Raw genomic sequence first — 131,689 nt, forward strand, 5'->3', positions numbered from 1 at the left:
ATGAAGCCGAAACTGTTTTCTGCAAAAGGAAGCACGAGATTTCCTTCCCATCTGGGCAAGGGTCGAACAAACTGAAATATGGCAGCAGGAGATTTGAAAGGGATTTGAAGCCTGTGGCTACAGAATCACCTGCTTGGTTCAAATCAGTGTGTGAAGTTCACCCTCCCTCACTGCTTTTGGGCCTTTGTAAGCCCCTCCCACTTACCAGGTCAAAACACTGCAGTGATAGAAGCCATAACAGGCAACGTTTGCCTGCTATTCAACCCATGAAGGCACACAGAAGCTCCATTAGAACTTATAGACTCAGCTTCCTTCCCGCCTGTACAGAGTGAGGGCCGTGTGACACAGGAAGCATTGCCCTTGCTCTGAACTGGCTATGTTGGCACTTGGTGATATCATCACAATCCCAGATCTGATGGGCCATTTTGCATTGTGATGCCCCAATGAAGATTTGGCTCTGTGGTCCACAGCTGGTATCCCACAGCCCTCTCCACCACCACCCTTTGCTACCAGTGCTGTAATGCACAGGCCGTCCTGTCTCTAGCCGAGGCCTAGATCAGTAGGCAGTTGGAGGATAAAAGGTAAAGGTAAAGGGACCCCTGACCATTAGGTCTAGTTGTGGACGACTCTGGGGTTGAGGCACTCATCTCGCTTTATTGGCCGAGGGAGCCAGCGTACAGCTTCCGGGTCATGTGGCCAGCATGACTAAGCCGCTTCTGGTGAACTAGAGCAGCACACAGAAACGTGGTGGCTAATGGATAGAGGTTGAATCCTGACAAGACAGAAGTACTGTTCTTGGGGGACAGGGGGCGGGCTGGTGTGGAGGACTCCCTAGTCCCCAATGGGGTAACTGTGCCCCTGAAGGACCAGGTGCGCAGCCTGAGAGTCATTTTGGACTCATAGCTGTCCATGGAGGCACAGGTCAATTCTGTGTCCAGGGCAGCTGTTTACCAGCCCAGCTCCATCTGGTGCGCAGGATGACACCCTCCCTGCCCGCGGACTGTCTCACCAGAGTGATGCATGCTCTAGTTATCTCCTGCTTGGACTACTGCAATGCGCTCTACGTGGGGCTACCTTTGAAGGTGACAGGGAAACTACAACTAATCCAGAATGTGGCAGCTAGACTGGTGACTGGGAGCGGCCGCTGAGACCATATAACACCGGTCTTGAAAGACCTACACTGGCTCCCAGTACGTTTCCAAGCACAATTCAAAGTGTTGGTGCTGACCTTTAAAGCCCTAAACGGCCTCAGTCCTGTACGCCTGAAGGAGCGTCTTCTCCCCCATCGTTCTGCCTGGACACTGAGGTCCAGTGCCGAGGGCGTTCTGGCGATTCCCTCATTGCGAGAAGCAAAGCTACAGGGAACCAGGCAGAGGGCCTTCTTGGTAGTGGCGCCTGCCCTGTGGAACGCCCTCCCATCAGATGTCAAAGAGATAAACAACTACCTGACATTTAGAAGACATCTCAAGGCAGCCCTTTTTAGGGAAGTTTTTAATGTGAGACATTTATTTTTAATCTTTGTTGGAAGCTGCCCAGAGTGGCTGGGGAAACCCATCCAGATGGGCGGGGTACAAATAATAAATTATAATTATTAATTATCATCATCATCATCATCATCATCATCTAGGACCGATGTCTGGTTTAGTGCTTGCTGCTGCTTCTACCTTGCCTTCTCTTTTCTTCACCTTTCTCTGTCTGCCACCCCTTTAATTCTCCGCGATCCTTTCAATCGCGATTTAAAGTTCCACCGATTTAAAGTTCAAGAAGGGCACTGACAAACTGGAACGTGTCCAGAGGAGGGCAACCAAAATGGTCAAAGGCCTGGAAACGATGCCTTATGAGGAACGGCTAAGGGAGCTGGGCATGTTTAGCCTGGAGAAGAGGAGGTTAAGGGGTGTATGATAGCCATGTTCAAATATATAAAAGGATGTCACATAGAGGAGAGAGAAAGGTTGTTTTCTGCTGCTCCAGAGAAGCGGACACGGAGCAATGGTTCCAAACTACAAGAAAGAAGATTCCACCTAAACATTAGGAAGAACTTCCTGACAGTAAGAGCTGTTTGACAGTGGAATTTGCTGCCAAGGAGTGTGGTGGAGTCTCCTTCTTTGGAGGTCTTTAAGCAGAGGCTTGACAACCATATGTCAGGAGTGCTCTGATGGTGTTTCCTGCTTGGCAGGGGGTTGGACTCAATGGCCCTTGTGGTCTCTTCCAACTCTAGGATTCTATGATTCTATGAATCAACCCATCACTAATGTTGTTCCCCATTCTTTAGCCTTAGGAAGACCCCTTAGCGCTGTTGCCATGCCCCACAGTCACAAATAGAAACAGGGAGAAGCTGAGAACTCAATTCTCCAAGGATCGCTGCCCCTCTCTTCTCTACCCGCCCTCCCCGCCGTTATTAAAGATTGCTAAAGGCTGTCATTCATGCTTCAGTCCCCTATCTTCCACCGATTTAAAGGTCAAAAATAATGCTTTGTTTTGCTTTAACAGAAGATACACTAGACGAACAAAAAGAAATTCCTATGACATTATCACAGCGGTTCAATATATACCGCAGCAGGTACAGGGTGTGAATTGAAAAACTCCACGTTGAATTATGCCGTGGTGTAGATGCACCGAGGCTACGAGATGCACCACTCAAAGTGCCCAATGCACATGTGATACAATCATAGAATTATAGCGTTGGAAGGGACGGCAACCTCAAGGGTCATCTGGTCCAACCCCCTGGGAAGGCAACTGAGACCTGAACGATGACACGCATCTAGCAACTTGCACTGAAGATTTAAACAAGACATCACCAAAAGGCAAACTTTGATTTATCCCAAGAACTTGTGAACTTTTAATCCCAGCCAAACTGACACCTTTTCTTTCCCTCTCAGAAATTGGACCGGGAACATTTATTGTTGTTGTATAAATTTTTATTTATTTATTTATTTATTATTGTTATATAAAATTTTATTAGTTTTTTAACATACTATTTTCAACAGTGATTTTCAACAGATAATTTTACATCTTTTTTTTTTTTACTTCCATCAATCCTGTCAGAAAATTTTCCAATCTAATCTCTTAGTATGCATTTCTTATTTTCCCCATTACATTTCAAACTCATAACCAATATCTCTATCTTTTTCTACCCATTGTTTCTGTGACGCGCCGAAAGAACACTTTTAGGACTGCGGGTTGGGCTTGAGTTACTCCCTGGGGAGACGCAAACATTTGTCTCATGCGTCCTGTGCCATGCAATTCTATTATGGGAAGGGAAGCAGTTGTACGCTCTCCCTACTGACTGCATCCTGGCCGCTGAGGACGAACGATGGGCAGTTCCATAAAATGCAAGTCACTCCCACCCAGTGGCGTAGCGTGGGTTGTCAGCACCCGGGGCAAGGCAAGTAATTTGCACCTCCTAACCCATGGATTTGCGCCCCCTAACCCGTGGATTTGCGCCCCCTAACCCTAACCCCCAGATGTTGCGCCCGGTGCGGCCGGCCCCCCCTGCACCCCCCACGCTACGCCACTGCTCCCACCAATGAGGCAGAGACCCTTGCCACTTTTATCCCTCCAGAGAGTGTGAGGGGGCAGTCCGAGCAGCCAAACTGGGTGTTGCAGTGGTGCCACGTCTACCAGCTTCCTGACCTTCTTGTTTAAAAATAAATACAGTCAAACCTCGGTTGTCAAATGTAATCCATTCCAGAAGCCCGTTCGGCTTCCGAAATGTTCAAGGCACGGCTTCTGATTGGCTGCAAGAGCTTCCTGCACTCAGGCGGAAGCCGAATGTGGGATGTTCGGCTTCTGAAAAACGTTAAAAAAACTGGAACATTTACTTCTGGGTTTTCGGAGTCCGGGAGCCGAAACGTTCCAAAATGGAGCCGTTTGGGAACCGAGTGTGATGTTAACATATGAGAGTGCTGGAGGTGAAATAGTTAAACAGGTTACCCAATCAGGACCCAGGGGGGTGGAGTCAGAGGGACTATAAAACCAGCACTGGGAGGGGCAAAGGGAGGAGTTCGGTTGGAGTTCGTTGGGAGTTAGGTGGTTGGTGGGAGTGGGAGTGAATTGGGAAAGAGTCTATGGGCAGGTTGAGTTAGTGTAGCGAAATAAGCTAAGTCAGGAACAGTTAGGGGCTAGGAAGTCAAGTAAATATCTGAACAAAGTTTTTGAGCTTTTTTTGGGGGGTGCTGACATTTCCATTCCACCTTAAGGAACAGGCATGAGATTTTTGCATGTCACATGTCTGTTTACACTCCAGCACTGTATGCTGGGATCAAAGTTTTTGATTTTTGAGGGAACATCTCATTTTTGGGCCTTTCTTGGCATTTCTTTAAAGAATTAAGCCACTTGCCATATTCAATTCAATAAAAAAATCTGCCGGGATGCCATTTTGCAAAACCCAGACATAAAGCAGCCACCCTAGAGGAGGGTTTCCTATATGAGGGAGAGCAAGTAGGAAGAGCTCATGACTGTCCTTCCCCAGCTGCTTTTCCACCCATGGACCAGTTGGGGGGGAGGGGCTGTTAGGTTTTTGTTTGTGCCACTGTGCAGTGCTTGGAGTCACAAGACTCCGTTTACATTCCAGAGATTCTAGACTGCTGGAAGTCTCACGGGAGACGGATATTACTGGTTTCCTGTTTCTTAGAATCATAGAATCATAGAGTTGGAAGAGACCACAAGGGCCATCGAGTCCAACCCCCTGCCAAGCAGGAAACACCATCAGAGCACTCCTGACATATGGTTGTCAAGCCTCTGCTTAAAGACCTCCAAAGAAGGAGACTCCACCACACTCCTTGGCAGCAAATTCCACTGTCGAACAGCTCTTACTGTCAGGAAGTTCTTCCTAATGTTTAGGTGGAATCTTCTTTCTTGTAGTTTGGAACCATTGCTCCGTGTCCGCTTCTCTGGAGCAGCAGAAAACAACCTTTCTCCCTCCTCTATGTGACATCCTTTTATATATTTGAACATGGCTATCATATCACCCCTTAACCTCCTCTTCTCCAGGCTAAACATGCCCAGCTCCCTTAGCCGTTCCTCATAAGGCATCGTTTCCAGGCCTTTGACCATTTTGGTTGCCCTCCTCTGGACACGTTCCAGTTTGTCAGTGTCCTTCTTGAACTGTGGTGCCCAGAACTGGACACAGTACTCCAGGTGAGGTCTGACTGGTTCTTTGTACCAGTTGCCTCTCTGCTTTCACAGAGAGAGGATGTATATTTCTTTTCTGTCTGCGTAGTTAGAAATTCTTAGCAATGTAGCTCATATTTCTCGTCCTTCTGCTGTGATTGTATACTCTGCATAATGGGAAGGTGCCTGGAGCCTCATCAAAAGGCTCAGGTCGTTAATCACCGTCGGAGGGCTTGACCAGAGGAATGCAAGTTCCGACAGGGGTGCCTGTCTTGGGTGGAAAAGCAGTTGCCAGAAGGGGCTGCTTTTGAGCAGAAAGATGGCTGGAGGGAAAGGGTCAAGCAGTCCCCACTAACCCTATTTCTCTGGGTAAACAGGCTGGGCAGGTTTTTATATTTCCCCCCCAAACATGCACATCCAAGAGATGGTAGTGGGCAAGACAAAATGTGTGAACATATTCTGGGGAGGGGAACCTCTCTCCTTTGAGGAATTTTACCTGAGAGGCAGAGCATATGCTGAGTAGATCACTTGAACCATCTGCCTGAGCTTCTGGTCTGTTTCCAGGCCCAACTCAAAGGGGCAGGTTTCACTTTTAAATGGCTTTGTGGCCAGGCTACCTTTATCAGCACTCACCTGCTTACTTACCTGTCCCCAGGCATTTTCAGATCATTGATCAGGTGCGCTCATGAAGGTTTTGCTGCTGGCTTTGCGCTGTGGTTTGTTTTATTCTGTTTATCTCTAGAGCAGTTAACAAATGTTCTTAAAGCTTTTGTGTGTGCATCAACTGCCCAGAAGACACTGTTACTTCGGAACTATATACTAATGATGTAACTAAAATAAGGAAGCTTCTGGCACCAGCTACCTGCTTCAGGGGACAAGGGAAAGATGACATGACACCAGTGGGTCCTGGTATCTACCTGCAGCTGTCAGGTGCCACACCTGACTCCACCAGCAAAGATTTCAACCCAGCCTTCAAGGGCAGCCCTGCAGAAACCACATTGGAGTAGTCAAGACCTGAGGTTGCAATGGCGCGAGTACCAGGGAGGAAGAAATAATTAACCAACCGAGGCTTCTTTTTCTTCTTTTAATTTTAAAGAACAGTTTCTTTTAATTTTTATATTTGTGTCGAGTACAAAAACCAACCAAATAAAACAAAAAAGCTGTTGTTCTATTCACCTTCGTCCCCCGATTTCCTGCCCCCCCCCCGCCCCCAGAAACAAACAAATGAAAAATAGACACAGATGCTTCCCCTTCCTTCCCCCAGCATGGCATTGGAAATATACACAAAATCACATACAGTAGAGAAAGGTCAACTCGGTGGCTTGATCTGCACCACAAACCTATGCTGGCTCATTTCATTAAGTGCCGTGGAGTCTCTTAAATAAAACGAAACCAAAAAACCCCGGGAGTTGTAGTTTGGCAAGGCTCAGTAGCGTACAGGAGGAGAGCGAGTGGTAGTGCTCACCCGACTCCCACCGCTGCATAGGGGGAAAGGCGAGCAGGAGAGGCGATACTGGCAAGGTGCAAATGCGCCGGCAGACATACCGGCTGGGCTCCGCCGGTGAGTGTGCACCATGCTGCCCTTGCTGCCGCTTTGCCCCCCCCCCAAAAAAAACCTCTCCACTGCAGCACAAAGCAGCCATGCAGATGACCGAAAGTCAGGTCTAGGGTGCTAAGCGATTCCCAGCCCCCACTTATAACCCGCAGGGTTTCCCGGTGATTAAACCAGTTTACGTATGCAGTGCAGATGAGCCCAAGGGTACCTCACTGGAATCAAATTCTCTGAGACACAATAAATACATTCAAGTAAAACAAACACACACACACCACCCACTTTATTGCATGATGTCCTGCGCTATCACCAGTCTTGGGATCATGGGAATAATAAAAATGTGGGCAGACTGCAGGGGGACGCGTGCAGTTTCACAAATCTTTGAGACCTGCTCGGCGATGTTTTGTTGAGTCAGTAACCCACCCCAAGGTTTAAGGGGTGCAAGTGCCCGAAAAAAATGTCTCCTCGGCGTAAGGCAAATCCACCCAGCGGAGTAATTAATGATTGCTATCTGTCCGGGCCCCCCAGGCCCCCAGAGACAGGAGGGATGCAGCCAGCTGCCAGGTACCCGCTGTGTGCACAACTGCAGACCAGATGAGCCCTTTGAAAAGGCTGAGGCTTGCAACAAAATATTTCAGGGTAGAGTGCTCTTGTTCAGCCAGCCATGCCCTTTATCAGGCTATTCCATTCCATCCTGTCCTGCTTAGGGTTTTTTTGGGGTGCATTCCCCCCCACCTTACAGTTCCCCCCTCCCTGATGCTTAGGGTTTTCTTGTAGTTCTGCAAACTCGGGGGCTTCTATCAACCCACCTGGTAGCTCCTTCTTGCATAGGGAGCCTGCTGGGCTACAGAAGGACTGGAACGAGGAAAGTGGGTTTGCTATTAAGAGGAGGGTATGTGGCATGGGTGGCGCTGTGGGTTAAACCACAGAGCCTAGGACTTGCTGATCAGAAGGTCGGTGGTTCGAATCCCCGTGACGGGGTGAGCTCCCATTGCTGGGTCCCTGCTCCTGCCAACCCAGCAGTTTGAAAGCACGTCAAAGTGCAAGTAGATAAATAGGCACCGCTCCGGCGGGAAGGTAAACGGCGTTTCCGTGCGCTGCTCTGGTTCGCCAGAAGCAGCTTAGTCATGCTGGCCACATGACCCGGAAGCTGTACGCCGACTCCCTCGGCCAATAAAGCAAGATGAGCGCCACAACCCCAGAGTCGGCCACGACTGGACCTAATGGTCAGGGGTCCCTTTACCTTTACCTTTATGTGGCAAAAGGGAACTGGGTGATATCTGAAAACTTGGCAGGAGGCCTGTGGGCTGGAGAATCTACAACAAAGGCTGTTTCTGTAACACTCCAGGTGGAAGACACAGCAAGCTTGGTTTCTGCTGCTCCAGAGACCTGGCTCTGAACCAATCAAGTCATGCATGGCAGGGGGCTGGACTAGATGAACCTCAGGGTTCCCTTCCAGCTCTATGATTGAAGTGTAGCTTCGAAACCCAACCCAGGCGGCAGCTATGCCCGGGTTGGGGGCTGGATCTGGTCGATGGGCTAGATAACTGTTACCTCCACCACTTCTCCTGGGCGATGTTTGGCAGGCGAGTGGAGCCACCCACCTGCCAATCACCTGAAGTCACAAGTGACCCCCACCCACCCACAGGGGTCTTCATAAGCACTGGGCAACAGAGAGCATTGAAAGGAGCTACTCCATAGGCAGCAAACAGGAGCCCCTTTTAAAGCACCATCTTGCCTAGCAGTTAGGGCTTGGAAGGCATCGCCAATCAGCTGATGGGGGGGCCGGCCAAGCTCCCTTTGGTGACGCCATGTTTTACCTGCCCCACACCTGGCATTCTATATGGTTAGCCCCCCTTGCCTGGAGGTTCCCAGCCCTGGAGCTCAGCTGAGCAATGCTGACAGCAGAAGCTCAGTTTGCAACAGTTCAGGTGACCATGGGCTGGAGTGTTTGCCTAGACCGTCTCCAATGGACGCCATTCACTCCTATGGGAAAAAAAGTAACAGCGCTGCACTTGAGAGGATGACATAAAAATGCGATGCTGCAAATGATCCTTGTGCTACAAACGCCAGCCCATGGCCAAGTCTTCGCCAAGCTGGCAGCGCCTTCTAGATGCCTGGGACTACAACTTCCACGATGGGAGTTGTAGTTTGAGACATCTGGAGGGCACCAGGTTGCCGAAGACTGTGCGTGTCACAGCGTCAGGCATTTTGCTCTTATGAAAACACCGGAAAAACAGCCACGCTTTATCCTCTCAATTTCCTGTGGCTTAACAGTGTTCTCATTTCTAACGGCACGGGAGACTGACAATTGTATCTCCTTCTGGTTCTTCTCCACTCATCACTCCAGGGTCTCCGGTCAGTGGTAGATCACATGCTTTGCACCTAAGTAAGTCCAGACTCAAGCCCAGGAGTCTCCAGGTTAAAAGAACCTGGAGTAGCTACCGGCCTGAGGAAGCCAAGATAGTATGATGGTGACATGTGTCAGAGTGGGACCTGGGAAACCATGCACACCATCTCAAGCTCCTTTGAGAGGGGCAGAAGTGTACAAATAAAGCTTCTGAGTGGGCTAGGTGCTCAATACGCCTTAATTTTCTTGAGGGGCCGTGTCTGCCAGGCTGGGGATACAAAATGAGACAGGATGGCTGAGCTAATGGGCTGCGTTTGCCCTGGTGGATAATAGCTCCCAGGGAGCAAAGAAGAAGAAGAAGAGGAGGAGGAGGAGGAGGAGGAGTTTAGATTTGATATCCCGCTTTATCACTACTCTAAGGAATCTCAAAGCAGCTAACAATCTCCTTTCCCTTCCTCACTCTGTGAGGTGAGTGAGGCTGAGAGACTTCAGAGAAGTGTGACTAGCCCAAGGTCACCCAGCAGCTGCATGTGGAGGAGTGGGGAAGCGAACCTGGTTCACCAGATTACAAGTCTACTGCTCTTAACCACTATGCCACGCTGGCAGCCCTAAACCAGACAGATTATGGATTATGGACCTGACTCTTGAGAGTCTTAATCTCAAGGTTGAGGGTTCGAGCCCCACGTTGGGCAAAAGATTCTTGCCTTGCGGGGGGGGGCTGGACTAGATGAACCCTGGTGATCCCTTCCAATTCTATGGTTCTAAGTCAAAGGCAGGCCCTGATGCAAATGGGCTACATTGGTCATTGGACAATATTTTTAATACATTTAGTGGTGTAAGAAATAAATGAGCGGCCGAACCAGAGTTCCGACCTGCCCAGAGCAAAGGGCCTTCCTCGCACAATGCAAAACCGAGGAGCTCTTATATTTGGTGTAACAGGAATTTGGATCTTCGAGGACAATGCCGATGTCCCCAATCTAATTTCTGCAGAACGGGTCTGAGCAGCCGGGCTGAAGGGCGAATATGGCCAGGTTCTTCCCAGAGGCTCCGTCTGACTGCCAAGGCAGAGCTGCCCATTTAGAGGGCGAGGAGAGACGGCTTAGGGAAATTACTTTGGACATTTGATAAGGGACCTTATTGCCCAGCCTGTCGCGGGGATGAGCTTGCCTCGGGGAGGACTGCCGGGGAGCTAATCAAAAACATTGTTTCACAGCTGGGTGGTCAGGAAGAGCTGGGCGGGAGGTGGGTGACGGAGGCCGGGAAGCCAGGAGAAACACCTTTTGCAGTGGCTCGTAGAACCGAACTTATTGGTGGCTTTGGAAGCATGCCTAGGCAGAGGAAAGGTAGACCAGGGGCAGACTTTGGTCTTTCAAATTTCAACAATGCAAGGCCAAAATACACCTCTCGCCTTCCATTCTTCTCATAGTTTCGGCACCCACTGGGCTCAGCGCCCAGCGCAGTGGAACTCTTTTTCCTGCCCTAAATCTGCCTCTGTGAGGTCCCACAGGAGATGGGAACCTGTGTTCAGAGGTCACTGGACTCCAACTCCCATCAGCCCCAGACCACATGGCCCATGGCACCGGCTATGACGTCATCGGAGGCTGCTCCATGAAGCCAAGCAGTCTTGCTGCCTTCTGCGCTACTAGTCCCTGCGATCGCATGGCACGGTCCCGAATTTCAAATGCCAATAATAATTCATTGTCGAGGGAGCAATAACATGCCTTGGGTTTTAATGGGCTGACTTATGACCTTGGTAGTGGGGCGTACCCTGCAGATAACAGTGCAGCTATTAATTTTAATAGACTGTGCACAGGAGGAGAATTGAAGGATTGGGGGCACCCTCAGAAGCAGAGGAATCTGCCAAGGGCAGCGCAATGATTGCAAAAGCATTGCCTCTTGATGTAAGCTAAATCGATTTTCACGAGTGCTCTGGGCGCATTCTGAGCTGTGCATTTTATCTGGGGCGGGGGAGAGAGTCTTTAGAAAGCATGGTCTGCTGCACTGGAGGCACGCAAAGGACAGGAGAGCGTTCAGGTGGGTCTGTGCAGGGAGTGGGCAGCTCAGTTACCGAAATGGACCCAAAGGTCATGGACCCAAATCTATACGGTCTACCTTTTCTTTGCCTAGGAGTGCTTCCAAAGCCACCAATAAGTTCGGTTATATGAGCCACTGCCTGCAAAGGGTGTTTTTCCCGGCTTCCCAGCCTCCGTCACCCCCCCATGGGAAAAACTCTCACCTCAACCACCAAGGTGAATCTACCTAGCTTCCCAAAAGTGGGTCAGCTGCCCGTCAGGGGAGGGGGGTGTTTAGTAAGACCTTGAAGACAGAGTCCCCACCAGGGATGATGCAGCTGCCAGAGTGGATGATATTGACATGGGTTGTTGAGATCCCTGCACTGGAAGGGGTCAGACTAGATGACACCTGATAGTCCCTTCCGACTCTACAATTCTATGATGGCCAACGGCCTGGCTCTGTATAAGGCATCTTCTCCGGTTCAGGGGTTTGGGGCTTTCTTTCTTCTGGCCCTTTCTAACTACCTGCCAAGTTGGGTGAAGGATGGGCTGGCGGAACAGACTTGGTTTCTGAAAGGAGAAGCGTCAGAAGTGGCCCTCGCTATTTAGCTCAAGGAAGGCCTTCAAGTATGCAGTGATGACCTGATCTCTAGGGTTTTCACAGTGAGTTTCGGCGCTCGAGTGCAGCAGTGTTGGAAGATACGCACTGCAAATCAAGTGATGCTCAGGCAGCACTTTCTAATCACAAGTGTTTTGGTGCAGACCTTTTTTTTAACGTTGAGAGGGCACAGAGGCTGTGCACGGAAGTACAGAAGATGCTAAGGTTTGTAGGTAGGGCGAAATACCTTTGAGGTGTATACTAGTACAGTCATACTTCTCGTTATGTTCGGTTCAGGTTACGTCTTTTCAGGTTGCGTTCCACGCCGACCTGGAAGTACCGGAAAGGGTTACTTCCGGGTTTTGCGGCTTGCGCATGCGCAGACGCGCAAAAGTGACGTTATGCACATGTGCAGTAGCAGCGAATTGCAACCCGCGCATGTGCAGACGCACAGACGTGGGTTGTGTTCCTCTCAGGTTGCGAACGTGGCTCTGGAATGGATCCTGTTCGCAACCAGAGGTACCACTGTACGAGATGGAATCAGAGCCAAAGGTATTTGGGGCCTCTTTCTTTCTTTCTTTCTTTCTTTCTTTCTTTCTTTCTTTCTTTCTTTCTTTCTTTCTTTTCCTTCCTTCCTTCCTTTCTCCCCCTCATCTCCTTTTCTCCTTTTCTCTTCTTCTCCCTTTGTGACTCTCTCTCTCTCTTTCTCTTTCTCTGAAGAAGTATCTGAAGAAGTGTGCATGCACACGAAAGCTCATACCAAGAACTAACTTAGTTGGTCTTTAAGGTGCTACTGGAAGGAATTTTTTTATTTTGTTTTGACTATGGCAGACCAACACGGCTACCTATCTGTAACTTTCTCTCTCTCTCTCTCTCTCCCTCCCTCCCTCCCTCCCTCCCTCTCTGACACTTCCATCTCTGTCATTCCCATCCAGCAGTCTGCTAGGATAAGGACCAACGACTCTTTGACCTTTTTCAGAGGAGGTGCCCTCCTTTTCCAGCCCCCCCCCCTGCTTGCAGGAAGTAAGAGACAGGGCCACAGTTCCCCCCAGCTGTTGAAAGGAGGACTGTGACACTGCTTGCGAACCACCACTCAGCACATGCCAAGCATCATTATTAGATGTGGGTGGGTTGCTCAAAAGCCTCTTTCACTAGTCATTATTAAACAGCTCAGGACCGCAATACCTCAAGGACCGCCTCTCCCCATTTGAACTGACCCAGACCCTGCGATCATCATCGGAGGCCCTTCTTCGTGTGTCTCCTCCACAAGAGGTCTGGAGCGTGGCAACATGAAAACAGGGACTTTTGTGCGGTGGCTCCCTGTTTGTGGAACGCTCTCTCCAGGGAGTCCCTGACTGATTAACATTCTCTAGCCTTTTAACTGGGGGGGGGGTTGGGGTTGCTGGTTTATTTTTGTTTTTGCCTCATTATGCATTTTGTGTTCTCATTTTATATTTTTATGCTCTGAACCGCTCTGCAATCTTTTGGATGAAGGGCGATGTACAAATTTAATAAATTAATATTGATAATGATAATAACATTTACTACCTTTCAGGGATTCTGTGTGTTTGCTCACTCTTGTTGATGTTGTTTTTGTCAGTATATGGAAACATCACCGCTGCAGACAGCCAGTTTGTTGACATCACACGATGCGCCTATCTGTGGGAAAGAAGAATTTCCCAGGACCTTCACAGGCTGGATAAGTCTTTGTGAAGAGTGTAATTTGAAACCTTCCATTTGCGCATGTTCAGGAAGTTTGTCAGACTTGCTGGAAGAACTGAACTGAAAAGACGTGTTTTTCTCTAGTGCTGTAATGTCAGAAATAAACATCATGTAAATAGATTTCTGACTTATTTTCTTTCCCCTGCGGAAGCAGGAGGAGGGGGTTGTGCATTTTGCCCACGCTTGGGAAAATGTCGCCTATCAAAATCTCCCTGGTCTGTCCGAGATATCAGCCAGAGGAGGTTATCGGTATGCAAGCTCCGAGGACAGTGAGAGGGGCCAGCCTCTATGGAGGGGGCTTGCAAACCAACAGTTTTGTTTGTCTTTGCTTTGTTGTTGTTGTTGTTTTACAGAAAACCTTGTTAAAATACATAAAGCTTCACTGGGCGACTCTTAATTTAAATTCCAGTTCCAGAAATGTGGGTTGTTGTTAGGAAGCGGCCTTATAGCAGCTCCAATAATTTGTCCGCAAAGTTGAGTATTGGGCAGTGTTTCTGTCCGGGGTCTCAGCTAGGAGGTCCCTCCCAACAACTGCTCCCCAATCTTTGGAACTGAAGACCCCAGGAACTGAACTTGAGACCGTTTGCATGCTAAAGAGGTGCTTTACCACTGAGCTACAGTCCCTCCAAAATTTCCAAGATGACCAGTGACAGAGACAGGCTTCTTTCATGGCCAGTGTCTGGCAGTATGTAGAGTCATTGGCTGCCATCACTCTCAAAACAGCCTTGGCTTCTCAACACAAGCTCCCTCCTCAAATATATCACAGCCTCAGCAAGGAGGAGACAGTCTGAATACTGGACGAAGAATCCACTGCAATGAGCAGCAGGAATTGCCCTAAAAGCGTATTATTTTTAAAAAGTCAAGTTTGGGCATTTGTGCATTCAGGTTAAAAATCTGACCAAAGTTCTGCATTAACACACCCATACACAGAGCCCCCCCCCCATTGTTTTTACTCTCATGTAGCAGTAGTAATAATAAACAGTGCTTACGTAGCATGTTAAGGAGTGTTCAAAACGATGGACAGCTGGTTGTTATCCTCCCAGCAGCCCTGTAAGGTAGACCACAATTTTTATCCTCATATTGCAGATGGTGGTGTGGGGGGGGGGGAGGTCAGAGGCTGGTGAGCTTGTGGCAAAGGCAAGGGTTCAACCTGGGAATCCTGAATTTGGAGGATGGCCTCTGAACCACTCCAGCCCACACACCCTGATTGCTACGGAGAGCCTCTGAACGAGATCCAAGACGCCTGTACAATGAAACGAGTGAAGCATTTGCAAAATCCTCGGATTCAGAAGTCTTCCGTGTCCTTCTGGGGAGAAAGTCTGTCCTTGCTGGTTTCGTCAAGGAAACAATTTCGCGCTGTGATCGGATCCCACGAGGCTGAGTTTGACAAGTCCTAGTGGCGGTGGTTTGGCGTGGCATGAGTTCTGAGCCAGACAGCAGCTGGTCTCTGCATGGAACCAATGAGGAATCAAAGAGAAGAGTGAGGGGTGGGTGCCGGGGTGGGTGGGGAGAGCGAGCGCACCAAATACCGCCCCCCCTGGAGCCAGTCTGGGATCGGGTCCCTTCCTAATTTCCCAAGCATGCAATCGAGGTGTCCAGACCTGTGGTCCACACAAGCCATCGGCATCCCAGAAGCGATGCAACTTCACAGTGTCGTGCCGGGACAAGCCGGAGGGGTTAGGAGATGTTCCCAAAAGAGGCTGGAAGAAGGAAGGTTGGGAGCGAAGGAAAGAAACAGAAAAAGGGAGTAAGTACCAAAGTTGTCAAGGGAGATCGGAGGCGGGGGACACAGGGGGAAATCGTGGCGATGGGTGAATTGGGGAAGGGGATGCCTCGAGCAAGACTGGGGAACAGCACTCCTGGACCCACCTGGAAGTTGGAAATGAGGTCAAGGGGGAGAGGGTGAAGACACTTGGAAGGTTCTCAGAAGGTTTCCAGCAGACAGATCTTGGAGGCCTCTGGTCCAGTCTTGGTTCGGGAGCCAGACAACTGGGTGAATGCAATGGAGGAGGGGGGAAGGCCGGCTGCAGGGAAATATGTCCCATCCATGATGCAGGAACAAGGTCAGGCTGGTCCTGCTCCCCTCCTCTGAAGCAAGGCCAGGACATGCAGAGGGGAGGAAGCTGGCTGAGGAGAAGGATAAGGAGACAACATGTGGAGGGAAGGAGCGAAGGTGTGGGGATGCTGAACCACGGAGGAAAGTGGAAGAGAAAAGGAATGGAGGAGATGAGCGAAATGGGGGAAGAGAAGAAGTAGGAAGGGAGGAAGCAGAGAGGGCGACTAGGAGGAGGCAGCGAGATGGGGAAGGAAGGGCAAAGGTGGGGAGCAGACTCAAAGGATGGAATGAGAATCGAGGGAAGAGATGGGGGGGGGGGTGAAATAGAGAAAGATGGCTGGCTGGCAACTTTTTCCCCTGGGCAGCATCACCCTTCCTTGCGGGACCCTCCCTCTCAGGTGGGTTGCAGCAGGTGCTTCCACACAGCAGTTTATGGAGGGGTCGGTGCATGCAAAATTTGTTCAGACTCTTATCTGATGTCATCCTCATCAAATTCCCACCCCCTATTACCGTATTTTTCACACCATAAGACGCACCTGACCATAAGACGCACCTGGTTTTTAGAGGAAGAAAGGGGGAAAGCCCCAGTTTTTGAGGATCATCTCACAGTTGTGCAGCTTCTTTTGCAAAGGGGAAAAGCCCCAGTTTTTTAAGGATCAGCTCAAAGTTGTTGAGCTTACTTTGCAAAGGTAAAAAAATCCTGTTTTTATGGGGTTCCACTCACAGTTCTGCAGCTTCTTTAGGAAAGGAAAGGGAGCCATTTCTACAGTTTCCTGACAGATAATCTAATCAGCCAGTCACATGTCGCTGGGGAAACAAACAGCCTCCGTCTGCAGAACATTCAACAATGGAGGCCTGGGCAAGGGTCCGGGGCTGGAAAGGGAGCCAGCGATCAACCACACAGTTGCTCCATAAGACGCACAGACATTTCCCCTTACTTTTTAGGAGGAAAAAAGTGTGTCTTGTGGAGCGAAAAATACGGTAGCTTCCAACTTAAAACGGATTTTCTATTTCCGCAGAAAATCCAATAAGTAAAAGTCAAAAGATGCCACAGCACCTTTGGAAATGGCAAATGGGAAGGTGCAGGGATGGGGTACTATGGGAAAGGTTTTTAAAAATATATATAATACTACGACATGTGGAACTTGCAATAAGACTGCAGGAATAAGCAGCACCCAAGTCCACAGCAAACTGCTGTGCATTGAAGCACCCACAACATCCTGTTAAAACGCTCTTTAAAAGGTTGGCTGAGATGCAAATGTCACTTCCAGGCAAGATTCACCCTGATCTGTTGGCACAGAAGCTTGCCGGGAGGTCGGAAGAAGTCAGCATTCATCCTAATTTGTTGGCAGGGAGGTTAAACGATGTTGTGCCTGGCAGTTGTTCGCTACCCCACATTTCCCCAGTGCAATTTGCTGGCAGGTTCCCTTATTGCAAAAAGTCCAGTTTGAGGGGCAAAGAGGTTTGTTGTGCAAGAGGCCCAGCTCAAACTGAATCCCACCCAAAACCAGCAACAGTCCGAAAGTGCCCCGGATCTCAAAGCTTCACCCCACAAGTCCCAGGCTTTGCAGGTGGAGAAGTAGAATCCATATCTCTTTCTGCTTCCTTTTATCAGAATCCGCCCTCCCCACCCCTGTCCTTTACCAGTGGCAAGACAGACAGACCTAGCCGGGAGTAACAAGAAGTAACCTTCAGAGGTTACTCGTCTTTAGGCTGACCAACGCAGCAGGCCACTCAAATGCAGGCAATCAGGAGTGATTTGGGGAAATCCGGCCCCCCCGGCCACCGTACCTTGACTGAGGAGCTGTAGGTTGCGGACTTCCTCGCGCACCTGCAGTTGCAGCACCTGTTGGAGGACTTCCTGCCGCTGAGACTCGTGGATTATCCCCATGCGCTGCAACTTCTCCGCGTTCAGCCGCAGCAACGCCCGACCTGCCAGGAAGAAAGCAGAATGATGAGGAGGAGGAGGAGGGAGAAAGGGCCAGATAAGAGCTCGGGGGGGGGGGGCGAGTGGGTGGGTGTTCTTCCTGACACCAGGCTTCTGTGCAGAGGGGTTTTATTTTTTGGGAGTAGGGAGCAATCCAGTCCAGCTCCCCCTTGTAGCCTGAAGTGGTGACAGCCCAGGCATAGACAGACCGTTCCACATTCGGGGTGTTGAACCTTTCAACTTCCAAAAATGCGGGAGCACTAAAATGTTGTAACATGACCTGGGAACTCAACAGGTATTTTGGTTAGATCAATATTGTTTAGCTTTGCTCGGTAAGTAAAATGTGTGCAACGTGGCACAGAAATCATTAGAAATCATTGTCAAGAACCTGCAGCCATACTCTGTATTTTATAAAGCATTACAGTGGTACCTCTGGTTACATACTTAATTCATTCCGGAGGTCCGTACTTTACCTGAAACTGTTCTTAACCTGAAGCACCACTTTAGCTAATGGGGCCACCTGCTGCTGCTGCCGCGCTGCCGGAGCAAGATTTCTGTTCTCATCCGGAAGCAAAGTTCTTAACCCGAGGTACTATTTCTGGGTTAGCGGAGTCTGTAACCTGAAGAGTATGTAACCTGAAGTGTATGTAACCTGAAGCATATGTAACCCGAGGTACCACTGTACCTGCCATTTTCATAAGGTAAAATCGAAGTTCTTTGGTTTTCCAAAGGCGGTTTCTTCATCTTCCAAAGGCGGTTTCTTCATCTTACCAAGCGAAATGTCAATCACAAAAATGATGGCAGATTTGTATTTCTCACCCCCAAAAACACATTTTTAAGACCCCTCACTAAAGAAATTTGCAAAATGTAAGTTTAACCCTTTCAAATGACATGCCCTATTGTTCCCAGACTTGTCCCATAATTTTGTGTTGTTTTTTCTACAGTGTAAAACAGGTCAAATATACAATTCATGTACCTGGGCGTTTCAGACGGCAGCTTGTCAGATACATGTGTGTGTCTGTGTGCACATGAGGGGTTTTAACCCTTTCCTCCCCACCCTGTGGCCCTTTCAGAAATCCTTGCCCTGCTGTGAGACTGCTGTGACAGAGGCTTCAAGGAGTCAGCGTTCATTTTGGGCTACAGCGAGGGGGCAAAGGACTCAACTCCCCCCTCCCCATGCCCCACAGTCCTGATCCCGATTCCTCCCCCCACCAACTCACTAACAACAAGGAACAAAACCCCAGGCCCTCAAAGTGTGACCAGGGGGGTGTAGTGGTTCACGTGCTGGACCAGGACCTGGGTTCAAATCCCCGCTAAGCCGCAAAGTGCACCAGGTGACGTTGGGCCAGCCGCTGTCACTCTAACCCGCCTCGCAGGGCTGTTGTGGAGATAAAACAGGGAGGCGGAGGATTGCCTTGAGCAACTCGCCTTGAGGAAAGGTGCGACGTAAGTGCAATGAATAAAATGAAGCCTGCCGTAAAATGATGCTGTGCTGCCCCGACTCTACAAATCATGCAGCCTGGAAGGTATTTCTTTCCTGCAACGGGGTTTCTCTCTGTTTCTCCAATCTACCTCCTGCATCAAAACACATTTTATTTCAAAGGCTCCTCTGTGTGCACTGGAGGAACAGATTGGTGCACCCTCCCTAGAATGCAAGAGTTTCCCATCAGCCATCTCTCCTGCCATCCAGGCTTTGTGAACGGAGGGATGTTATAACTCGCTCAGCCCACCACTCCTGCGGGTACAATTGCTAATGCTTCCTTTATTTCCAACGCAGGGGCTTGAGCGAGCCGTTCCATTAGTGTTTCACCAAACCCTCCAAGGCACGCGAGGCTGAGGGAACAGCCTTTGTGACTCCCAGGGAGAAAACACCACAAAGTTGCTCCCTTTCTCTTCTCTTTCTTCCTCTCTGCCTCCCAAATCAGGACACAGATACGTTACCCTCTTCTAAGCAAAGGTTGGGGCGAGGAGGAAACACAGGCAGTTTGATCTGTCTGCCTTTTTTTGGTTCCAAACAAACACACACAAACACACACCCCAGACAGTGTCTGCGCAGTAATCATTGGCTCGGGCTACTTTCTCTCTTGCTTGTAAAATATTAATCCAGCAACTTCGCTTGCTTGTCTGCTTCATGTTCTTCTGCAAAGATCCTTTTGTTCTCCAGATCAAGCCGCCCTGGATCTACTATTTTCTGTCAGCCTGGAAAACCCAGAAAGGATGTCATGCTGAAAGGCTGCCGCAAGTACCTACACAAGAAGCAATTAATGCTGCCTGGCAGACCCGGCCCAAAACCTTTTGCCACCTGAGGCAACAGACAACAAGATGGCTCCCCTACTCCACTTTCACGTTCAGAAGGTGACTGGGCCGAGAGCTGACTCAAACTTCCATGCTGGCAACAGGACAGTAGCATCCCTCAGCACACCTGAGGGCTGCTGGCTGGGGCAGGGCACTCCTGCTTCTGCCCACCAACAAAAGGGAACAGTCAACGAAGCAGTGCTGCTGCCACCCCTCAGCTTCTGCCGCCAAAAGCGGTTGCCTCCCTCTGCCCACTGGCTGCGCCGGCTCTGTTGCTCGCCTGTACATATGTGACAAAAGCAGCGATCCTCTAGGCAAGGGCATGAAAATGCTAAGTTCTGAACAGAGAATCCAATAACCTTTAGACAGTGCCAAAGCCAGAGAAAATAGGCACAAACCCCCACCGTCCTGAGCTTCCCATCGGCTGCTCCCCAACTCATCCATCCACTGTTTGCCGAAGCATGCCAGATTGTAATACGACCACTCTCCTAAAAACTTAGTGCCACAGCATTATATTATATTTTCTGAGAATCCTCTGGAAAAACAATATCTCAAAGGACCTGTTGATGGCATTTTACCATTGTACTGTGGAGAGTGTATTAACTTATGGTCTGTGTGTGTGGTTTGGGAGCTGCACAGTCAGGGAAAAACCAGTGCTGTCTAGGGTTGTAAAGACTGTGGAGAGAATAATTGGGTGCACTCTTCCCACCTTGGATCAAATCTATGCTTCCAGGTGCCATAAGAAAGCGGCAGAGATAGCGCAGGATAGTGCACACCCTGGATATGATCTCTTTCAGCTTCTGCCTTCTGGAAGAAGGTTATAAAGAAGGTTATAAAGACTAATACTAGCTGCCTGAGAAACAGTTTCTACCCAAATGCGCTTTTGGTTTTAAACGCATTGTAAGGAGTCTCTATGGGAGTATATTGTATTTTAAAATGGGGTATCAGAGTTTTTAGGGGGCTAACCAGGCTGGGATAGCTGGGATAGCAGGCTTGTTGGTTTTTGAATGTCTGATGTAGATTTTTCAATTTCGTTGTTCTGTATGGGACAACGACAATAAAGATTATTGTGTCGTATTATCTAGAAGCATGCCTTGTTCCCAGCTGCATAAAGCACCCCTCAATACAATTCTTCTTATTTTTCTGCTAGGTTTTCAACCTTTTTGGGTCCGCGGGTCCCTTGACCAACTACGTTCTTTCTGCGGCACCCCTGTGGGGCTCAGGAACCCAGCTATGTCCCCCCTTGCCTGCAGAGCTGGCAGCCCCTCACTCTTTTTCGAACACCCTCCCTTGTGGAGGGTTCCCTTAGCCTCCTCTCTTCTCCCCTCTCCTTGGGAGTCCTCCTGGCAGCTGCCACTCCCTGGTCTCTGACCTGCCCCGCCTGCCCCAAAGAGGTGCCTTCTCACAGTGCCCCACAGGGGCCTGGGAAGCACCCCTGTCCAGCCCCAGAGGCAGCATTCGCCTGGAGAGTTTGAAGCCAGGGCTGCTGCAACAAACAGCTGTGCAAGGCTTTGGGAGGCAGAGATGCGAGAGGGGATCAGAGGAGGGAGGGAAGGAAAGATGGACAGAGGCCAGTGTTGCCCACGGCACCCTGGCCACCATTCAAGGCACCCCAAGGTGCCATGGCACACTGGTTGAAAACCACTGTGTGTGTAGTTCCTCACGAGCCTTGCTAAAATCTGCATTTTGCAGACTGAAAGCCCTACATTGGCTCCCAGTACGTTTCCGAGCACAATTCAAAGTGTTGGTGCTGACCTTTAAAGCCCTAAACGGCCTTGGTCCAGCAAACCTGAAGGAGCATCTCCACCCCCATCGTTCTGCCCGGATGCTGAGGTCCAGCACCGAGGGCCTTCTGGCAGTTCTCTCACTGTGAGAAGCAAAGCTACAGGGAACAAGGCAGAGGGCCTTCTCAGTAGTGGCGCCCGCCCTGTGGAATGCCTTCCCATCAGAAGTCAAAGAGGTAAACAACTACCTGACATTTAGAACGCATCTGAAGGCAGCCCTGTTCAGGGAAGCTTTTAATGTGTGACATTTTAATGTATTTTTGATCTTTGTTGGAAGCCGCCCAGAGTGGCTGGGTAAGCCCAGCCAGATGGGCGGGGTACAAATAATAAACTATTATTATATTATTATTATTATTTGCAACTTTGCCATGATATTTCATCTTGCTTTATTCCAGGCTTCCTCAACCTCGGCCCTCCAGATGTTTCAAGACTACAATTCCCATTATCCCTGACCACTGGTCCTGCTAGCTAGGGATCATGGGAGTTGTAGGTCAAAAACATCTGGAGGGTTGAGGTTGAGGAAGCCTGCTTTATTCCAAACTTCCCCTCCTTGTCAACGAATGGTTGCTACAATCTCGTGCCTCAGCACTTTTTCTGTGGTTGTTATCCTGACAACAAAGCCCAACTGCCATGCGTTACAGAGCACCCCTTTCTTCCGGGGAGTCTCCTCTTTTGGGGGAACCTGGAGAGGCTCAATTACCTGTGATGGCGTGATGGGAAAAGGCCTCCACATAGATGAGATAATTGTGTGGGCAGTGCTTTTTGAGCCACTTGCACACATCCTGCTGCGTCCAAAGCACCACTGGCTTGGTCAGGCTCCCGAGCGTTGGGCTGGTGTGGTAGATGCCGTAGTGATCGTAGGTCCGGACCTGGTGGGGTTGAGGAAGAGGGGGAAGAGACGAGAAGCATTAGCGAGTTTCCTGAAGGCTGTCACAAGTCAGTGGTGTTTGGGACCCTCAACACCCCAGCAGCTGCACAAATGATGGTTCCTGGCAGCGGCCAGGAAAACTGCAGAAGGATAATATTATGATTTTGGGGGCTGGTCAGTCTGGATGAAACCCCGTGCCCCTTCCCAGACCTGCAATCCTGTATCTGTGAAGGTACAATATGTAAAGTTAAAGCCTGGACGGTTAAGGTGACTATGGGGGTGTGGCACTCATCTCGCTTTCAGGCCGAGGGAGCCGGCATTTGTCCTCAGACAGCTTTCTGGGTCATGTGGCCGCCAGCATGACTAAACCGCTTTTGGAGCAATGGGACACTGTGACGAGTGCCAGAGCGCACAAAAAACACCATTTACCTTCCCGCCACAGTGGTACCTATTTATCTATTTGCACTGGTGTGCTATCAGACTGCTAGGTTGGAAGGAGGAGGGACCGAGCAACACCCATCGCAGGAATTCAAACTGCCGACCTTCCAGTCGGCAAGCCCAAGAGGCTCAGTGGTTTACACAGGTAGAATGTGTAAGAGGAAGCTCACCAATGCAGTTGTAATTTTATTTTCACTCTAAATTTCAACTCTAGGTGGATGCAGAATCACTCAGATCCTGTGTCCAATGGCTTTGGCAGGTACGCTGGAGCAGAACTTTGCTTGTACCATGTTGCTGCTTCCCGCAGATTACTCCAGTTCTGTTGGGTTTGTCACCAGGAGTCGCAGTCTTTTGTTTTTGCTTTGTACACATAGGCTCATTTCTTGCCCCAACAGAATTCTGTCTCAGTACAGGAATAAACCCCCTCTGTTTTGAGGAGAGCTATGTGCTCTTTCTGGTTTCAAGGACCTCGCTTGTATCCAGCAAAAATGGCCTTGGACCACAGCCCGCCAGTCAGGGCGTCGTCTTGAAGTCCTGTTCCCTCAGCAACACTGGCCCAAGATGGCGGCAATAAAGCCAATGGAGTCCCTTTGTCAATGTTGTGGCTTTGGCTGGCCTGGCCTGGTACTATTTATTTATTGAATTTATTTATTGAAGTTGTATCCCGCCCTTCATCTGTAGATCTTAGGGCGGTTCGCAACTTAAAAACACAAGAAAACCCCTGCAAAATACAAGATAAAAACAAGAATGAACTATTACTATGATTGGTGACACAAAAATACAGAAGTTCCTCTACCACTTTTCAACTACTACAGTTGAACCTCGGTTTTCGAGCGTCTCTGAAGCCGAACGATTCAGAACCTGAATGCCGAGAACCCGGAAGTGAACGCTTCCGTTTTCGAACGCGCCTCGGAAGTGGAACAACTTCCGAGGTGTGTTTCTCCATTTTCTCAATGGAATTTGCCGACCATCCATTGCTTTTCGGTTGTCAAAACGTTTCGGAGGCCAAATGGTCTTCCGGAACGGATTATGTTCAACAACCAAGGTTCCACTGTACAGTGTTACCTCTGGTTGCAAATGGGATCCATTCCGGAGCCCCGTTCGCATCATGAGCAGAACGCAACCCACGTCTGTGTGTCTGCGGCTCGCGATTCACCGCTTCTGCGCATGCGCATGATGTCATTTTTAGCATCTGCACATGCGTGAGCAGTGAACCCTAGAAGTAACCCATTCCGTTACTTCCGGTTCGCCGCAGGACGCAACCTGAAAAGACGTAACCTGAACCGAACGTAACAAGATGTATGATTGTATTTAATTGCTTTAAGAAGATTCAGGCCACAGGTATATATGGCCCCCAAGCAGCCAGCTGCCAACCACTGGGGCCGCTGACCTGCCCTCCTGCCGCCAAACCCTGAGCCAGCCATTTCAGAGCCACTGTTCCCTTTCCACAATCCCACACGGCAGCCCTCTGTCCTTTTCCGAACGCTTCCCCTCCCTGCCACTTCACTATTATGCAACTGGTACCACCTCGCTGCTTGAGCTGGGCTGTCACTTGGCATCTTCTTCCACCTCAGAGCAAAGTGTCTGTGGCATTGCTGGGTAAAACCATCCCAGGCGTCTGCAACTCGGCTACTTAAGAATCCAATTACGGGAAATGCTCAAGGCTGCAATGCGCTAGCCGTCTCCCCACCCTCCCCGGTACCAGTTTCCACTTTTCTCCTCCGGGTTTTTATTCTGTCACGGGCTCTGTTCGTCATGGAAATGGGGTTCTTCACCTTAGATATATATATATTTCATTGTCTCCTCCTTGGTCCTAGGATATCAAAATACCGCCTGCAACAAGAGGGTGAAGTAGCAGGGATTAAGAAAATGCTGTGGGCAGCAGGAAATGCCCGCTTCACAGAAGAGAAACGGGCCCATGTTCAAGCCCTACTCCAAAAAAGGGCAAAACATCTACAGCTCCCATGGAAGAAATTCAAAGACTATTTAGCTAAATATGTTAAGATAATTTAAATAGAATTATTTGCGAGTATCAGATAGACCTAGGATTTAAATATGTGATGTTTTAGAATACTATGTTGTTAAAATGAAAAGAAAGAAAGATGTTAATCAACCAAGCAAATTCTATGTAAAAATAGTTTTGGAAAACTGCTATAGTGGTACCTCGGGTTACATATGCTTCAGGTTACATACGCCTTAGGTTACAGACTCCGCTAATCCAGAAATAGTGCTTCAGGTTAAGAACTTTGCTTCAGAATGAGAACAGAAATCGGGCTCCGGCGGCGCAGTGGCAGCAGGAGGCCCCATTAGCTAAAGTGGTGCTTCAGGTTAAGAACAGTTTCAAGTTAAGTACAGACCTCCGGAACGAATTAAGTACTTAACCCAAGGTACCACTGTACAATGATTTAGATGGAAACTCAGCCAGGGGGACTCAAGGAAGTCACTCAACAATGTTAACAAAAGTGGAATTATTACAGTTAGGATAAATGTTTGTTTGTTTGTTTGTTTTTTAATGTTTTCTTTTCATGTTTGTGGAATTTATATGTCATAAATTTGGAAAACTAATAAAAAAAACTGGGGGGGGGAGACCACCTACAGCTCCCCAAACAAATGGATCCAAAATCAGGATTCTCCCCCCACCAAAAAAAATGAAAAATCAGGGAATTCTCTCCCAAGGAAAAGAACACCACCACCCTTCATTTTCTTTTGTTTTAAACTAGGAAGAATAGGAGCCCTTGGAGGAGGTCATGGAAGGGGAAGAGAGAAAATCGCCTGATATTGAGTCAGATTCATTGGCCCATTTGGCTCAGTATTGCCAACACGGAGAGCAGTGGCTCTCCAAGGCGTCAGCAAACAGACATTCCCAGTCCCACCTGGAGTGAACCTGGGGCTTTCTTTACGCGAGGCAGATGCCCTACTGGTGAAGACACCGTGTTAGAGACCTCAGGTATACAGCAGGGCATGGAGCAGCACCCCAATATTGCTGTCTTAGAAATGGTCCAACAAACCTAGACAGCATCTTAAAAAGCAGAGACATCACCTTGTCAACAAAGGTCCGTATAGTTAAAGCTATGGTTTTCCCAGTAGTGATGTATGGAAGTGAGAGCTGGACCATAAAGAAGGCTGATTGCCGAAGAATTGATGCTTTTGAATTCTGGTGCTGGAAGAGACTCTTGAGAGTCCCATGGACTGCAAGAAGATCAAACCTATCCATTCTGAAGGAAATCAGCCCTGAGTGCTCACTGGAAGGACAGATCCTGAAGCTGAGGCTCCAAGACTTTGGCCACCTCATGAGAAGAGAAGACTCCCTGGAAAAGACCCTGACATTGGGAAAGATGGAGAGCACAAGGAGAAGGGGACGACAGAGGATGAGATGGTTGGACAGTGTTCTTGAAGCTACCAGCATGAGTTTGACCAAACTGCGGGAGGCAGTGGAAGACAGGAGGGCCTAGCGTGCTCTGGTCCAGGGGGTCATGAAGAGGCGGACACGACTAAACGACTAAACAACAACAAAGAAATGGTCCATTTCCCAGTGTATGGCTCGATTGTGTTGTTGAGATGCTTGCTAGACAGGGACGTATTTGCAATTCGGCCTCTCACTGCCTGTGAGGGAGGGATACAGGGCTGCGGAGAATGGGGGTGGAAGGGTAATTCTGGGGTTTTAGTAATCTATTCAATGTGGTCATGTATCCTGACTTTTAGGGTACAATCCCCCCACAAGGCAGTTTACAAGGGAACCCATAAATACCGTGCATCAAGACCAAAAAAATGTACAAAACAGACCGGTAAGATAGAAAGAGCAATCTTTCTCTTTCGCTCTGTGGACAGCAACTGTGGCCGTTCCACCACCATTCATGGGGGGGGGGGGTACAGTGTAGAGGGGGAGGTTTGTGCTAAGATGGGGAGAGGGGTTGCCACCCATTGAGAGAAGGGGATGTGATTGTCAGGAGCTCAGCCTACACTCGAGTAGGACCCTGGCAGAGACACATGCCCGACTGGCATGTTCCCTCCTTCCTGGTCGATCGTTCGGGAGTTTCATAATCTTTCTTCAGCCCAAACATGACAGCGACCGATGCCCACTGACACCGGCACACTTAGGGATCTGCTGAGTTTGCGCATCTCGCATGACAGAACTCAGCATTTTGGCTAATCTACTTTACTTACATATAAACACACACGGAGCACTGCAACATGGCTCCCTCTCTCTCTAGCATCAGACAGCAAAGAGAGAAAGAACAAAGGACAATAGTCCCACTTCATGGAACACAGCAACACAAACATCCTGTCTCCGTCACTTCCCACTCTGTGGAGTCAAAACATACACCATCATGTGATAGACAACAATCCCATGACTGCAGTCATGGAGCAGGAATTCTAACAGTGATAGGGGGCACTGACAGAAGAGATTTGGGTGGGGCATCCATTTCCGGGCAATACGACCGTGGAACGGACTCCCTTGGGAAGTTGTGGACTCTTATTCCTTGGAAGTTTTTAAGCAGAGTTTGGGTGGCCATCTGTCATGGATGCTTGAGTTGAGATTCCTGCATTGAAGGAGGTTGGACTAGATGAACCTAGGGGTTCCTTTAGAATTCTATGATTTCACATGCCAGCCATCTAGTTCCTTGGGCTTAGCTGGGTGGTCACATGAAGCACAGGAAGAGCTAAGTCTGTTCTTGACTTTATACATACTTGTAAACTGCTTAGGAGACACCCAGGCAAATAAGCAGTATATAAATTAATAAATTAATAGTCAAAGCTATGGTTTTCCCAGTAGTGATGTATGGAAGTGAGAGCTGGACCATAAAGAAGGCTAATCGCTGAAGAATTGATGCTTTTGATTTCTGGTGCTGGAAGAGACTCTTGAGAGTCCCGTGGACTTCAAGAAGATCAAACCTCTCCATTCTGAAGGAAATCAGCCCTGAGTGCTCACTGGAAGGACAGATCCTGAAGCTGAGGCTCCAAGACTTTGGCCACCTCATGAGAAGAGAAGACTCCCTGGAAAAGAACCTGATGTTGGGAAAGATGGAGGGCACAAGGAGAAGGGGATGACAGAGGACGAGATGGTTGGACAGTGTTCTCAAAGCTACCAGCATGAGTTTGACCAAAGTGCGGGAGGCAGTGGAAGACAGGAGTGCCTGGCGTGCTCTGGTCCATGGGGTCACGAAGAGGCAGACACGACTAAACAACAACAACAAAATTAATGAATAGCAACAACTGTGAATCCAATGAGCTTGGAGCAGTTTGAGCGTCAATGGCTGCCCCCACTTCCAGAGGCAGTAGATTCTTACTGGGAATCGCAAATGGAACGAGTGCTCTTGTGCTCAGGTCTTGTTTGCAAGCTTCTCACGAACACTTGGTTGGCCCCTGCGAGAATGGGATGCTGGACAGGCCATTGGCCTGATCCAGAAGGCTCTTCTTGCATTCATATGAGCAGCTTGGAGAAAGAACTAATATTGGATGGTTTCTGCTGGGGATGTTAGCCTTCAAAGCTTCACATTTTCAAAAACATTGGAAATACAGTGGTACCTCGGTTTACGAACTTAATCCGTTCCGGAAGTCCGTTCTTAAACCAAAACCATTCTTAAACCAGTTTACAGTGGTGCCTCGCAAGACAAAATTAATCCGTTCCGTGAGGCTCTTCGTATAGCGGTTTTTTCGTCTTGCGAAGCAAGCCCATTGGCAGCTTAGCGGATTAGCGCTATTAGCGGTTTAGCGGCTTTTAGCTGATCAGCTGTTTTTGCGGCTTACCAGCGGATCAGCTGATAAGCGGCTTAGCGGTTTAGGAAAAGGGGGGGAAAGGGGAAAAAACCACAGGAACTCGCAAGACATTTTCGTCTTGCGAAGCAAGCCCATAGGGAAATTCGTTTTGTGAAGCGCCTCCAAAACGGAAAACCCTTTCGTCTAGCGGGTTTTCCGTCTTGCGAGGTGTTCGTCTTGCGGGGCACCACTGTATTAGCTTTCCCTAATGTAGCCTCCTGCTGCTGGTGCCCTTCCACTATTCAGATTCCGTTCTTAGACCGAGGTAAAGTTCTCAAACCGGGACTGTACTTCAGGTTTTGTGGAGTTCATAAACCGAATCATTCGTAAACAGGACTGTTCTTAAACCGAGGTACCACTGTATTGTACCCCCGCCTCCCTCTTTAGTCTTGTTTTCAGATTATGAGGAACCCACGGTGAGCTTCTAGGAACAGGCGAGATACAAATCTAACTCAACCGTCCACCCTGAAATCATTCCAATAGCACATGTGGGGGTTTCAGACCGCAGAATTTAGGGAATGCCCCCCACATAGTACCATCTACCCCTCCCCCTGCTCCGTTTGGATAATTGCGGAACAGCATCCCAGCGATCGCGGAGGCTGCCGTGCTGGTTTTAATCTTCTTGGCAGACAAAAGCCACAGCTTGTTAATAAGAGGCAACGTTTAGGATGCGTTAAGCATCACGTTCCGGATGATTTGGAAATCTGGAAAATGAAGAGCTATTAAGAGCTGGCTTCAGTTTGGCATTGACAGCTGAACAGCAGCCAACTCTGGCCGTTGGAGTCCCATGCATAACCCTCCCCTTTTCCTTTTTCAGCAACAAGCTGTTCAGGGACTTCGGGCTCAAGGGAAGGACTTTGTGAATAACTGCACAGCACAGCAGCCTTCGGTCAGGATCTGCCTTTAATCCCAACCTGCAACATGATGCCGACTTGCTTTCCATTCTCTCCCGTTTTTCTCCTTCCCCATTTCTTTTACCATGCTCCAGATTTATTTACTTTCTAAAATGCATTATTTCATATGGAGCTACTTGGATCTCCTATTTAATTTTTAGTAGTTTTTTGAGGGCCGCCATTGGAGGCTATTTCAGAGGGAAGGTTGCAATATCAGTTTAAATAGGGTTGCCATATTCCCAAAAGTGGGTCAAAGTTGTTGAGCTGTAGTAGTAGTAGTAGTAATAATAATAATAATAATAATAATTTATACCCCGCCCATCTGGCTGGGTTTCCCCAGCCATTCTGGGTGGCTTCCAACAAAATATTAAAATACAGTAATGCATCAAACATTAAAAGCTTCCCTAAAAAGGGCTGCCTTCAGATGTTTTCTAAATGTCAGGTAGTTGTTTATCTCTTTGACATCTGGTTGAAGGGCGTTCCACAAGGCGGGTGCCACAACCGAGAAGGCCCTCTGCCTGGTTCCCTGTAACTTGGCTTCTCGCAGCGAGGGAACCGCCAGAAGGCCCTCGGCGCTGGACCTCAGCGTCCGGGCAGAACAATGGGGATGGAGATGCTCCTTCAGGTATTAGAAAGAGCATTGAAAATGGGACTTGGGTCTAACTGCCCCAATACAGTCATGAAAACAAATCACCACCACCACCATCGAAGGTGGCAAAAGAGTAGCAATGGAAGCTCGTGTAAGGAGCAGCAGAGACAGAGGACAAAGGCATTCAGAGAAGGGGTGATAAATGAAAAACAGATCTCTCAGGGTGACTCTGTGGACCTGGAAACCAGAAGCCAAGCAGAGATTGGAAGTATCAGGGCCCAGGCAGTGCTCAGAAGGTTGATGGCGCTTGACATGCATTGCACCACAGCCAACTTCCCCGTGTGTGAACATTGGCTAATTAAGCACACCCAATTAAGGAGCCGCCGCAATTAGCACAACAGGCATGTCAAGACCTGCTGCCCTGCTTAATGGCTTGTCCCTCAGAGATGCCAAAAGCCAGGCAAGTGGAGATTGAGGCCAATTCCCTGCCCGATTGACCACGGGGCTGATTGGCCACGGGGTCAACCCAATAATTCCTAAAGATCTGCGCAAGGGCTTCTGTCAGGCCTGGCGCAGTCTTGCGGGGAGCCAGTGGCTTTGCCAGTCGCGTTGTCAAGATTGCAACAAGGCTGGAATACGCATCTGCCCATTCTTCCTCTGCAAAGGCAATCAGACGCCAATCTTGCAAACTCTGAGGTGGAAACTATTTTGGGGAGCTTGGTCAAGGAGGCAGGAAGACGCCGTAGCTTGCCTTCTAGGGCGCTGGTGCTCTTCTGAGACTAATCTGGTCTGTGGCCACATCCACTCCATCCATACATTTGTGTGTGTGTGTGTATGTGTGTGTGTTTTATTATTAAAGATTTTGTTGTTTTACAAAAGTGTGTGCAATGTCTTTCTCTCATATTTTTTCCCCATGTAATGTTTTTACAAATCAGTTTCATTTGTTGATACATTAGAAGAAAAGGGGGATGTTTCTATTTTACTTACTATATGTAGGGTTTGGTGTCAGCATCACTTGTGCAGGTTCTCTGCTGTTCGCTTGTGTTCCTTTGGTGGTGCGAGAGGTTGGGGTTGGCCTGGGGTGTGGCTGTTTATTTGTGGTTGGCTGTGGTGGTCTTTGTTTTCATGTGTGGTTGGGGGTGTGTGTTTTGGATCAGGTTAGCCATACTGATTTGTATGCTATCGGTGGATTTTTGTCATTGTCCTGTTGGGCTGTGTATGTGATAAAGGGGAGCCATACCGGGGTGAAGGCGTCTTCTACCATTTGTCCCCGTGTCAGTTTCAGTTTATTGGTTAATTTTTCTAGTAGGGCTGTTTCCCATACTATTCGGTACCATTGGTCCGTGTTTACTCCTGACAGGTCTCTCCAGTGTCTGGCTATGATGCCTCTGGCTGCTGAAAGTAGGTGGGTTATGAGTTCTTTGTGGTGTAAGTGGGCATTATTGTCTTGGAAGATGTTTAGTAGGGCCAATTCTGGGGTGGTTTCTAACACTTGCTTGGTTATTTTATGTATTTCTTGTATGGTTGTTGTCCAGAATAGTTGGATTTTGGGGCACTCCCACCACATGTGGAGGTATGTGCCTGTGGAGGTGCACCCTCTCCAGCATTTTTGAGATACCTACAGGTGGTACCTAACACCAAGAAAACTAGTGCTAATACGTCCAGGAACCTCCATCCATACATTTAAAGCACACTGCTTCTCCTGGGAACTTGTTTGGGGAACTGTAGCTCTGTCAGCAGTAAGCTACAGTTCCCATGATCCTGAAGGAGGGAGCCTTGTGCTTTAAATGTGCAGTGTGGATGTGGCCTACCGGAGGGCTTGCTTCTCCACCCGTGCATTCTTAACTCAAGCAATACATCCGTCAGTAAGCAGATTATCACCATAACACAGGCTATGGGCTCAGCGCAGCCTCAGGAGAGAACCCAGGCTGCTCCTTCTGAATCCTTATGGGGCTTAGTTAGAGAACAGCGGTCCAGCATACATTTAGGGCTCTTTATCATTACCACTTTTTCAGCTTATTAGCTGCTTGTCGCCTGAAGGTCTCCAAGTGGCTTAACAGCAATACTGTATTTTTCACCCTATAGGACGCACTTTTCCCCCTCCAAAAATGAAGGGGAAATGTGTGTGCATCCTATGGGGCAAATACAGGCTTTCGCTGAAGCCTGGAGAGTGAGAGGGGTCGGTATGCACCGACCCCTCTCACTCTCCAGGCTTCAGGAAGCTCTGCGCAACCCTAGGGAGCCCGGTGCGAAGCCGCGCTGGGCTCCTGAGGGTAGCGTGGAGCTGCCTGCACTCTGGGGCTCGGCGCAGCTCTGCGCAACCCTCTGGAGCCCAGCGCGGCTTCGTGCCGGGCTCCCAAAGGTTGCGCAGAGCTGCCTGCATTCCGAAGCCTGGGGCACGCTGAAGAGCGCGCCTGGGCTTCGCGCAGCTCTCCGCAAGCCTGGGGAGACCGGCACGGCTCCCTAGGCTTGCAGATAGCAGGCTGTTCTGGGGGCTGGGGTCGGGGGAAGCTTGGGCTTCCCCCGCGCCAGCCCCGTGCCTGGGGGGGGGGATAATTTTTTTTCTTTATTCCCTCCCCCCCAAAAAAACCCTAGGTGCGTCCTATGGGGCAGTGCGTCCTATGGGGCGAAAAATACCGTATATCTATAGACATATATATCATACCGTATGGGAAGGGAGAACAAAAAGGTCTGGGGTCATTCCATGCATCAATATAGCGTTTAACATTCTGCATGGATTGGGATATCATTGATGCTAACCCTTAGGATCTTAATATTCTCAACAGGTAGAGATATTTATATTTCCCTAAAAATCAGAATGTGGTACCTCGGGTTACAGACGCTTCAGGTTACAAATGCTTCAGGTTACAGACTCTGCTAACCCAGAAATAGTACCTCGGGTTAAGAACTTTGCTTCAGGATGAGAACAGAAATTGTGCTCCGGCGGCGCAGCAGAAGCAGGAGGCCCCATTAGCTAAAGTGGTGCTTCAGGTTAAGAACAGTTTCAGGTTAAGTACGGACCTCTGGAACGAATTAAGTACGTAACCAGAGGTACCACTGTACAAGTTTAACAAGTGTCAGGTTAGCTCAGCAACAATCATGTAAGTGCTTCTATTATTGACACTACCCCTTAGGACAGGCATGTCAAATGTCTGTCTCAGGGCCTTATCGAGCCCGCCAGTCGGGGTTGAATTCAGTTTATTTCCTGGGGTAAAATCCTAAAAAAGCCTTAACAACTTCAACTGTAAAAAAACCTTCAAGCTCCAAAAAAGCTCAACAACTTCAATCCTAAGGTTAACAACTTTGGTTGGCCCTTCGCTTCATCAAATCTGGCCCTCTTTGAAAAACGTTTGGACACCAACGCGCTTAATATTCTCAACAGGTATGAACTAGGTGTGTTTTTGGGCTGTTGTTTTTATTTTGATTATATATATTGTGGTTTTCTGCACATGCTCCAAAGGCAAGAACCAGCACGGCATAGCAATTTGAGCGTTCAATGCGTACATTCCCCACAACCCTTTCGGTTACCCTCTTCTGCCCCCTTGCCCGTTTCTGCTCATTTTTGTTTGTTTGTTTGAGTCAGGGAATATTTGGGGAGGGAAAGAACCCCCTTGGCTTGGTCCCACCTTCAGAGTTTCTAAGCGAAGCTGATCTTTTTCTGTTTTTAAGCATGAAGAGCAGGCTTTCCAATGTGCAGCGCAGAGCACATGTGTGCCTTTAATTCCCGGAGAGAAAAGAGGAAATTGGTCCAGGAAATCTGTGCCCAAAAGTGACGGCATCCTCCCTGGAAAAAAAGACGCTGAGCCCACAGCAACCTTTATCCAAATAACCCTCCTTACTTCTGAGTAATAGGTACCCAGGGCAACTAGCAATTTCCTCCAGACCAAAGCAAATTGCGCATTAATCTTGACGCTAAGTCTCCTTCTTGCAAATTGGCAAACGGTCTGGATTTTGCCACTCTCATCTCCCTCCCTTTCTCCACAACCCAAATTGGCATGCATTGCCTCAAATGTGACCCATAAATGGAACAGATGCAGAGACTGGCACCTGGAGGCAATTTTTCAGCTGGTTTAAAAGGAAGCTTTTTTCTTTTTCTCTCCCCCCCCCCCCCCGTATTTTCCTTCCAGGCCGAAGGCAGCCAGTTCTGCATTTCAAGCCTCTCGTCGTCCCCCACCCAACTCCACTGCTTCAGCGCCCCTCCTGCAAAAGACGGAACTGAGATTCAAAGAGGGATGTTAGGGAGGAAAAGCTCTGTTTCCGAGAAGGAAAGGAACAAAGGAGCTGGTTTTTGGCAGGTATTTCTGGGGCTTAATTCTGACTGAAAGGCCACCTCCGTAATCCAAAAAGCAGGAGGATGGTCTTGGCTTCCTTTGGGCCGCTGCAGATGTGCCAAAACGGCTTCGAAGAATCTGTGCCACACCCTTAAAGCATATGGCTTTCCTCAAAGAACCCTGGTTTCTTAAGGGCTCTGGAAATGGTAGCTGTGCGGGAGGAAGTAAACTACAGTTCCCAAAATTCTTGAGGGGAGGGATGGTGCATGTTACAGACCACCCCAATCTCCGAGCAGTGAGAGTTTCCAGAGGTTCTCTTATTTAGGGTTCAGTTTCTTTGGAATGAAGGTCAGCGGAGAGCACAATGTCTTTAGGATAGATGGTTTTAGTTACCGTATGTTCTGGCGTATAAGACGACTTTTGAACCCCGGAAAATCTTCTCCAAAGTCGGAGTCATCTTATACGCCGGGTATGGTTGGCAGCAGCAGCGGCAGGTGCAAGAGAGGCGGCAGCCAGGGCGGGAAGAGGGTGAAGCCACAGCGGCGGGTTGCTAGGGATGGAGAGCACCCGTGTTGTAGTAGCCACAACGACTCTTCCCACCCACCTTTGCTTGCTTGCCCGCCCTGCCACCATGGGGACCACCAGATAGCAGGCAGCGCAGGGGCAAGAGCCAAGAGGGGGCTTGGCAGGTTATGGCAGGCTCCCGAGGCGAAGGTGGGCGAGCCTCCTGCTGCTGCTCCCAATGCGCGGGCTCCCCACGGCCGTCTCCCCTTCCCGTGGCAAGGTGGTGCATGGCTTCGGCCGGGGCTCCAAGGAGCTGGGCATCCCCACAGGTGAGGGCGGTGGAGGCCGAGGCAGCCGCTCGGGGCCTTTTCCTGAAGGGAGAGAGCTGGGCCAGGAACACTGATTCTGCCGCAGCTTCAAAGACTTTTAAATGCCAGAACTACCAGCCGGTGAGCGCAGGCTGCCGCTTTGCTGGACGGCCGATTGGGGCTCGCTCGCCTCACCTCGGGCTGCTGCTGCTGCTGCTGCTGCTGCAATGGCAAAGGCAGCAGAGGAGTGTGCTCTCTGCCCCTGGTGGTGCTTGGCGGGCTGTGCTTGGCAGGCTTTAGGTTGGGGGGCTGCCTCTAGTTGGCTGCAGGCGGGGGTAGTCTTATACGGCGAGTATATCCCAAACTCTATATTTTAACAGGAAAAGCTGGGGGGTCGTCTTATATGCTGGAAAATATGGTACACATATAAGCAACCTGAAGATTCACTGGAATGAGGGGGGTGCTTTCTGATGTGAAAACATTCATGAAAACTGCTCTCATTTAGCATAATGTGTGTTTGGTGGGGGGCTATTGGGCTGCTGTTTTAATTTTTATTATGTATTTTGTGGTTTTATATCCTGATTTTATTCTGTGATTCAGGGACACGGGTGGCGCTGTAGTCTAAACCACTGAGCCTCTTGAGCTTGCCAATCAGAAGGTCAGCGGTTTGAATCCCCGCGACGGGGTGAGCTCCCATTGCTCAGTCCCAGATCCTGCCAACCTAGCAGTTCGAAAACACATCAAAGTACAAGTAGATAAAGAGGTATCACTGTGGTGGGAAGGTAAACGGTGTTTCCGTGCGCTGCTCTGGTTTCCATCACGATGTCCCGTTGCGCCAGAAGCGGTTTAGTCCTGCTGGTCACATGACCCAGAAAGCTGTCTGCGGAGAAACGCCAGGTCCCTCGGCCTGAAAGTGAAATGAGCGCCGCAACCCCATAGTCGCCTTGGACTGGACTTAACTGTCCAGTAGCCTTTTCCCTTTTTCTAAAATTTATTCTGTGAATCGCCCTGACTATAGGCTGGTATATAAATTCAATAAATAATAAATAGAAATTGCAATTGAGTAGATTGGAAGTCTAGCACAGGGTGGGGTGAAGGTCAGTGGTGGGAAAAGGAAGTATGTGCGGGATTGAGCGTGGGTATGTATGAACATTTTTAAGGATTGTATGAAATGTATGTTTGTTTGTATATCCGTAATATGTATTTGGAACTGTATCAATATTGAATTATTTCAATAAAAAATGTAAAAACAAAAAAAACAATAAATAATAAATAATAATAAACTGATCCTAATATGGAGGGGCTCGCAGCATGAACACCCCAACAGATCTCACTTCTCTATTAGTCACAGCTTTGGTTCCAACACGAGTCTAGCATTCCTCTGTGTCTCCAGCTTCCAGCCTGTTTTCAACTCACTCTCACACACACACGACATTGAGGGGTTGGATTTGGTGGTACCCTCCAACTCCAGGATTCTGTGAACCCTCCAGCTATTATTCTACACAACAGGTGAGGGTGAGGGGAGGACAGGCCCACCCCTTAGCTTGGAGAGCACCATGACTTCTCTGCAGCTCTTGCAAGGAAGCTCATTCTTTAGGAATGCTTATGAGGACACTTGGGTGGCCAGCTGTGAAGGTCACTGCATTACAAAGAAGCTTGCCTAGGACCCTCGCACCTACGCGACCGCCTTTCCCAGTATGCCCCGCGGAGGACCTTAAGGTCCACAAATAGCAACAAAGAAGGAGTCTCCTTCTTTGGAGGTCTTTAAGCAGAGGCTTGACAACCATATGTCAGGAGTGCTCTGATGGTGTTTCCTGCTTGGCAGGGGGTTGGACTCGATGGCCCTTGTGGTCTCTTCCTACTCTTTGATTCTACGATTCTATTCTATGATCCTAGAAGTCCTGGGCCCTAAGGAAGTCAGATTAGCCTCAACCAGAGCCAGGGCCTTTTCAACACTGGCTCCGGCCTGGTGGAGCGCTCTGTCTCATGAGACCAGGGCACTACGGGATCTGATTTCTTTCAGCAGGGCCTGTAAGACAGAGTTGTTCCGCCTGGCCTTTGGCTTGGAATCAGTTTTGATTCCCCCCCCCCTTTCTCCTTTTTCCTTTCTCCTCCTGTGATGAGGCTGCATTTTAATGTTTCAATGTTGTATTTTAATCTTATTTTTTAAGTTGTATTTCAATCAACTTGTTTTTATTATTGGTTGTTAGCCGCCCTGAGCCCGGTCTTGGCTGGGGAGGGCGGGGTATAAATAAAATTTATTACTTATTATTATTATTACTTCAGCAGTTGGATCCTATTAAATTCTAGCCCTCACTGGGCACAGGATCCCAAGAACTGGAAGAGACTCAGGGCATCATCCAGATTGAACCCCACTCCCCCCCCCAAAAAAACTCCACAATAGTCTGGCTGTGACCCTCAATTTGAAGGCAGAGAATTATAGTAATAATAATAATTGTGTTATCTATGCCCCACCCATCTGGTTGGGTTGCTCCAGCCACACCAGCACACAGAAAATGCACAGGCATGCGCAAGTGTTGCGCATGGATCTCCACAGACCAAGGTGCGAGGAACCTCTTTGGGGCCAGAACCCTTTTTCGATCCAGGACTCCACAGCTGATCTGGATTGACTGGTGCCAGGAGGGAGGAGCTGCACTCCAGTGGGCGGGGCCAGAGGCAAAAGTGGGCGGGGCAACGGTCGCGAATTCTGCCATTGGCTAGCTTGTACACATGCGCCCACACCCCTCTGTATCCTGCAGCCAAGCAAGCAGGGAGTGGCAATCTGGTTTCCAGAGCATCGCCTACCCAAGCAGAAACACGCACGGTGATGGGTGCTGCAGAGAGGCCTGGGGGCCGCATGTGGCCCCCGGACCTTGTCAGTGCAGGCGCACGGCCGGTTTCGCTGCACGTGGGAGAACAAACACCAGTGTGTCTTTGGTTCCTGCCAAAGGACGGATCCCGGCGACATTTGCAGACTTCCTGCCCGCCATCATACCTGGGAGCCTTCCGTTCCTGGCTGCTGGAGGAGTTTGACGGTCCTCCCTCCTGCCGACCGCTGGCTTCGTCCGTCGTGCCAGGTCAGGCTGCTGCCAGAGTTCCTCTGCAGGCGGTAATTGAGGTTCTCGGCCGACACGGTGTGTTCTAGAAGGTTCTGGCAGAAGCTGAAGTGAGCTGCGGCGGCTGTCGGGGAGAGAAGGGCAAGAACATAAAACCAACTGAGGCAATGAGGCAGTAATCCTCTTCCAATGCAACATTCCTCCCCTACACAAAGATCAAGATCAAATCATATTCAGCGTGTCGGACTAGGGCCAGGGTTCGAATTCCCCACTTGGCCGTGAAGCTCAATGGGCAACCATGGGCCAGTCACTGCCTCTCAGCCGTTGTTGTGGGGATTAAATGGGGAGCGGCAAACCTTAAGACCCTCTGAGAAAATAGTGGGATATAAACGCAACCATAAGCAAACAAGCACACCAATAAATGCAATTTTTAAAAATCCCACCCTTGTTCGTTAAGAGCTTTGGGGGGCTACGCTGTTCCCTCGCCCTTCATCCTCGCAACAAACCTGTGAGGTAGGCTTAGGCAGAGCGACAGAGCTTCAGGTACAAGCTACCATAGCGCTTTTTGTTGAATGGTCTCTTTAAATCTGAAGGTTCATTATTGTTCCACAAGACGTGTATTTCTTTAAAGGCCAGAGCAAATAACGTGACCTGGTTTTGCAGCTGTGAAGCAGTATATAAGGTGCTGTTAAGTTGTGGTAATTAAGCTGTTGGGTATGGTATATAAAGAGCAGCATGTAGTTCTCTCAGTACCCTGGTGGATGGGTCATTCTTATTGATATAATGTAATTTAGTGTAAAAGGAGGGTTTTTTGTGATTAAAACCTAGCAAAATTTATTTTGCGTTTCTTGAATGTGTGGTCTCCCCAGCACGCTTTCTGCAGCGCAACTAATCTGCAAATAGCCAACACTTTTAACCGTCACGGCTTCCACCCCCCTTGGAGCTACAGTTTGCTAAGGGTTCTGAGACTAGTTAGGAGACCCCCATTCCTCTCACAGAGCTCCAAAGCTACCACTGTGAAGTTGTGGGTGAACAAATCAGATGACACTGCGATTCTTCAGACAGCTCTTGTTTATTCACAGGCCAGAACAGAACTGAACTGAAGCATAGCTGTCAACTTACAGATTTGAAAATAAGGGACCAGCAGCCTCGAAAATAAGGGATCAGCAGCCGAAATAAGGGATTTTCAGAACACAGGTATGTTCAACTTCTGAGCCCCTCCGAGCCAAAGGCAGAAAGCCCAGCCAGCGGCCAAACGAAGCCTCAAGCGGTGGTTCCCACAGCGCAGCAACCCGGCAAAGGGGATGCAGCAAGGGAAACCACCGTCACCTCTCCGCTGGGAAGCGCTGAGCAAAGACAAGTCCCCAGGCAATGCAGCCAATTTGATTGGCACAAAGCATACAAGCTCCACCCCCAAGTTGTTCTTAGACTCCTTATTGGGTGAGCAACGCAGCCAAGCAACACAGTTGGAGCCTCCCTCCTCCCTGGCCGGCAGGCAGGGAGGGAGAGGAGCTGCTTCCTTTGAAACCCGGGAAATTTAAGGGACATCATCAATAAGGGACAGCAGCAGGACACGGCGCTAGGATAAGGGACTTTCCCGCCAAATAAGGGACGGTTGACAGCTATGCTGAAGGGTTTAGCCAACCTGCTTATACAGAGCTCAACTACAAAGCAACAGTAACAACTTTCTGTAACTATCCAATCACTGAACGTCACTTTCAATTCCTTATTTGCATATGCGGACCTGAGTGAAAACTATCTACAGTATCCCCCTGCTGGCCAAGGGAGAGAACTTCAGTACATAACAACAACTCCCAGAGTGGTTCAACCATCGATCCCATTTCCCAGGGAACCTTATGAGAACGGTTTCCTCAGATAAGACCCTGCATGCTTGGTTACTGACAGAGGCCCTGCTCCAGGCGCCTCCTTCTCTCGGAGGCTTGGAGAAAGGCAATGCAAACAGCACCTTTTTGGTTAAGGCATCCAGATTTTAGAATTCTCTGCCTCGGGAGTCTCAGTTGACTTCCTCATTGGAAAATTGCAGAAAGCAGATCCTCAGATCAGAAGGATCTTGCATCTCCTTGTATGCAGCTGTTGGTAGAGCATGAGACTCTTTATCTTGGGGTTGTGGATTAGGCAAAAGAGTCCTGCATTGCAGGGGTTGGACTAGATGACCCCATGGGTTCCCTTCTATGACCTACGATCAGCTATGTGTGTCTATTCCTCCTGGCTTTTGGGAGGTGGCATCTTTTGGCCGCTCTTTAGCCTTGCTATTATTGCTGGCAGCTTCTTTCGTTTTAAAACTGTTTCGTTGTCAAACGTCCTTACCGCGAGCCGCCCCAGGGTTCCCACCAAGCTGGAAGGTATATTAAGTACCGTATTTTTCGCTCTCTAAGACGCACCAGACCATAAGACGCACCTAGTTTTTGGAGGAGGAAAACAAGAAGAAAAATATTCTGAATCCCAGAAGCCAGAACAGCAAGAGGGATCACTGAAAGCAGCAATCCCTCTTGCTGTTCTGGCTTCTGGGATAGCTGCGCAGCCTGCATTCGCTCCATAAGACGCACACACATTTCCCCATACTTTTTAGGAGGGAAAAAGTGAGTCTTCTAGAGCAAAACATATGGTATTTCCCTAACCCAAGCCAAACGACACGGATTCAGGCTGCAGCCCAAGCCTGTGCCTATTTACTCAAAACGCGCAATCCGCTGAACTCGGGACACATCTGCTCCCAGGCGTACATCGTGTCGTTTCACTATATACATATAGTCTTTGCGGTCGGGCTGGAGCAGAGAGGGCTGAATCAAACGTTGTGGTTAGCCGAGCCACAGCACTCTCTGATCTCCGCTCGGCTGGACTGCCAATTCCCCTCCAGCAATCTAAATGCAATGCAATTAAACGTTATGTCCCAGCAATTAAAAGCTTTATTGAAGGGGAGTGCAAACAGGCAGCTGGGTGGGGCTGTTTGTGAAAAAAGGCCAACTCAAGGGGATGAGCTGTGCTATTATTTGGATGGCGGGATTGCTGGAACAGAAGCTGCAAGCCTGGAACCAGAGCTGGGTCAGTGGTCTCTGCCTCCCAGGACCCTGTGCTTGGCGCATGGCAAATAATATTTTGCATCAGTGTTATTAGGGATGGAGGAGAAACGTATGTGGAATGTATTTTTAAAGTCTGTGGCCTAATTGGAACTTCGATGGACATTGGAACACGGCTGCTGATCCACACCAGGGGTGCCAACCTGAATAAAATATTTGGGGAGGGCCTGTAAGCCCTGCCCCACATAATAATGGATCACACCATTTGAATGGCAATACCCATCAACTTCGGGGGGGCAGCCCCCTCAAATATTTTATGGGGTGGGGTAAAGGGACCTTGGTCCCTAGGAGTTGGCTCCTACGATTCTCTGTTTATGGCGATGCTGTTTTGGTTTAAAAAAAACCACATACAAAAATTTGCACTTTAGCAGGAAAATGCATTGAAAAAGCATACGTATATTTTAGAGGAAGAATGCATGCAGAAATGGTTGTTTGGGGGGGGGGGAGTCTGTGCAATTACTCTAATATAGCTTAGCCTAAAGTACTGGATCTAAAACTTTGCATACAGTGGTGCCCCGCAAGACGAACGCCTCGCAAGACGGAAAACCCGCTAGACGAAAGGGTTTTCCGTTTTGAAGGCGCTTCGCAAGATGAAAATGTCTTGCGAGTTCCTGCGGGGGTTTTTTCCCTCCCCCCCTTTTCCTAAGCCCTAAGCCGCTTATCAGCTGATCCGCTAAAAGCCGCTAATAGCGCTAATCCGCTAAGCTGTCAATGGGCTTGCTTTGCAAGACGAAAAAACCGCTATACGGAGAGCCTCACGGAACGGATTAATTTCATCTTGCGAGGCACCACTGTATTCTCCTGGGATGAATGAGATGGGGTGACTTGTTACCGCTGGCTATTCTGGAGGTCAGCAGAGCTAAAAATGGGAACCGTTATCTCAAAAGGAATCTCACCTCTGGTATGAATCTGATTAGCTGGCTTTTGGGAAGCCAGAATATCTCAGCCGCCACCTCCCAGACCTACAATACAGTATAAGGGGTAACTAAGAATTCTCCCCCCCCCCCCCCGTTATAATTATTTCACCTATACATTCCAATACATAATATTTTTTTTATTTTGTTTTGTCGACTTCCCATCCCACTTTCCACTGTGTTTTTTATTTCCCCTCCTTGCTGTACCCTCTCTTATGCCATAACAATAATCAGGGCTGAAAGATAACAATAATCGTAACAATAATCAGCCAAAACTCGCCCGAACTTGGTTCTGGCACCTCTCAGGTGGGTACCATTGCAGCACTAACAACTAGGCGATGTGTCACAAGCAAATGATGGTTTGGCATGGATTGTTGCTTACAGGTGGTCCTGGGCCTTGCATGAAGACTACCTGTAAGCAACAATCCATGCCAAACCATCATTTGCTTGTGACACATCGCCTAGTTGTTAGTGCTGCTGCTGTCGCTACTTCTTGGCATGGAAATCTCTGCTTTACAGTAACCTCCTAAAGTAAGCCAGAATCATTATTCTCCCATTAAAAGAAAAGACGATTATAATGGCAATGGCTTTTCCTGTAATTTATATACAGTGGTACCTTAACTCTGACTTTAATACATATTTCCCTTAATGGTTTGACTTCCCACCTTTACCTCCATGACGGTCTTATTCCCAGCCTTTTCCTGTTGCATTATGCAGTGTATTTATATCTCCTATAAATATTTCCTCTATTTCAATTGCTATTTTTTTTAAATGATTTTTATTAATTTTACAACACAAACAAAAAACAAACAAACATAACACGACTTCCCCATGCCTCCCCTTCACTGCATCCTTATTTTAGAATTTTTTAGCAATCCTTCATCCATTTTTATATTTAATTCTCTTTAAAATTTTCTTAAGCTTAAATTTTTACAGCTGTAATTCTTTATATCAAATCCCTTGACATCTTAACATTCCGAAATTTTACAACAATTTTTAAGATAAATTTTAAATTTTTTCCAGTCCTCTTCCACTGTCTCTCTCCTCTGGTCACAGATTCTGCCGGTCATCTCTGCCAGTCCCATAAATTCAGTCACCTTGGTCTGCCATTCTTCCAGAGTAGGTAGTTCTTTAGTCTTCCAATACTTTGCCAAAAGAATTCTTGCTGCTGTTGTTGCGTACATAAAAAATGTTCTATCTTTCTTTGGAATCATTTGGCCTACCATGCCCAAGAGAAAAGCCTCCGGTTTCTTTACAAATGTCCACTTAAGGATTTTCTTAATTTCATTATAGATCATTTCCCAGTAGGCCTTAATCTTCGGGCAGGTCCACCAAAGATGATAAAAAGTTCCTTCGCATTCATTACACTTCCAACAGTTGTTATTGGGCAAATGATATATCTTTGCAAGCTTGACTGGGGTCATGTACCATCTATAGATCATTTTCATTATATTCTCTTTTAAGGCACTACATGCCGTGAATTTAATACCTGTGGTCCATAACTGCTCCCAGTCAGCAAACATAATATCATGACCAATATCTTGTGCCCACTTAATCATAGCTGATTTGACCATTTCATCCTGTGTGTTCCATTTTAGCAGCAGATTATACATTCTAGACAGATTCTTAGTATTGGGTTCTAACAATTCTGTTTCTAGCTTTGACCTCTCCTTCTGGAATCCTAGTTTCCTGTCCTGCTTAAATGTCTCATTAATCTGGTAATAATGTAACCAGTCTCGGACTTTAGGTTTTAATTTCTCAAAACTCTGTAGTTTCAACTTTTCACCATCATATTCTATAATTTCGCAGTATTTTGGCCAGTCTGAATCCATGTTCAGTCTTTTTACCGCCTTAGCTTCCATTGGTGACAACCACCTGGGGGTTTTACTCTCCAACAAATCTTTATATCGATTCCATACATTATACAGTGCTTTCCTGACAATATGGTTTTTAAAGTTTCTATGAACCTTTACCTTGTCATACCATAAGTATGCATGCCAACCAAAGTTGTTATCGTAGCCTTCCAGATCCAAGATATCTGTATTCTCAAGAAGTAGCCATTGTTTCAGCCAGCAAAAAGCTGCTGCCTCATAATAAAGTCTTAAGTCCGGCAGGGCGAAGCCCCCTCTATCCTTTGCATCAGTCAAAATCTTAAATTTTATTCTGGGCTTTTTGCCCTGCCAGACAAATTTAGATATATCTTTCTGCCACTTCTTGAAACAGTCCATCTTGTCTAAAATTTGCAGTGTCTGGAACAAAAATAACAATCTCGGCAATACATTCATCTTGATAACAGCAATTCGGCCTAACAATTCGGCCTCTATTTCAATTGCTAAGGCAGCAACACCTTTGAAGGTGAGTCAAACGGGGAAAAGAAAAACCTTAAAATAAAAATATTAATAACCGAGAGAGGGAAAAAACAATGCTTTCTTTTTTCTCAATCTTATTCCCAACACTGTCTTTACCACAGTGGTGTGAAAAGACACCAGGAGCAAGACACAAGATTTACCCACCCTGGAAGAATGGCAGATGAAAGTGATGGACTATATGGAGTTGGCGGAGATGACTGGCAGAATCCGAGACCTGGGAGAGGAGCTGGTGGAAGAGGACTGGAAGAAATTTAAAGATTATCTACAGAAACAGTGTAAAATTTATGAATGCTAAAATGATGTTGGATTAAAAATAAGTGGCATTAGTGATAAAGTTAGAAAGAGTATGCAAAAATGAATTGATGGATGAATATATTTGAGTTGTGATATGTTAAGATACAAAGTTAAAGATGATAAATTGAAAGAGGGCAAGGATTTGCTGATTTGATTATGTAAATGGGAATACAAAAAGGGGAGGTGTGAGGAGGTCAAGGAAATAAGGTAATGAGCTTTAAAGTTAAAAAAGGAAAGATGGATTTTTTTCTTTTTTCTTTTTCTTTTTATCTACTTTTTCTTTTTTGTATCTTGTATTTTTCTCTTTTCTCTTTTCTTTTTTCTCACTGTATTTTGTTATGATTTTTTAAAATCTCAATAAATATTTTTTTTTAAAAAAGACACCAGGAGCAAAAATCACACCATCATTTGGGACTTTCTATTTCTGCTCTCTGTCAGTCCAGCTAGTCACCTAAATGTTGGTTTAAATGTCATCTTATTTTTAAACACACACACACATTTCCTTTTCTTCTGACAAAGCCCCACACTGGTGATGCTGATTCACTCCGAGGCAATTAAATCGTGAGGCCGGCGGCGACTGTGCACTCCAGACACTTTCTACAGGGAGGAAGATGCGCTCAACAGCCAGATTTCGCACCGGAGCCAGACAAATGATTCACCACACGATCACCCTGGATTTATGCCGGGAATTGGCTGTGGCGGGTCCCTCCACTCAGATGTCTGCTGCGCTGACCTCAATTCAGAAAGCCGCGCATCATTTCGCGCCAGCCAAAAACACAATAGGGAAACAGGAGACCCTGAGGTCTTCCGCTTTCCAAAATATAATTTACTTCCAGTTGTAGGACTCTATCTGCCTTACACAGAGTCAGAGTGTGGGTCCATGCGGCCCTGTGAAGGCTACTTAGGAGGACGAGGAATTTTACACATCACTTGGGAAGACAGACGAACTAATGCCAGTGTACTGGAAGAAGCAAAGATCACCAGGGTCGAAGCAATGATTCTTCAACATCAACTTCGTTGGACTGGTCATGTTGTGCGAATGCCTGATTATCATCTTCCAAAGCAACTACTCTATTCCAAACTTAAAAATGGAAAGCGTAATGCTGGTGGTCAACAAAAGAGGTTTAAAGACTATCTCAAGGCAAATCTTTAAAAATGTAGTACAAACACCAACAATTGGGAAACACTTGCCTGCGAGCACTCCAGCTGGAGAACAGCCTTTACCAAAGGTGTCCTGGGCTTTGAAGACGCTCGAACTCAGGACGCAAGGGAGAAACGTGCTAAGAGGAAGGCACGCTTGGCAAACTGTGGAAGGACTTGTGGATCCAGAATTGGCCTCCACAGTCACTTATGGACTCACTGTTAAAACCGTGTTTATGGAAGACAATCTTACTCAGCTATGAGGAATCGCCAAAGAAGAAGAAGAAGACTTAGGAGGACGTAAGAAGTTTCTCAGTGGGCTGTATCAAAATCCCACCTATTTCAGCATATACACTCCTGGGTCAGAACTGGGGGCAGCCCAAGGAGAGAGACCTTGGGTTCATTGCGAATCGCTCCAAGAAGATGTTGACCTAGTGTGCGGACAGTATAGTTGCGTCATGGGATACCTCTATATATTCCCCAAGGGTATTTTCAAAAGGTTATGGAAATCTGCTTGAGATAGGTCTCCACCTTCAATTAAACTTGGAATGTTCTGCAGATGTTCTACTACAGAGCTAAAGGCCCTTCGCTTGGGAGATCACTCCCCAAACCCAGGTCCGTGGTGGGTCCTCTGCAGAGCTGTGGACCTTGGCATGTGCCTGGTCATCTTGACCCTTAATGCTGGTCCAAGACTGCAGCACTTTTGGGAAGGTGGTGCATTTACAAACACACATCAAAACACATACTGTAAGTGGTGCATTTACCATGTGGACATATTATCTTTGATGCTCTGAAAGAGAGCGCATGGCAGAGTCTCTCAAATACCATCCACAGAGAATCACCCTTAGATCAGACTGTTCCACCTGCGTTAACAATCAGAAAATCAAAACCCGCCACGATCAAGGAAGGGTGTGTATGTCAATGAGGAAACTCCCTTGCATGAGACTCGCACGCCTGTCTCCCTGGATAAAAAAGCATCCGGCTTTGTCTAAGCTGCCGTTGATCCTGGCAAGTGAAGACGAGCAGCGAGCACTACAATAAACAGGCAGATCAGAGAGCTGAGGAACGGAGGCTCCTGTGTAAGTCTGCCTCGTGTGTTCCAGGAATGAAAGTGTTCCGGAAAGCCATTGATCTATTGTGTGCTAATTCCATCGCCTCTCTAGCTGTGAGACCCTTGACTGAAGCCAGTGTGTGAAATGCACCCCCTGAAAGAGGATAGCTTCAAAGCGGGGCGGGGGGGGGGAGGGATAAATATGACCTACCTGAGCAATTGCCCTTTCAAAGAAATAAACCTGGCCAAGGGGCATAAGCAAGTAGAAAGGGGTCGAGGGAAGAGGAATGGAAATTGGAAACAACAAAAAGGGAGAAGATTAATCAAGCCCTTTGCAAAAGCAGGATTACTGCATCCTCGCAAAGGTTGCCAATGCCCTTGATTCGAAAGGTTGTAGCTGGATTTCAAATGCTCACGGCAGAGAGGAATTTGGGGGTCTTCCCTCCCCTGTGCTCTTGCAGAAGGGGTGTGGCAGCCTATTCGTGATTTCTCATGCTCTAACTTTGGGCAGTTAATGAAAGCGGAGAAAGGACCGCAGGGCACAGAGATGATGGGGAACAGACATGCATGTGCACACAGACAATGCGGCAAGGAAGAGCTATGTGCAGGCATCAGCCTTCCATGCTTGCAGCTGAGACAAATCTGGATGGGCGTTTGCATCTAGCAATGCTCCTCTGGCCCAGAGATGGGTTGCTGCGCTCATTAGGCCTGACACTCCTGCGCAGATCGTGCTTCTGCTAATAAAGAGTTAAGTCCAATTCTGAACTGTGCGGTTCAGCGGCATAGCGTGGGTTGTCAGCACCCAGGGCAAGGCAAGTAATTTGCGCCCCTAACCCAGGGCAAGGCAAGTAATTTGCGCCCCCTAACCCGGGGCAAGGCAAGTAATTTGCGCCCCCTAACCTGGGGCAAGGCAAGTAATTTGCGCCCCTAACCCGGGGCAAGGCAAGTAATTTGCGCCCCTAACCCGGGGCAAGGCAAGTAATTTGCGCCCCCTAACCTGGGGCAAGGCAAGTAATTTGCGGCCCCTAACCCGGGGCAAGGCAAGTAATTTGCGCCCCTAACCTGGAGCAAGGCAAGTAATTTGCGCCCCCTAACCTGGGGCAAGGCAAGTAATTTGCGCCCCTAACCTGGGGCAAGGCAAGTAATTTGCGCCCCTAACCCCTAACCTGCCGCCGCTGCCAGCTTCTTCTTGCTGCTGCCTGGGCACGCACACAGCTCGTCGGTTCCGCGAGACATGGGGCTCTGCTACAGCCTGCGCCCGAGGCTCTTCGGCGACTCCGGAGGCGGCGAGCGCGCCCCCCCAGATGTTGCGCCCAGTGCGGCCGGCCCCCCTGCACCCCCCACGCTACGCCACTGCTGTGGTTACTGACCAGCAAGCTCCTGGGAGAGGAGTGCATCTTAGCATCCCTTGAAATCAGAAGTGGTGCTGAGTGGTACCTTTCAGATCACGCACTGCATAAACAGAATCTCAAAGGCAGCCCATGAGATACCACTTAGGGAACAGCCACAGATCAGCAACAGAGAGAATACCTTGCATGCAGACGATCCCAGGTCTGAGACCTTGGAGACGCACTGCCCACCAGTGCAGGCAACACTGAGCTAGGTGGGCCAACAAGGCAGCTTCTTAGGATGGATGGCGGCTAACAGATTGAGACTGAATCCTGACAAGACAGAAGTACTGTTTTTGGGGGACAGAAGGCAGGCAGGTGTGGAGGATTCCCTGGTCCTGAATGGGGAAACTGAGCGCCCGGAAGGACCAGCCTGGGAGTCATTTTGGACTCACAGCTGTCCATGGAGGTCAATTCTGTGTCAAGGGCAGCTGTTTACCAGCTCCATCTGGTACGCAGGATGAGACCCTCCCTGCCCGTGGACTGCCTTGCCAGAGTGGTGCATGCTCTGGTTATCTCCCGCTTGGACTACTGAAATGAGCTCTACGTGGGGCTACCTTTGAAGGTGACCCGGAAACTACAACTAATCCAGAATGCGGCAGCTAGACTGGTGACTGGGGGCGGCCGCAGAGACCACATAACACCGGTCTTGAAAGACCTACATTGTCTCACAGAACGTTTCCGAGCACAATTCAAAGTGTTGGCGCTGGCCTTTAAAGCCCTAAACGGCCTCGGTCCAGTATACCTGAAGGAGCGTCTCCATCCCCATCGTTCTGCCCGGACACTGAGGTCCAGCTCCGAGGGCCTTCTGGTGGTTCCCTCACTGCAAGAAGCCAAGTTACAGGGAACCAGGCAGAGGACCTTCTCGGTGGTGGCGCCCTCCCTGTGGAACGCCCTCCCACCAGATGTCAAAGAGAACAACAACTACCAGACTTTTAGAAGACATCTGAAGGCAGCCCTGTTTAGGGAAGCTTTTAATGTTTGATGTATTACAGTATTTTAATATTTTTTGGAAGCCGTCCAGAGTGGCTGGGTAAGCCCAGCCAGATGGGTGGGGTATTAATAATAATAATAATAATAATAATAATAATAATAATAATAAATCTTACGAAACTGTAAGAATGCTGCCCTGCGTGGCTCAGATTATTCACTGTTTATGGCTACACTGCATGATTTCAGAACGGTGTCTCACCTGAGAGGTGTGATTGGGACACAGTTCTCAAAGTGCATGAAAACCAGTACACTTGTGCCGTGCACACACCATACATTTAAAGCACGACGCTTCCCCAGGAGAATTCTGGGAATTCTGGTTCACTACAGGTGCTGGGAACTGTAGTTCCAGGAGGGATGAATGAGGGTTCGCAGGATTCTTTGAACGTGTGCTTTAAAGGAATAGTGTGTTGGAATGGATATACCTTGTACAGGTACTTTAAAAAATGGGCAGCTTGCTGAATAAATTGGTATCATCGCATGAGTTGTCACCAAGCGCTGGGGAACTCTCATTTTCAAAGCTAACGGCTGATTTTGGACTAGTTAAAAATACGGTAAAGCAAGAGGCTGGCTGAGCAACAGCAGGAGCAGATGGAAGGAAATGGAGGCGTAAATAAAGAGGGATTTCGGGAACGGCAAACAGATTCGCACTTTGATGGAGGAGTCCAGGCCTGGAGAGCCTTTGGTCAACTCGCGAGGTCAGACTCTCTCATTATATGACACAACAGGGTGCAGAGCCTCAGGCTCAGGAGATACAATTCGCACATCCGTTCTGGGTGGAGGGAACATGGTCCTTTTCAGGGCAAAAGGGTTCCAGTTTGGAACGGGGGCAGAACAAATGGGAGCGCACAGTCGCTCCATCAGGGATCCTGATTTCATTGCACCAAATGCTGGGTGGGGTTGTAAGGAGGGGAGGTGGCCGTCTGAACCGCTTCCTTTTTGTAAACGGGAACTGCAATGTGAAAAAAGAGATTTAAATAAAAATGCATGTTATTCTAAGACATCTATATGATACCATTCTAAGAAATGCTCTTCACGGCCACATTTTGCAGCAGACATTAACTTTGTGATAGGAATTTGGGGGTCTTAGGTAAAGGTAAAAGGACCCCTGACCATTAGGTCCAGTCGTGACCGGCTCTGGGGTTGTGGCGCTCATCTCGGTTTATTGGCTGAGGGAGCCAGCGTACAGCTTCCAGGTCATGTGGCCAGCATGACTAAGCCGCTTCTGGCGAACCAGAGCAGTGCACGGCGACACCGTTTACCTTCCCGCCAGAGTGGTACCTATTTATCTACTTGCACTTTGACATGCTTTCGAACTGCTAGGTTGGCAGGAGCAGGGACCAAGCAACGGGAGCTCACCCCGTCGTGGGGATTCAAACTGCCGACCTTCTGATCTGCAAGTCCTAGGCTCTGTGGTTTAACCCACAGCGCCACCCGCATCCCATCTTTGGGGTCTTAGATATATGTTAAATGTTCATAAGTGCACCAACCAAGCACGTACATAGATTAGTACAGGAAGACCGACCTGAAACCATTTTGATTCCCAAACTGATCAAATGTTTTCCTTGCAAGGAGGGAGGGGGGTCAGGGAGCCTTCCCATTGTCTCAAGAATTGAGTAATCAGCATTTTAATGGGTGACAGACTATCAGGAAAGGCAATCAGGAAAGGCAATAAGATAACCTGGCAAACAGGAAAAACAACATTCAAATTTCTGTTTTAGACCAACTTTTCTGTGATGTAGGTATCTGAGGGGTGGTCTTAGGTTACACCCCTTCTGTGATGTATGTATGATGTATGGAGGGGTGGTCTGGAGCTCCAGGGCAGGGAATTTAAAATGTCTATATAAGGCCTTGCGCGCCATTGTTCTGGGTTCCTCCACCTCTCCTGCGTGTGAGGGAAGCACCCTGTTGCAACAGATCAATAAAGATCAGGCTTGCTAGCTGCTTTGCTTCTCAATATTCTCTGGTTGGCTTCTGTTATTTTCTCCTGCCAATAGGGAACCTACATAAGGACTCTATATGGGCTCTTAGATACCCCAAAAGGGAAAAGGGCAGATTTTTTGTTTACAACAACTTTCCTGGTTGTCTTTAAAAGAAGCGCTACCTACAGCGAATGACAAACCTAGCTAGGCATGAGCGAAACACGGATTATTCTTGCCTTGCAAGGATTGGACTGGTTGACCCTTGGGCTGCCTTCAAAGTCTACAGGCCAGATGTCTCCATGCAGGGCTGCTATGAAGCTGGTGAGGGGCATTTCTGGCTACCAGCCCCTGGACTTCCCCAGTTATTACAAAGTCAAGTTGCAGTCCCAATCAGCACACTTGGTCTCTTAACGGAGGAGAGGGCAAGCCTATCTAAGGCCAGCTGGAGACAACCTTGTGGAACAGGCAATCTCCCAACCACAACAACCTCCTTGGAACTAACCTCATCTCATTTGCCCTGATCCATCCCCAAATGTGCCTTTGGTACAACTTTGCCAATGGATTTGGTTGCCCCTTAAGGTATCATCGCTAAACTTGGAATGAGGGTTATAGGGGGGACAGTCTTTGTTGATGTTTCAATGCTGGGTGCAATTCTGATTCAAGATGCCACACTGAAATGTGATTTTGGTGCGACTTTGCCCATATTTTTTTGGCATACGTTTGGCCATCTCTTGAGATATAGTCACCAAATTTGGCACAAGGGTTCCCGAGCCAGAGCGCAGCAGTCTTCATTGATGCCTGGATGCTGGGTGACATTTTGAATCAAGATGGTGGACCAAATGTGACTTTGGATGGACTCGGCCCATTTTTTGGCATGGTCCAAGCTCACAAATTACACTACCCATTTAAAAATAATATTGTTATTATTTTGTTTCTGCAAAATACTTTCATATTGCTGGGCGCTCTGCTAGCAGGTTCTAGTTGGAGCTTGCAGAATCTGGAATTTGCTGGCTGTTTAGACTATGGTTCTGTTAGCACAACACACTTTTAATGGTTGGGCCACTCAGGTGTTGATTGGTTGGGGCCGCTGAGATGCTGGCAGGTTGGAAACCTTGAGGGAAAGAGGGATAAAGGAAAGATGGCGAAATGTGAGAGAATGCACAGTGCCTTCTTTGAAGGATCTGCTCGCTTTCATTTCTTTTCCCCTTCTTCACAACGCCTCAAACAATTCCCTCTGACTGCTGCTTCCGTCTTTTTGCACAAACCGCAGTCTGTCCCCTGCTTCTTTCCCGTGCCCCCAAGTTCCTGGAAGCTACCTATCTGGGCCTTGTAATTAAAAGAGGAGGATTAAGAGCTTGGCATCCTTTGCGTGCACACACAACACTCTCCCGCTGGCTAGGGGAGCCCCCCCTTCCTCCTGCCTCATTGTCCGCCCCATCCAACAATCCCTTTCTCCCCCAGCCCCTCGCTGGTTTCATTCACTCTCAAGGCGGGCCATGCAAAACGAGGCAGAATGCAAAGGGCTGGAAAACAGCTTAATCCACAAACGCCACCAGACTTCTAAATCTGCTGCCCACTTCCGCAGCTCAGCCCCTCTTAATCCCATGTCAAGTGGGGATTTCCAGGGTCTTTCATACACCCAGATGAGCAAGGCTGAATGACCCTTGCAGACACATTCATTACTGCCTGCGTGACACGGCTCTCAGATGGGAGTCCCTCAAGTTCTGCTCTCTGAGGGTGCATTCAGATGTGGGGCTGGTTGCCTTAGCTTTCCTGGTTATATTACTAGCACCTCTGCCCTGGTTTCTGATGTTCCTTTTACGCTGCATTGCCCATTGTGCTGCGGAACGGTGGCTCTCCGGCAGATATACCTCCACACTGCGTAAAATTTCGTGACACAGCAGTAAGGTAAAGGGACCCCTGACCGTTAGGTCCAGTCGTGGCCGACTCTGGGGTTGTGGCGCTCATCTCGCTTTATTGGCTGAGGGAGCCGGCATACAGCTTCCACGTCATGTGGCCAGCATGACTAAGCCACTTCTGGTGAACCAGAGCAGCGCACGGAAATGCTGTTTACCTTACCACCAGAGCTGTACCTATCTATCTACTTGCACTTTGACGTGTTTTTGAACTGCTAGGTTGGCAGGAGCTGGGACTGAGCAACGGGAGCTCACTCCATAGCGGGGATTCGAACTGCTGACCTTCTGATCGGCAAGTCCTAGGCTCTGTGGTTTAGACCACAACGCCACCCGCGTCCCTCCTTGATCAATACCACTCCAAAATTCGTGACATGACATGATCCATGAAAAAGAGCCACAGTGTGGTATAGTAGTCAGGGGTCAGTAAACCTTTTCAGCAGGGGGCCGGTCCCCTGCCCCTCAGACCTTGTAGGGGGCTGGACTATATTTTTTTTTTGGGGGGGGATGAACAAATTCCTATGCCCCACAAATAACCAAGAGATGCATTTTAAATAAAAGCACACATTCTAGACATGTAAAAACACACTGAGTCCCAGACCGTCCGCGGGTCAGATTTAGAAGGCGATTGGGCTGGATCCAGCTCCTGGGCCTTAGTTTGCCTACCCATGGGTTAGAGCATCAGACTGGGACCTGGAAGACCAGAGTTCAAATCCTGCCTCAAACATAAAGCTCATGGGTGACCTTGGGCTGGTCACAGCCTAACCTACCTCACAGGGCTGTTGTGAGGATAAAATGGGAGGAAAGGTGTGATGTAAATGTGATAACTGAATAGGTGGAAACAGTGAGGAACAGCACAAAACTCCAGGTTCGTGAGGTTGCAAATGGATTTTTTTCTGGAAGCAATAATCGCAGAGATGAGCATTAAACCGTAAGCTTGATTTCCAGAAGAGGCCTTCGTGTCATGTGAAAGATCGTATAAAGTTTGGAAATTATAGGTGAGCAAACCTCAAAGAATAAAGTGCTGTCTGAACACAGCCAAAGACTCCGTCACACTAGCAGAAATGTGGGAAGAAATCGGGGGGGGGGGGGAATACACCTGGGCAAATTTGCTTCCAGATTCATTTGATTATTTTGCAACCTACCTAATCTGAAAGGCTGCAAATGAGGCTGGCTCCAAGTTTTGACAGCAAAGGGCTTCTAAAGCACCCCCATTTATACTGGCGTGCCCCTCTACCTGCCAAAGTAACGAGCTCCCCTGGTCACAGCAGAATGTGACCCTTAAAATTCCCAGCAACGTCCCTGATAATTTTGGGGGATGGTGGGAAATTTAAACAGTGGTTTGCAGACCCAGATGTCTGGCTCCAGAGTGACAGCCTGCCCTGCTGGGCCAGTGACTGACAGCTGCTCACAGGTGCTGGGTGCTGATGCTGGGCCCGGCTGCAAAAACACTTTGGGGGGGTTGATTTATCACCATTTGTTTAAGTAATTAATTGATCGATCAATTACGTTTAGATACATGAGAATTGTTCCATGCAACTCGGAAGATGGTGGACACCTCCTTCGGTGGAGGTTCTTAAACAGAGGTCAGATGACCACCTGTCGGGGATTCTTTAGTTGTCATTCCTACATTGCAGAGGGTCAGTCTAGATGAACCTTGGCAGTCCCAATTCTGCAGTTCTTTGATTCTGTGAGCTCTGTATTCTATGGAATAATAATAACATTAATGAACAGTTTTATGCCCAGAGTGGCTGGGGAAACCCACCCAGATGGGCAGGGTATAAATAATAAAATTCTTCTTCTTCTTCCTCCTCCTCTTCTTCTTCAAGCTATGCTCCAAGAGCCATTTTGGGGTCTGGATCTGAGCTGGCAACCTAACACCAAACTGTGTGACAGAGAAAAAGGGGAGGGGAAGTTAGCGCCCTGACACCGCAGAGAAGTGTCTTTTGAGATGCTGTAAGTGGGTGCAATTTTTGACGATTTCATGGTTTAGACCTCTCCAGCTCTTAAAATGGTTTCCTCTAGATTGCTTTAATTGGTGTTATATGAGTGTTGTGCCGTGAAATGATTTTAAACTGCCGTTTTAACAGCTTAGTTTTATTGGAAGAAGAGGTTTCAGTTTTGCATTTTACGTTTTATTTATATGTGCATGACAATCTCGGGAGGGTTTTTGCCCTGAAACGCAGCATAGACATGTTTAAATAACAAATACAATAAACTCAGGGGAAGGGGGAAATCAGCTTTGCGATGGCAGGATCTGCCCCATATGTGTGTGAGGGATACTCCGCAGAAATTACAATGAAGGGGTAGCCAATATGGTACCCTCTAAATATTGATGGACCAGAACTCCCATCAACCCCTGCCAGCATAGCTGATGGGTGAAAATTGACCCAATGGTGCACAGCTGGAGACTGAACCTCCCCTACAGGTTCACTGTATCCACTTGAAGCCAAATTCTTTGCATTTAACCTTTAAAAAAATGCAAATAGTAAATAGGGTGTGTGTCTCTGGCTGGCTGATAACCATCAGAATCCTTAGCAGCTGTAGATAATAATAATAATAATAATAATAATAATAATTTATTATTTATACCCCGCCCATCTGGCTGGGCTTCCCCAGCCACTCTGGGCGGCTTTTAACAAAATATTAAAATACAGTAATGCATCAAACATTAAAAGCTTCCCTAAACAAGGCTGCCTTCAGATATCTTCTAAATGTCAGGTAGAGTAGTTGTTTATCTCTTTGACATCTGCTGGGAGGGAGTTCCACAGGGCAGGTGCCACTACCGAGAAGGCCCTCTGCTTGGTTCCCTGTAACTTGGCTTCTCGCAATGAGGGAACCGCCAGAAGGCCCTCGGCGCTGGACCTCAGTGTCCTGGCAGAACGATGGGGGTGGAGACGCTCCTTCAGGTATACAAGGCTGAGGCTGTTTATGGCTTTAAATAGTTCCAGTTACAGATAGGTAGCCGTGTTGGTCTGCCATAGTCAAAACAAAATAAAAAAATTCCTTCCAGTAGCACCTTAAAGACCAACTAAGTTAGTTCTAGGTATGAGCTTTCGTGTGCATCTGAAGAAGTGTCCATGCACACAAAAGCTCATGCTGGATAGATAGGCTCTTCTTATGTTCTTATGCACTTCATTAAAGAGCGACCTTACCCTGCATGCTAAATACAGAAGCCACCTTTATTTTATTTGCCACCTTTACTTTATTTACCTGTCAACTTAGGCCAGGGGTCAGCAAACTGTTACAGCAGGGGGGCGGTCCACTGTCCCTATGGGGGGCCGGACTATTTTTTTGGGGGGGGGACGAATTCCTATGCCCCACAAATAACCCAGAGATGCATTTTAAATAAAAGGACACATTCTACTCATGTAAAAACACGCTGATTCCTGGACCGTCCACGGGCCGGATTTAGAAGGCGATTGGGCGGGATCCGGCCCCCAGGTCTTAGTTTGCCTACCCATGACTTAGGCAACTGAAAAGGGCAGGAAGAGGTGAGACAGTCTCTTCTCAACTGCAAAAGTCCCCACATTGCTTTCCTTTCTGTGATTTCCTGGCCGTGATGTACATTTTGGCTCCCGCTTTGCCAAGCTGTCACTTTTGTCACAGCGGGCATTTTCTACCACGCCTAATTTTCAACACAATCAACACCACTTCCGAACCATAAAATTAAAACAACAACACTCCCCCCTCTCACCTTCAGCTAACAATAGCACAGCCTTTATCGCTTCTGCTCTCCAGTCGTTTTCTACCAAAAAAATTTAAATTAAGCAACTAGAGGGTGGGAAACAACGCCTTTGAACAACTCTCTTTGATTTATTAGCCCCTTTATTACCAGAACACCACTCAGTACTTCTGCAAATGCGTTCAGGTCAAAGCTTCCAAGATGGCTTCATAAACACTCAATTTCACTGCTCCTGTGAAGGAAAGTTCTTTAATTTGCCAAACCCCACGGAGGAGGAGGAGGAGGAGGAGGAGGAGGCAGCGAAAGAGGAAGAGGGGAGAGAAGAGAGTACCGTATTTTTCGCTCTATAAGATGCACCAGACCACAAGACGCAGAAAAACAAGAAAAAAAATATTCTGAATCTCAGAAGCCAGAACAGCAAGAGGGATCGCTGCGCAGTGAAAGCAGCAATCCCTCTTGCTGTTCTGGCTTCTGTGATAGCTGTGCAGCCTGCATTCGCTCCATAAGACGCACACACATTTCCCCTTACTTTTTAGGATGGGAAAAGCAAGTCTTACAGAGCAAAAAATATGGTATCTTGGAAAGGAAAAAGTTTCCCCTGCCATCAAGGATTGCATCTCCACCCCACCCCATACCCCGCAAATGCCCTGGGAAAACCAGGACATCCTCTATTTTTCATGCGAGAGAATGGCAGCTATTTGGTGCGTCAAGATCTCAAGTGATCTCACACACCCCCAAGCACCCCTTTTTAGCGGCTGTGATCTCATGCGGGTCACTAACCCAGAAGATGCATGTCCCAGTTTTTGGCCAGGAACGTTGAAATGTATACAGTGGTACCTCTGGTTAGAACGGGATCCATTCCGGAGCCCCGTTCGCAACCTGAAGAGAACACAACCCGCGTCTGCGCACGCGCGGGTCGCAATTCGTCACTTCTGCGCATGCGCATGACGTCATATTGCGTGTCTGCACATGCGCAAGCAGCGAAACCTGGAAGTAACCCTTTCCGGTATTTCCGGATCGCCGTGGGACGCAACCTGAAAACACATAACCTGAAGCTAACTGAACAAGAGGTATGACTGTACTGCCCTGACAGAGGCACAGCACTGCATAATACACACTCCATGGATGCAGCTTTTTGCAGCATGGACTGTAGGAGCAAGCTACGCTTGCTGACTATCCTGCTGTGGTGCAGCTGCTGAAGAAATCCAAGCAGCACACGTGCTTGCTCTGTCTCCACAACTGTTGGCAGTAAATGCTTCTAAATACCTGTTGCTGGAAACTACAGGAGCAGAGGGCAATGAGAAGCCTCTGAGTGACTGTGGAAGCTCCAGGATATGTCAGCTGCTACAGTCATCTGCTGAAAGCCCTGCACTTCTTGCTTTCTCACTGAGCAGCACTTGGTTCCCTGTTGCGACTTCCATTATTCTTCTCTCCTGCCTCCTCTCAACCACCCTGTTAGGCAGGTTCGGCTGAGAGGTGGGCTTCTCGACTGGGGATTCGAACCCTGGTCTCCCCGGTTCCAGTCCAGCGATCAAACCATTGCACCCGTCTTCCGCAACCTGGTGCCATTCAGATGTCTCATGGCTGGGGCTGATGGCAGTTGCTTCCCCAAACATCTGGAAGGCACGTGATTGGGGAGGAATGAAGTACACAGCATTGGTGTGAGAGAGACAGAGAATTACTTTTCAGCATTGCATTATTATTTATTAAATGTGTATATTATTTATTAAATTTGTATAAATTTGTATGGTGCTTTGCAACATGAAAATATAAAATGAGAACATAAAGTACACAATTACACAAAAATAAATAAAACCCTCCCACAAGCACATTTAAAAGGCCATGAAATGTTAGTCAAATATAGTAGTTGTAGTAGTAGTAGTAATAATAATTTTATTATTTATACTCCGCCTATCTGGCTGGGTTTCCCTAAATAGGGCTGCCTTCAGGTGTCTTCTAAAAGTAGGATAGTCCTGGTTACAGAGAAATATTTTCATCTTGCACCGAAAAATATGCAAGAAACGTGCCAGGCTTGCGTCCCTAGGGAAGGGCATCCCACAAGTGGGGAGCCACCACAGAAAAGGCCCTACGGCACTCTCATGGAGGAGGCACGTGAAGAAGGGCCTCAGATGATGATCTCAGGGTCCAGGTCAGTTCATCTGGGGAGAAGCAGTCCTTGAGTAAACAAACATAGGATCGGGTCGGCTCGCAAAGCTGAGACACGTACTTCCTTGCTGAGTGCAACCCACACAACATATCACGTTAAATTGCTTCGGAAATAATGCAGTTAGCCTCCAGATCCTATGAGCTATATATCTCCAGGCAGGGAAATGGATTTGTGGTCAGGAACAACAAGCTAGGTACATGTTCTTCAGTAACAGGCAACAAAGAAAATCAAGAGTCCCCTGGGATTCCTTTGGAAAGGAGAATCAATCACATGGATCCAGCACCTTCCCACCGCAGCTTTTTATGTACTAGCTGTACTTGATCAGAGAACCAGGCAGGAAGGAAACGCTCACTGTCGTCTAACTTCTTTTCTTCAGCTGAACATATTGGTTTTAATCCCTCTTCCGTGAGAGGTAACAAACTCGGAGCATCATTAGCAGAGCAGCTTTCCTTCCAAAGGAGAGACTGTTGGGTTCTTAAGAATCAAACTGGACGTGATGTTTATTGTGCGAGTGTAATTACGGTATATACTTTTTGGTTTAGTGCACAGCATCCCCGAGTTTCCTCAGGACTCTGGGAGGCAGGGGTAGGGAAAGTTTAATTCATCGTCTTGCTTGAGATGCAAGAAGCAGCTTCAGAGACTTTTTACAGAGATACTGGCATAGCGGTTAGACTGTGGGACTAAGACCCAGGAGACAAGGATTTAAATTCCCACGTGTCCATGAACCTCACAGGACCTCGCCAGCCACTGTCTTGGCATCAAATATATCACAGGGTTTCTGTGATGATGAAATGAAGAGAGGGAGAACCACGCATGCCACATTGAGTTCCTTGGGGGGGAAGTGGGATAGAAACATTAGGATATTCGTAATCCTATGTGGTCCATGAGTTTGACCCAACTGCGGGAGGCAGTGGAAGACAGGAGTACCTGCCGTGCTCTGGTCCATGGGGTCACGAAGAGTCGGACACAACTAAACGACTAAACAACAACAATGTGGTCCAGAAAATTCTCAGGCTGATTTTGCCATAGGAGTAGTAGTAATAATACAGTGGTACCTCTGGTTGCGAACGGGATCCGTTCCGGAGGCCCGTTCGCAACATGAAAGGAATGCAACCCGCAGCAGCGCATCTGTGCACGCGCGGGTTGCGATTCGCCGCTTCTGCACACACGTGTGACGTCATTTTGTGCGTCTGCGCATGCGTGAGTGGCGAAAACCGGAAGTAACCCTTTCCAGTACTTCTGGGTCACTGTGGGATGCAACTTGAAGAAATGTAACATGAAGCAAACGTAACAAGAGGTATGACTGTAATAATAATATATTATTTATATCGCACCTATCTGGCTGGGTTTCCCCAGCCACTCTGGATGGTTCACAATCTTAAAAACACGATAAATACAAGGAGCACAGAAGAAGAGTCTCACATGATGCGGAAGGAGATGGAAGCTACAGCATGTGTAAGGGCTCTCCTGGATCAGACCAAAGACCCATCTGGTCCAGCAATCTGTCTCCCACAGAGGACGATGGCCAGATGCCTCTGGGAATCCCACAAGCACAGCGCGGGCGCATGAGAGCAAGGCAGTTCGGTGCGCCTGCTGAAGATGTTCCTCTTGCACAACAAGCTTGGCATCTGTCTTGGATTTTAAGTGATTTTATGTATGTGCTGTTGTTGTTAAAATGTTTTCTTTCTTATTCATATGATAGAGCAGGGTTGAGCCCCACATTGGGCAAACGATTCCTGCATTGCAGGGGGTTGGACTAGATGACACAAGGGGTCCCTTCTAGGATTCTATTAAAAGATGCTTTTACATATGCAACTTTGTGTGTGTGTGTGCTGTTATATTGTAAATTGTTTCGGGATGCCTCATGGGAAATAATTCAGAACTGAAGTAAACAAAATAAGGCACAATATTAAGTAAACAAATTAAGGCGGCTAGGACCCACATACCTACAGGACCGCCTCTCCTGGTATGCCCCGCGGAGGACCTTAAGGTCCACAAATAACAACACTTTGGAGGTCCCAGGTTGCAAGGTGGTTAGACTGGTCTCAACTAGGGCCAGGGCCTTTTCAGTACTGGCCCCGACTTGGTGGAACGCTCTGTCACAAGAGACGAGGGCCCTGCGGGACTTGACATCTTTCCGCAGGGCCTGCAAGACAGAGCTGTTCCGCCTGGCCTTTGGTCTGGACTCAGTCTGACCCTTCTGTTTCCCTCCCCTTATGGTCTTGATTTATTGGCTATTTTAAAATGAGGCTGCATTTTAAATTGCATTTTAACCTGTATTTTAAATTGGTTTTCCATCCCCTTCTCCCCCCCCCCTTATGTTTTTACTGGGATTTTATTGGTGTTAGCGGCCCTGAGCCCGGCTCTGGCTGGGGAGGGCAGGGTATAAATAAAAATTATTATTATTATTTATTATTATTATTAAGCTTGGCTCTTAGGACTAGTCCTCACTGACGAATCTGCACTTCAGACTGCCCAGCCAAATGAATGCAATACACACATATATAAATATCCCCGACACACAGAAAACTAGCCAGCTAGGGCAGTGCCTCCAAAATTCTCTCCCAGCTCTGTACTGGACCACGTGAATATTGCTGAAAGCGATGGCAGCAGACCACGGAATGATTTCTAGTTTTAGATGCTGACTATGATCCTTTTAAAAAATTAACTTTGAGTCACTGTCGTTTATTCCTCTGAGGAAGACAGAGCCTTTTTCCTGTGTCGGTGCCGATCTTTCCTGCTCCCCCTTCCAGGTGGAATGCCAGCATCTAAGAAGAATGATGGAGCAGTCACCGTACTTGCCATTCTTCATGCACACACAGAGAAAGTCACCACCACATGCAGACTGAAAAAAAACAGGGCTTTTTAATCCTTGTTAAAGCCTCGGTTTGTTGGCGTTGTTGTTGTTTAGTCGTTTAGTCGTGTCTGACTCTTCATGACCCCCTGGACCAGAGCACGCCAGGCACTCCCGTCTCCCACTGCCTCCCGCAGTTTGGTCAGACTCATTGCTGGTAGCTTCGAGAACACTGTCCCACCATCTTGTCCTCTGTCGTCACCTTCTCCTTGTGCCCTCCATCTTTCCCAACATCAGGGTCTTTTCCAGGGAGTCTTCTCTTCTCATGAGGTGGCCAAAATATTGGAGCCTCAGCTTCAGGATCTGTCCTTCCAGTGAGTACTCAGGGCTGATTTCCTTCAGAATGGAGAGGTTTGATCTTCTTGCAGTCCATGGGACTCTCAAGAGTCTCCTCCAGCACCAGAATTCAAAAGCATCCATTCTTTGGTGATCAGCCTTCTTTATGGTCCAGCTCTCACTTCCATACATCACTACTGGGAAAACCATAGCTTTTACTATACGGACCTTAACGCCTTGGTTAGTTTTGCTTATTTGAGACCATTGTGTTTTTTTGTTTTCACGGCAACATGAGTCGCCTAAGGTGGGCTGTGCCCCCAAAGGTGGCACAAAATTTTAGGAGGAGACAAACTCAGCCTCGGAGTGCCTTTACGGAAAATCCATTTACTCACACAACTGGTGGTTGCAGCTGAGATCCTTTGAACTTGCTGCATCCTGTGGATTCTTAATTGGCAAATTTAACAGGTGTCTCTTTCCTCCTGCAGAAAGACAGCTTCAGATGCAGCGATAAAAGCTTTTCCTTTCTGCAGCTCAGGCCAGTTGTGAAGTAGGGATGCGGAACTTTTCTGGGCCATATTCCCTTCCGGGGGCCGCACTGCAGTGTTGGTCAGGGCCAGGTGCAAAAAAGGGTCAGAGCAACGGATATAACTATTTTTTTTTACCTTTGTACAACACCTATGCAAAAATTCACAGGATTTTACAGGTCTCCCCCCCACAACCAATGCATCTCTCCACCCTCCTTCCAGGTGAGCAAGAGGCACTAAGATCACAGTTCAAGGATGCATTCCAGCCAATCAGAAATGCTCAAGGATGGGGGCGCGGCCTGTGGAGAGTCTGGAGGGCCACAGAGAGAGATGTGAAGAGCCAGAGAAAAGAAAGTACTTTTTCATGCAGTGCAGAGTTTAACTATGGAACTCACTTCCACTGGAAGCAGTGAGGGCCATCAACTTGGATGGCTTTAAAAGAGAGTTGGACAAATTCATGGAGGAGAAGGCCTATCAATAGCTGCTAGCTAAGATGGTGATACCCCAGGACTGACCTGCTGGGAGACAAAGGGCCATGCCCTGCTTCTCTCCACCTGGATTGGGGCAGGGCCCGACAGGCTCCATAAAGGACTACTGCTGCTTGACAGAGAGGGCTCCTTTTTAATATTGTTTTTATTTTTATCTATTTATTTATCTACGTAATTTTAAATTGTTATTGATATTAATGTTGTATTTTTAGTTTTAGATTTTATGATTTACAGTCATACCTTGGATTACAGACGCTTGAGGTCATGTTTTTTAGGGCTACGGACTGCTGAAACCCAGAAGTACCGGAACAGGTTACTTCCTGGTTTCGGTGGTCGTGCATGCACAGAGGCACTAAATCTTGCTTTCCGCATGCGCAGTAGCACCGAATTGCAACCTGCGCGTGCATCCCGCATGGATCATGTTCGCAACCCGAGCGTCTACTGTATATGGAAAATGTTTTCCATTTGGTTGTGTACCTTTTGAAGCGTTTTATTTATTGCTTATGACTTTTGTTACGTTGGTAATTATGTAAATATTGCCATGTTGCAAGCCGCCTTGAGCATAGGTTTAACTATGGAAAGGCGGAATACAGATAAAATGAAGATGATGATGATGCTCTTTCTCTACTGGGTCAGAGGCAGTAATGCTTCTGAATGCCAGTGGCTGGGAACCACAGGAAGGGAGAATGCGGCTCCTGTGTTCGAATCCTGCTTGCTGGCGCCTGTTTGGTCACTGTGAGAACAGAATGCTGATCCAGAAGAGTTCTTCTTGTGTTCTTAGAAGGAACGGAAAACAGATTGATAACAGCACCCAGAGAGAATCAAAGGAAGTGGAAGGACAGAGTTTGGGAGGCAGATAGCCAATGCAATTCTGGGCTGCATCAATAGGAGTATAGCATCTAGATCAAGGGACGTAATAGTGCCACTGTATTCTGCTCTGGTCAGACCTCACCTGGAGTACTGTGTCCAGTTCTGGGTACCACAGTTCAAGAAGGACACTGACAAACTGGAACGTGTCCAGAGGAGGGCAACCAAAATGGTCAAAGGCCTGGAAACGATGCCTTATGAGGAACGACTAAGGGAGCTGGGCATGTTTAGCCTGGAGAAGAGGCGGTTAAGGGGTGATATGATAGCCATGTTCAAATATATAAAAGGATGTCACATAGAGGAGGGAGAAAGGTTGTTTTCTGCTGCTCCAGAGAAGCGGACACGGAGCAATGGATCCAAACTACAAGAAAGAAGATTCCACCTAAACATTAGGAAGAACTTCCTGACAGTAAGAGCTGTTCGACAGTGGAATTTGCTGCCAAGGAGTGTGGTGGAGTCTCCTTCTTTGGAGGTCTTTAAGCAGAGGCTTGACAACCATATGTCAGGAGTACTCTGATGGTGTTTCCTGCTTGGCAGGGGGTTGGACTCGATGGCCCTTGTGGTCTCTTCCAACTCTATGATTCTATGATTCTATGTTTAATAATAATGATGATGATGATGATTATAATAATAATAATAATATCAAGCAAGAGAGGGATGAGAGAGAAGCAGCTTACTCCCGTGAGTTCACTCGATAAGGAAGGCTTTTGCACCCTGTAATCCAAAGGCACTCCCCTGTTTTTTAAATCATTCAATAAACTAACACTACAAACTTGATTGATCTGTGTGGTTTGGAATATCTCCCAAAGAATTTGCATACACAGCAGAGAAGGACCAGGGAGGAGGGTTTGGAGGAGATGGAAACCACACGATGAATTTGTTAGGCTTCTTTTGCAGGTGACAAGTCCTTTATATTAATGTGTTGAGGATCTGGGTGGGGGAGGAGAGGAATAAATGCTCTCCAGCGGCCATTCAAAGCAACTGGAAATGAGGCAGGAGAAGAAACCGTTTCATTTCCACCCCAAGCCGGCATATAAGAGAGACCACTTAACACAGTGGAAAGAACCTTCAGGTGCTCGGACTATTCTTACATGCCCCTGTTGAGATCGCCTTCTTCCTGGCTGAGGTCTCTCTCTCTTTTTTTACAAAGAGAACAATTGGGCTGTGTTTGCCCACTGAGCCCAGAGGTGTGATCAGAAAGGACAACTTGACCCCTTTCTTCACCTTCCCGTCTGAAAGAAACAACTTTGCAACCGCGACATCTTGCTTCGCCAGCTCCCGGCGTCAGTCTCCTCTGCGTAAATATTATGACAAGCTTTTTTCCGTTCCTTTTTTGAGGGGTAAGACACTCAAATTACTGTTACATTGTAAAACACGATGGGGACGTTTTATCAATGGGCTTTTTTTTTGCTGGGGCTGCACTTGAGCCAATGCTCAGCCCAAGAACTTACTGTTCTGGGGTTTGGCTATGGAATATGCGAGTAATAAAAAGAAAATACGAGCATGTGCAAAGTGCATTTCAGCAAGTAATGAGAACCGGCTCCCACATATCTGGGAGTAGAAGCTGCCAGAAAAGATAATGCAGCTTCTATCAGGCCTGAACTTGCTCATAATATTTTTAGTTGCAATGAATTTGACATAATCCTTGCCTTTTTTAAAAAGCCAGCTGGGCTAGCAGCCAGGTCCAAATCTTACAGCAGCATCTTGGAGTTCACAAATCTCTGGCGAGATGCAATCTCACTAGGAGGCATGGGTGAGTCACTTTCTCACAGTCTCAGTTCCTTATCTGTAAAATGGGAATAATACTGAGTTGAGTCACGGGGCTGGCTGTCCTGCCTCAGCCTTTGAGGCTAGGATGGGCTGCTAAGCGCAAACCACAGCAAGGATGTGACGCAAGGACATCGGCACCTGCTCAGCTGGGAAGCAGCGTGAACCACAGAGAGAAATAGCCAGAGCTTTCAGCACTTGCAGCAAAACAGCTGCAATTGTTTGATGGCAGGGGCTGGCCAAAGTGGTTACTTCCCCAACCTGCTTACCCAGCCCCCCTTCCATGCTAGAGAGATAGCGTGTCACAATGGTTAGATCGCTAGACTATGGCTGCGTGCTCACCATCAGCAGACGGCTCCCCCAAAGAATCCTGGGAGCTGTAGTTTGTTAAGGGTGCTGGGAATTAGACCTCTGTGTGTGGTGAACTATAATTCCCAGGATTTGAGAACTACAATTCCCAGCACCTGTAACAAACTGGGGCCGTCGTCCCCCTCTTTAGTGCTGTAAGTAGGGCACACCGCTGTTTAAACAACTGGGGCGGCTGCCAACACATCCGGCCCAGAAGCAAACCAAAGTGGCTCACAGATCAAATGGATTAGTGACTTGATTTGGGGAAAGGGGAATTTATATTGGTTTGGTTTGATGCGGATGTGTTGCTTTCGTTCGTTACAGCAGGATCCCCTCGCACAGGTGCCCCACTTGTCTCAAGCTACCTAGGGCCATCGCCATTCCTCTGCCTTACATGAACCACCAGCAATCAGTTTTAGAATCGTAGAGTTGGAACGGGTAACCCCAGGGTCATCTAGTCCAACCCCCTGCAATGCAGAAATCTTTTGCCCAATGTGGGGCTCAAACCCGCGACCCTGAGATTAAGAGCCTTATGCTTTGTCAACGGAACTATCCCTTCCTTGCAAGACTGTTGTGAGGGCTGATGCCTGGATAGCACAGTTGGTCAGAGCGTGGTGCTGACAACCCCAAGGTTGCAGGTTCAATCCCCATATAGATGATCCTCGGGGTCCCTTCCACCTCTACAATTCTATGACAGTTGAGATATTGCACGTGAAGCACTCCAAGATAGAATGACCTTAGCGCTACATGCTTTGTACAGGAGAGCAGCCTCAAACATCATGGCTGCATGGCTTGAGCTGTAAGGGAATAAAGGGTCCCTGCAGAAATCCCTTTCCTTCTGCATTCCTGATGATTTCCACTCATGATGCTATCTGGGCTGTTATACGCAAACCTGCTTCCAATGACCTCTGCACCTGCAAAAGTTTCAGGGTAGACATACAGCTTTGTTTCCAGCAATTATGCGGTAAGAAGTGTTGCAGAACTAATAAAGCAGAAGGGCATGTGGGTGGTCAAGTATAAATCCACAGCTAATGTGCCACTGAAGGGATGCGGGTGGCGCTGTGGTCTAAACCACTGAGCCACTTGGGCTTGCTGATCAGAAGGTTGGCGGTTCGAATCCCCACGACGGGGTGAGCTCCCATTGCTCAGTCCCAGCTCCTGCCAATCTAGCAGTTCGAAAGCATATCAAAGTGCAAGTAGATAAATAGGTACCACTCCGGCGGGAAGGTAAACGGTGTTTCTGTGCGCTGCTCTGGTTTCGGTGTTCCGTTGTGCCAGAAGTGGCTTAGTCGTGCTGGCCACATAACCCAGAAAAACTGTCTGCGGACAAATGTCGGCTCCCTCAGCCAGTAAAGCGAAATGAGCGCCGCAACCCCAGAGTCGTCTGCGACTGGACTTAACTGTCAGGGGTTCTTTACCTTTAATCCACCATTATTGTGTCAATGATATGTTGGGAGGATACATCCACAAAAAGACATCGGTCCGGAGGGGTCCAAGAAGTCCTGGGTTCAAATCTCAGCCTAGCCAAGCACTCACGAACAACAACCAGCCTCTGCCTGTCTATTCACGAGAAGTTGCTCAACGGAACTTACTCAAGCCCTACATTGATATCCTGTCCTTCCTCCAAGAATCATAGAATTGTAAGGGATCCCAAGGGTTATCTAGTCCAACCCCATATAGAAGCAGCATGTATATTTCCCACCCACCAATCCAGCCTCACAACAACCCTGCGGGTAGGTGGGTGGCTAGGACAAGTCACTCCATTCAGTTTCATGTCTCAGATATAGGGGGCCAACCCCAGATTGCCCTGGTCCTAGTCTGAAACTCAGCTCTAACCACTACGATACACTGTCTCCCAGTGCAAAAGTGGTGGCGGGCAGCAATTATGTCTTCTCCTGAGACCTCTTTTTCCAGTTCCATCAAAGTGAATGGCACAAAAAGGAGGAACTTCTGTTTGATTTGCTTGCGCAGAAGGCGAGAAAGTGGTCCCACCCAACAACATGATATCCCAAGGGTCCAGGAAGGATATTATGGGGCCCATGCAGTCTTTCAGATTTTGTCTGGCCTCCTCCAGGAAACCCATTTACTTGCTTTCCCAAATCTTATGTGGGCTTTACTCATTCATTCTTATCTGCCTATGGGGTGTTTATACGACAGTGAGCATTCATTCCCATTCACTTGCAGGGGGCTGGCTGGCTGGCTTGCTTGCTTGATCTATCATCTATCTATCTATCTATCTATCTATCTATCTATCTATCTCTCTTCCTCTTAATTGTTCATTCATCCCCCCTCCACACTTTGCAGTGTGTTTTCCTGCCAACTTCCTATCCACTAAAAGTCCTTTTTTAAAGTTAATTTGCTCTGTTAGGGCAACAAGAGCGCTTTAAATCCACTTTAACTGCGGAAGCCTAGATTTCTGGTATGTCTTTGGATCCTTCCCACAAGGTGTCAAAAATATTGGGGTACAGTCCCTTCATCCCTGACCTCTGCTCAACATCTGGAGGGCCACGGATCCCCCCCACTCTCACCCCAGAGGATTTTCTCCAGTTAGTTTGGAGGGCCCGAACTCTTGCCCCACATATAACAGCTGCCTGTTCTGCGTAGTGTGCTGGCCTAGCCCAGAATGAACATGGACTGCTTTGTACATTTTAAAGCACCGTATAAATGTGACGGCAGTATGCTGTTGTCGTGCATCGCTGCGGAATAACTACCACCCCAGGCTCCTTCCTTGCAGTTGCAAAACGCTGACCGGAAACCCGTTTTGCTCCTTTTAAAAGAGGTTGCTGAGAACCTTGATGGAGACCACTCTTTCGCCACTCAGAGCTTGACAAGGTCATCAAAGGATGTCGAGGGATAACACGGCGGGGATCTTGAGATTACTCCTCTACCGCCTTCTCGCCCCTGTGAGTCTCCGAACCGCGCGTCCACATTTACTCTGAATTATTCAGTCTGGAAGATTGCATGGAAATGCTGTTTACACACATCTGTGAGTCCTCAAGGCTTGCTCCCAGGGTGGTTTTGTTTAGGAAGGGTATCTGTCCCTAAACATGTATATGTGCTCAGAATTAAGTCCTGCTGAATTCAGTGGGGCTTATTGAAAGAACCATAGCTCAGTGGTAGAATCACACCCAAATGTCCCAGGTTCAGTTCCCAATGACATTTCCAGTTAGGGCTGCAAGAAACTCCCATCTGAAATCCTGGACTGCAGCTTCTGATCAATGGAGACAAATAACCGAGCTGGATGGACCAACACTCCGTACAAAGGGAGCCTCCTTGTTTAGGAAATGTCTGTCAATGCTCAGTGCACGTACTTGTGAATGAGTACTGTTGCAAGCAATGGGAGTTACTCCCTAGTAAACATGGCTGGCATACGAGCTGCAACATTATTTAGTTGCCCTGTGCTTCCAGCAACCGGGAGCCTTCCAGATATTTTGGACTTCAAATCCTATCAGTCTCATCCAGCACAGCTGTTCTAACTGGATGCAAGGCTATTCTTTCTCTCTCTTATCGCACTTTACAGCTCTCACATTGGACAGGTAGAATATACTCTGCTTTGGAAAACTCACAGCACTCCACAGAAGGTCTAATTAGAAGTGAAGCCTCTCTAAGGGCTGGGAATGGTTTTCAGCAATTTGGAATGTAAAAAGCACCTGCAGAGCAAAGAGTACCCCTGACCATGTGCAGAATGGCAGTTGCTCCCACACTGAATAACCTCTACACAACATCTGAGGGTACCCAAGCCAGAGACTGGGGCTTAGCAGGCTTAACACCCGCAACCTCTTTTTTTATATATATATAAAAAAAGAAATTAAAATAGCCCCCGCAACACAGTGTTCCTTGTGCCTGAGATACAAGCATTCCCAGCGGCAACCTCCCTCCTTAAATCTGCTGTCAGTTGGCAGTCTCAAACACTTCCCATCCCATACAGGTCAATTCAGAAGCAGAGGTACCCCTAGCTCAAGGAAGCTGGCTCCCATGCAAATGTGCCCAGGGAAGCCAGCTTTTCATTTTGTTCACTTTAAAGATGCCCAGGACAGCCCCCACCACCACAAAAGCAGCCAAGTCACAGAGCCTCGTTTTCACCTCTGACATTGGAATCGGAAGTCAAGAGGGACACTGAGCCTGTGCAGAGTGCTCCCCGTGCACGCATGGGAGGACGCTACAGCAACCTACCTAGACAGGAGGGGACGGCTACCAGGTCAGACATCTTTTCAGAAACCCAGCGCTCGGGAGAGTCCGTGCAACATTCCCTCCCTACACGGGCACATGAAGCTACTCGCAAGCATCGGGGCACCTTCCGAGCCCCACACCACCTCTTCTGCCCAGCCACCTACGCGCATCAGAGCCTCAGGCATACTCATCCTTCATCCTCACCCGCAAGGCGGAGGAATAGCTGGCGACCCCCAGCCCTTCACCTCCCTTTCTCAGTCTCTTAAGCTCTTGTTCCTCATCCACACACCGTGCGCGCCTAACTTAACACGGAGGTCGAACAATTGCCCTCCGGAGTCCCAGCTTGCATGCGATGATTAGAAGAACCCCGAAGGGCATCACCAGCCAAGCCCTCGAGCCGGACTCAGAGCAAAGAGCCACCCCGCTCACCTGAGAGCCACAGGCGAGGGTCGCCAGGTACCCAAAGCTGCCCAAGCGCGCGCGCCCCGTGACGGCTACCCCTTCCTTACCTTCCATCTCCTTGGTCTCGCCGCAGTTCATCGCCAGAGCCCGTTCATGGCCCCCTCCCGTGTCCGGCAAGGGGTTGCCTTTGGAGCGGAATTCCGCGAACATCAAGCGCATGCGGCCCGAGGCACGGGGATGGGCGGCGGAATTCAGACGATCGGCGGTCTCGCGCAAAGAGGTCCGGGCTGGGCGGGGCAGGACAGGAGTCCGTGTTGCTGCCGCTGCCGCTGGTGTGGACGGATCCCGGCGCTGCTCTCTTCTCCACGTTCAAGACACTTCAGCAAAGTGGCCAGCGCTCGCCTTGCGCACCGCCTATCACTGCAAATCCACCTCCTCCTCTTTCCCTCCTCCCTTCCCGCTTTTGTCTCTTTCTGTCTCTGTCTCTCTCCTACTCTCAAGTCACCCGACGACGCTGCTGCTGCTGCTGCTGCCGGATCGGAGGGAGACGATGCTCAAACACGCCCCTCGCCGACATCCCTGCAAGGTCATCCTCGCCGCCGCCCGTGCCAGCCTCAGCCTCGTTGCGCAGGGAGGCGCACGGCAGAGTCCAACAACAAGGCGATCATTTCGCCTTCGCCGCCGCCGGTCCTCCCACCCCGAGCTGGGCGGGGAAGGGCCGCAGACGCAGCGGCTGCCTGCAAGTCCCGGACAAAGCCGGGCAAGCAGGCGAGGCGTGGTGCTGCTGGTGGCGGCGCGCCCTGGAGCGCCGCTGCGCGCGTCTCCAGCGCGCCGAGAGCCCTTCGCCGGCGCCTGGGCTGGGCCCAGCAGGCACGACCCCGGCTCCGGCAGGGAGGAGAAGCTCTCCGCGAGGAGGAGGATCCGCGGGAGGCGGGAGCCGCCGGGATCGGGCCTGCACCTGCCGGGGAAAGGAGCCGGGAGCCGCACGGCGTGCCCGATCGCGAGGTGCTTCGTAGCGCGGCTGGCGAGGGCGCGTTGGCGGATCGAGATGGCCGGAGGCGAGGTCAAGGCTCGCGGGCCACCTCTCGGCCGCCAGGCCAGCGTGGGCACCATCCGGCCGGGGGCTGGCTGGCTCCGGCGGGCAGCAACTCCCCCTGCGCGATCCCGCCCACCCCACCGCTGGCTTTTCCTCGGCGGCCACCGCCCCGAAGGGCTCTCGGCTTGGCCGGCTGCCGCGCAAAGGCGCTCTCGGGGAGGCCTCCGCCGTCGCCCCGCGCCTGGGCGCGCACGTGCTCCCGCTGCGCACACGCCCCGATCCGCCTCGCCCTGCCCTGCCTCTGGTTGGGCTGGTTTTCCCAGCCGTACCTGGTGTTATTTATTTCTATCTTTATTACCCCACGCCTTTTGCAGTGCAATACTATGCATATCTACCCAGATCAATGGCTTACTCCCAAGTAACCCTATGCACGCTTACCTCGGAGAGCAACCCAGTCGAATTCATTGGAGCTTCGTGTAGGCATCCAGAGGGTTGAATTGATTAATCTTTTAGTTTATTATTATTATTATTATTATTATTATTATTATTATGAAGAATGCCCTTGGCTTTATTGCTATTGGGGGGGGGGGTGTTTTAAACTACAGTGCCTTTTCTTAAGCTGCTTCTCAGCCACTTTCAGAATTAAAATAAAATAAAACATACTCTGAGATCGGAATACTCATCTGTCATTTAGCCTCAAGCCACCATAGGGGAGGGATCAGCTATTATATATTTGTAGCCATATGCCAACGTCTTTCTAGAGTTGCCTGTTTTACTCCTCCCTCTCTCGGTCCTTTGTTTTCCCCACCCCCCTCCTGATTAATGGTTGCTATTAGCTAGTCGGTTAGGGATAAGGCGGGTGCCATCCAATGTACACAGCGCTTGACAACAGCAGTCAGAGAGACGGGGAACTAGCCGCCTCCTGAGGAGCTGAGAGACTGTGCCTTGACAGCAGGGAAGACAGAGGAACATAGGAAATAGAAGAACACAGGAAACTGCCTTGCACTGAGACAGACCATCTTAATCAATACTGTCTTCACTGGCCAGCAGTAGCTCTCTCGTAGGGTTGAAAGGGACCACATGGGTCATCTAGTCCAACCCCCTGCAATAGGAAACTTGCCCACGGTGGGGCTCGAACCCATGACCCTAATATTAAGAGTCTCATGCTCTAGCCTTCTGCATGCAATACTATTGCTCTACCCTGAGCTACAGCTCTTCCTTGACAAAGAAAGAAAAGAAGGAGACACTGTGAGGGATGCAGGCTTGCACAAGTGCAGTTAGAGCTGTGGAAGTTTGGTTATATTGGGGCAGGCATGGCTGTTTTGGGACTACAATTCCCATCATCCCTGACCACTGGCCCTGTTACCTAGGGATGATGGGAGTTGTAGTCCAAAAACAGCTGGAGGGCCAAGTTTGGCCAGGCCTGGAATGCCTAAAGATTTAAGGCATACAATGGACTGCTTTGCTAAAGTGACCCTGAGAGCAAAAAAATTGGGCTATCCAAAGAAGGCCCTGGATTACAGTCATACCTCATGCTATGTCTGCTTCAGGTTGAGCGTTTTCAGGTTGCGTCCCGCGGTGACCTGGAAGTACCGGAACGGGTTACTTCCGGGTTTTGCCGCTTGTGCATACGCACAAAATGACATTACGCACATGCGCAGAAGCAGCGAATCGTGATCCATGCATGCGCAGACGCAGGTTGCATTATTTTCAGGTTGCGAACGGGCCTCCGGAACGGATCCCGTTCGCAACCAGAGGTACCACTGTGCTTACTCAGGCAACAGAGTCACTGCCGAGTGTTCCAGTGATCTATTATGTCTCCACTTGTGGATTATTGAACGCATTGAACGCACCATTTGTAGCGAGCATATGGAAGGGAGCACGTGTGATGAAAATACAATGCAATGACTCCCAGCATGCAAGAATATTGCAGAAGGCCTCTATGAAAATCCATCAAGCAGAAATAGACTTCAGTGTTATGTATTATGGCTTCTTCAACCCATAAAAATGGTCAGAGGGTGGCTGTTTCATATCTTCAGATATGCACATAGAAGGAAGCGGGTCCTGTTTTTACAGCAAAAGGAGCATGTGCTCAAGGGTGCCAAACATCCTCTCCCACCACAGCTTACGTCCCCTCAGGTATTTTACCCACGTCACGTGGGGTCACTTCTGGCTGAGGATAAGACTGCTGGTAGAGGGGTGGATAAGCTGCAGGGTGAACACATAGAAACTCAGATATAATCTAGGTGCCAAGTGGCTCCTGAAACCAGGGTTACAGTCGCCAAAACAGAATGTCTAGTTGCGATTTGGGGGCCAAGCAACTCCAAAGCTGCATTTTTCAATACCACTTTTGGGTTCCTGAAATTTGTTCTGACTGCATAAAAAGTATCGCAGATAGAATTCTACAGGATGCGCCGTTAGTGTGTGAAAACGGTCAGGATCCGACGGTCCCCAGGCATGCACCTCCAGGCGGTGGAGACGTCAGGGGCAAAATGCGTCTGGCACCTAACGAATTTCGAACACTACACAGCAGATCTAGTCCTCTGTTAGGGATGGGGAGAAGGCAGATTGGGGTCTACTGGGAGATAGGTAATGATTTCTGACACTCACATGTTTAGCAATCAGCATAAGTGTTCATAAAGAAGGCTGATCGCCGAAGAATTGATGCTTTTGAATTATGGTGCTGGAGGAGACTCTTGAGAGTCCCATGGACTGCAAGAAGATCAAACCTATGCATTCTGAAGGAAATCAGCCCTGAGTGCTCACTGGAAGGACAGATCCTGAAGCTGAGGCTCCAATACTTTGGCCACCTCATGAGAAGAGAAGACTCCCTGGAAAAGACCCTGATGCTGGGAAAGATGGAGGGCACAAGAAGAAGGGGACGGCAGAGGACAAGATGGTTGGACAGTGTTCTCAAAGCTACAAACATGAGTCTGACCAAACTGCAGGAGGCAGTGGAAGACAGGAGTGCCTGGCGTGCTCTGGTCCATGGGGTCACGAAGAGTCGGACACGACTAAACAACTAAACAACAACAATAAGTGTTCTCCACAGAAAGTCCAATTAATCCAGCATCTTGTTTTCACAGAGGCCAACCAGATACCTGTGAGAAGCCCTCAAGCTGAGCTCAGCAGCACTGGGGTTAGTTAGACAGCTCTAAAGTGTTCCGAAATGCGTCCCAACCTTCTGTATGGCTGCCACCCTCTTTGCTGACATAGTGCTAGCCATTGACCTTTACGTAGTTTTTTTTCCTGTTTTGGAGCAGATGGAGTCAGCTTTGTCTTTTTAATTTATTGTTTGGGACAAAAGTGTTAAGAGCTCCCGTTACTCCATTTAAATTCACCAGGTTTCACGACCCGCTCCCCTTTAATTTGACCATATAACTGGAGAGACAGTAGTGTAAAGGCCCATGAAAAATTAATCAGGCTTATTCCAGGGGAGCGGGATAAAATAAAAATAAAAAGATGACTCCAGTTCAGCATAATAAGAAATCCAATATAACGAATCCCGGCCGTGGCTAATGATCTTATCAGCATGCAATGTACACTACAGGCCACAGAAGGAGGATAACCTCATCAGCTTTGACAGGTTGTTCTAGCCAGCTAAACAGAACAGTCACCGCAGATATGCCCAGCAAGGAGAGAGGATGTTGACAAGGAAGGAGGTGAGGGTGTTAGCATGGGTGACCTTCAGGAGATGCAACAATTTCCCTGTCCCCATTCCCCTTGCCAACTCACCAGCTGCTGCTCCCCTGGCTGGCATGTCTCATCAGACAGGTCTCTCTGCTGTGGGTTTGACCTGATGTGTCCCAAGGTCAAGGCAAGACCAGCTCAGAACTGGAAAACCAAGGGCTCCTCTAGGCAACCTATTTACTGACCATTCATCCAGATTTGCCTGTGCAAAGCAGATTACCGTGGTACCTCGGGTTAAGAACTTAATTCGTTCTGGAGATCCGTTCTTAACCTGAAACTGTTCTTAACCTGAAACACCACTTTAGCTAATGGGACCTTTCTGTTCTCATCCTGAAGCAAAGTTCTTAACCCGAGGTACTATTTCTGGGTTAGTGGAATCTGTAACCTGAAGTGTCTGTAACCCGAGGTACCACTGCATATGCTATGGTCAAAGCCACACCATATATTTTAAGCACACGAATCCCCCCCCCCCGAATCCTGGGAACTGTAGTTTGTTACAGGTGATGGGAATTCTAAACCACAGTGCCCAGGATTCGTTTATGGGGTCAGGGCCGCCTTAAGCATATTCGGCGCCGTGGTGCAAAGCTCCCTCCAGTGCCCCCTGCATTTTCCAGAGGTTTTTTTAGGGAGGACGGTGCAGCTGGCAGGGCTGGAGGAGGTGGGCAGTGGCTGGAGGGCGACTCCTCTGGCGGGGAAGAGGTGGAGGCTGGAGGTGGCTTCGTGCCACGGTGGCCACAGCAGATGGAGGCTCCGGGCGTGGCGCTGCTTCGGCGCGGCATGGTGGAGGCGGGCGAGGGTGTCTAGCAGCTGCCGGGAGGCACCACGTCCAGCATCTGCCTCTTCCCTGGCGCCCTCCAGAACATGGCGCCCTGGTGCCCCGTGCCACTAGCCTCTATGGGTAAGACACTCCTGTATGGGGTAGCCATGTGCTTTAAAGGACTTGTCATTATTCCATCTTGAGACCCAAGGTAGAGTGCACAGGTTTGCAAGGAGTTTCCTATGCAGGCACCAAACTGAAAATGTAGGTTGTGCTGGGTCCGACCCATAGGTGCCCGTCTAGTTCAGCACCCTTCTTCCTGCAGTGAGCAACCAGTTGCCCACAGAAAGTCCACAAGCAGGGCATGAGGAAAAGGGCCTTCTGCTGTCGGTCCCCAACAGCTGGTCTTCAGAGGCCTGGTTCCTCTGATCCCAGAGCTACAGCATGTAGAAATCTGGCACGTTTGCAGAGGAGGGCAACCAAGATGATCAAAGGTCTGGAAACCAAGCCTGATGAGGAATAGTTGAAGGAGCTGGGTATGTTTAGCCTGGAAAAGAGGAAGCTGAGAAGAGATATGTGATAGCCATTTTCAAACATCTCAAGGGCTGTCGCATGGAAGAGGGAACAAGCTTGTTTTCTCCTGCTCTGGACTGAAAACAATGGATTCAAGTTCCAAGAATGGAGATTCCGATTAAATGCCAGGAAGAACTTTCTGACGGTAAGAGCTGTTTGACAGTGGAATGAACATTGTCGGGAACTTGTGGACTCTCCTTCCTTGGAGAGGTTGGATGGCCATCTGTCACGGATGCTTTAGCTGAGATTTCTGCACTGCAAGGGATTGGAATAGAGAACCCTCGTGGTCCCTTCCAACTCTACGATTTCTGTGAAATCAGGACTTGTAGCCAGTGGGCAGCCCTTATCCTTCCTGAATGTGTTGCAGCAAGGTCGTTCCATTACATGAACCAGACCTAGGCCAGGGTTGGGAAATATTTTTCAGGCTGAAGGCCACTCTGCCATCTGGGCAACCTTCCAAGGGCCACATGCCAAGGATGGGTAGGGCCAGGGATGAAAATGTAAATTTTAGCATTTCACTAAATGTTTCTATACCTCTCGCTCTCCCAGGCAAGTAGGAAGCATTCTTCCAGCCAGTCTCTCCCCAGATGTGCTCCAGTGGGTTTGGTGAGCCCCTAGAATAGATTTGGGGGACAGGAGGAGAGTCCTGTTGCACAAACAGAAATCCTTGCACTGTTAGGTTGTGGGTTTGTTTTGTTTTTTGGAAGGGTGGAGTGTTTTGCTTTAAATGCATGGTTAGCACTGCTTTGGATGCAACCCTGCGTTCCAGTTGGTTGGGAGTCAACAGCCTGGTTGGATGTCAAGTAGGTAGCTATCTATTTCAGGAAACAGCCAGATTCTTCCTTCCTCAACCACAAGCACATTAAAACTGTATTTTTAAACCTTGCGATTAGGGAAGTCGTCAACGAATCGCACCGATTCCTCGCCAACGTGAGGAGGCTGACGTGCAGAAATACCCAGGGAGACAATTCCAGGCTGCTCGACGGTTTCTATTTCCATGCCTTCTCTCTGCGACCACGAAATCTTGGAAACTTCGTTGCTTCCATGAAATCCCAGACTCCCTTGAAGCGCCCAGCTTGAGGAGAAAGAAAAATACCCAGCATTCCAGATCTCAACCAAACTGCTGAAGCTGGCAAAACGGTTATTATTAGAATTACATCTGGCAGGAAATGGAGTGCCCTCTCCTCTTCCTCTGAGTTGTCCCACAAATGGCGATTATTCCAAGTAAACTATTAGCTGACACTAGCAGATTTCCTGGCTCCTGAGGGTAGAAGCTGGGGGAAAAAAATCCGTTAAAAAATAGGCCTTGGTAAATGATCCACAGTTGTTGCGGAGACTTGGTTCTCGTTTAAAGTTATGTAAATGATATGCAGAGTTGTGTGCCTAGATTGGTCTCTGACAACTCAACATTTTCTCTCCATCTCTTCCTCTTTCTCTCTCATGAGCTCTTAATGGGTCAGCATCTGTTTGTACTCTTTCCTCTTCAATTTGCTTGTGTAATTGTATCTTGCTGGCCTTCTTCTCTCCCTTCAGTCAGATGCTCAACTGTTCCTGTTTACCAGAGACAGCCCCATTATCTGATGCCCGTCCCCTGCACATCCTTATTGTTACCTTTTCAGGATGCATCTGAGTGAGCAGAGCCATTCTCCGGGTGCCAGTCCCCCTACTTATCGTAAGTCCGCAGAAATAGAAGGCCACATCTGCACCAAATATTTGAAGTGCAAACATGCCACTTCAACAGTCATCGTTTCCCCCAAAGAATCTTGGGAACTGTAGCATGTTAAGGGTGCTGAGAGCCGATCAGAAGGTTGGTGGTTCGAATCCCCACGACGGGGTGAGCTCCCGTTGCTCAGTCCCTGCTCCTGCCAACCTAGCAGTTCACACTGGAGAGCCAGTGTGGTGTAGTGGTTAAGAGCGGTAGACTCATAATCTGGTGAACCGGGTTCGCGTCTCCACTCCTCCACATGCAGCTGCTGGGTGACCTTGGGCCAGTCACACTTCTTTGAAGTCTCTCAGCCCCACTCACCTCACAGAGTGTTTGTTGTGGGGGAGGAAGGGAAAGGAGAATGTTAGCCGCTTTGAGATTCCTTAAAGGGAGTGAAAGGCGGGATATCAAATCCAAACTCCTCTTCTTCTTCTTCTTCTTCTTCTTCTTCTTCTTCTTCTTCTTCTAAAGCACGTCAAAGTGCAAGTAGATAAATAGGTACCACTCCGGCGGGAAGGGAAACGGCGTTTCCGTGAACTGCTCTGGTTCGCCAGAAGCGGCTTTGTCATGCTGGCCACATGACCCGGAAGCTGTCTGTGGACAAACGCCGGCTCTCTCGGCCAGCAAAGCGAGATAAGCTCGGCAACCCCAGAGTCATCCGTGACTGACCTAACGGTCAGGGGTCTCCTTTACCTTTACTCCCCCCCAAGAGCTATAATTCCCAGATTTCCTTTGAAATCTCTTCCTTGGCTCTGCTGGGTCAAATCATCCAGATCAGATCCCAGCCTCACAAAGCAGCTCAGGGCCGGTGTGGCAGGCTCTGTGACCCTCTGTGTTCCGCTCCCCCAGTGCGCTCACAACTGCCCCAGGCACCAGCAAGCCACGCTACGCCACTGGGAAAACCAGGGGGAGGGAAAAGGAATGAAGTATCCTGCAGGAGGGAACTGAACAGGAGAAGCATGACTGCAGCATTTTGTCGCAGGCCCCCCTTGCATCTTCCTAACACACTTTGTTTTTCGCTGCTCGGATCTGACCACCCGCTTCCCATGCAGAAGCAATCAGATGTTGGTAGCTTGTGACTTGAGGGCCTTCTGTTGATGTACCTCCCTGGGACCAATGAATATTTCAGGAAGAATGTTTACCTAATGCACAGTTGATTTTGCTAAATAGGCCACCCTGCCTTCAGAGAGTTGCAGCAGCCCTGCGTAATAATTGAGAAAGAATACTTCCCGCAAGTGTTAATTCAGGAGCTGCACAGACAAGTTTCCAGGTTTGCTTATTTAAATAATAATAATAAAAAAAAAACAGCTGAAACGAAGATGGGCCTCCGATTGTCTCTTTGGCGCTGCAGCTTTTTACCTGAGTGCAAGAAACGGCGGCGCAGATCAGCAGGTGCAAAAAATATGATCAAAATCTACAGTCGAGGATGACAACGCAATCTCTCCCCAGCCCTCTGGAGTTTACTTTCCAATTTGCATGGAGAAACGTTTCCCAGGCTGTTTCTTTCCCTTCAATTACACTTCACACCTCGCACACTCAAGAAGCTGTGGCGCTATGTGCGATGTGCTGCGTTAGTCAGCTCGGTGTGTGAGCGCATATGTGTATGTGTGAAGGAACAGCCGAGAAGACGTGGGCGCACATTTTGCAACATTTAAGCGTGCGTCTAATTAACACACAGGCAGCCCAAACAAACTGGTGATTTCATTCCATCTGGCACTGGCTCCGAATGTGTCTATTAAATAGGTATGATGCCCATTCCGCCCACGACCCCCCAACCCCTGAAATTAGTGAATGGATTCCAAATATTGCACTTCTTTCTTTATTAAATTCATTTAAATAAATGAATTTTTAAAAATAAATAAATCCCAGACCAGTCGTCAAATTACACTGTCAAATCCATAACGTAAACAGTCCATTGACTCTTTCGCACAGCAGATTTTCCAGAGGCTAATTGGCAATGATATCAAGGAAACCTGGAATTGTGGCAAGAATTTAGCTTCTAGGGAAAGGTACCCCTGACTGTTATGTCTAGTCGCAGACAACTCTGGGGTTGCGGTGCTCATCTCATTCTATAGGCCAAGGGAGCCGGCATTTGTCCGCAGACAGCATGACTAAGCATGGAGAACCAGAGCAGCGCACGGAAATGCCGTTTACCTTCCTGCCGGAGGGGTACCTATTTATCTTCTTGCACTTTGATGTGTTTTCGAACTGCTAGGTTGGCAGGAGCTGGGACCGAACACCGAGAGCTCACACTGTCACTACAGCACCCTTAAATAAAAAACATGGACCCAAGGAAATTAAGCAACTCCAGTGTCTGGTTAGTTATTGCAATAGGGCAGAGTTCAACCCAACATTGTTGTTCTAGCAGGTTAAGAAAATGTTCTGCCACGAGGAGCTTCGGAACAAGGGTTTTATAGACACAGCACACAAAGGGTCCTAAAACACCAAAATATAACATTCTTAAACATGCTACATACATAAAGAAAAGTTACAGGTTATGGGATGGTGAACATTTATGGCTCCATACTCTCCATACTGCTCTCTTCTTCCCTGCAATTTCCTTGGGAGTGCCCCAAGTGCCCAGCAGTGGCGTAGCGTGGGTTGTCAGCACCCGGGGCAAGGCAAGTAATTTGCGCCCCCTAACCCGTGGATTTGCGCCCCCTAACCCGTGGATTTGCGCCCCCTAACCCGTGGATTTGTGCCCCCTAACCCGTGGATTTGCCCTAACCCCAGATGTTGCGCCCGGTGCGGCCGGCCCCCCCTGCACCCCCCACGCTACGCCACTGGTGCCCAGGCTATTTGGGCCTCAAATGTTGCATTTTTATCACAGTTTCCCTGGCAAACAGGCCTCCAGCTGGCTTGTTGACATTCCTTTCTCTATCTCACTTCCCTTGCCTCTCCTATCTCCCAGGAAGCTTCAAGGATATGTTTGGATTTACACTCCAACTGACGAAAACAACATCCTTAATGACCGGGGTTAGATAGGATTTCTTGTTTATCGCCTAGAGAGCACAGGGGGTTATAAAATGTAGGTGCACAGGAGCCATACATAAAAAACGATTCAGTGATGTGTTCCATCTTTCTAAAGGTTAAGTGCCCTTAATATCTGAAACAAAATTAAATCAAAATATGCACCCTGGGTCTCTGATTCTTCTATCAGAGTGAAGAGGGACTTCTTTAGCACCAGGCAAAGATGGAGTACAAAAGGGTGGGATATAAATGCAATAATTAAATAATAATAAATCCCACATATACAGTGGTGCCCCGCAAGTCGGAAAACCCGCTAGACGAAAGGGTTTTCCGTTTTGGAGGCGCTTCGCAAAACGAATTTCCCTATGGGCTTGCTTCGCAAGACGAAATGTCTTGCGAGTTCCTGTGGGTTTTTTCCCCTTTCCCCCCCTTTCCCCCCTTTTCCTAACCCGCTAAGCCGCTTATCAGCTGATGCGCTGATAAGCCGCTTATCAGCTGATCCGCTAAAAGCCGCTAAACCACTAATAGCACTAATTCGCTAAGCTGTCAATGGGCTTGCTTCGCAAGACGAAAAAACCGCTATACGAAGAGCCTCACGGAACGGATTAATTTCGTCTTGCGAGGCACCACTGTAGTTTGTGAGGTCGACCCTGTTGGATCTGCTGACTGAACGAGATTTACGAGATTTATGTAGGGAACTCAATTGCACAGCTGATCTCTCAGAAAGGGATGAAGTCGCTGCCCATCAGCTGGGATGACCCCAGGCCAGTCACTGTCTCTCTCTTTAATTTTTTATTAGGAATTTAAACAAAACATATTATCTTAAAACATATCATCCTTAACCCCCCCCATTTTTCTCCCTCCCCTCCCTCCCATATAACAACCCCCCCGCCCCCCGACTTCCCTCAGTTCCAATCTCTGGTTTCTCTATAAATGCTATTCTCTGCATGTTACAAACTTGTATAAATCCTTAATTTGTCTAACTGGTTATTATCAAAAAAAGTCAAGGAGTCCAATTCACTTTGTTGCATCTTTAAATACTTTGTAAAAGTTTCCCATTCATCTTTAAAGTCACAGTTATCCTTGTCCCGTAGCTTATGTGTCAATTTTACCAGTTCTGCATAGTCCATCAGTTTCTCTTGCCATAGTTCTTTAGTCGGGATTTCATCAGTCTTCCATCCTTGTGCTATTAAGACTCTCGTGGCCATTGTCGCATACATGAAGATGTTTTTCAACTTCTTTGGCAGGTCTTTTCCTACAGTCCCTAACAGAAATGCTTCGGGTTTTTAAACAAATGTTAGATGGAACATTTTCTTCAATTCATTGTATATCATTTCCAAATTTGTTAAAATTTTGTTACAGTCCCACCACATATGGTAAAATGTCCCCTCCTTTTCCTTAAACTTCCAACACATATTTGAGCTAGTTTTATTCATTTTTCCTAACTGCACTGGTGTCATATACCATCTATACATCATCTTCATATGATTTTCTTTCAACAAAGAACAATCTGTAAATTTTAAATCAGTTTTCCATAACCTTTCCCAATCTTCCATCATAATGTTATCACCTATATCTTGTGCCCAGTCACTGTATCTCAACAGAACCTACCTCACAGGGTTGTTGTGAGAATAGAAGAGCAAAGGGGAAAACCATGTACACTCCTTTGAGATCCTTGAAGGAAAGGTGGTAAATGTAAATGCAATAAGAAAATAAAATAAAAAACTGGGTATTTACCAATGCAGAGAGAAAACTGGACAGGGTGGGTTGATGGTGTTACAGGTAAGGCAAAAAATATTCCGAAGGGTCAGCCCCCCACCCCTAATTTGGATGAGAGTCAAGAAAAGCAGAAAGCCTGAAGAGAGACCAGCCCAACTTTATTCCTCAGGCTTTTCAAACAGTGGCATGTTGCAACTGCGCGGGTTTCCCCCTCCTACAATAAACTGAAGGATCTGAATTGACTGTTGATGCACAAGAATGAAACTTTGGGCTCACGGTCCAAAGTTCATGGAAAATGTCAGACTGTCATGCGGCAGCTGAGGAATGCAAATGCCGCATTCAGAAGGTCTCAGAAACAAACCATCAACTTTTGTCATGCCATTATGTAAGTCCGCGGCATCCCTGAAGTTGGAATGTGGCACACACTTCTGGTCAATAGTGCAGATGGCTAAAATCTGGACTTAATGGTCCGATGCAGACCCCTCTCTTGAGATGGCAACATGCAATTGGCTTCGCTTGCTTCAAAATGCGCTACTTAGAAAATTGCAAAGGGTCTTTAAGGATTGCTTATTGATTTCCCTGCCAGCCATAGCAATTAACGCAATTGTGCTAGATGCTGTATGATTTTTAATTGTTATTTTTATTGCCTCTTTTATTACGGATATATATATTTGCCTTCCATTGTATGGCACAGAATTCAAATTGTAATACAATCAAATGCAATCATAAGAAGCCTGGCCAAATAGGAAAAAAGAAAATGTTGCGGTCCTGGTTTAGAAGGCTAACCAATTAGCTTTGAGGAAAGGAGAATTTGGAGGATGGGGTTGATAGAGAGCTGACGAAAGCATGAACGGCATGGGGGGAAATTGAGCAGGGATGAATTATTCACACCCAAAATCAACAATAAGAAGCCAACAACCTGAGGTCAAGATGCAGCAGATTTAGAAATGACAGTGCTTTTCCATACAAGATCAGGACTTACTATTTGAGCCCCTGCTTTACATGCAAAACTGCCTGCATTCGTTCAGTCCCTGAGAACTAAGACAGACAGAGAACCTGGTAGCAGCAGGAAGTGCGAGTATAGGAAAGTATACTGAGTCTAACCATGGACTGTAGTGACTGGCAGCAAATCTCTGGGGTTTCAGACAGGGAAACTATCACAGACCTCCTGCAGATGCTTCCAGAGGGGAAAGTTTCTGCCTGAGACCCTAGCGAGCCATTGCCAGAGGTGCTAGGTGGTCTGGCTCAGTAGAATGGACAGCTTCATATATTTGAGGTATAATGGAGAAATGGGGAATGGGTTTCCATGTGCTTCTGGCATATGACTTGCATCATCCCTGACTAATGCATATATCTCAACTGCCCCGATTAAATCAGTACGTCCTGTTTTGGGGCACTGAACTCTCACATGAGAGCACGGAGCCCAAAAGATATCACACAAGAGCACAGAGCCCCAAAAAGCACGATTTTGGGCTTTGGGCTCTCACACTTGTTATGTGACTCACGCAGGAGCATAGCCGGGAAGACACATGTACAGTCATACCTCGGGTTACAGCCGCTTCAGGTTGCGTTTTTTTGACTTGCGGACTGCTGAAACCTGGAAGTCCTGGAACGGATTACTTCCGGGTTTCGGCAGCCGTGCATGCGCAGAAGCAAACGTTTCCAGCAGGGGGCCGGTCCACTGTCCCTCAGACCTTGCGGGGGGCCAGACTATATTTTGAAAAAAATAATAATGAACGAATTCCTATGCCCCACAAATAACCCAGAGATGCATTTTAAATAAAAGCACACATTCTACTCATGTAAAAACACCAGGCAGGCCCCACAAATAACCCAGAGATTCATTTTAAATAAAAGGACACATTCTACTCATATAAAAACATGCTGATTCCCAGACCATCCACTTGCCGGATTTAGAAGGCGATTGGGCTGGATCCAGCCCCCCGGGCCTTAGTTTGCCTACCCATGCTCTGGAATAATGGCTCTTAGGCAGGATTTAATTACTCTTACAGGAATACGAGTGGTTACTAGGCTCCCTAATCCTTACTACATAAGGCAGTGCTCATGCCGAGTTCTCGCTCTAGGATTGCCAGTGGCACAGCTCAGGTTTGGCAATGGTTATCTAAGCTGCTATCTTGCAGGGTTGTACTCATCCCCATCACCCCGGTTCCCAAAGCCTCATTTTAATAAGCTTAGAGAGGATATGGACTTACAAAATGTCTTTCCTCCCTCTTTTTTGGGGCTAGTAAACTCAGCTCTTGCATGCAAGTTAATTTTGCAAATGACAGCGCTCCAAGAACCCCCAAATGCAGCCGAAACAGAACAATAGGCAAAAAAAAGGGGGGGGGCAAAACATGCAGATTTGAAAAATCAGCCTTACAATTTGGGGTTCCTCTTCAAAAGGAGAGATTGGTTTGCACATCAATTCCTCTGCTCTCCCTGGGCCTCACTCTGTATAACCAAAGAAGCAGGAAACAGTTTGTTCCATTATAGCCCTTCAGCGATGTGTGCATTGATTTTCCTCATCAAATTTCCCTCTGGGTGCATAAGAATTTCCCTTTCTGGAACAAAATTTCCCTCCAGACTTATATTCAAGCTCCTGGAACAGGAATTGCGTATGTGTTAGAGATGCAAATAAATAGACACAGAGGGGGAAATGGCTAACTCATCTCTCCCTCTAGGCAACTTTCCCAGCCTGGTGCACTTCAGATTTTTGGGCCACAAATCCCATTATCCTTGTCCATCTGCTGTGCTGATGGGACCTGTGGTTCAAGTTATCTGCAGGGCACCAGAGACTGTTCTAGGCTGACAGCTAAACTCACCTGTCCAGCCTTTGAGTACAGATGCTCCAGGTATTTTCTGAGTATCTGATTGCTTTAAATACTACTGGGCTTTCTTTTAACTTGCAAAATTCAAATCTGTTTGCGTTCAGCTGCTGGAGGGAGTCTTTGGCAGAGAGAGGTCCAGAATTAGAGGCAAAAGCTGGAACAGGAGGGTCGGAGCTGAGAGACCAAGAAGCAGAGGCGAATCAGGCTGGTGAATAAGCAAGGATGTCTACCCCTCCTGCTGCGACAAGCTTTCCTCCCCACTTCTCTCCCCGAACCAGAAGAGGTATGAAAAGGGCGGAGGAGAGGTTGGCTGTGTGCAGACACCGTCTCTGATCACTTGGGGAAAACCCTGGAGAGGAGGGGACTTAGGCAGTTGTTGGGAGGCGGGGACCTTCAGTCTTAGCAACTGATTCATTGGGGCAGGACCTACTGGGGATGGGTTGCTGTGCTCATTAGGCTTGGCACTCCTATGCCGATCATGTTTTTCCCAATCAAGAGTTAACTCCAACTTGCATGGTGTGATTTACTGCTGGCTTGCTCCTGACATCATCCCTCTTTGCACCACCAGCACTCTGGTCTCTCTAGATTTTGTTGTTGTTTAGTCGTTTAGTCGTGTCCGACTCTTCTTGACCCCCTGGACCAGAGCATGCCAGGCACTTCTGTCTTCCACTGCCTCCCGCAGTTTGGTCAAACTCATGCTGGTAGCTTCGCAAACACTTTCCAACCATCTCGTCCTCTGTCGTCCCCTTCTCCTTGTACCCTCCATCTTTCCCAACATCAGGGTCTTTTCCAGGGAGTCTTCTCTTCTCATGAGGTGGCCAAAGTATTGGAGCCTCAGCTTCAGGATCTGTCCTTCCAGTGTGCACCCAGGGCTGATTTCCTTCAGAATGGAGAGGTTTGATCTTCTTGCAGTCCATGGGACTCTCAAGAGTCTCCTCCAGCACCATAATTCAAAAGCATCCATTCTTTGGCGATCAGCCTTCTTTATGGTCCAGCTTTCACTTCCATGGTCTCTCTAGATCCTGTCAGTTAATCCCATGGCCCAAATATGGTCAGCTGGCTTCACAGGCCAGGAGGTCGGTAGATCCACACCAGCTCCTTGGCTTTCAGAACTTCTTTTTTAATTATCTATTTTAAAAATTGCTTTGTAGACTAATGTTGCTATGTGTCGGCCTTCCACCCCAAGCTTGTTGTTCTGAACTTTCTGGCTGGGGCTGATGGGATTTGTAGCCCCAAACATCTGGAGGGTACCAGGTGCGGGGAGCTCTCTCTAAATAAGAGAGAAATACAACGGATTAGACAGCAGGGAGCTTCCTGCTGGTGTTATCAACAGATAAAAGTCCTTCTTTGTTCACAAAGGGCTGTCTTCTCCCATTTCTGCATGTCTGGGGAGCTTTCCCTTCATCTGCCAATGCTGATGAGTCACATCTTGGCTCCCAAACACCAGCCTGATGCCAGAAGCAGGCTGCTCCCTCGACAACCCCTTTATCGCACAAACTTTTCTGTCTCTCTACTCGGGCACAACATTCCGCTCTGGGAAAGCTGGGCCCAGGAATTACTCGCAGCCTGGAGATCACCCACCCCGCCGAATTCTTTTCCAGCTTTTGGCACTGAACAAGGACCACAAGAAGCCCTTGCCCTCTCCTCGGATGGCAGGCAGACAAAACCAGGAAGCTGGGGGGCGGAATTGGCAGAGCGCAAGGTGGCAGGGGGTACAGGGTGAAAAGGGTCAATTTGCCACCCGCCGACACAATAGGCATCCTGTTTGGGACAGCCATTCCACTTGCTTTTTACAGATTCCAACCGCCCTCCCAATGTCGCAGACCTCGCAACTGGGCTAAATGCCCGACTTGGAAGTGGCAGCCTAGGCAGAAAGGACTGGCCAGATAATATCTGAGGGCAAAGGCAGCCCAGATCAAGAAGCATTCTCACCCACCAACGCAACTCTAAACCACTCAAAGAAGACCTTTTTTCTGTTTCTGTGCCACCTAACTGGGTTGGGGGAAGGAGGCTTTAGCATTCCTGACCCTACAGACTATCTGCTTGAAACTCAGGTACTGACACACACACACACACACACACACACACACACACACCTCCCAGGTTGTGGGAAGCTAGCTGAGTGCAAATTCCTCCACATGTTCCGAAACAGCTTCATTAACTACGAACCCCAACATCCCTTTTGTAGGGTTTTGTAGTCGTCTTGTAGGGTTTTGTAGGGTGAACCCTATGTTCTGTAGGGCCTGATATATCATACTGAGGCTTGTAGTTAACACCTAGAAATCCAGCATTGTCTGATTCACTCTCAACCTGTGCCATTGTTTTGTAGTCGTTTTGTAGCATGAACCCCATGTGAGTAATTTTGTAGCATGAACTCCATGTGAGTAATTGATACTCAAACTGGGGCTCCTACAAAACATGGGGCTCCCCTTCCAAAACCCTGCAAAAGGTTTGGAGGGGATCCCAAATGTGTGAGTTCATAGTTAATGAAGCTCCCAGGAATTGTGCTTTCAGCCTGCCACACTGAAGGTGCAAAAGACACCCCACAAACATAAGAAGAAGAGCCCTGCTGAATCAGGTCCAGTGCCCCAGTCTTGCAGGGGCCAACCAGGTGTCTCTGAGAAGCCCCCAAGCAGGACACGAGGGCAACTGGTATGCAGATCTAGGGGTTGGCTCACCCATTCCAATCACAGTGCATTTCATTTCCTCCAGAACAACCAGCACCACCAGGTGCTCAGCTCACCTAGGCAAGGCAGACTCCTGTGGGGTCGAGGTGATGCTTCACGGATCCTAGGACCCATCACCTCATTTTAAGATGGAGCATGCCCCGTATTTCTAAACAAAGATAGCCTTTCTGCTTGTGCCACTTCCCAGGACTGAAGCTGGCAAAGAAAGCTCCTTCCACAGATTCCGACAGCTCACCAACATGATAAAGAAGCAGATCACATCATGCTTGGCAGCCGAGTCTGCATCCCTGGGTGATGAATATTTTATCTTTTGTCGATCCAAAGGCAGGCAGCGGGAACATCCCTATTCGGTTGTCATTGGCAAGGGAAGAAAGTAAAGATTGCAAGGGATGTGTAATGAGAATGATGGTTGGAGCACTGAGCACCTCTCTCATTCTCTGCCTGGGCCCCAATTAAGACTACAGTCCTAAAACCATCTATAAATTGGTTAAGTCTTCCTGCAAAACAACGATCTGATTTCAGGACTTGGGCCAGAACTTCGTTCTCCCTGAGCAAATTCAATATTCACTTCCAGCAGAGACGAGAACACACTGCAGAAACTTTTATAAGCACAGACGGAAGTAGTTCTGGGTTACATCCAGGCAATAGTTTTAAGGACATGACTTCCCTCAAAGTCTCTTGGGAAATGTAGTTTGTTAAGGGTGCTGGGAACTGTAGATCTGTGAAAAGTAAACTACAGCTCCAGGGATTATTGAGGGAAACGATGCGTTTTAAATGTATGGTATGGATGCGACCCCAGACAGTGCTTTTTTTTCTAGAAAAAAGGGTGTCAGTCATAGCTGTCAACTTACAGATTTGAAAATAAGGGACCAGCAGCCTCAAAAATAAGGGATCAGCAGCCAAAATAAGGGATTTTCCGAACACAGGTATGTTCAACTTCTGAGCCCCTCCAAGCCAAAGGCAGAAAGCCCAGCCAGCAGCCAAACGAAGCCTCAAGCGGTGGTTCCCACAGCGCAGCAACCCAGCAAAGGGGATGCAGCAAGGAAAACCACCATCACCTCTCCGCTGGGAAGCGCTGAGCAAAGGCGAGTCCCCAGGCAACGCGGCCGATTTGATCGGCACAAGGCATGCAAGCTCCACCCCCCAGTCGTTCTTAGACTCCTTATTGGGTGAGCAACGCAGCCAAGCAAGACAGTTGGAGCCTCTCTCCTCCCTGGCTGGCAGGGAGGGAGGGAGAGGAGCTGCTTCCTTTGAAACCCGGGAAATTTAAGGGACATCATCAATAAGGGACAGCAGCAGGACACGGCGCTGGGATAAGGGACTTTCCCGCCAAATAAGGGACGGTTGACAGCTGTGGTGTCAGTACTCACCATGCAAGAGAAGGCTCTCAGACCCTGCCAGAGCATTGCACTTCTCTCCCTAAGCCAGGTAGTAGCTTCCTGGGCTTTGGGAATGAGGTGTGAGACTTCTGGCAGGATCCTGCAGCCCTCCTGCCTCTCTCCCTAATCCCTGCTGCATACTGCCAGAAAAAAGCACTGACCTTAGATAACATGTATGGGGTCAGACTAGTGGGGGCAGAGTGAGACGCACCTCCAAGGGGAGGGAATTCCACAGCCTGGGGGCTGCCGCACAGAATGCCACCCCCCCCAGGCCGCTATTTCACTGCACTTCCAAGGCAGGCAGAACTTCTAAGACAGCCCACCTGCTGACCTGAACACCCAAGGCAGGTGGTCTTTCAGGTATTTCAGATAACAAGAAAACCAGCAACAGCCAAAACTTGCATTTCCCAGGCTCAAGATTCTGATTTATTCAATCACACCTGCTTCCAAGAGGCAGGTTGTTGGGAAGAACCTGTGGTTGGCTCAAGAATAACACAGCAGTCTTCAACAATAGAGTCAGCACCGAGCTGAGAGGCAAAGCCAAAAAACACATTGGAGGCAGGAAGGATTTATTGCTCAGGCAAAGTCCCAGACCAAACAGGAAGCCCTTTTGCAGCCCTTCCTGTCTAAGACGGGCATAATGATCAGCCTGGATGGGTGGAACTGGCCAGGAGCCTCTGAACAATGCCATATTCTACAACAGTGCAGTGGTGAACCTGCGGCCCTCCAGATGTTCATAGTTTCATAGAATCATTGAGTTGGAAGGGACCCCGAGGGTCATCTAGTCCAACCCCCTGCAATGCAGGAATCTCAACTAAAGGATCCGTGGCAGGTGGCCACCCAACCTCTGCTTAAAAACCTCCAAGGAAGGAGAGTCCACAACCTCCAGTCTGTTCCACTGTCTAACAGCTCTTACTGTCAGAAATGTGCTGGGCCCGGGGGTAACCTGAGAACTGTGGTCCAGGTCCAGTCCAGAATCCGTAGGTTCCACTAGAAGTCAGTCCGACAGGGCCAAGGCAGGACATGAGGCAGGAAACCAGACAAGGGCAGGTACAGGATCTCAGACAGGACCTGGCATACTGCAATGTTGCTCCCGCAACCTGGGGTGAGGTCCGACAGCCTTTTATCTTTGTCGGGGTAGCAGCTGGTCCTGATCCCCTGGTGACTCACCTCCCTGTTTCGCCCGAAGGCAAGCACTCCTCCTGTGAGTACTCAAGTCTCTCCTTCTCTCAGACCTCAGTCTTTGCAGCTCGGGAGACGTCGGTGGGTTAGGGTTACTAGACCCAGAGGCCACCTCAGCCTCAGTGGAGCAGCTGTAAGTGATGGCCCAGCTGGAGGCAACGAGGTAATCCCCGCATCTGGAGCCAGGGCAGGCTCAGGCCCCTGACTCGGCCCAGCTGGTGTTTGTTGCAGGGGAACCTGTGCAGACTGGGGCTCTTCAGGATCAGGCCCCAGACTTGGTTCAGATGATTCCTGAGGTAAAGCATCCGGTGCAGACTGAGTCTCCTCTGGTTCCGAGTCCGAGCCCGAGTCCCAGGCCATCACAAGAATCTCCTTTCTTGTAACTTGAATCCACAGGTTCGGGTCCGACCCTGCAGAGCAGGAGAAAACAAGCTTGCTCCATCTTCCATGTGAGAGCCCTTAAGATGTCTGAAGATCTCCTCTCAGTTTCCTCTTTTCCATGCTTAACATACCCAGCTCCCACAACCATTCCTTGTAAGTCTTAATTTCCAGACCCTTGACCATCTTAGCTGCCCTCCTCTGAATACATTCCAGCTTGTCAATATCCGTCTTAAACTGTGGCGCCCAGAATGGACCACAGTATTCCAGGTGTGGCCTGACCAAGGCAGAATAGAGCAGGGCTACTACTTCCCTTGCTGTGGACACTATACTTCTGTTGATGCATCCTATAATAACATTAGCTTTTTTTGCTGCTGCATCACACTGTAGACTCGTGTTAAGCTTGTGGTCTACTAAGACCCCTAGATCTGTTTCACATGTACAACAGGAAAGCCAGGTGTTCCCTATCTTAAATTGTGCAGCTGGTTATAAATTTGTGCAGCTGCCTAAATGCAGAACCTTACATTTGTCCCTATTGAAATTCATTTTGTTAGTTTGGATCTAGTTCTCCGATCTGTTACGGTAATCTTGAATTCTGTCTTCTGTGGCATTAGCTACCTGTCCCAGTTTGGTGTCATTGGCAAATTTGAAAGGGGAAAAAAGTTGCTGAACTACAAATCCCATCAACCATGGCAATTGGCCGTGCTAGCTGGGGCTGTTGGGAGTTGGAGTTCAACAACATCCAGATGGCTAGAGCATGGGTAAGCAAACTAAGGCCCGGATCCAGCCCAATCGCCTTCTCAATCCAGCCCACGGACGGTCTGGGAATCAGTGTGTTTTTACATGAGTAGAATGTGTCCTTTTATTTAAAATGCATCTCTGGGTTATTTGTGGGACATAGGAATTCATTATTATTTTTTCAAAATATAGTCCGGCCCCCCACAAGGTCTGAGGGACAGTGGACTGGCCCCCTCCTGAAAAAGTTTGCTGACCCCTGGGCTAGGGGCTGCCTGTGCTTTGAACTGCAGTTATGGCTGATAATCGCACAGTCCAAATGCACCCCCAACCCCAAACATTCCCAATGGTTTCTGACAAATCAATCGCCTCTCTGCTCTGAGTCATTTGATGCAATTATTTTTTTAACATATGGAGGTATTAACCCTGCTCCCATCAGACAGAGGCACACATTTCTTACCGCTGTAGTCAAAATAACCCTCCATGCTACACCTAAAGTTCATTTTCTCTCAGTCTCCAAAGCAACTGCTTTGCATCAAGGCCCCCTTCCCCCAAATCCCTACCCACCAGTGCTGTTGAAGAAAAGCCAAATTAATTATCGACTCAGCAATCAAGGGTGTGAGAGCACGTAGGGAGAGAGCGCATGGCCTGGTAAGAGGAGGCTGCAGCTCCAGCCAGAGATCTTGAAAGGAGCTTCTTGGCAAGTGCTTATCTGAACTAGGAACACTCAGACTGTGTTCACCCACACACACCCTGTGCCATGTCTACATACTGGTACAGAGTGGGGCGGATGGCACAGAATGCTGCCACCAGGCTGCTGGTGCACGGAATAACCCCACCACTTGGCCTTCCATCATACATGTCATCCCTTTCATCTGTACCACACCGACTTGCATTTATTCGTGCAAGGTTCAATGTTTTTCCATCGAACCTGCTGAGCCACAGATTTTCCAAGGGTTTGGTGTCTCCGCTATGCGAGTGTGACGGGATAACAGTTGAATCTCTTCCACATATAATGTTCAACTGTCCCTTACATAGCATAGCCAGGACTAAATTCCTGGGTCCTGCTTTACTGCGCTTGGTTGGCAGGCCTGTTGAGTCACATGCCGCACTGCTTTTGCAGGATACAGATCCTTCTGTAACTCTGCAGGTGGCGAGATTCCTGAATGCGGTTATCTCACACACAAAAACCACCAAAAAACAACAACAACAACAAAAACTAATCGGACAGTTATGATGAGAGTGCATGACGGATCTCGTCTCCAGTTCTCCTTTTTCTGTGAACCGTCCCTTGGATCTTTCCGGGCCCCAAGCTGTTATTTGTCACTGCTCAATGACCCACCCTTGCATCGTGGTGTTCCCCTTCTGTTGTTAGATGTATTGGTTTTTATGCTTCTGTGCTTTTATGTTTGTACATATTTTATGGGCTAATAGCCGTAAATAATAAATTTAATTTAAGCTGCTGGTGAGGGCACCTGGCTGAGAACCTGCGACACCATTGTTAAAGCATCTGCATTGGCTGCCCATCTGCTACCGAGCCAGGTTCAAGGGGCCTGTAGTAATCTGCAAAGCCCTGAACGACTCAGGTCCAGGGTACCTCAGGAGCCACTTGAACCATTACATCCTAGCTTGATCCTGTGGAACGCTCTGCCAATACAGATTCGGCAGGTGTCCTCTGTGCCAGCTTTTAAACGCCTGCTGAAGAAAATTCTATTCCATCAGGCTTGTACCGGCAATGGAGAACAAACCTTTCCACAATAGTTACCTGGTTTTAACTTTTTTATATGATTTTTATTGCGTGGTTTTCATGTACAATTGTTGTAAACCACTCCAATACCTTTTTGAAAAAACAAATGAGCGTTATGTTGTTGTTGTTTAGTCATTTAGTTGTGTCTGACTTTCGTGACCAACATGGACCAGAGCACGCCAGGCACTCCTGTCTTCCACTGCCTCCCGTAGTTTGATCAAACTCATGTTGGTAGGTTTGAGAACACTGTCCAACCATCTCGTCTTCTGTCGTCTCCTTCTCCTTGTGCCCTCCATCTTTCCCAACATCAGGGTATTTTCCAGGGAGTCTTCTCTTCTCATGAGGTGACCAAAGTATTGGAGCCTCAGCTTCAGGATCTGTCCTTCCAGTGAGCACTCAGGGCTGATTTCCTTCAGTATGGAGAGGTTTGATCTTCTTGCAGCCCATGGGACTCTCAAGAGTCTCCTCCAGCACCAGAATTCAAAAGCATCGATTCTTCGGTGATCAGCCTTCTTTATGGTCCAGCTTTCACTTCCATACATCACTACTTGGAAAACCATAGCTTTAACTATATGGACCTTTGTGGGCTAGGTGATGTCTCTGCATATATAAATATATAAATAAATGTGCCTCTCTGTTAGCCCATTTGTTAGCTTCATCACACTCAACAGCAGCCCTCTAATGCCCTCGCTGTATTATATTCTGCCCAGAGTGGCTGGGACAACCCATTCAGATGGGCAGGGCACAAGAAATAAATGATGGTGATGATGATGATAAAGGGGAATCTCCAACCTGCAGACCAACCTTGGCGTAGGAGTTTGCCCAATTTGGCCTACAAGGCTGTTTCCCCTAAACCAAGTCCACCTGCCCATCAGCTGACATCACTGGGCCCTGAAACTTCAGGGTCTTGAATATTCCTGACCTTGCAACCCTAGAGACCGACGGTCTGGCTTGGGATACAGCCTCCTAAATTCCTTTTGATGGCAGAGAGACTAACCAGCCAGAAAGAGGATAACAGGGGGTGGGGGGTGGGAGAGATCAAAGAAAGAAGAAGCATCACCATTTATCATATATATATATATATATATATATATATAAAGTTTCCAAAAAACATACAGCATATTTTCTTATCTTATACAATGTTTTGGACTTCCGTCAACCACATCTGAAGATATTTCAGTCTTTATCACTTAATCTGCATTTCATTAGTTTCACTATTACTTTTAATAGTCCTTCACTAATAATTCTCTTCATGCTTTTCTTTGCAATATTTCACATAACCCTCCTTACAAAACTTCTTGTAATCCTACTAGCGTAATCTGTTGGTTACAATTGCTTTTCAAATAATTCACGTATTTACTCCAGTCCTCTGAGAATCTCTGATCCCGCAGGTTTCGGATCCTCCCTGTCATCTTATCTAATCCTGCATAGTCCATTAATTTCGTCTGCCATTCTTCTTTTGTGGATAATTCTTCTTGCTTCCATTTATTAAACTTATGAAGCATCACCATTTATCAGTCAAATTTAACAGGGCTGTCAGGATCCCAATCTGCAAGTCTTGAATGTGCAACGGCAGATACTTTGTCAATCTGTCTGTCTTACACGCCTACGCAAAAACCCACAGAAGCTTCTTGTAATTTCCTCCCAACCTCCTCGGACTTTGCAGACAGGTAAGGTCACCTCCGCAGTTCCTGCAACAGCGTGAACTTGCTTTCTCTCTGATGCAGAAGAGTCTTCTAATGATTTTGCATTTGATGGACTTTGTGAGCTCAGCACTCCCTGGCAGGCTCCCTGCTGACCTGGATAGGCTGCCGGCCTCTCTGGAAAGAAGCAGAGAGAAGAAAGAGCCAGGCAGCCTTGATTTCCATCCCTCCTGTCTTAGCATCTCTTTCCTCTGCTGGTGGAGAAGATATGAAAGCATTTCCACTGAGGCCTTCCTGCTCTAGGCTGACACACGCAGATATGGTACACTTTCAGCTCTGGGGGAAGAGGAGATTTGGTATAAAAAGAAAGCTCTTTATGCTTTTTTTCCCTCCAGAGCTGCCCTCAAGAAAACTACATTCTGTGCTGAATCCAAACAGAAAAGAGTCCAAAACTGACCAGGCATTGGCCATGCAGAGATGAAGGTTAGCCTGGGATTTGTGAGTGCAAAAACAAGGCTTGGGCATAAGAAGTTTTAATGGGACTTTTGCTTTTTTTAAAATTACAATTTTTGAAGAATGCAATTTTAAAAAAAGGAAAATTGAAAGAGATTTCCTGGAGTCTGCAGGAGGTTTGGGAGCCCTGTTAGGAGGTCAAGATAATGTTGCTTTCGGTTTCACATTTTCCCCAAACGTCAGTCCAGTTTGCAACATTTCTGCATCAGTTTGCAATAATATTTTTTTTTTTTTACAAAACTCCATGTGAAAATTTGTCAGCACTTCTCCTAATATTTTCTTTGTTTGCAATATTTATAGCCTAGCTTTTTCTCCAAGGAGCTACAGGTGGTGTACATGGCTCTTCATCTGAGTCACACAACAACCCTGTGAGGTAGTGTAGCACCCTGCTTGTGGTTAACGCTTAGCTGGAATGAAATATTCAACGCAGCAATAGAGAAATTAAAATAGTAATTTATTTGTCAGACAAATAAATAAGAGGCTCAGTGGTACGTGGTTACCAAGCTCTGGCCTGGCCTCCTGCCATTCTGGCCAGCACTTATATTCCCTTAATCCAGCCCCCTTTGCTCCTCCTGTGGCTGCCTCTGTCCAATCAGCCTGGTTGAAATTCCTATTGGCTGTTTGGTAGAACCAATCACAAAAGATACACCCACAAAAGATACACCCATTTCCTTGCCCTTATAAGGGAGACAAAGAGCTATATATATGACATATAAGTAATAATATATCTTACATGGAATCTTAATTACCAGCTCACCTCTTGGCCTCCTTGCCCTATTGCCTTCTAAAACAAATGTTTAATCTTACATTTTTATGTTCAACAGATGTCAAGGATCTTGAGTTTCACATCAACATTGAAAGATTTCCTTCATTTAAGGTTTCTAAACAAATGCCTGACAACTATATATCAAGACTGCTTGGATGGCGTCTTCTGTCTGGCAGGGGGGCTAGGCTGGTGGCTGACTTAATTTCAGGATAAATACAACTCTTACAACCATATGAAATAAGAATCTAGCATTCCTTAAATCCTTTGCATAATTACATTTAAGCCAATATATTTAAGCTAATATATTTCATACATTTATCATAGGTAGCCTCTTAAAAGAATAAAGCTTTTCAAAGTAAAAAGGAAGGAACTCAGTAAAAAAACAGCTTTTAAAAGAAGCCTCTTCAGTTTGCACCTCCCCCTTTCCCCCTCCTTTCCTAGCCAGCTAGATGCTTCTCCCATTAGCTCTTCTCAACATTTATTGCCTTTTTAACTCTCTCAGTTTAAGAAACAGCTTTAGAAAAGACTTTTCCCAAAAATGCTCTCTTTCTTTCTACCAGCTAAATGTTTTTCCCCATTTGCCTCTGGCCTTTGAAAATACAACTCAAGGTTTAAGAGAGGCCCCATGGTATCATTTTACTATTTGCCCATTCCTAATGGTGTTTTCTCAGCCTGCAAGGGCAGTGTATGTAATTTCCCCTTTTTATGACTTTGAGAATTGTTTTTCTACTATAAATCAATGGGGCCCTCTTGTCTTAGGAGAATGGCCAAGGTTTTCTCTGCCTGGCATGAAACATTTGAAAATCCTTTTTAAGCTCATTTTTAAATACAAGCCTTGATTGAAATATATAGAAGCTTTGATAAAAATGCAGGCTTATGGTTAGGTGCCTCAGTAGGTCAGTCTGAGAGGCAGTGACTGGCACAAGCACAAGGCAGAATGTGTCCCTCAAACAGATTCCTCAGGCTTGAAAACTTGTCTACATTCCTGGGGGACAATCACGGGAACACTAAAAGTGCAGTGGCGTAGCGTGGAGGTGCAGGGGGGGCTGGCTGCACCAGGCGCAACATCGGGGGGGGGGGCGCTCGCACTCGCAGCTCTCTGCCCCTACCTGGCTCACTCACTCTCTCTCACTGCAGTGCTGGCTGTGCGAATCCGATCCGAGCCGCCGGGTCGCCGCCCACTGTGGAGGGGGAGGGTGCCAGGTGTGCAGTGCGGAGAGAGAGCGAGGGACTATCTGGGGGAGGGACAGTGCAGCGGCCGCCCAGCGCAGCACTGAGCACGGGAGAGAACCACAGCAGACCAGACCAGGCAGCAGCAAGAAGAAGCTGGCAGCGGCGGCAGGTTAGGGGTTAGGGGCGCAAATTACTTGCCTTGCCCCGGGTGCTGACAACCCACGCTACGCCACTGTAAAAGTTGTTGGTTTTCTTTTAGCTTTATACAATAACACATATGTAGCATGTTAGGCAAACATGGTACAATAATTTCAAATATATAGCAGTGGGGTGGGCATGCCTCTTTCTTCACAAAAAGCACCCATTGGGAGTGGGAGGAAAGAGAGCAAGTTGTTTCAGGTTGAGACACATCTCCTCCAAAACTGCTGCTTGCTCTTGGATGGGCTATTTGAAAATAGCACTGCTGGAAATAATGAATGGCTTTGGGGTGGGTTTTTGGGAGGGATGGGAGTTGGGAAAGTGGATCAGGGGAAGGAGTTTAAGCTTAAACTCCTCCTTCCCATGTTGCTGACCTGATCCAGATCAGGGGCCCCACAGCTGCCTTTTCTTGAGAAAGAATCGTGCCCAGTCCTAAGCTTGCTATTTTTAAACACAGGGGCAGACAACCTGGTGCCCTCCAGGTGTCCTGGACTACAACTCCCATCATCCCTGATTTTTGGCCAAGCTAGCAAGGGCTTATGGGAGTTGTATTCTGGATCATCTGCAGATGACCAGGTTGCCTGCCTGTGCCCTTCATCTGAGCAACACATGCCCTCTCTTGGAGCTCTCCATGGTGTTGGAAAGTCACACTATAACCATCTGCCTGAAAGCCTCTGGTCTGTTCCTGCTATCTGGCTCCTTCCTCCTGGTTCCTAGTTGTTCCTTGCTCCACACTGGATTCCTTCTCCCAGACCTTTCCAATTCTGTAGCTCCCTGCTGATCTGCACATTGGAACATCAAGTCCTGTGATATTATGGCCAGAAGCTGATGTTTTTGGCTTCTTCTCTTCCTCGATCATTTTGGTGGTGGGCATTCCCTCCTTACACTTAAAAACAATCATTCTGAAACAGAGACCAGGAAATGCACAACGTCTTCTTCTTCTTTTTTACGAGCCTATGAAATCAGGCTGCTTATCTTTGCCACAGCAGGCTCACACTTGAAGTTCAGAGCTCATAGTTCTGGAAAGGACTTCAAATGGCAGGAGGAGCCCTTTTGAAATGGCAAAGAGTGGCATCAGGTTCAAAGAGCAGGATTGCATAATGGGCTTGGATGGGAAATAAATAAAAGCTGGAACGTCAACATCTTTCAGATCCAGACCTTGCATCTTGTTTTTTCCAAATCCTTACGACGCATGAGCGAGGAAACCCTTCTTTGGAGGACAAAACAGAATTGCTTTCGTCAAGGATTATTAATGAGCAGGCATTTAGCAAGGATGGAGATCTGGACTGCAATTCCCATTAGCCCCAGCCAGCATGGCCAGTGGTCAGGAATGCTGGGACTTGGAGTCCAACATCTGGGAGGCACCAGGTTCTCACTCACTGTGGGTTCATCCACACTTTCACTTGTCCTGCCACGCTCCCCAGGGAAAACCCACTGTTTACCACTTAATCAGAGCAAATGTCAACCAGCTTTTCTCCAGAGTGCCGTTTGCTCTGATTCAGCTGCAGACAACAGGTTTTCTGGGGGGAAGTGGTGGGGGAAAGGCAAAACCACTTGAACCCATGCCGAGAGAGCCTTGGTCAGACCCATGTTTTCCAGGCATGGGACAGGCACAAGTGTGGAAGAGCCCTGCATTGCATCATGGGGGAGGCTTCAGAGGCAAGCAGTGCTACTTCAAAAGCGACTTGAATATTGCAGAGGTCAACATCTCAGAAGAAGAAGCCTGCCCAAACAGTAGTTGAGTCGTACAGCAATAATACATATTTATGAATCATCTTCAACAGAAGTCTCAACGCGATTTCAATTGTATCATAAAAAACAACTAGAAATGGGTTTTAAAGCCCCCGCTAAAGGTGTGTGTGTGTGTGTGTGTGTGTGTGTGTTAAACCAATACAAGTAAACACCCAAGACAGAGGCATAAAAAGAAAAACCCTTTATTCAGTTGAAAAGGCATTTTTTTGGGGGGGTGAAGAATGTCTTCAGTTGATTTTGGAAAGCTTCTGAAGGCTTCTGAAGCTGTGGGTCACAGTTTCATGCTGATCCAAGGACTGGAGATTGCTTGGCTTACCAGCTGGTGGGATGGAGCCAGCTGGGGGCTTGCAAATTGCCCCCGTTCCCTTGGATGCATCCCAACACAAGCTATCCTGGGTCCAGGAATGACTACAGCTGTCTTACCACCCAGAGCTTATAAAAGGCATTCCTAGGCACCAAGGACACCTGCACCTCCAGAGACAGCGGTTTATCTAGGAGCATGCCCAGATTACACGCTGAGAAGTGAGTTAAGATCCATTCGATGCTGGATTTCCATAAGAGCAGCTGACCAGCAGGGCTTCAGAAGCACCATGCCCAGAGCTGCTAAAGAGGTGTGTGATAGGTGTGATGGCCTGGGACTCGGGCTCAGACGTGGAACCAGAGGAGTCTCAGTCTGCACCAGATCCTTTGCCTCAGGCATCATCTGAACCAAGTCTGGGGCTTGATCCTGAAGAGTCCCAGTCTGCACAGGTTCCCCTGCAACAAACCCCAGCTGGGCCAAGTCAGGGGCCTGAGCCTGCCCTGGCTCCAGATGCAGGGATAACTTTGTTGCCTTCAGCTGGGCCATCGCTTACAGCTGCTCCACTACTGGTTTGGTCAGGGGAGGCTGAGGCGGCCCCTGGGTCTAGTAACACCGACGTCTCCCGAGCTGCAGAGACTGAGGTCTGAGAGAAGGAGAGACCTGAGTACTCGCAGGAGGAGTGCTCACCTTCAGGCGAAACAGGGAGGTGAGTGGCCGGGGGATCAGGACCAGCCGTTACCCTGACAAAGATAAAAGGCTGTTGGACCCCGCCCCAGGTTGCAGGAGCAACTTTGCTGTATGCCAGACCCTGCCTGAGATCCTGTACCTGCCCTTGCCTGGTTTCCTGCCTCATGTCCTGCCTTGACCCTGTCGGACTGACTTATAGCAGAACCTATGGATTCTGGACCAGACCTGGACTGCGGTTCTCGGGTTACACCTGGGCACAGCACACTGGGCTTCCGAAGCCCTGACAATCAGACGACCAGTGGGGAAGATAAGGATCCAGACATGAGGGCAGACGCAGAACCATAGAATCATAGAAGTGTAAAGCTGGAAGGGACCTCGAGGGTGGTCTAGTCCAACCTCCTGCAATGCAGGAATCTAAACACAGAGGGTGGATAAGGATGGATGGAGCCTGCTGGCCAAATCCACATTGGAAGGAAGGAAGGAAGGAAGGAAGGAAGGAAGGAAGGAAGGAAGGAAGGAAGGAAGGAGCAAGCAAGCAAGCCTGCCTAGGAAAACCTGTTGCTCTACCTTCAATATTTTCATCAGTACACCAGACTACAGCAGGAACCAGAGGCGGAAATCCAATCAAAACAGCTACTCCTTTTCTCTCCCACCCATGAGAAGCCACAAGGCAGCCTGAAGGAAGGAAGATAAATTGCCTTTGATACCCTGCTGTCCTCTTTTATCTGGGCATAACAGGTAGATCACTTCCATTGACATATTGATCCTCTGGGTTACAGCAAATCAATCATTCTCAGAAGTCCAAGAAAAATTGTTTTTCTCCCCACCGCACCTGCCCACTTGGGGAGAGACCGGGCTGGTTCAGCTGTGGCTATGCTGAATGCTGCACTGTCTCTGATTATTAGGAACGTATACAAGGAAAGAAGAACCCTGGCCGACCAGCCTTTCTCAACCTGTGGGTCCCCAGATGTTGTTGAACTACAACTCCCATCATCCCTAGCTAGCAAGGCCAGAGCTCAGGGATGATGGGAGTTGTAGTCCAACAACATCTGGGGACCCACAAGTTGAGAACAGCTGGATTAGACCATGGGAAGGCAATCCGGCTCAATCGCCTTCTAAATCCAGCCCGCAGACGGTCTGGGAATCAGTGTGTTTTTACATGAGTAGAATGTGTGCTTTTATTTAAAATACATCTCTGGGTTATTTGTGGGGCTTGCCTGGTGTTTTTACATGAGTAGAATGTGTGCTTTTATTTAAAATACTTCTCTGGGTTATTTGTGGGGCATAGGAATTCGTTCATCCCCCCCCCCCAAAAAAAATATAGTCCGGCCCACCACATGGTCTGAGGGACGGTGGACCAGCCCACGGCTGAAAAAGGTTGCTGACCCCTAGTCTTGACCCTATGATACCACAGCCAACCTGGGCCTTTTTTTAAGCTGCTGCTTTGCAATGCAGTGTGAAACAGGCAGAAAGCTTAAAAGCATCCTGCCCTCCCCCTGGGAATCACACCAGTTTTATTTAAAGCAAGGATGTGTTTGCTTCTTGGCTGCACCAAGGGCTGCTTGACCTCTGGCCGTAAGTAGTCTAGGGCACAGTGGCAGGACTACATTTTGGGAGCCCTGAAGCTTGAACTATCATGGGGGCCCCTTCACAACCAGCAACGAGGTCTGTGCACCACACTTTTAGAAAATCTGTGCTACAGGCTCTCAAACTTTGGGACTGTTGGAATATATACAAATAATAAGAATTAATCAACTTGAGTCGTGCGACTCCAATTGGGTCTACCAGACCCAAAATTCTTAGGCAATGTGGATTAAAGTTGCTTGGGGGCCCCACTGGGATCAGGGCCTCTGAAGCTTAAATTTCATTCATTTCATAGTAGATCTGCCTCAAATAGGGCATAGAAAGTTGCCTTAAACTGAGTTAAACTATTGGTATATCTAGCTCAGAGGGACGCGGGTGGTGCTGTGGGTTAAACCACAGAGCCTAGGACATGCCGATCAGAAGGTCGGCAGTTCGAATCCCCGCGACGGGGTGAGCTCCCGTTGCTCGGTCCCTGCTCCTGCCAACCTAGCAGTTTGAAAGCACGTCAAAGTGCAAGTAGATAAATAGGTACCGCTCCAGCGGGAAGGTAAACGGCGTTTCCGTGCGCTGCTCTGGTTTGCCAGAAGCGGCTTCGTCATGCTGGCCACATGACCCGGAAGCTGTATGCCAGCTCCCTTGGCCAATAAAGCGAGATGAGCGCCGCAACCCCAGAGTCGGCCATGACTGGACCTAATGGTCAGGGGTCTCTTTACCTTTTTATATCTAGCTTAGCAATGTCTACAATGACTGGCATAATTTTTCAGGGTTTCAGACTGGAGGCATGCTGAGTCCTACCTGGAAATAATAGGGATTGTATCTGTGACCTTAAGGATGGAAAGCCTACAGTATGCCACTGAAGTAGCTCAGTGCTTTCCACACCGCCTGGCAATGGTTCCCTAGGGTGTCCAGGAAGAGCCTTTTATAGCCCTACCTGGAGACATGAGGAATTGAATCAACATGCAAATCATGTGTTCTGCCACCGAGTTGTGGTATACACAGTTGAATGTGAAGGGGTTTGCAAACTGCATTGCTGTGAGTTGCTTCCCAATCTCTTCCTTGGAAGACGCATATATCAAATGAGAAGGAGGACAATGATGATTGTCCTTGCATTTGTTTGATCTGTGGTTGGGGCAGGGTGGGGAAGAGGCAATAGTTATTGGCCCCGGGAACAGCAAGAAATAAGTCTGCATAACTGGATTGTGTGCGTCTGATGGCTGGGGAGCCTTCCATCAGTCTCTCTCATTTGCTTTGGACCAGAAACCTGTCTCAGGAAATAACTGCACAATCAAATGAAGGGCTTCACAGTTTCTTGGGGGCTTAGGAAGATTAACCACATTGTAATCCAGCTGCAGGCTTCTTGTGCATCTATCAGAGGCCCTGAGCTCTCCGGGTTTAACTTGTAAAAGCATGAAATTTGCAATTAAAGGAGAGGACAGATTTAGTGGAGTGGAGAGGACATCTCTGTACTAGCTGAGCAGCCTTAAGGCGGGTTAAGGTGGATTGCGGAGGAAAACTACATGAGTCTAGTTTGTGTGTGTGTGGTAGAAACACCCCACCGCCACACATATACCCCAGATACTATGAAAAGAGAATGTTGCCATTGAAGTGGAGGTGAATTTTCGCAGTTTTGATTCTTATGTTAAAATGTATTTTTAAAACTAGGTGGAAAAAATTTCATTATGCAAACGAAAAATGTTCAAAAGAGCTCAGTGTTCCCTAAGATGACCTGCTGATTGGGAATCCATCCTGATTTGCTTGTAAAGGAAGTACATAATGTCCACTCATTACACAGGGCAACAATTTTTTACTTTTTGAATGTTGTCTAGATTTCTACAACTGATTTAGGGTATTTGTGCACTGCTGAATCAGGAAATGGCATCCGTTTTTCTCCATCAGGTCAGGTTTACTGTAAACTGAATTGTGGGCATTGATAAAGGTAAGTACACGTAAATTGCATGTTGCTTCACCATTTTTCATACTTCAGGGATTGAACTTCTGTTTCTTGGAACTCCTGGAATGCTCAGCGGCAGGGAGGTCTCTTTTCAGAGTCCAACAGTAGTCAGCCATCATGACTGCATCCCAGCAACCCTGATACCTGGTCTCCATCTCTTTCATGTCCTGATGGAATCTCTCCCCCTGCTCGTCACTCATTGAACCCAGGTTCTCAGGAAACCGGTCCATATGTGAAAATAGGTAGTGCATCTTGACGCTCATGTTGCAGCCCAGGTTTCTGAAAGCAGTCAGCATGTTGTTGACAAGTTCTGCATAGTTTCTGGCCTTATTGTTGCCCAGAAAGTTCTTCACTACCAGAACAAATGCCTTCCACGCTTCCAGCTCCACTTTGTTCATTGAGTTTCTGAACTCTGGATCTCTGATGAGCTGACGGATCTGAGGACCATCAAAGATGCCAGCTTTCAACTTCTCCATGGTCAATCCTGGAAAAGCCTGGCACAAGTAAGTGAAGCAGTCACCATCCTTGTCCAGAGCCTTGGTGAACTGCTTGATTAAGCCGAGCTTGATGTGCAGCAGTGGGAAGAGTATTCTGTCTCTGTCCACCAGAGGGTCATTGATGACATTCCTTTCTTTGCAAGGCACCAATTCCTCCCGCACAGGCCAGTCCTTCTTCGTGTAATGCTGAGCACGGTCCCTACTATCCCACATGCACAGAAAACATGGGTACTTGGTGAAGCCAGACTGTTGTCCCAACAAAAAGTTCACCATCTTCAGATCAACACAAATAAACCACTTATGCTGATCATAACCAATTTTCTCCAGCACATACTTCACCGCTTCATAGTTCTCCTTCAGTGTACTTGAGTGAGCCAGGGGTATAGAGGCAAACTGGTTGCCGTTGTGTAGCAGAACACATTTCAGTGATCACTTGCTGCTGTCAATGAACAGTCTCCAATCTTTGGGTTCGTACTGTGGCACTCCAAGCTTGAGCAGAAGCTGCGCAATATCTGCACAGTACACCAAGTCCTTCTCTTCCGAGAAAAAACAGAGGTACTCTTGATGCCTGTTGTGGAAGAAGCTGATGCGAGCACTGTCAGAGAGGAGGTTTTTTCCCCTTCAATCTGGATGCAAACAGTTCAGCAGAGTCCTTTGACAAGCTGAGGTCGCGAACTAGATCATTCAACTCCTTTTGGGAAAATGGATATGGAGCATCATCTTCAAGAATGACTTCTTCTTCTTCATGTCCTTCAACACTGGAGGCATCTTCGTCACTAATGTCAGGAAGTTCTCTGAAGATAGCCACTGGAATTTCATCACAATGAGTTACAGGACGACGTGCTGATTGAAGATCAGGATACTTCGTGGGGTGGCTGCCCCATTAACTTAGTTTTGATCCCCCAACTTTATGCTTTGCCGCACCAATTTATGGAAGATTTTGAGGTTTTATGACTTCAAACTGATCCCTTTTCGACATAATCACCCAGAACTATTGGACCTGAATACTTCTTGTCATTAAAATAATCATTTCCAATCAAAACAATTATTTGACATGGCATTTTACCCCCACCAACTTCTTCTAAAATGCTCCACACAAGCGTACATGTGAACAAAAACGTAAAAAAACTACATGTGGCCATAGCTCAAAAACTTGACCTGATTGAGCAAAACCAATGTGATTTTTGGATCCAGCGCATCAGATTCGTCCTAAATCAACTGAAAAAACGCAGACAACAAATTTGTTGTTGACCAGTGTTATTATTATTACTACTAATACTACTACTATTATTTATTACCTGGCCTTCACCCTAAGGTCCAATGGCGGGTTACATTAAAACACAATATTGAAAAGGGTTTAAAACAACTTACAATCACACAAATAGGTGGGTTCCAAAAATATACACGCAAGCCAGGGTAATGAGTAAAGGTAAAGGTAAAGGGACCTCTGACCATTAGGTCCAGTCGTGACCGACTCTGGGGTTGCGGCGCTCATCTCGCTTTATTGGCCGAGGGAGCCGGCATACAGCTTCCGGGTCATGTGGCCAGCATGACTAAGCCGCTTCTGGTGAACCAAAGCAGCACACGGAAATGCCGTTTACCTTCCCGCCGGAGCAGTACCTATTTATCTACTTGCACTTTGACGTGCTTTCAAACTGCTAGGTTGGCAGGAGCAGGGACCGAGCAACGGGAAGCTCACCCCGTCGTGGGGATTCGAACCGCCAACCTTCTGATCGGCAAGTCCTAGGCTCTGTGGTTTAAACCACAGCGCCACCCGCGTCCCAGGGTAATGATTAGCAGTACTCTATTTGACCAACTGGTCTCATCAGTGCATTTATCAGGATCTTCTTCTTCCTCTCCAACTGGGTGCGCCTGAACATTGTCATTCACTGTCCTAAAAGGGTGTGTTTGTGATGTGGAGGATCTTTTCAGCTTTGTTGAAATGCTGTTTTGAAAAAGCTTATCCTGTAGTCCTTAGCCCATCTACCATCTCAAGGCTGTTGGCTGGTAGATGGATGCCAAACTATTCCACCCGGTTCCTTAAATTATTGAGTACCCCCAAGATTATTGTTGTGAGTCTTGGCAGCTCATCACTTCATTCCTGATTAATTACTTTTCCAGATATTTTCCTACACTCTTCTTCCATCAGGGCTTGGGGTGAGGAGATGGCTGGGCGGGTACGTTTGTGTGTGTGCAAGGATCAAGGTACTCACTAAAAGTAATCAATCCTCAGACCAGAACAGAAGATCAGTCCCACCACCAAATCAGTGTGCACCTCTCGACAAAAATCAATTTGCAGATGGAAGATGGGGTAGGAGATGAATGCCATAGATCATTTGGCTAAGGAACAGGGAGCGTTTCCTTCTCCCCTACGGCTGCTTTTTAATTCCTTTCTTAAAAGCTTTTGAGTGATCTCAAGAAGCCAAGACCTCTGGAAGATTTAAGTCCCAAAGAACCTTGGCTTGCTCAATTGGTTTGCTTCCCATTTCCCAGAAGGTCCATTTCAAATGGAGAAGTTCTTGTCACCATAAGAGACAGCCTCAAATAAAAGAGAGACAGAGACAGGGAGAGGGGGGACAGAAAGGAGAGTTTAAAGACAGGGAGAGCAAAACAGGTAAAGTGTCCTTGAGAGTAAGTGCACAGCAAACTTTATTATCTTCCCCGCTTTCCCAATGACAAGATGTTCTATGGGCTGGCAACACTTGTTCATCTGACTTCTGGCTTCCATGAAGGAATGAAACTCTTCTGCCATTTTGTCTTTTTTTATATGGGCAGAGTAAATCTATAGGAAGCTGGTGGAACTTATGCTGGCTTAAATTATGACAGACTATGTTACCCCAGGTGGTACGGGTGGCGCTGTGGGTTAAACCACAGAGCCTAGGACTTGCCAATCAGAAGGTTGGTGGTTCGAATCCCCGCGACGGGGTGAGCTCCTGTTGCTCAATCCCTGCTCCTGCCAACCTAGCAGTTCGAAAGCACGTCAAAGTGCAAGTAGAAGTGCTTCTCTGGCGGGAAGGTAAACAGCGTTTCTGCGTGCTGCTCTAGTTCGCCAGAAGCAGCTTAGTCATGCTGGCCACATGACCCGGAAGCTGTACGCCGGCTCCCTTGGCCAATAAAGTGAGATGAGTGCCGCAACCCCAGCGTTGTACACGACTGGACCTAATGCTCAGAGGTCCCTTTACCCTTTACCTATGTTACCCCTATTAGAAACACCTTTCAATATTTTTTTGGAAGCTGCCCAGAGTGGCTGGGGAAGCCCAGCCAGATGGGCGGGGTATAAATAATATTATATTATTATTATTATTATTATTATTATTATTATTATTATTATTATTATTATTATTTCAGAAATGAAGCTGCTGCTGGCTGAGCCAAGCCAAGCCCGGCAAAGGGAAACAGGCCTTTAAAGCAGAGTTTGACTTGCAACACCCTTTTAGCTGGTGTAAGTTTCACAACATTGCTAGGTCAAGTGACTGAGCTTAAAGTGGCGCCGTACCCCATCTCTGCTTCCCCTTCCTCTGCTTAAAAAACAAACAAACAAACAAAAAAAAAAAAAACCAGGAGGAAAGTTGCATAGAGCTCCTTGTAAGATGTAGGTTGGACCTGAGATTTCACTGTGAATTGAATTTTATTATTTCAGTCACAGACCAATTCCAGCTCACATACAATATCAAGGAAGTCATAAAACACGATAGGGATGCATTTGAATTTGCAATTAGGTATAACAGGGACAATACAGATATAGCAACAGTTAAAAAATATATAAATTAAAACTTAGTTATTAACATATAACCTAAAATTATCATTTAAAACCTTAATCATTATGATACCACAGCTTGTTCCCCAAGTTTTATGGCAATCGCACAGAATTTGGCTACCCTTAACGTGATCTCAGGATCCGTGTCCTCTACCAGGGATTTTAGACATTGAAGTTCGGATTCATTTGGAGATTTTTGCTTAGCAGGGGTGATAGATACCGAGCATATATCCCCGCAGAAACAGCTGCGTAACAAGGCATGAGAGACAGTTTCTACCTCCATCAAGCCGCAGGGGCAGACTCGTTCCACGTATGGTTTACCCTCGAATCTGCCCTGCAATAAGGCAGGTGGGCAGCACATTGAAGATTTCCCTGTAAACTGCCCACATTTAAAGACCACATTTGCAAACAGAAACTTTAAAAGAAGAGAAAAAGATGTAGCTCCACCTGGGATGTTCCTGTCCAGCGGTGCAGTCTTCCTGGACCCAGGCCTTCCAAGAAATCTCAGTTATTGTTTCTCAACTCATAATACCTTTCTGTCGGGCTTTCTTGTCTCTTTTTATGGGTCAGCTACAACAACTGTTTAATAAACCCTTGTGTCTGCATTGTCGGCTGCCCCATTGGAAACTGCTCCTCACTGAAACCACAACTCTCTGTTAACACTGGTCGGGGTGGGGGAGTGGATGTAAGTATGAATACAGTCAAACCTTGGAACTCGAATGGCTCCGTCACTGAACGTTTCAGTTCCTGAATGCCAAAAACCCAGAAGTGTTCTGGTTTTTGAACGTTCCCCGGAACTCGAACGGCCGATGCGAATTCCGCTTGAATGTAAGAAGCTCTTGCAACCAATCGGAAGCCGCACCTCGGAACTCAAACATTTCAGAAGTCGAACCGTCTTCTGGAATGGATTACATTCGAGTTCCAAGGTTTGACTGTGCTGGCTTTTTTTTACAGAAATGGGCTCAGCAAAATAGACTACTCAAGGGAGTGATGAATTGGATACTTTTATTGAACCCCTGGTCACCCTTGTTAACATTCACCAACATGCATCAATCCGACAGTCACCATTAGTGCAAACTGACAGCTGTGCAAACCTTTCATACTGGCTAACCTTGTGATGTGTGAAACAGTGCATTACAAACATATTTCCTGGGTACATCCCCTTTCCAGTATGTTGCTATGCCACCAATTTTTTTGTTTTGTTTCGTTTACCTGTTCTAATGAAATTCCAAATACACATTATTTCTGGGGGCGGGAGCTGAGATTTTCAGCTTGTAGAATTCTGCACAACTTGTGTTTGCTTGTTTCCCTATTAGATCCAATGTAGCCTGGGTGACTGGGTGATTGACTGGTGACTCAGTAAGTGTCCAGTTCAAACCTCCTCTCTGTGATGGACTTGCCAGGTTGCCAAAGCTTCAGCCTCCCTCACCCTGAATATGGTGGCAAGCACCTTGTAAGGCATTCAGGAAGCTGCATAAGTGGCTACCTGGATGGGAGAGAGGAACAGGGGTAACACGGCTTAGTGAGCTGGGAGTGTCTGTAGCAGAGATGTCCAGAATCAGAGGCAGAAGCTGAAGCAGGAGACGAGGGAGGCAGAGTGTCAGGGAACTGACATCAAAGGGAGAAACGGAGGCAGGGCACCCAAGCGACGCCGGGGAGGGAACCAGCAGAGGGGAAGGGTTTCAGCGTGACACCAACAGAGAGGAGAAGGAGGAAGCGGTGTCAGGGCTCCAAGACCCTTCAAGTGAAACTAGCGGAGAGAGTGCTAGCACGCCCCGGCCATCCCCTTACTTGCGCAGACGCGTTCCGCGCAGAGAACATAGGCGGAGACTTGGGGTCAAGCAGCTTTTATGCTGGAAGAGGTTCAAGAAACGCCCACTGATGGATTCTGCAAGTGACTAGTAGGTCACGGAGGGCGAGCTCTAACCCTAAACATGATTGAGCGATCAATCTGATTGAAGCGAAGGCAGTTTACACACGAGTAACCACATTACACCATTACAGCAATCCGTCAGTCCCTTGCTGTTACTCGTGAGTAAGCAGTGGAAACATGAGCCAGACTGGAGGCGCCGGGGCAGCGGAGCCGGCTGCGGGGGTGCAGGACCTGGTAAAGAGGAACCAGGAGCTGGAACGGCATGTAGCACTGCTGATGGCGCGGCTGGACGAGAGGCGCACCCAGGATGCGCAGGTGAGACCCACCCCAGTAGCAAAGAAGGTACCCGGACTGGTACACAAATTTGGGGGGAAACCCCAAGAATATAATGGATTCCGGACAGAAATTGAATACGCACTGCAGCTGCAGCATGATGATTTTGCTGACGAGGCGGCGCAAGTGGCTTATATCGTGGGGCACCTTGAGGGCAGCGCGAGGGAATGGGTTAGACCCCTAATGGCCGCGCATAACCCCGCCATGAAGGATGTCCGGAAGTTTTTCCAGGCGATGGATGCGATGTATTCCAGCAATTTGGGGGAGAGCGTGACCCAACGGGAGCTGATGAGATGTAAGCAGGGGGACCTTTCCGTTAGAGACTATTGGTCCCGCTTTGCGATGCTGATACACAGGCTCGAATGGGATATGAACAGCCCGCCCATACGGATGCTGTTTGAGGAAGGGTTGTCCCCAGCCGTTAAGGATGAGCTCTCCCGCGTGCCCCGCCCAGAGACTATAGATCAGCTGACGAAAGCTGCGCTGGCGATAGGTGCTCGCCAAGAAGCGCGCGCTTTGGAAAGGCGGGAAGAGAGAGGGGGGCGTTGCCACGACTACCGCATTCCTGAGATGCCAAGGCAGCCTTCCGATGACGTGGTGCCAATGGAAATTGATGGGGCGCGCGCACGCGAGGTTCCGAGCGCCCACCAAGTAGTCAAAAGGGAGGCAAAGACTGGGAAAAACGCCAAGAAATGTTTCCTCTGCCAGAGGCCAGGACACTTTGCCAGGGTCTGCCCACAAATAAAGGCTTGGCAAGGGATGGTGGGGGCCGCTGGAAACGAGGAGGAGGGGGCAGAGGCAAAGGTGCAGGGAAACGCCAGCGCTTGACTGCCCACAGGGGGGCGCAGCAGCCAAGCGAACAACAACTTGAAGTGCCCCAACCGGACCCACCCAAGGTTTCTATAGCGATAGAGGTGGCGCTAGAACTCCCAAATGGACACCCAATCAAAGTGAAGGCAATGTTGGACTCAGGCTCCTCCTGTAATTTTTTTAGTAAGGAGTTTGCGCTGGAGCACCAGATCCACTTGCTGCAGCTGGATTTCCCACTCCAAGTGACCACGATAGATGGCAGGGAGTTGCTAGGGGGGGAAGTGACCCACCAAACCCCGCCAATGAGAATGAGTGTGTCCAGGCACACAGAGACCATTGCCTTTCACGTAGCCACACTGGCGGGACCCCCGATAATACTAGGGATGAGCTGGCTAGTGCTACATGATCCAGTGGTGGCGTGGCACCAACGCACAGTCACATTCGGGTCAGCCCACTGTTTGGAACACTGTCTAGGAGGGGAGAAGCCCAGGGAGAGGTTGGCCAGAGCGGCAGCAACCACGCTGAAGCAGAAAGCGAAGGTGCCGCCACAGTACGCAGACTTACAAGGGGTCTTCAGCGAGAGGGAAGCGGACAGGCTACCACCACATAGGCCCTTCGACTGCCAAATCAACCTTCTCCCGGGGGCGCAGCTGCCGGCGAGTAAGCTGTATGCCATGTCCGACAGAGAGATGCAGGAGTTGAGAGACTTTATAGACAAGAACTTGAAAAGGGGCTTTATAAGAGAATCGAAGGCAGTGGGGGCAGCCCTGTGTTTTTTGTGGATAAGAAAAACACGGATCAGCCGAGGCTCGTCGTGGATTACAGAAGATTGAACCTCGTATCGGAACCCGTGACATTCCCAATGCCCAGAATTGATGATATTCTGACCAGGGTAAGGAAGGGGAAGATTTTTACCAAACTGGACCTTAGGGGAGCCTACAATTTGATTAGGATGAGAGAGGGGGACGAATGGAAGACCACCATGTTCACCCCCCTGGGGGCCTTTGAGTACTTAGTTATGCCATTTGGATTACAGTCAGGCTCCGCCTGCTTTCAAAGCTTCATGCACCATGTGCTGGGTCCCCTGCTGTACAAGAACTGCGTAGCATTTCTGGACGACGTCCTGATCTATTCAGACAATGAAAAACAGCATGTGCAGGACGTCAGGGAAGTGCTGAAAAGGCTACAAGAGCACCAACTGTGGGTCAAGCTGGAAAAGTGCCAGTTTCACGCCAAGGAAGTGGAATTTCTGGGATACAGGTTGTCAGACAGAGGCCTAGCCATGGACCCCGGCAAGGTGCAGGCGGTGCTGGAATGGAAGGCCCCCAAGACCAGGAAGGATGTGCAGAGGTTCCTGGGGTTCAGCAACTTCTACCGGAAGTTCATCATGAACTTCGCTCACTTAACCGCACCCATAACGGATTGTCTCAGTAGCAAAAAGAAATTCGTCTGGACGGAAGGTGCCCAACGTGCCTTCGAGGGGCTAAAGCAGGCGTTCGCCTCGGAGGAACAGCTCCTGCACGTGGACCTGCAGAAACCGATGAGGCTAGAGACCGATGCGTCGGACAGAGCGATAGGAGCGGTGTTGCTCCAGCCGGGACCGGCCCAACACACCTGGAGGCCCCGCGCCTTCTTTTCAAGGAAGCTGAACGAATCGGAACAGAACTACACGGTGTATGATCACGAACTATTAGCTATTTATGCCGCGTTTCGCCAGTGGAGACATCTCCTGATAGGGGCTCAGCACAAGATCCAGGTTTGCACTGACCACAAGAACTTGGAATACTGGAGAACAGCGCGAGTACTCAACCAGCGACAGATTCGGTGGGCACAGGAGTTCTCCAAGTTCTTCTTTGAGATCAAGTACGTGCCAGGTCAAGAGAACGTGAGAGCAGACGCGCTTTCACGGAAACCGGAGTACATGGAAGGAGAAAGACCACCGGAAGCTCGACATGTGTTCCCTGAGGAACGATGGGTTGGTGGGGGGGCGTTGGTTGGGAAACGAGAACTGACCCAGTTGATTCGCCAGGACGAATTTGCCCAAACCAGAATTCGAGAACTAAGGGGAAATGGGAGAGACTGGGGGGACTTCGAGGTAAGGGAACGGTTACTGTATTACAAGGGAGCAATGTATGTGCCCGGGGGTGCCTTACGGGAAAGGGTGCTCAAACAGCTTCACGACAACCCCACAGCGGGGCACTTTGGGCAACACAAAACTATGTTACTGGTCACTAGGGAGTTTTGGTGGCCGAAGGTGAGGGAAGACGTACGAGAGTACGTACGGAAGTGTGAACGTTGCCAAAGAGCCAAAGGAGAGCGGGCAGCCCCGGCAGGGTTACTAGAACCCTTGCCCACACCGGGAAGACCCTGGGAGGTGGTGTCGATAGATTTCATGACAGATTTACCCAAATCCAGAGGTAAGACAGCCGTCATGGTAGTGGTAGATCTGCTAACCAAGATGTGCCATTTTATTTTTATTTTTTAAAATAATATTTATTAGCAATTTTTGTTTTAATCACAATACCAAAAAAATCAATACAACACATCTCTTAACATGATTTTCTTAACTTCTTGGACTCCCTCTCATCTCCCACTCCTGCATTCCTGACTATAAATTTTTTCCAGCAAATTTATCTCCTTGTTTCTATTCTTATTGTCTAATTTTCCGATGTTATATCTCTAATTTAAATATCTTTTATTTAGATCTTAAAAGATGTGCCATTTTATAGCATGCTCTCACGCGGTGACAGCAGAGGAAACCGCACAGCTGTTCGTCAATCACATATTCAGGTTGCATGGAGCTCCATCGAGGGTTATCTCCGATCGGGGGAAACAATTTACCTCGAGGTTCTGGAGGAGGCTCATGAACTTATTGCAGGTGGAGGTGGGGTTCTCGACGGCAAGGCACCCGGAGACTAACGGGCAAGCAGAGAGAGCGAACAGCATATTACAGCAATATCTCCGCTGTTACGTCAACGAGAGACAGAATAACTGGGTAGATAAGCTAGCTCTGGCCGAGTTTGCGTATAACAATGCGGAGCATGTGTCCACGGGGATGAGCCCGTTCTTGGCTAATTATGGGTGTCACCTCAGGGCCTTCCCCGGGAGGGGGGAGGAAGGGTGGAGCGTGCCCGCAGCAGAGCAGTTCGTGGAAGAAATGGAAGCGCTGCACCGGCAGCTTAAGATGAATCTAGACAGGGCCAAGGAGGAGTACAAGAGGCAAGCAGATAAGCGTCGCCGGGAAGGGGAGAACATTAGGGTTGGGGACCGGGCGTGGTTATCCACTCAAGGATTGCCCTTCAAGGGGGGATGCAAGAAACTGAGGCCGAAGCGGCTGGGACCATTTGAGGTGACACACCAAGTCAACCCGGTGGCATTCAGGCTCAAGTTGCCGGACAGCATGAAAATCCACCTGGTATTTCATAGGTCACTACTCTCGCCGTACAGGGGGGAGCGGGGGATCCGGGGGGTAGGAGGAGAGGGATTCACACACCCACCACTGGAAGAAAGGGAACACCACCACCAGGTAATGGAGATCCTGGACTCACGATGGCGGGGATGGCAGGTGGAGTACCTAGTGGCTTGGGAGGGTGAACCCGAGTCAGAAAACACGTGGGTTCCGGAAGGGGAAATAGGGGATGAGTATCTGGTGGAAGAGTTCCACAACAGGTATCCGAGGAAGCCCAAACCCCTGGAGAGATTCTGGGAGGAACAATTTGCCACCACCGATGAGGAGGAGGAGGACTTTGTGGGTTTTCCAGCGTCCCAAGAGGAAGGAGGAGAATCGTCAGGGGAGGAGGAATCAGATTGGGAAGCCCCTCCCATTAGAAATCGGAACGGGTGGGAAGCTGGGTTTGAGTCCTCGGACGAGGACGGCAGCTCCTTTAGAGGTTTCCCTGCATCGTCGGCTGAAGATGGGGACAAGGTCACGTCTCCGGGTCAGGACGGGGGTGGAGGGGGTCCTGGGGGGGAGGTGGATGTCAGGGAACTGACATCAAAGGGAGAAACGGAGGCAGGGCACCCAAGCGACGCCGGGGAGGGAACCAGCAGAGGGGAAGGGTTTCAGCGTGACACCAACAGAGAGGAGAAGGAGGAAGCGGTGTCAGGGCTCCAAGACCCTTCAAGCGAAACTAGCGGAGAGAGTGCTAGCACGCCCCGGCCATCCCCTTACTTGCGCAGACGCGTTCCGCGCAGAGAACATAGGCGGAGACTTGGGGTCAAGCAGCTTTTATGCTGGAAGAGGTTCAAGAAACGCCCACTGACGGATTCTGCAAGTGACTAGTAGGTCACGGAGGGCGAGCTCTAACCCTAAACATGATTGAGCGATCGATCTGATTGAAGCGAAGGCAGTTTACACACGAGTAACCACACTACACCATTACACAGAGATAAGTCTGGCACAGGTGTCTCTCCCTCTTGCTGCAACAAGCTCTCCTCCCCACTGGTCTCCCAGAACCAGAAGAGGCATGAAAAGGGTGCAAGAGAAGTCGGCTGTGCGCAGACACAGCCTCTGATTTCTTGGGGGAAACCCTGGAGAGGAAGGGACTGCAGCTGTGGGGAGGCAGGGACCTTCAGCCTCAGCAACTGCAGTCATGGGAGCTAGACCTACCAAAGATGAGTTGCTGCGCTCTTTAGGCCTGACACTCTGCCAAGTCTGTGCAGATCATGTTTTCGCTAATGAACTTGCATGCTGTGATTTACTGCTGGCTTGCTCCCATGGGCGTAGCCAGGATTTATTGGGGGGGCAGGCTTTATGTTAGGGGGGGCAGAACCGAGTTATCTGTGATGCAATTGGCCAGTTAGTTAGGTATTTTCAGGGCTGTCTTAAGTATATCCAGCGCTGTGGTGCAAAGATTCCTCCAGCGTCCTTCCTCCTCCCAGAGTTGCTGACCTTTTGTCAGTGCTGCCTGCAGCTTTGCGGGGCTGGAGGAGGCGGGCAGCAGCTGGAGGGCAGCTCCTCCAGTGGGGAAAAGGCAGAGGCTCAGGGCGCGGCGCTGCTTCAGCGAGGAGGGCGAGGGTGGCGAGCTGATGCCGGGAGGCGCCGCATGCAGCCTCCGCCTCTTCCCTGGCACCCTCCAGGACTTGGCGCCCTGGCGCCCCGCACCACTTGCCTCTATGGGCAAGATGCCCCTGGGTATTTTTATTTATTTACTTGATTTGGTGGGGGCAGCTGCCCTCTCCAGCTACGCCCACACTTGCTCCTGACAGCTATGGCCCTTCACCCTCAATTTGCTTGGTCTCCTGATCCTTCCTCATCTCTTTCCCTCCATTTTGTATATTGCCTATTCAATTGTAAGCTTGCAGATGGGGGGGGGCTCTCCCTGTACTGGACACAGAAAATAATATTGCTTCTTTCTAAATAAGCAAACAAGTAAGTAATGTGGCGATGCACACAGAGTGGTTTAAACTGCTGGAAACACTGCTCAAATGCTAAGTGGGACTTCCTATTGTGTCCCTTCCTCAAACGAACAATGGTTTCAGCTGCCTGAATATTTCCTCTCCAAAGTAGGGGAGGGTGGATTAATCTGGGGTCTATCTGTATTAATTTCTGCAAAGCTTTGAAATGAAAAATCAGAGCATTTGCGTCACTGTTCAATCATGGATGGAAATTACACTCGGCTTTTGCCCACCATCCAAGAGATTCTTATTCTCCGAAATGATAGAAAGGGAAAGGGGGTGCGAGAAATGCAGCGATTCATTGAGGGAGAGTCAAAGCAGCTTGCAGTTTTGCCACAGGGTGGGAAGGAAAAATAATAGTGTTGTGAAATTTCTAAGGAAATGAAGTCAAAGCTGTCAGAAGCAAGTGCCGGTTTCTGGGAAAACTAGCCCCTTAAATAAGCTTGTAATAGGGCTGTTTGCCAAGAATGCTGTTCCATCTTCAAGTGTGCTTCCATTGCAGAAACCCTTCTCCATCTCTGAGGAGACTGAAAGTGAAAATTAAAGCTTCTCGCATCCCAGGACAACCTGCGGCGGCGGCTGCAGGAAACGAAATTGCTTTAAGGCTTAATTAGGCTGAGTCTTCAGAAAATGTTTTGTACTTGAGAACGCTGCTTGTGTTAAGATTGGTGGTTTAAAAGAAAAAGAAAGGGAGAGGCAGAGAGATTAAGCCCATGGGACTATTACTAAGACAGCTCCCAAGAGAACATATTTTTCTAAACCTTTCCGATAGATGCAAGACCTAAACAAACAACCGCTTGCCTACAGAGGAACTTATCAATGGCGGCTCCATTTTGCCAGCTGTTCCTAAGTGATGCTTATCTCTGTATCCCAAAGAACTCTGCAATACACCAGGAGCGGAAATCAACCTCAAGAATTCACCAGCAGATTTAGGGGCGGTCGAGGGACAGATGGGAAAAAATAATCTTTTGGAAACAAGCTTGTTCCAACTGCTTTATTTACAAATTTCGGAAACTGTAGTCTAATATAAAGAAATGCAGGGATTAAGTTTAATCTCCTAGGATCTGTGTATGTATTTATTTGGTGGGGAAATATATTTCCCTAGGCCTACAGCTGGGATTGTTTAGCGCACACTCAGCAGCACGAGAGACTGCACCACTCTCCCCCTTCCCTTTTCCAGATATGCAGACAGCAATAGTGTTCTTGGCATGGACATACAAAGGAAGCTGACTTATACAGCCGTTTGTCCATCTAGCTCAGTATTTTCCACATTAGGGGTGCAGAATCTATTTCAGCCCAAGGGCCACATTCCCTCACGGGCAACTTCCCAAGGGCCACATGTAAGTGCTGGGTGTGGCCACAGACACACTGTTAGTAGAGTGACTGGAATAAAGTAGACGGCAAATAGAGAGAAAAGAAACTGAATGATACTTCACTGAGGTGAACAGAACAAAAACAGTCTATAACTTGAAGATACTCTTATTTACAGGACTCACTGAGACAAGGGAACAGTGGCGTAGCGTGGGTTGTCAGCACCCGGGGCAAGGCAAGTAATTTGCACCCCCTAACCCGTGGATTTGCGCCCCCTAACCCTAACTCCCAGATGTTGCGGCCGGTGCGGCCGGCCCCCCTGCACCCCCCACGCTACGCCACTGCAAGGGAAACATAATTAACCACACATACTGGGGTGAAACCTCCTTCCAGAGTATTTTCCCCTTCACCTCCTCTGACTGTTAAATTGCAACCAACTTAACCATCACCCATCACAATTTTGGATGACTCGGAATGTCTGTCACCCAATTTGGCATGATGGGTTGCAGTTGTGCCAATCTGGATGACTCTCAGTATATTGTCACCAACTCAGCATGTGAGTTCCTGAGGTGGAGGCGGTATCCTTTGTCTATGTTTGGGCACCGGATGCCATTTTGAAGCAAGACGGTGGGTGAAACGTTACTTTGGCATGACTTTGCCCTATTTCCCGAGGTGGAGTAAGAGGGATTTTGCCTACCTTTGCATGCCTTCGGATGCTGTGAGCCATGAGTGTGTGAGCATGTGTTGCGCACACACACAGCCCAACAACCCACAACTCACACCATCCGTTTTAAAATCACAATTTGTTTAGGTTCCTTCAAATTCCTGGGAAGAATCAGAAACAGAGAAGAACCCACATTGACAGAATTGCCCATCTCCAGTATAGTGGTACCTCTGGTTGCGAACGGATCCATTCTGGAGGCCCGTTTGCAACATGAGCAGAATGCAACCTGCAGCGGCGCATCTGCGCACGTGCAGGTTGCGATTTTGCCGCTTCTGTGCATGCGCGTGACATCATTTTGCGTATTTGTGCATGCGTGAGCGGCGAAGAGCTGCAAAACCCGGAAGTAACCCTTTCCGGTATTTCCAGGTCGCTGCGGGACGCAACCTGAAAAAACGTATCATGAAGCAAATGTAACATGAGGTATGACTGTAGTAAGAAAGTCACAACAAACTCAGGTATGGAAGACTCTGAGTAATCTGAGAGTGAGTAGGGATGCTCACACTCCTCCAAGCAGTAATATGAGAGCCTGTAAGGCAGAGAAGACTTGTACCTTATATTTTCCATCTACATCCAGCCGGATTTCAGTCCTGCAAGAGCATCTACATGCAGAAGCATCTGTCCACAGACAGCTCTCTCTTGCTGTGCTGAGAGCAACGATGGTAGAGGTGAGTTAGAGGGCTCACAGATTCCTTTACTGCTTTATGAAGTTGACGCTGTTTTATGACTGACACTTCTGTGTCCCAAAGCATCTTCCTCACACCAGTCTCTTTCCTCTTTCCTAGGCCTTCCAATGCCTCCAGCTCTCTGATGCAGGAAATCTCAGATACTGTTATATGTGTCCTTCTTTTAAATGAGGTCTGCCCCATCTGCCCCATGTCTTAATTGCAAATGCAGAAAAAGAGCAGGCTTTGTAATTAATCAGCAAAAAAAAGGGGGAAGGATCTTAAGTTATTTAAATGCATGTACATGCCTTTTGTTCTGTCTGGGATGAATCTATTAGGATTCTCCCCACTTCCTTTGTCAGGGAGAAAATTGCTGTTTTTCATGGGCCAGATCTCATCTGGCACTAAGTGGCATCACTTTAGTTGATTTAATGGAAGCTTTCCTGTTTACAAAGAGTGGGTATGTGGCCCTTTGCATCTATTTTCCGGTATTGTGGCTATGTACGATGCAAGCTGCACCGAGAACAAATTTTTCTTATCAGATCCTGCCTGTCACAGGACTCTTGTTGTTTTCTTTATGTTAAATAAAGCTGTTGGAAAATTCAAAGTTTGATAACTATTAGGAACATAACCAGGGCTCCTCACCCGTAGAAAATGTCCCTCTCCCGCAAGTTCATGAATTGCATTAGCAATTCTGTTGACCTTGGATTTTGGAAGGGCCCACCAACACGAATGAGGAACACTCTCCAAGCTACCCTCCTCACTGAGAGTTTTGCCAATCTTACCTCCACACAGGTTATAATGGAGTTGGTATATAGGCAAAACACAAGTGCAGCCTGCAACAAAATGTTGCAGTGTGTCCTCTTTTCTAACAAGAGGGCACTTCTTCATGATGCCAGCCAGTCAGTCAACGATGCCATCCTCCAAGAAATTATATGAGGGATAGTATCTTTGGTGGGGACACATTGTGCTCCTTCCTGGGTCCACCTTTGGTCCCCACCCTGTGCTCAGCTCTAGCCTGTGGCTCCTAGAAGCTGTCAGCATGTGACAGCAGCCACACCCTGGGAACGGCTTTGACTGGCCAGCTAAACCAGGTGAGGGTAGCCGATGGGTCTCAAACCCTCGGTGAGTTAGGGACTCACCCTGCATGCGAAGACAGGCTCTGCTGAACAGAGCAGAGCAGACCAATAGCGGGTCTAATAGTCAAGAAGGCGGTTTCTGCACATGATGTGGAGGAAAGTGATGGGCACATGGGGCTTGTCAACCTGGGAAGGCAGCCCATCTAGGAGAAGGAAACTCTGATTCTCAACCTCCGTTGCCTGGCGGGATATCTGACTCCTTTTGGCTCTGCCTCTCATTCCCTGGCTCCCATAACTTTGCTGAGATACCCTTGAGAAAATGTTGCTTTTGAAACCTAGGCCACCACACCCACTGTTTTCCTAGCATTTAGATAATTAGTAGAGAAGGGACTAGGACAGGCCAACGATGGCGAGATGCACAAGATACTAGGGCACCCAGCATACCCCTCAACTGCCCTGGCTAAATCACGACATCCTGTTTTTAGGTACCATGCTCTCATGCAGGTCATATGACTAGCATGGGCGTGTGGCCCTAGTTTTTGGTGGCAACCAGGAGAGGTTATTTCAGCACATGTAGCCTGCATGATAAATGTGCTGAGTGCTGACATTCCCTCTCTGGTGCATCCATTAACAGGAGTGGGAGCTCCTGCACATTTGACCACTTCTAGCCAGGTCAAGGCATTTCTAGACAATGGCAATGTATGCCTATTTCCTATTTCTGCCTCTTCAGCTCTCGGGATTGGACTTTGCCAATATCCGAGGATGGATGTTTGGCAAGGTATTGCATAGTACAGTGGTACCTCGGTTTACATACGCTTCAGGTTACATACGCTTTAGGTTACAGACTCCGCTAACCCAGAAATAGTACCTTGGGTTAAGAACTTTGCTTCAGGATGAGAACAGAAATCGGCCTCTGGCGGCACAGCAGCAGCGGGAGGCCCCATTAGCTAAAGTGGTGCTTCAGGTTAAGAACAGTTTCAGGTTAAGAACGGACCTCCAGAATGAATTAAGTACCTAACCCCAGGTACCACTGTAGTTATTTTATTATTAATTAAGTTTGTATATAGGGACGCAGGTAGCGCTGTGGTCTAAACCACAGAGCCTAGGGCTTGCCGATCATAAAGTTGGCGGTTCAAATCCTCGCGACGGGGTGAGCTCCCATTGCTCAGTCCCTGCTCCTGCCAACCTAGCAGTTCAAAAGCACGTCAAAGTGCAAGTAGATAAATAGATACCGCTCCGCTGGGAAGGTAAACGGCATTTCTGTGCACTGCTCTGGTTTGCCAGAAGCGGCTTAGTCATGCTGGCCACATGACCCGGAAGCTGTACACCGGCTCCCTTGGCTAGTAAACGAGATGAGCACTGCAACCTCAGAATCGTCCGTGACTGGACCTAATGGTCAGGGTTACCTTTACCTTTTTAAGTTTGTATACTGCCCTACACCTGCAGGTCTCAAGGCGGTTCACAAGATGAATTCACGATAAAAGAACACAAAATACATAAACAAAACAAAAACAAAAATAACTCAGTAACTCCCCCCCCCCAACACATTTTAAGTTATAGCATTTGGGAAAGAGAACCAAAAGGACAGCCTGCTACAAGAGCTGCAACAGGCACCCCATAGTCATCAACCTGTTTTCTCCTGCTCCAGAGGGCAGACCCTGGGCCAATAGATTCAAGTTACAAGATAGTTCCGACTACCGTATTTTTTGCTCTATAAGACTCACTTTTTCCCTCCTAAAAAGTAAGGGGAAATGTGTGTGCGTCTTATGGAGCGAATGTAGGCTGCGCAGCTATCCCAGAAGCCAGAGCAGCAAGAGGGATTGCTGCTATCGCTGCGCAGCGATCCCACTTGCTGTTCTGGCTTCTGGGATTCAGAATATGTTTTTTTCTTGTTTTCCTCCTCCAAAAACTAGGTGCGTCTTGTGGTCTGGTGCGTCTTATAGAGCGAAAAATACGGTAATCACCAGGAAGAGCTGCTTGACAGTAGAATGGACTCCTTCGGAAGGTGGCAGCTTCTCCTTCATTGGATGCTTTTAAGCAGATGTTGGATGGCCATCTGTCACGGATCCTTTGGTTGGGCCAGATGACCCCTGGGGGACCTTTCCAACCAGGGCCGTCTTTATCCAGGGGTGCAAGGGGTGTGGGGCACCTGGGCGCCAAATTCTGGGGGCACCAAATGTATACCGGTCCCTCTCGATTGGCGGCAGAGAAAAACAATGGAGTGAAAGCCCCCACCCCTCCACTGCTCTGTTACTCCATAGCGTAAAACATTCCTGACGAGTCAGGAAACAAAAGCAGTCTTTCTACTGCGTCTTTGTTACAGGTGAGCGATTTCTCCCCTAAAAGAAGGTCAACAACTTTGGCTTCCCCCTCCCCAAAAAAGCTTAATAAAAGTTAATATGGGGACACTGGGCAGAACTTTGCACCCCGAAGCTGCATATGCTAAAGACGGCCTTGTTTCCAACTATGACTCTGTGGCTGGAACTGCCCAGCATTCTCTCCCTCCATGTTTGTCATGACTCGCAGAGTCTGGGCGTGAGAAGATGCATCATACCGACTTTGCAGCAGGCCAAAGCTGTACAGGAGAGAGCAGTGGCGTAGCGTGGGGGGTGCAGGGGGGGCCGGCCGCACCGGGCGCAACATCTGGGGTTAGGGCAAATCCACGGGTTAGGGGGCGCAAATCCACGGGTTAGGGGGCGCAAATTACTTGCCTTGCCCCGGGTGCTGACAACCCACGCTACGCCACTGGGAGAGAGTCCTCTGACACATGTGGAGGTCCCAGGGCAGCATATGGATGCTGGTGGAACTCGCAGTTCTGGAACAGCCCTGCTGCAAAATTATTTTCCTGGGAGAAACAGTTGAACTGAAAACCTCACCACGGTCTCTCTCCACATCCCATTTCTCTCTCCAGCGCTTGCGGGGTGGGGGAGAATGTCACTTGTTTATTGATGTTCCAGGTCTTAACACATTGGCTGGAAAGTCCTGGGCGCTCTGCCAGCACTGAGCAAATAATAATGAATAAGAATGTCACTGATTTCAGCCGAGAACAAACGAATTCTCAGAACCACTCAGAGTCCTGAGGAGGGAGCCCGGACTCATTACTGGTGACATTGAAACCTCCTTTGATAGCTGTATGGCATTTTGAGTCATTTTCTCGCTCTCCATCCCTACGGGTTTGGCGATTAAATGGGGTACCATTCCTTTTTCTTGTGGTTGTTGCAAAACTTTGGAAGCCAGAGAGATTTTCTAGGAGCCAGACTTGGGGTGTGGAATATTATTCTGCCCCCACTGTCCCTGTTTCATTAATCTGTTTGTTTTTGTTTTTAAAGACCTCTCACATTTATTTCATAATCACTTAAATAATATTTGTTTCATTACTCGTGCTGGTTATCTTTTGGAACAGACTAAGTTTCTTCCTTTGACCGGCAATTTGGCCAACGCCTGTGGCAGATACTAACAGGCTAGTTTTCTGTGGGTGCTCCTGGCAGCTGCCATTTTATTTCTCCCATAATTCCATGGAAGTTGCATTGTTCTGGGGCATTTTGGGGAGGGGGGTGCTAGCTGCAGTAGCAGCTGCCATTCCCCCCCCCCAGGAATTTCCCAGAATGCACGAGAAGTTGTGCCATTATGCAGAAACACAAACTCTGGAGCTGCTGATAGGCAAATGAAGTCCTCACACACTCCTAGAGGCCGCATAGTGTTGTGGACAGAGTGTCAGACTGGGACCTGGGAGACCAGGGTTTGAATCCCCACTTAGCCATGAAGCTCAGTGGGTGACCTTGGGCCATTCAATGCCTCTCAGCCTGACCTACCTCACAGGGTTGTTGTGGGGATTAAAAGCAGCAGGAGAGAACCATGTATGCCACCTTGAATTCCCTGGGGGAAAAAGTGGGTTATAAATGCAATATAATGAATATACGAGATGAATGACAAATGAGTGGGGGAAATACACGGGCCTCTCACATCACTTTCTCCAGGAATGGGAAAGCAGCTGGGGTGGTGGTGCTGAAGGGGAAGGCAGTTGGGGAAGGTTGAGAAGAGAATTAAGCAGCCTTTCTCTTGCTGTTCTTCAATTCCTAATAACAATCTCTGATGCTGCTTTTTAGCAATAAAGCAAAACGGTTGGAAGCCTATTTATGCATTTCCAGCATATGGTCAAGTCTGGCCCTTCGAGGGGCACTTTATAACAGAATATTTCACACAAACAGCTGGCGTCTGATGTGTAAGGATTTTTTTTCAACCATTGAAATAGCTCAATATAGCAAATTCATTTTTTTAGGGCATTCCGTATGCTTGGGGAGGGGGAGAGTCTCATATGAACACATCTGGCCCACCTCACCTCCATGAGCCACATGGCATCTGTGCATGGTGTGAATTAATGCCTTGCCTGTCTGCCTGACAGAACTGAAGACTCCTCAGAGGTGCAAATAAGGAATGGAATGATGCAGACCAGTGAATTCCTGTTTTGCACTAAAGCATGGAACATCGTATGGTGAAAGGTGAAAAAACAAAAGGCCAGAAGGTGACAGCAGCCTGGCTTATGAAGCTACAAGAGCCAAGTAAGTCAATAAATGTAGATACTGTTTATTTTGAACAGGGGTCAGTAAACTTTTTCATCAGATCTTGTACCTCAGACCTTGTGGGTGGCCTGACTATATTTTGCAAAATATAAATACCCTGCAAGCCAGTCTCTCCAGCTGCCTCCGGACCTGGAGGAGGAACACATTCTGCACGTGCTCAGGAGCACATCTCAGTGCCTCCCGCTCACCAGCATTGTTGACGAGCAGCAGCCGCTCCATTGGCCCGTTCCCGCGGAGCTCCCAGCCAGTGTGCACCACATGCTGTGCCCAGGCACGCGGAGTGCTGGGCAGGCGGCGTGCAGCTTGCCCTCCAGCTGTTCCAGTGCGGCCGCCAAGCACGCCACCAGCGGCACCGCCAAGCTGGGCGCCAGGCGCAGGGGCAGCAGACATGCCAAACTCTGGCTGAAGCCCTGCGACGCGCCTGTCACAATGCCCATGGGGCAGCCCAGACCCGCCACCTGCCCTCTGGCCTTTCCATCCATGGCAACGCCGAGTTTACCTCAGCCATGGGCGGCAAGGCTTCAGATTGGCTGCAGAAATTTCCTGCAGCCAATCCTAAGCTGTGCCAGCATCGTCGGCTGCCCAGAAGCTGTGCCAGCATCCTGGAAATCAGTCCCTGCGTGGCGAGGCATCCGCAGCGCAAGGGGACTGACCGAGTGGATGGCAGGGTCCGCGGAAGTTTTATGAGCCTGGAGGGCTGCATCCGGCCCCCAGGCCTTAGTTTGCCGACCCCCGATTTAGAGCATTTATACCTTGCTCTTCAGCCAAAAAAGGCTCCCAGATTGGCATACAGTCATACCTCTTGTTACGTTTGCTTCAGGTTAAATCTTTTCAGGTTGCGTCCCGTGGCGACCCGGAAGTACCGGAAAGGGTTACTTCCGGATTTCGCCGCTCACGCAGACGCTCAAGATGACATCACGCACATGCGCAGAAGCGGCGAATCGCGACCCGTGCAGACGCGGGTTGCGTTCTGCTCATGTTGCGAACGGGGCTCTGGAACGGATCCCGTTTGCAACCAGAGATACCACTGTACATACAATCAGTTGAAACAAGGCAGTCCCTGACTGCAAGGCTACAGTCTAAAAAGTAATAGTTAAGAACCTGACTGTCCATACATAGACGTAGACACGACAGTCATTTGGGGAGCATTGATCACTTGGAAAAGCAAAGATGGGGGAGGAGGAAGACAAACTCTCTTGCAACTTTGTAAAAAAGAAAAAAGAATCTTCCAATGCCTGATCACCTAGAGGCCATTTTTACTCACCACAGGTGACCAGACAAGTGACTGTTTACAAAGAAGCCTAATTAGGACTCTTAAGATATATTATTATGCCTGTGCTGCTTAGGTCCCTTTAGTTGCCATTTACACCTCCTTGAAAGCTATTAGTGCCCCACTAGCAGTCTCTCTTTCTCTTCCAAAGTAGAGCGGAAGGACTGAAATCTAAAAGCTTTGCAAGCACCCCGCGGCTCCCTTCAAAGTGCTATTTTGTGTGCTTTGTGTCTCTGGAAAATTTAGGGTAGCTTTTACAAAGTTTCCTTTGAAGAAGAGTGCATAGCAGGCTCCCCCCCCCCTCCCCGTGTTTGCAATAGTATGCCTGTTTAGAAATACACACATTGAGCAAGCATTGTAAGAGATACAGAAGCCAGCACACAGGCAGACAAGGGCAGGACATCAGCACTGGGCCACATATTCTGAAACCAACTCCCTGCAGGCAAAAAGCCTGAACATGCTCTCTCTTTCAACTCCCTTTTTTGAGCCCACATTTGCTGTTTAGACAAATGCGGTTTTGGTCTTCACCCGACCAGTTGTCTCCCATCAACAGCCGAGATTGGTCTGATTCAGCAGAGTTATTATGTGTTTATGAATTTCCATGAGCGTGGAATCACAGAAGATGAAGTAGATATAACTTCCAGAGGAAAGAAAAAGGCTAGCGCAACTAGACCAGTAGAGAAACCTTTCTTGAAACAGGAATATATCTGTGAAATTGCTCTCTCATCCGACAATGGTATCAATTTTCATGGCTCCAGAGTAGTTATGATATATAAATGGAGTTTGCTGTCAGATTAAACACCTTTGCTCCAGCATTTAATGAAGAACAGGCTTGGTTTACTGCTCTACATACACCTGAGCTATGGATATTATTTCTTAAATAAGCAAGGCCAGGGGGGAAATCATCCACACAGATTAAATTTAAACTTCATACAGAAGAGCTAAAATATATTGATTTTCTCATAAAGGCCACATAGATGAGAATCCTCCCCAGTTACTGAACAAAGCTAGGCTAAGATTGCTTGGTTGAAAAGCGTATAGTATTTTACTCAAGCTGTGAAGAACTTGCCCCCTTGAGGGCTGAATTAATTTCGGCCAGAGGTTTTTAAAAGAACAAATGGAGAAAAAGAAAGAAAATAGAAGAAACGGGGGGGGGGGGGAGGAGAGTATGAAGCCTTCACATCTTCTGCTCTGGAAACTGGGGCAGCATCCTAAGTGAAAGTATCAAAAAAGTAACCTTTAGCTTCCTCAGCAACCTCCTATGGAAAAGGTTATTTGGGGGGAGGGGGGCTTTGTTAAGTACTCCATCTGGTGGAAAGCAGAACAGAGATGCCTGCAAACCTCTTTTTGTGCAAAATGCCCCTGAGTTTTTATACGTCCTATGGTGCCTTTTACACCTGACTGAAATGTTTGGCAGTCGGTCCCCAACAAGGATGTTAGCTCTGCTCTGCAAGCAAAAGGTCCCAGGTTCAATCCCAGGTAGGTAGGGATGGGAGAGACCCTTGCCTGAAATCTAGGAGAGTCGCTGCCAGTCAGTGCAGACAATACTGAACTAGAAGGACCAATGGTTTGACTCAGTATAAGGCAGCATGCTGCATATTGCTGTGTTCATTTCAGGGGGGTGATGGGCCTTTAATTCACTTTTTACTGTGCTCGGGAGGGCAGAGAATGTGTGTGCTGTGCTGTTTAATTTCCACGCTAAAATTCATTTATGCACAATAGCCCAAATGCAGATGTTTGGATGTGAATAACAGAATCAAAGAATTTTAGAGTCAGAATGTGGGCTAATGTTCAGCTGTATGACTCTTCAAACCGATGCAAATTGCGTGCTGCCTGGGGGAATTTCTGATGTGTTCTAGAGGGCAAGGCTAGTTAGGCTGCTTACCAGCCCTTTCACAGTCTGGTGTCCACTGAATAATAATAATAATAATAATAATAATAATAATAATAATAATAATAATAATAATATTTTTTTATTTATACCCCGCCCATCTGGCTGGGTTTCCCCAGCCACTCTTGAGGAAAACAGGGCCCAATCGGCATTTACACATTTGTAAGGATGCAATCTTGTGCCTGTTTACCTAGGAGTAAACCCACTGAGCCACACTGATGGTCACTTGCACACATGCAGAAGGCTCCAGCTTCAGTTTCTGGCTTCTCCAGATGAAGTAACTGGATGAAAAGATCCTGGAGAGAGCTGCTGCCAGCCAGTGTACAGTACTGATTAGATGAATTTTAGGGTGGTATTCTGCTAAGTTTTACTCATAGGCCTATTCCAATCTATGGATCTAACTTAGTCATGTTCTGTAATTTCTACTCTGAGCGAAACTTAGATGACTACCACCCATAGTCTTGATATTGTGCAATGCAGCTTATGTTATTAGCTCAGAAGGTTTGGAAAGAGGGTTAGGCAAATTCACAGAGGATGAATCCCTGCCAGCTAATAACCATGATAGCTAAATGAACCTCCATGTTGAGAGGCAGTGTACCTTGATCCAGATGCTGGGGACAAATAATAGCAGCGAAGGGCTGTTTCTATTCCTGTCCTACTTTGTAGGCTTGCCAGAGATATCTGACTTGCAACTGATCAGGGGGCATAAAAATCAATGTTGTTGCTTTTTTAAAAATGATTTTTTTAAAAATTTAAATTGGATTTTTAAAATAAAATGCCTTTGGAGGAAAAATCTTTCTAGTTTTCTATTTAAGTTACATTATAGTCCAAAGGCTAGTTACAAGTAGGTAGCCATGTTGGTCTGCCATCCATAGTCGAAACAGAATAAAAAAATTCCCTCCAGTAGCACCTTAGAGACCAACTAAATTTGTTATTGGTATGAGCTTTCAAGTGTGCATGCACATGAAAGGATTTTTTTTATTTAGTCCAAATTCATCAGGAAATAAGGATTTAGGTTTTTCATGAGTGCTAAAATTCAGTCTGTTTTTTAAAAAAATCGTTTAACCACATCAGTTAACAAACATGGATACGTATGCTATAATGTTATTGTTTTAGTTAAATAAATTGTTTAAGTTGTTATTAAGGAAATGATTATTTTTCTCCTTCCAATAAAGTACAGCAGAAAAGTTGTCCAAATATAAACAATAATTGCATAATTATCTGTTTTTGTATTTCTAATAGTATAAGCAAATCAGTATTTTTTGATATAACTGTAAAAACTACTCTGAAAATTTATTATTCCAAAAATGAAACCTTCATCTGGTTGTAAATATTAAGATTATACCAGCAAGAATGTGTCTTTCTGTAAAAAAAAGATTTAAATCAAGTCTTATTGACTAGGGATTTAAATTGTAATTTAAATCAAATCCGCCCTGCAACTGATGGAAACAAAATAAGACTAAAAGATGGATTGGTTCATCAAGTCTCTTCGTTTCCTTACTTACTCATTTTTATGTGTTCTCTCCTCCTAGTGGTGCAGCAATAAAATTGCTAGCACATTTGCAAAGCTTAAGCAGGGCCTGGTATGGTTTCAGATTACCGTAGATGGAGGTCAGGTGTTAAGAAATGCAACTCTATAATTCTACAATAAAAATATTTATATACTGCAGTATCATTTAACATCACAAATACAACATAAATCATATAAAATAATTAACACATCAACAATAAAACATTTATAAAATATAAAAAAACTATTAACAAACTAAGCAATAAGCAAAACAGCAATTAAAAAATAAGCTAAATATCACAATTACAGCAGAAGTGCGCTTTCCACTTTTTTGCTGCAAGCTGCTTTTAGCTGTTTGTGCATCAGATGTCAAGGAGATAAACAGCTAGGTGATTTTTAAAAGGCACCTGAAGGTTCAGGAAAGCTTTTCCGTATTTGAAACTGTATTGCTTTATCACTATTTTCTGTTGGGAGCCGCCCAGAGTGTCTCAGTCAGAGGGGTGGCATATAAAAATAAAACAACAACAATATATTATTATATTACTATACCATATTGAATATCAACATATTATAAAAATCCTGTTGTAATCAAATGTGCAAATGCCAAACATTAAAATATTAATTGACACCAACACCAATATAAATATCAATCTCAACCAATATGGATATTTCAATATGAATATTACAAAAAGAAAACAAAATAAAACAACCATATATTATTATATTACTATACTATATTGAATATCAACAAATCATTTTAAAAATGCTGTCGTTGTAATGAAATGTGCAGGTGCCAAACATTAAAATATATATTAAAACCAACCCCAGTATAAGGTAACTATCAATATCGACCATAGGGATATGTCAATATGAGTATTACAAAATATTTGAGTTGTGATATGTTAAGATACAAAGTTAAAGATGATAAATTGAAAGAGGGCAAGGATTTGCTGATTTGATTATGTAAATGGGAATACAAAAAAAGGGAGGTGTGAGGAGGTCAAGGAAACAAGGCAATGAATGAGCTTTAAAGTTAACAAAAAGAAAGATGGATTTTTTTCTTTTTTCTTTTTATCTACTTTTTGTTTTTGGTATCTTGTATTTTTCTGTTTTCTGTTTTCTCTTTTTTCGCTGTATTTTGTTATGATTTTGTAAAATCTCAATAAATATCTATTTAAAAAAAAAATAAGCAAAAAAGAGAATAGAAAACATTGCATGCCAAACATCGCCAATGACAGCAAAAGCGCGCTTTTCCGCGGCTGCTTTGTAACTTTCCGGGTGTCTGGGAAAGCGGCGTAGAAATAAATAAAGCGCCTAATAATAAT

At 48.0% G+C, this 131,689-nt stretch overlaps 1 protein-coding gene and 2 long non-coding RNA genes across 4 annotated transcripts; 1 reads left to right on the forward strand and 2 right to left on the reverse strand.

The window, feature by feature from the left end:
• Positions 1–7,430: 7,430 nt before the first annotated feature.
• LOC309345163 lies at positions 7,431–12,253 on the reverse strand. Its single transcript, XR_014158036.1, has 2 exons — positions 11,228–12,253; positions 7,431–11,131 (listed from the first exon to the last, which is right to left on the reverse strand). It is a non-coding gene; the product is annotated as an uncharacterized lncRNA (long non-coding RNA).
• A 2,290-nt stretch (positions 12,254–14,543) lies between these two features.
• On the reverse strand, positions 14,544–71,326 carry SAMD10 (sterile alpha motif domain containing 10). Of its 2 annotated transcripts, none has more exons than XM_081868112.1 (5): positions 70,824–70,980; positions 38,032–38,216; positions 22,109–22,277; positions 17,194–17,334; positions 14,544–14,793 (listed from the first exon to the last, which is right to left on the reverse strand). In XM_081868112.1, the coding sequence occupies exons 1-5, from the start codon at positions 70,933–70,935 to the stop codon at positions 14,684–14,686; spliced, it is 717 nt and encodes a 238-aa protein (XP_081724238.1). In that variant the 5' UTR covers positions 70,936–70,980; the 3' UTR covers positions 14,544–14,683. The 2 variants fall into 2 exon arrangements, with proteins under 2 accessions (XP_081724238.1, XP_081724239.1); XM_081868113.1 differs by lacking the exon at positions 14,544–14,793 and adding an exon at positions 14,885–15,046 and having other exon boundaries at positions 70,824–71,326.
• LOC309344303 lies at positions 49,449–51,290 on the forward strand. Its single transcript, XR_014157674.1, has 2 exons — positions 49,449–50,423; positions 50,793–51,290. It is a non-coding gene; the product is annotated as an uncharacterized lncRNA (long non-coding RNA).
• Positions 71,327–131,689: the final 60,363 nt, after the last annotated feature.

The sequence above is a fragment of the Podarcis erhardii genome, assembly GCF_964252035.2.
Source record: "Podarcis erhardii genome assembly, chromosome: 6".
Taxonomy (NCBI): Eukaryota; Metazoa; Chordata; class Lepidosauria; order Squamata; family Lacertidae; genus Podarcis; species Podarcis erhardii.

What these genes read in the sequence shown, in the direction of transcription:
- SAMD10 (XM_081868112.1), bottom strand. Translation starts at nt 70,935, where the DNA reads ATGCGCTTGATGTTCGCGGAATTCCGCTCCAAAGGCAACCCCTTGCCG. An exon ending in CAGGAACGGAAGGCTCCCAG is followed by an intron (nt 22,278 to 38,031) that starts GTATGATGGCGG and finishes CAACCCCACCAG; the next exon opens with GTCCGGACCTACGATCACTA. An exon ending in TTCCCATCACGCCATCACAG is followed by an intron (nt 17,335 to 22,108) that starts GTAATTGAGCCT and finishes TCTTCCTGGCAG; the next exon opens with GTCGGGCGTTGCTGCGGCTG.